This window comes from Castor canadensis, chromosome 1 (genome assembly GCF_047511655.1).
Source record: "Castor canadensis chromosome 1, mCasCan1.hap1v2, whole genome shotgun sequence".
Taxonomy (NCBI): Eukaryota; Metazoa; Chordata; class Mammalia; order Rodentia; family Castoridae; genus Castor; species Castor canadensis.
In genome coordinates this window covers 29,027,399-29,171,577 of record NC_133386.1, presented here as the reverse complement: position 1 = coordinate 29,171,577, position 144,179 = coordinate 29,027,399, and the positions used below count along the sequence as shown (strand labels likewise).

Genomic DNA, 144,179 nt, shown 5'->3' with positions numbered 1-144,179 from the left:
GAGTAAGTAAAGCTTGAGTTAAGATGGTTATATAAATTATGTGACTCGTGTTTGTTTTTGGCATTTTTACTCTAAAATATGTACCAGAACTTTCTTTTCATAGTTTCTACTTTACACCAAAGATTGCCAGGATAAAATATTCAATAATACAGAAATAAAGGTTGAAGGGTTGTGGTTACAGAAAAGGTCACAGTTTGCTAGGATTTTTGCCAGGTGCTTAGAGTTTGTTCCAGAGTCTCAAGTCATAAGATGGTAAGAACACTTAAAATGGCAATTTGATAAATTGCTGGAGGCTGAGTGTGGACAGAGAAACTCCCAGGAAATGTAGCCTTAGTGCTAAAAGAGGCAAACACACTCTGAGAAGGAGTATTTAGGGAAACTCAAAAGGCAGATAAAAACAAGAAAACTAGAGGAATTTGAAAGCTCTGACACCTATAGTTACTTCAGAAGTTAAACACAACTCAGCCCAATCCCTAGCAGACTAACATAAAACTTCACCCTAGAGGCCAGTTCATTTATTTTGGACTATTATGAACACAGGTGCTATAAAAGTTCACATGCAGGTTTTTATGTGAACTTGTATTCATTTCCCTGGGATGAGTGCGTTAAGAGTATACAATTGTTGAGTCATATGATACACACATTTGGTTTGTAAAAATAAATAAATAAATGCCATTATCCTTTCCAGAGGAACTGTGTTTTCATTGGTTTCTCCAGATCCTCACCAGCATTTGGTGTTGCCCCTACTTTTTTTATTTTGGCCTTTCAATAGGTATATAGCACTACCTCATTTTGGGTTTGATGTATATTTATCTAATGAATTATAACATTGAACATCTGCTCATATATTCATTTGACACCTACATATATTCTTCAGAGAAATGTTTGTTCCTATATTCCATCCATTTTTAATTGTACCATTTTTTTGCTCTTGAATTTTAAGCTTTTTAAAAATATATTTTAAAGATGAGTCCTCTGTGGGATATATGGCTAGCAATTGTTTTCTGTGAGGATGTTTGTCTTGGTTTTCCAGTAGTGTAATAACACAGCTGAGATAACCAAAATAAAAAGAAGAAAGGTTATTTTGGTTCCCAGTTTTGGTGGTTTCACCCCATAGTTGACCCATTGCTTTTGGGCCTGTGGCAAGGCAGCACATCATGGAGGGAACCTGTGCTGGAGGAAGGCCTCACTTAATGGACAGAAGTGAAAGAGAAAGACAGGAAGAGACTAGGATTCCACACCTCCAAGGGCCTAAAACTTCCCACTGGTCCCCACCTCCTAAAAGCTCCATCACCTCTCCATAGCATCAAACTGGAGATAAGTTTTTAACACATGGAGGACATTTCAGATCTAAACCAAAGCAATGTAGACTGTCTTTTTATCTTGTCTCTATAGTCTTTAGCAGAGAAAAACTTGTTGGGTTTCTTTTCTTTTGAAAACAACCCAAGTATCATTCAATGTGTAAATAGATAAACATACATGCCATGAAATACAACTTAGCATTATAAAGGAATGAACTTCTGGTAGACTTAAAAACTTAGATGGATTTCAAGTAAATTCTGTTGAGTAAAAAAGCCAATCTGAAAAGGTTACATACTGTATGACTTCATTTATAAAACATTCTTGCAATGATAAAATTATAGAGATGGAGAAAGATGGATTGTCGTTAGAGACTGGCAGGGAGGAAGGTGCTATGACTATAAAAGAGTAGTAGAGGGCATTCTTGTGATAGAACCCATTAGCATCTTCACTCTGAAGTTGCCCTCAAAATCTATACATGTGATAAAGTTCCCTCAAACTAAATACTCAAACATATGAGCACATATAAAATTGGTAATCAATATCAATTTCAGTTATGCAAAATGTTTGTGGCACTGCAGTTGAACTGAGGGCTTGCTAGGCAGGTACCTACTGCTTGAGCCACACTTACAACCCTTTTTGCTCTGGTTATTTTGGAGATAGGGTATCCTTTTTGCCCAGGCCACCAGGCCAGCCTTGACTGTGATGCTCCTATTTTACTCATTTTTTTACCATTGATGGGATGGCAGGTGCACACCATCACACCGATGGATTGATGGTGTGCACTTGTGAGTCAAGCTTGAACTGTGATCGTCCAGATTCCAGTCTATAAAGCAGCTAGTTTTATAGACATGAGCCACTAGCACCCAGCTAAAATAATCACTTTAAATAAACAAACAGGTTAAAGGTAAGGAAATGGTAAAAGATATTCTATACTAAATCTAGTCTAAAGAAAGTTAGAATAGCTGTTTTAATGCCAGAAAAGGTAGGTTTAAAATGAAACAATATTACCACAGATAATGAAGGTCATCTTATTGAGGTAAAGGTATCTTCCAGTCAAGAGGACATGTAAATTGTAGATACTTAGGCACCCAATAATACAGCTTTAAAATATATGAAGAAAAACTAATGAATTGCAAAAATAAGACAAATCCATAGTGTAGTTGGAGACTTCAACATGAACCTCTCAATAATTGATATAAGTAGAAAGGAAATGAGGAAGGATATATAGTTTCAGTCATTGAGCAAATTTATCTAAGATTGCTCATTTTTAGGGTCATATTCCTGTTATACGTTATCCCTATATTGACTGTGTCCATGAAGAATTTAGAAAAACAGAGTTACTGTGTTCAAATCATTCTATTATTTGTAATCCAATTTTTGCTTTTTTCTGAGGCAGGTTTCTATGTATCCCAGGTTTGCTTTTTTCTGAGGCAGGTTTCTATGTATCCCAGGTTGGCCTCAAACTCACAATCCTTTTGCCTCTGCCTCCTGTGTGCTGGGATTATAGGCATTTCCCACCATACCCAGACTTTGCCCAACTTTTTTACTAAAGAAGTTTTTTGTGGCTACATTAATTATCAGAAATCTGAAACTGTTAATGAGCCTACAGTGCACCAACAAGTGGAGAGTATTTTAAATTCATGGTTGTCTCATTTACAGTACATGCAATAACAGAACCTGAGCCTGCTGATCCTGAAGATCTGTGTCTGTTTTTCCCAGTCATGGTCATCTACTTTCCTCAAGAGTCTGGGATTGAAAGAAACCTTCAGAGTATATAGGCCAAAGTTCATCACTGTGAGTCAGACACAGAAAAGGGCCTAGAACACCTGGGTAAAATATTATGAGATATTCATGGGCAAAATAAAGGATGGGTGGAGATGTCAAACGTGATATGAATCAGAAGGATCCAAAGGATGAAGTAAGAAACAAGGTTCAAACTTAACATAATTTAGAATCAAGAAGATATCTCACTTAAGTACTAAATGGAGAATTTGGATTATTTGGGGGGAGCAAACTTATTGACGATCTACTTTAAGTGATCATCTTTGTGGCACTTTTGTGAAAGTACACTTGACAGAAATCATATGACCTCACTCAAAACTTTGTCAGAGTCTAAGTTTTTGACCTGTCCCCACTCCTTATATTACCTTGACTAGTTATTTAATATGTTTGAATCACAACTTTCTTGCCAATAAAGTACAAATCATAATACCAACCAGCTGATGAGGTTGCTCTAAGCAAGGTAAGGTATTAGAACAGGTATAGAGCTAAAGAAAAAAAAATTCCCATTAATATTTTGGGATTCTGTTTCACATGAAACAGAAATATTAGAAAGTTGATCAAGCTGAGTTTGTATTAATTTTCATTTATATGAAAAAAAAAAACCCAAAATATTTGGCTTTAAACTCCAGACTTCATGCTCCCAAATGTAGCATTAAAGTTCCAGCTAGTGAGAGTTCACATTTTTATGCTGTTCCATTGTTTACTGTGGCTAGGATCTTGCATCCAGAAGACAGACTGAAAAATACTTTCACATTTGGCGGTAGGTGAGGGATTTTAAGTATCTTTCATATAGCTCTAAGGTTACAAACAATACCTTAGACATAATAACAGATACTGTGGCTTTCAGCATAAAGAAAGCCCAAAGGCTGTCATTACTAAGTCACTGCAGTGTAATGAGGAGCCATTTCTGAGCAGACCCTTGAGGGAGGTGCTGAAGTTCGTTTCCTTGACAATGTTAAATTTACTCCTCTAGAAAAAGTAGGAATGGTTTCAACAAAACACAGGTAAATAAAATTAGAATCCTCCAAGTCCACTAAGTAGCTCCAATGTTTCCAGGAAGGTTAGTTTGATTCTTAGTAATGCTAACCCTTGCCCTTGATTTTATTGAAATGTTCTTTTTTTTTTTTTATGGGACTCTTTCACCTGTGCCTTCAGTGCAGTCATTTGTATGGGTGTACTCTTACTTCAGATCATGTTAGCAGAGTAATTTCCACATGATTTGAAAATGGTGGAGTAAAAAAAGAAAAGTAATAGCTAGTAAGGAAAAAATTATCTGCTCATTGGCCTCTGTTCCTTTTCTCTTCTACCTGAAATGTAAGAAGTAGGATCCTCTTTTTATATTTAGTCATCTAGAAATAAGAAAACCTGAATGCAAGTGAAGAAGGGTCCTCTGAATTCCTTTCCACCAGGGCTCAAGGGAAGGAATTTATTTCCCATCTATGCATCCAGTCTAGATATTTGGTATTAGGTAGCTAAATTATTTCAAAAGCGAACTCATTTTTCGGCCTTTCATCTAGATAATAAGGAATCTCTATGGTTTTGATAGGAACTTGAATTTCAAAGCTTTACATATTTGGTAAATTATTCCATTTACTTTGATTCTTTCATACTATGAAAGAAAATGCACTGTGTCTATCTCAACCTTCCCACTTATTGTTGCTGATTGGTATTTACTTCTTTTTCCCACATTCTTACTGCTGCAATTAAAATAAGTTTAAAAGCATCCAAATAGATTTTTTAAGTAAAGATTTTTGACAATTATTTTCTATATTATTTTATGTATTTACCTCATTAAATAACTGTACTGTTTCATTGTGTATGATATGACTACATGAAAAGTTTGATAGGGGTTAGGGAGGTCACACTTAGGACATATACCTAATTTAGGTAATACATTGTTGAGTTTTCTTTGTAGAATTTTCATTGACATTTCCTTTTTTCTTTCTGGCAGTTCTGGGGTTTGAACTCAGGGTCTCATACTTGCTAGACAGACACTTTACCACTTGAGCCACTCACTAATCCTTCATTGACATTTCTTACTGGAATATCTTCCATCCTATAACTATTCAACTGTAATACATCTTCTATTTTCTTTATAAAACTGTCAATAAAATAGATTTTAATATTTCCTTGAAGACTCCTGGGTATTAGAATATTTTCCTAGTATCTCCTCTTGTGAGATAAGAACTAGTCCAGAATTACTGCTTTGAATACAACTTTTAACAAACTTATCAGCAAAGGTCACATTTAAAGGTAATGCAATTTGTAGAGATAATGTGTCTGTCACTGTGTTTGACATGTTGGTGGTCCACAGAAAATTCATTGCCTTGAAAACAGAAGCTCTTAAATCAAGACTACTTAAAGCAATTATCAGAATATTTCTTAAATGATGTTCTTATATGCATGAATTGACTTTACTGATGAATATCCCCTCCTCCTAGCCCCTATGACCTGCCATTAACACCTAGCACCTTACCACCTTACATAACAAAAGGTATAGCCTTATATCACCAGCATAACATTGTGCCCATGATTCAGACAAGGTAGGAAATGACTCATGATAGCCCAACAGAAAGCAATGCTGTACACTGATTTCAGAGTATGGCAGGTCTTGTTGCATGTTGCAGCATACCACTTTTAAGTAATGTAATATTCTCTAGGATGCTTATTTAAAGCAGGGAACATCTTCATAATTGATCCCACTTCTTAAACTAAAGCTTATTGTTGGACCAAATTCATACCTCTTCTACCAACAAAAACTCACTTGGCTTTTTGCTTAACTGGGCAGGAAATGGCATGCTACTATCAGAATCCTGCTCTTTGTCGCCAAGACCACACACAGAAAACACTTGCAATTATTGACTGAACCCTATGTCTCATGGTTTATTTACTCAATTCATATTATTTAGTGCAGTACTTGTTGATAAACTATTAGAAATATCTAAAATATTGATTGTTCTTTTTTATCAACTCTACACTTTTTTGTGATCATAAGCAGGCCTGTGGTCTTGCCCTAAGATTCTTTGTGAATGACTTATTGTAATACATATTATGTTCCAAGCATTTGTATAATTTCTGGTTCAGATTAGGCTCCTTTTCAATCTCCCTTTTTCCTGCATCCTTCTCTACCACGGACTCCTTAATTATTCTAGCCTAAGAGCAGTTTGACCGTGGAAATTTTTAAAGAAACCACTTGAAAGTATCTTTGGCAAAGTAAACTACTCCTGAGAAAAGAAATAACTGTGGTTTGTTTGAGTTAACTGATGCTATGGAATGGAAGTGAGAATCTAAGTTCTTGCCAGATAGAGATGGGAGGCAGAGGTAGGAGTGAGATACCTTTTAAGACAGTACTAAGGACACAAATGAATCCCCTCTCTAGTATTTTAAGAATAAACATAGTCTGCCTTTTTTCTGTGTAAGGAAAAGTGCACCAGTATACTTCTGCTAATTAAAAACAAAGCCCAGAGAACTGAGATGATGGGAGAAAACTCAGTTTGTTTTATGAAGTTTGCCAAGCTTTGTAGGATGATAAGTCTGCTGTAAAGAGAAGAACACTAGATGGTTTTAAATCTGTGAGCGTCATAGACTGCTGAGCCCAGGGATCTTAGAGTCTGGAGTACAGTAAGGCTCTCAGATAAGATAAAGAAAACTTTATTTTCTTATATGACAGGTAAACTCAGGTATTTCTTGGATCACACAAATTTTAAGAATTGCAATCTACTTTAAAGGACAAAGGCGAGTTATTTTGTACAAAGCGATGTATGAAATGTCTGATGTGGTATTTGCAGCTGTTTTAAACCTAGTTGGAAATGGATGGGTAGTAAACTGAGTACACTTGACCTTTACAGAGTCCTCCTCTACAAAAATAGTTGGCAGCAAAGAAATGTGGTTTTGTCTGATAGTAACCTCATATGAGTGAAAGATCTAAGGAAAAAGAGGACATTGGTGGAAAAAAAAAAAAAGAAATACACCAGATATGTGTTCTTTGTGGGTACCAAACTTGTTTGCTGGCAGTCTCTTTTCTTCAATCCAATAAAAGTATTGGCAAAGTGTTTGATATTTGAGGCACAGTAGTGGGAGTACTGTCACGATGTAACTAAAGATGGTGGAGAAACCAGTTTGAATAGAATGAGATCCAACTTGAACCTTTGCCCATGACAGGAACTAAAACCAAGTCAACCCACTGTTAAGTGTCAGAAACGTTGAGTCATTAGTCTCCTTTGTGGTTCATCTGTTTCTGAATATCTGCATGTGTCTGTTTTTTTATATTCTTAAAAAATAGACATGCTTGTGACATTCAGGAGATAATTCTCAGCTCATAATATAGAAAAGATTGCCTAGTAAGTGAAAATTCCGATTAAGATATATTTACTAATTTAGATGTTTTCATTTGATTCTTGATTTACTTTTTTAGAATCCATCTTTTGTTTTTCTTACATAGATTCTAGAAACAGTCAGCTGGAATGAGGTTTGCTTGAGTAGGCTGCATTTCAGAGCATATTGGAAATAGATGTGTGAAACACATTTCAATACCCATTGCAAAGTAGTCTTTTAATCTATGAGTAACCACTAATTGTTGAGTGGTGCGAGGTGAAGTCTAGGTCTTCAGCTCATCACTTTTTTAAAATATGAGAACACTGATTTTTGAACTAGTTTAGGTTTCTTTGGGTCACCTTGAAGAGGCAAATGATTTCAGAGTTCACCCCAGTCTCCAGAATGAGGGAAGAGAATTGAGCTGTGCCAGTAGGATCTTAAGGGGGAAATGACTTATCCACATCAAAAACAGACTTGTAGTTGTTGACTCATTGTGCCTTTACATCTGCTTAGCAGCCTGTCAGTTAACCAACCACTTTGATAAAGCTCCTCTGAGAACATACAGCCCATCAGAAGAATGAAAGCATCTTCCAGAAAAAGGGCACTGGAAAAGATTTAGGGAGCTAGAGGAACTTATTCCATTTTATAGAAAAAGGACCAATATGGAAATATAGCTAATTTTATTTTAGCAAATTACAATACATTGAGATACCCCTTCCCTACACACCACCTTTTCAGTCTTCCTTGGTCAAAACAGCGAAGATAATTGTGAAACCTTGTCCCAACTGCCCCAGGCAGAATCCATAGTTCTCTCCAGGGTGCTTTCTTGGTTCTTCAGATATACTTCTACTATAGAACTTATTTTTTTATAATTTGTATGTTTAATAAATATTGAGTGAATGAACGAGTAAGTGGAATGGCTATATCTGAATTCTATTGAAAATCTTCAAACTACTCAGCCTGACCCCTGCAACTGAAACTACTGTTCTGTGCCCATAACACATGTCATTGACCATGCCACTGTTTGATTTCCTTGGCATTGAAAGAGACTCCTCACTCAAAACAGGCTTGATGGATTGCTTTGTGCTGGTTAAAGACGGTGTTTCCAGATGATATGGATGAAAACAGTGAATCGTTACATTTTACTTAGCACTTCAGAATTCTTTGTTACAAACCTAAGTGTCAAGAATTATTATTTGCCCTTTATGCCTGAGATAATTAAGACTCAGAAAAGTGAAATATTTCTCCAGATCACATGGTTCATGAGCAAGGAGTCACCCCAGACCTCTGGCTCCAATGCAGTCATCTTTCTTCTATAATGAGCGAGCAGGAATGCTACAGGTGTACTTCAAACTTCCAGGCCAAGATTGTTTTAACAGATACCAAGACCATGTCCAGGAAGAGTTCTTAGAATTAGCAGAAACCGTCTACATGTACACCCATCTAGAAAACACTCATCTATAAACAAAACATTCCATCCACTCTGGCTACATTAGGAAGGTTACTACAAAGTTTACTTTACCTAAAGTTTTGTTGCATCCATGTCTAGAATTTTACTATGGAATTTTGTTCCTGTAGCTTTTAAAAGAGACAGAACACTACTATAAGAGATACAAACAACCTAGTCAAGGGAATGAATGATTCCTCTAAGTTTGATAATTGTAGGCTTTTTTCCAAATTTCTTCATATTAGAGGTAACTCTTAAGGCTTCAAAGTCATGGTTTCACTAAAATTGAGAGAAAATTTTACTTTATGTAGCAATAAAAATTTATGAGATAGCTAGAAAAAGAAATAAATAAGACATATAAATAGACTTCAAAAGAAAATAGTAAATTCTTGAATGAATTTAATGATAAAGAAAGTTTAAAAATGATGCCTTTATTGTTTAAGGTCATGGGAAGAAATTACATTTATAATTAATTATATTTAGAATTACCGTCTTTTTTTTTTTTTTTCATTTTTCTTTTATTATTCATATGTGCATACAAGGCTTGGTTCATTTCTCCCCCCTGCCCCCACCCCCTCCATTACCACCCACTCCACCCCCTCCCGCTCCCCCCCTCAATACCCAGCAGAAACTATTTTGCCCTTATCTCTAATTTTGTTGTAGAGAGAGTATAAGCAATAATAGGAAGGAACAAGGGGTTTTGCTGGTTGAGATAAGGATAGCTATACAGGGCATTGACTCACATTGATTTCCTGTGCGTGGGTGTTATTTCTTTTTGATCTAACCTTTTCTAGGTTATTTCTTTTTGATCTAACCTTTTCTCTAGTTCCTGGTCCCCTTTTCCTATTGGCCTCAGTTGCTTTAAGGTATCTGCTTTAGTTTCTCTGCATTAAGGGCAACAAATGCTAGCTAGTTTTTTAGGTGTCTTACCTATCCTCACCCCTCCCTTGTGTGCTAAAGCTTTTATCATGTGCTCATAGTCCAATCCCCTTGTTGTGTTTGCCCTTGATCTAATGTCCACATATGAGGGAGAACATACGATTTTTGGTTTTTTGAGCCAGGCTAACCTCACTCAGAATGATGTTCTCCAATTCCATCCATTTACCAGCGAATGATAACATTTCGTTCTTCTTCATGGCTGCATAAAATTCCATTGTGTATAGATACCACATTTTCTTAATCCATTCGTCAGTGCTGGGGCATCTTGGCTGTTTCCATAACTTGGCTATTGTGAATAGTGCCGCAATAAACATGGATGTGCAGGTGCCTCTGGAGTAACAGTCTTTTGGGTATATCCCCAAGAGTGGTATTGCTGGATCAAATGGTAGAGTCTTAAGTGTCCTTGTTAGGAGTGAAATACAGATTTAGAAAGGTTACTCATCCCAGAGGATATTTTTAAAGTATGTTTATCTGACCTAATGATCAGAGTTTTTCACTGGGCCCTTCCCAGAGCATGACCAGTACAACCCACATATTATTTTTATAGTTTTGAGCACTTTTCAGCTCCTCAAATAATGATACCTAAAGTCAACATATCAAAGTAAAAACAAAATACCTAATAAAAATTTTTTCAGAAAAAATTTCTAAGATATCTTAAAATTTTCTCTTAGTTTCTTATACTTCTCTCCCTCCTCCTCCCTTCAATTTTTCCTTCTTATCAGTTAATATTTCTCCAGGATTTGACAACATAGTATATAGCAGAGAACAAGTGGCTAGTTCTTGACTTTGGGGTTTCAAAATTTAGTACATCTGGGAGCATAGTGCATAAGAACAAAGATATTCCACCATTAAGGATTCTGGAGAATGCCTTTAGTTGAGGGAAGGAGGAGAAAGCCCTAAATTAGAAACATTGAACACCTCTAACAAGATGCATCCTATGCCTTGGTCCCTATCAAAGACCAAACCTTGGGAAGCAAAGGTTTTCTACTCTGCTCAGTAGCAAAACCAGAGATGATACACCTGCACACTATGGATAAGAAGGCCCTAGAACCTCAAGCATCTTGGATCTAGTTTGGATGGAGCAACTGAATCTAAGAACATAACGTAGTAGGGACCTTAAGTAGCTTCATAGTCCCTCCACCCCAAAGTGATGTATGACCCACAAGGACCCCTCTACATGTGAGAGTGGTCCCAAGGTAGGCTGGTCTTAGATGAGCTCAAAGAGTCTTTTTTGGTCATCATGGCCCAGTAGTAACCGAATGACCCCCGTGCCCCCTAGAGGGCCTCAGTAGTATCTAAGAGAGAATTGAGGATGATGTGTTTTTCTTTGCTTTTGCCAACTCAGGGCCAATGCATGGAACAATGATAGAGGCCAACAGGACCAAGGATGCAGGTGTGAGAAGACCACATGAGGACCAAATGCCACTATTATTTTCTAAGCCTTGGCTGTTCCTTTTCCCAGCCTTGCTTGGGGGCATGCCAAACATAACCCAAGACAATGGGGGCTGGAAGAAGACATTAAATCAATTTATAGATAAGTAAATTTGTTATTTCTACACATCTGAGCTTGAGAACTCTTAACCCACTATATACCACAAGTAACATTGCAAATGATTATGTCTTCTCTCATAGTACTTATTTACTATAATAAAAAATAGAGAGAGAATATGTCAGCTTAACAAACCTTCAGATGTATAGACAGTCCTCTGAATCTAAATCTCTGTTACATCTACCCAACTCTGTGCTCTGGTTTGGAAGAATTTATTTGCTTGAAGATATTGACCTGTAGTGCTATTTAAAATATCTGCAATGATATCTCATGGTTTATTTAATTTTATTTAGTCTTCCAAAATGAAAGCTGCATGTATACACACTTTGTAAATTACAATTCACCCTATTATCTGAGAAGTTTGGGAATGAGAATTGCAGATATTACAGGCTTTTGTCTTGTGGTGATAGTGATTTTATTCTGTACACAGGGAACAAGATTTGGCTTGCAATAAAGAAGATCTACAGTAGAGAAGAACACTTTAAGACAGAGTTGTATTGTATTCATCAATAGAGATCACTAATAAAGACACCAATGGAAACTATTCAACATCCTGTTCAAATATTTTCTAAATTATTAGTCTCTGGGAGAACATTTTTTCCTCTGGTATAAACAGTGGGCATGAATAGGATGAGTGTTTGAAAAGAACAAAAGTACCAGGTTTCTTCCTGTTACCCAAGCAGCAATAAACACTCGTGGTACAGCACTCTGTACAGAAGCCCACATCAGACAATGGAGCTTACACACAGGGGCTGAGACGTTCAGTTCTCTGTAACATGAATGTCCAGTCCCAGCTAGGGAAACACCAACAGCTAAAGCGAACAGTTGCAAAAGGGCTTTTGAGGAAAAATCGATAGGCCTCCTTTCCCTCCAATGGGGCTACATCCGGGAATCTGGGAATGAATCAAGTCTGTATTAAGTAACCAAGCATGCACTCTGTGGCCCCCCTCGCTCCTGCAATCTGTTACCAAGGCTTTTGGCCTATCAACTTATTTTATTAGGGTTGCTTGTATCTGTACATGTCAGTGACACAGATGGAATAACAATGACAAAACCCCTAAAACAAGAAATGAGGATTAAGAAACTGATTTTTCTTAATTTTGAAGAAGATAAAAGGCAGAAATGATGATTTGCAGAATCTTTAAAACATGTCAAGGACTTAGATATATATTCCTAAAATGTTATACTTGTAAGTACTTTTCAGAGGAAACTGGATGACTTTCTCCATTTTCCAAATGGGGAAGCCTAATCATAGAGGGGTTAATAACTAAAATTTTGTGACCGAAATATTAGCTCAGACGTGTCTGACTCTTGCTTTTCTTCTGGGAATTATGAAGATAATAACTAAAATGGGGACTTTCACACTTTTTTTGACTGCAATTCACAAGAAGAAATTCATTTTCTACTGAGACCAATACCCAATTTGTGGGCATAGCAAAGGACTCATGAAATAATATGCAGCTTCCCTTCAGTCTCGGAGCATTAATATTTCCTATTTCATTTACCTGAAGGAAAAAAATGCAGTGATTCACCAAGTTGGTTTCATTTTATGATTCTTAAACAGAGTTTGAACTAATAAGACTAAAATATCTCCACCAGTAACTGATTTTTTTTTGGGGGGGGGCGCAGCACTGGGGTTTGAACTCAGGGCCTCATGCTTGCTAGGCAGGCACTCTTACCACAAATACTGTGTACACATGTATGTAAATGGCAAAATGAGACTGTTGAAACTATTCCAGGAATGGGGGAGGCGGATAAAGAATGATGGAAGGGGTGAATTCAACTATGATGTATTTGATATATTATAAAAACTTTTGTAAATGTACCCTGAGCACAACAATAAAAAATAAAATAAAATAAAAGATATAAAGGTAGGTAGGTAGATGATAAATAGACAGATAGATAGATAGATAATGGATGCATGGGTAAATGATAGATAGGAAAGACTCAATAGAAGCAAATGAGAATATAGATATAAGATAGCCCTCCAAATATTATAATGAATGTTAAAATAATATTCTCTACTTAGAATATTTTAACTACTTTCAACTCTTGGAGAAGAGAGTAGGCAAACATGCATTTATTTATATAGATCCTGACTTCTGTTTCAATAGTATAAAAAGGGGTGGAAAAGAGGAAAATTAAATTTTGTCTTGAGCACAAGACCCCAAATCTGCACTTCCCTGGAGCCCTTTTTTCTGCATACCAACCCTTCCAAGACTGTTGATTAGATCTCATCAGTTATAAAGTATTCAAGAGAGAAAGGACCTCTCTTTTCTACTAACAGTTAATACTAATGTAATAAAATTCACAGCTGTATTTTATAATTGTTACAATTATTCAAACATAATCTCTGTGACAGCAAGGATACTACTCATTTTAGCTATTGCTCAGCCTCTCATAGGTAGAACACATCTGGCAGTGAATACTATTCCAATAACTGTTTGTTATTGAATAAATATATGGAAAGAGTTTATAATTAGGCAATCTACTGACATTTTCCTACAATATAAACTTTATAAAGAACTGTTTAAAAGTAGTAAGTATGCATATCTACTCATGCTTGTGATGATATAGTGAAAGAGAGACATGAAATAATGTATGTACTTAATAGAAGGTACTCAGTAATTTTAATTTCTTTATTTCTACTACCTTACATTGCTTTTGATTTTATAATTACTAGTTTGTATACAACTTCCATTAAAATAAGCATCAAATGTAAATAAGTTTCTTGAAGAGTAGGTCAATATCCAATTTGGTCATCTTGTTTTGCTTGTTTTCCCCAGCTCTTAGCACCATGCCTGGTATACAGAAAATAAATATTTTTCAAATAAATGAATGAAATATGTATGAATGAACTTAAAAACTCCATCAAACGGCCCCCTGCCTTTGTTTAAACACCCCCCACTGAGGAATCTGAGTTCTTATCTAATTGTCCACTTTATTTCTGGACATTTCTAGGTGTGGACTCTTCCAGACCCTGAGAGTGACTAGCAAATCTCTCATAAGCCACCTCTTTTCCAGATTGGACACTTCCACTTTCTTTGTTTTTCATATGACCTGTTTTCCATTCTGTTCCTTCTTCTTAGAATACAACCCATTTTAAGATATCACCACTGCACAAGGCAGACTAGGACTCCAGTTCCAATCCTTTGTTTTAAATACCAAACATAGATGTTAGTATCCAAAATCCAGAGTTGTATTTTATTTACAGTTTAAAATTGCATTTTTAGTGTCTGTGTTCCTGCTGTGGTACTTGAAGTATTCCACTTCAACCAGAAAGTCCATTTGTTTATGACAATCAGTCCCACTGTCGCAGTTGTTCATAGTCGCAAGTTAAACGCTGACAGATTCTGAATACAGAATTTGTGCTACAGAGAAGTCACTATATGAAAAGGGCAATTGTGCTATTTACTTCAATTAATCTTAATTTTGAGGTTAAATAATACGTACAATGTCAGAGTGGTAGGTTAAATTTAATGCCTGTTGTTCATACTATTTTTGTAGGTTTATGTTTCTATATAAATATACTTTCAAAAAAGGAAAATATGGTTTTTTGACCTGAATTTGCTTTACTTTTTTTTTTAACAAGGCAATTTTCCTACTGAGTTGTTTTTATTTCCCCATTGCACCGTTGATTCACTGTTACATTTTAGGAACTATGCTTTCTTTATACACATGGTTAACTTATATGCTATTTATGTCCCAAATCTCAGTGGCATTGCTTCCTATCCAACTTTCTCTTTTCCAAAATTATTTTTCTTCTGTTTTCATATCATAATGTTTGCAACAAAGAATGGACCATAGATATATTCCAAATATATAGATTGGATGTTTTATAATGTCATTTGATTTAAAACACCATGTGTTACCAGAGTGCTGATAGATAGAGATTGCAAAAAAGAAAAAGTGTAGTGATTCAAAATAAGGGAAGAACCAACCAAAGATAGATTTCTCTGCTTCAAAGAGAGCAGTGTCTTCCCTGCAGGTGGGAAATTCTGTGACTTGTATTCTAAAGAAGGGGATAAGCAGTTGGTGGCTGGAATAGATTGGCATTTTCTAGACTCTGCTGTCTGTGCCAGAATGGATGCTGGTGAGGACAAAAAGTTATCTAGCAGAGAAAGCTTCTCTGCTTTTAATGTCCAACAAACACCATCTTTCATCATGTAAAGCCATTCCCTTCAGGACTGTGTCATTATTGTACCTCTGTGTAAACTGGGTTTGTCTATGGCTCAAGGAAGTTTCTGAATCAGTGGACAAGATGGTCTTTTAATGGCTCATTCAGGCTGCTCTTGGGCACTATTTTGTCTAGGGTATCTATATTAGTCTGCTTTAGGCAAAGGCAAAGTATCTGTGAAGAAAACTGACATTTTTACTTATCAATGTCCAAAAGATTTTGGATGAACAGCAAAAAAAAAAAAAGTTTAGGAAAACTATCTCTATATGAGATTGAGCAAACCAAGGTTAGTAACAGCTAAATTAAGGATAAACAATTCAGCAAACTGATACACATCAGCATACGTGCGTGTCAGCTACTAGCTGATCCCCCATCAAACAACCCAAATTGCAAGTTAAGGTGGCATTATTAAGAGTGACAACTCTGAATTTGTGGTAATTCGTTAATTAAAAAAGAATACCCCAATTTTGTTGTCATCAATCTTACAGTTGTTAACAACATAGGAATTTGCCTGACTTTGGGGCTGTAGGGTTGGAAAATCATGATTCTGTCGATTCTTTGCAGTTCAATTTTAATTACATGTATAGAGCACCTGTTGTGAGCCAAGCATTGTTTTATGCTCAGCTTAGCCCTTTAGACCTTGACGACTGGACTCCTTGCCTGGGCTTTGTGTTTTAGACACTCCCTCCTCCACCTGATCTTGTCCTGTGAGGTAAAGAGAACATGCCTGCCCAGGACCCACACCTGCCCCCATGTATTTGGGAGCCTCTTCTTGGGCTGGTGCAGCCTCTCCCAGGTCTATCTTCCAGAAGGAGGGTAACACCTCTGGAATGCAGAAGGCTGGGCCTGTGGAATGGTCAAGAGGTGACTGTTTGTAGGATGAGTTAGACAGACTTTGGATGTGCTCCCCTGAGGAATGAAGGAAGCGGAGGGTGGGAAGAGAAGGAAACAAGGTCAGGCTGGAAGGGTATCTCTAGTCCTATGATTACCTGGCACTGGGTAAAAAGAGACTTCTGCAATTAAAGAATGTTCACTCAGTCTGTCCTAAAAGGCAGACACATAGATAATGTTACTACAACACAATGAACACAATGCTTAGGATTCTTGGAGAAATCAGATAAGGATCATCTAGGCCAGTCTGGCCTGAAGAGGTAGGGATTGACTGGGAAGGATGAATGTTGGAGGATGAGTAACATAACGAATGAAGCATAAAGCAGGAAGCCTTCCTGCCCTGCAAGGCTAGACTTAAGGCTCCATTTGGGCTCTCATGTGTTTCAGAATATCCGAACATAAACCAGGAAAAAGTAGGAGATAAGTATGTATGTTTTAATGAATACAGTGGGAAAAGGACCTATAAATATTCTAGTGTTCTTGAAACAGAAGTCCTAGATGGAGAGAGGAAAATGAAGAGGTGAGGAGATGATGGCCCATCTTGGTGAAGGTTGTGCATTGGACATTAGAAGGGTACTGTGGCTTGGATGTGGTTTGTCCTCCAGAGTTTCATGTGTTGAAGGTGTGGCCCTTGGTGTGGCAATGTTGGGAAGTGGTAGAACCTTTAAGAGGTGGAGTCTAAAGGGAGGTGGGTAGGTCATTGCAGACATAAACTGACCTCTGGAGGGTTTAAGGTAGTTCTCATGGAATCCAGTTAGTTTCTTTGAAATTAGGTTGTTATAAAAGTTCAAACCTAATCTCTCCCCACTCTGCCTTCTAGTCTTATCATGTGATCTCTCCCTCTCACATACACCCTCACCATGATACCATCCATCATGATGTAATACAGATAAAGGGGCCTTCACTAGAGGTTAATTTAATAGGAAGGCTGAGGTACTTTCAGCCTATCAAACTATGAGCTAAATAAACCTCTTTTCTTTATAAAGCACCTAGCCTCAGGTATTTTATTATAGCAATAGAAATGAAGCTAATATACAGGGTTAACCTTATTTTAGAAGTGACAGGGCTTTAAGCACAAGACTAACATGAGTAGACTTGATTTTAGTTAGCAATATGAAGGATTAATTGAAAAGTGCTAAGACTAAAAATACAAAGAACCAGTCCTTTATTATAATCCAGGTGAATGATGATGTTAAATTGATATTTCAATGTGTATGTATCTATATCCATTGCTTGCCACATAGTAAACACTCTGCAAATGTTGAATGGAGCCAACGGCAATAAGATTGGAAAGAAGAAAGACATATTTAGGAAACATGGAAGTCAGGGAATAACTAATGGTGTGACTGGGTCAGAAGTCAAGGATAATTCCAGGTGCGTTGTTGAGTGTTGGGCAGGGGACAACAATGGCTAAGAAGGGCTGTTTTCTAAGGGCAATAAGATTAAACAATTCTGGGACAAGTTCAGTTCTAGGAACTTGAAGGTCACCAGAGTGGAGAGAACCCATGGGCAACAGAGCCAAGTGGTCACAAAGTTGAGTTTGTGTCAGAATTCCTAGGATGTTTGTTCAAATGCAGAATCCTGAGTCTCATCTCCAGATACTCTGATACATGAGGCAGGAGGCAGGACCTGGAAATCTGAATTTTGACTATGTATCTCAAGTAATATTAGTGAAACTTAACTGAGACAACTTATTTGGAGGCAATTTGTTTAGTCCAGATCTTTGGTATCTAGTAGAAACAGAGATTTGGAAATCGTTGCTATAATAATAATAATCAAATACCATCTGCAATGGTACAAAGTGTTCTAAGTATTTTGTTGTATTAACACATGCAAATCTTACAACTCTATCAGGTAAAGTTTTAGCATTACCTGTATCTGCATGTTAGAAAACTGAACCATGTAGAATTTGGAAATGACAGATAATAAGATTTGAACTTACTCATCCTTAGCTCATGGCCAGAGCCTGTGCTCTGAATATGCTATTCCAGTGAACACATTCCTCTGTTACTTGCTGAGAGGAATTAATAGTGCAAAGGGGGACGAGACTACCCAGAAAGGCTTCATGCACGTGAGCCAGGTATTGAATCTTGGAGCACACCAAATATGAGCAGTGATAAAAAATGAATGTAGAGGATTAGAGACATGGAAAGTATTTGAACCTATACTATTTTTTTTAAGGCATACCATATAAATGCAGAGCTCTAAATAAATGTTTTGATAAATAAGATTGGTCATGAAAACATATATTCTTGGGTATCCTGAATGACTAATAATAACTAAGTTATCATTACAATAATAGTATATGATAGATATTTCTTCCTGATATTTTTAACTATACTGGCTTTTAAAAAAGAATGTGTTTTATGGATAAACGTTAAATAGTGGATACCAATATGAAGAAAACTCTTATTCCTATGGAGTCATCTAATTCTAACAAAAATAAATCAGAATGAAGATATAAATTCTAGTTTATTTTGTGCAACTCTACTCAGTGGCTCAACTTGACTTCAAACTTGAAAACACAGTTGGTTTTTCTTAATATTTGCAAATGCTTGGAACTTTTAATTCTTTGTTTCTACAATTCTTGTCTACGCATAGGAACACATTTAGCCACTTGAATTTCCCTTTATTTGTCAGTGAACGTAGACTGCTACCATTGGCAGGATTATGTTAATTCACATGTTAGGACTTCTATGTATCTGATAGAACAAGTTTTTGGCAATAATGTAGTGAATCATTGAAATAAAATTTGAAGATTATGGACTCATTTTCCCTAATTACATACTTATTGGCTTTTTGAAATGTTTGCTCTTGTTCAAAGACATTTTCTTTCATTTTGTGGGTCCTTGAATTCCTGGGTGTGCTAAAAATTTGTAGAAACAATCAACTTCTTGTCTCTAAGTCAGTCACAGGACAGCCTGGACCTATTTGTTTGGTGTAAAAGCATCTCTTTTTCCCTAAAAGGAGGTCCACCAGAAAGGATATCCTGCATTGTAACTTTACTGGGTAGTTTTAAACAAAAGAACAAAACTGTACTTAGGATGTACAGTTGTCTCTGAATGCCAAGGTATAGAATATGGCATTTGTGTAGAAATCTGCTCTGGTATCTGCTTTTACCCATCATGATTCATCTCCTGCTTTTGCCAGAAGAAAGGCAAATAATGAATGACTGATTTGACACAGAACATGCTGCACGAAGCAGGAGAGACAGGTAAATGCTTTAAAAAAACATTTTGAACATGACCTGTTACTAAATTTGGAGATTTAGGGTAGGAGCAAAAGAGTATAGGCTTGATACTAATACAGTGAGATGCAAGACTCTTATTTCATCATGAGGGTGACCATGGATCTGCGGCAATTTGCAGATAGCTCATAATTAGGGATAGTTTTTGTAATGCAAAAATAAAGCCTCTAATTATATAGAGAAGTGATTGAAGATAATGATAGTGATCTACTAGGAATGATTAAAGGATTGAGGCCATTTTTTTCCCATCCCATTCAGATATTGAGGATTTCTGCATTGACCTGTAGAGACAGCATTAATGGGAGACACTGAAGAAAAGTTGCCTGAATGGTTGCAGGGGCTTGATTTACAAATCAAGTTTCCTAGTCCAAAGCTGTCCTTGTAAAGTGAGATCATCCTCAAATCCTCAGCAGACCCATTAGCTAGTCAAACAAAAGACAGAAAGGACAAGGTCTTTCATTCGGATCAGTTTCTTAAGGCCCAGGCAAAGGCTTTAGAACTTTTGGCATTTATCAGAAATCCCTCTTGTCTCTTCTTTTTCCTTTCCTTTCCCTGTCTTTCTTTTTCTTTCTTTTTTTATTTTTTTGGTGGTACTGGGGTTTGAACTCAGGACCTATGCTTGCTAGGCAAGCACTCTCCTACTTGAGCCATGCCTCCAGCTTTCTTTTTCTTTCTTACTGGTATAATCTTTGACCTACTAAAGCACCATCAGCTTTTTGTTTTTCTAGGTGAGGAATGAAAGGCAGAAATCTGAAAATACTTGAAGTTCTTCAGAGAAGAAATTTATCTACATAATCCAAAATATTTCTATTCATTTTTTATTACGTTATAAAAATTATTCTCTGGTATAAATGATTCCTATTTCCAAAAGGGAAAAGCAATTTATGGAGGCTTTCATCAAAGGATATTGTCTCCTGTGGGAAGGCTGCGATCAACTGTCCTGAGCATGGTATTTAAATCCTATGAGGACAGTTTCTCCTGGACAGCCCCTGCCACCAGTTTTCACTATCTGCCATGGGAAAAGGGGCAAGAGTGACAAGGTACCCAGATGTTGGGCATATGTTGTTCTTTGGCACAGTGGAACACTATCTCTGAACTTTGATGACCAAAATTATTATTGTAAACAGGGAAATGCAAAGGGGCTTAAAGGAAAGTAAGATTTCTAGATTTCACCCAAACTAGGACAATATTGAGCTCATCAGATTGTGATAAATTATGTAAAAGTTAAATGCCCAGAATCACCACTGAAAGAGTCTATACAAAGAGACACACTTAAAACCACTCTAGATATATCAAAGTGAACTTCTAAAGTACATTCAAGTGACACACGGTAAGGCAAGAAAAGGAAAAGAGAAACAAAGAACAAAGAAAGCAAACAGAGAACAGCAACAACAAAATGGCAGGCATAAGTCCTAACCTACCAACAATTACATTGGTTGTAAATTGTCTAAATAAAAGATAGTGGATTTTAAACAACTATATACTGCCTGTAAGAATCTCACTTCAGGGCTGGTGGAATGGTGCAAGCATAAGAGCACCTCCCTAGCAAGCATGACACACCTTGAGTCCAAAACCCCGGTGCTGCCAAAAAAAAAAAGAATCTCACTTCAACTTAACAATATGGGAGGGCTGAAAGTTAAAAAAAAATTGAAAAAAGATAAACCCTGAAAATATTAGTTAAAAAATAGGAGTGATGTATTAATATAAGATAAAGTTGAATTCAAAGCAATTACTGGGCTCATAGAGAATGACAAAAGTCTCAATCCAACAAGAAGACACAATAATCTTAAATATGTATGCTCCAAGTAACAGAACTGCAAAATATATGAAACAAAAACTTGCAGAATTATAAGGAAAAATAGAAAAATCCACAATTATATTTGGAAGCTCCAATACCTTCTCTCAGTAATTAATACAGAGAACAATTGGATAGTTGAATATGGGATTTATGGTGGATAAAATTATCAAAGATAATGGTTGTGACATCCACTGAGGAAGGAACATTGGGGAGGGTCAGATTTTTGGGGGAGACTGGAAAAGAGGGTCAGCTGAATTTTGGTCAAGTTGAAATATTGAAGGTGGGCAATCAAGCTACAGCCAGTTTATGAGGTGGTAGAAAAGACAAGAGAGATTTGGAGACCTTGACCTGTAGGTGGCGATTGAGGCAGTGGGCTTAGCTGACTTAGGTATGGAAAGAGAAGAGAGCGTTTTTTTTTTTTAAGAGCCTGAAACATTTAGGAATTCTGACATTAGACATCTGAGTAAAGATAGATTAGCCTGCAAAGGAAAAAAGAGAAGTGGTGAAATATTTTGAGAAAAGCCAAGTGCTTGTGATGTTGTACAAATCAAGGACACAAAATATTTTTAAAGGATGAGTGTTCCAAAAGTAAAATGTTGCTGAAAAGGCAAGACTAGAAATCCAACGTGACTGTAGGGTTTCTTGACATTGTGCTAAGGTCATTAGTGACCTTAGGAAGAGGAACTTGGTAGGAGGGAGAGATTAGAATTCAGCATGGACTGGATAAAGGAGTGAGTGTAAAAAACTTAAGAAATGTAGTTGATAAGGGCAGACAATTCCTCTGAGAAGTTTGTGAAGAAGAGAAGGATGGTTGGGACAAGTGGAGTTGATTGTTTGATAATTGTTATAGGTGGAGTGTCTTTTGTTGGATTGGTTGTGTTGTCTTTGTATTGCTTTTCTTTTCTCTTTCCTTCTTTTCCTCTCCTTCCTCCCTCCCTTCTTTCCTTCCTTCCATCCTTCCTTCCTTCTCTCTCTCTCTTTTTCTTAAGCAGTGCTGGGTTTGAACTCAAGGCTTTGTGCTTGTTAGGCAGGTGCTCTACCCCTTGAACAAGCCCTCCAGCTTTTTTGCTTTGTTTATTTTTGTAATAGGGTCTCACATTTTTTGCCCAGGCTGGCCTGTACCATGATTCTTCTATTTTACACTTGCTGCCGTAGCTGAGAGGACAGGCACACATCACCACACCCAGCTTTTTTCAGTTGTGATAGTGTCTCACAACATTTTTTGCCTTGCCTGGCCTGGAGATACCATCCTCCCTATTTCAGTCTCCTCCTAGATGGGTTGACAGGCATGAACCACTGTACCCACATATTAGTTGAGATGGGGTCTTATGAGCTTTTTGCCTGGGCTGGCCTTGGATCCTCCAGATCTCAGCCACCCAGGTAGTTAGGATTACAGGCATGACCCATCAGTGCCTGGCCCCTTCTTTCTCTTTTTGAGGGAGGAAAGCCTAGGCAAATAGAAAGGAAGAGGCTGAGAAAAGGGAAAAATTGATTCTGTAACTTTTTACGGAATCAACTTTTCAGGTTGAATCAAAGCTATGGGGATTGAAGGCTTGGCTCAAGTGGTAGAGCACGTGACCAGCATGCACTAGGCTCTGGGTTCAATTCCCAGTCCTGGGGGAAAGCAGAGAGACAGCTAGGTTGGGTCTGAAAGGAGGAGTTATGCCTTTTCTTAATGGGAGAAACAGGAAGTACCTGTTGGTAGCTGTGGGTACCTCCACTCTGCCTGCAGCTGTATTACTGCACTCCTATCCAAACGGCAGAATGGCAGCAGTAGAGTCTCTTGCTTTGTCCCTTAGATCCACATCCAATAAGGTAAATCCAAGACACCTTTCCCGGAAAATCTGGCAAAATTTTATTGTATTTTCACTGGCTTTAATTGGGTCATGTGGCAAAGAGTGAAATAATAACTGAGCTAGGGAAGGATGAAGTACACTGACCAGCTTTGGTGTGTAGTCACATAGGTGAGCGTGGACTCACGTGACCTACACTGGTAATTGGTAGATCCCCAAATGGTGAAGGAAGGTCAAAATCAGAATATTCAAAATACAATCAATTAGTGAACATTTTTACTTCACCTTTGAAGAAAACAATCAAGAGATATGACAAATTACTGATGTGTTTCTTCTGCTCCCTTTTACTGTAACTTGAACTCAATGAAAGAACCAAAATTCAGAAGGTGCTAGATGTATACATTCTGAGTCATGCTGAATAGGTTGTAATAGTGACAAATAATTAAGACAAGAAAAGAATTATTAGGTGATAAAAAGTACTTCTCTTTTTATTTAACCTTAAATTTGTAGAGTTCACAGTGATTGAAAATGTGAAAAACTCATTTCAATGTTACGAAACCCAACTCCATCAGCATCCATTTCTCTCAGTAGCATCCTGATATGATGCATTGCCAACATTAGTTTCCTATCAGCTGTACTTATTAAACATATTTTAGCAATGTGAGGTGATGTTATTTACATTTGGTAAAATACAAAGCAAGAGCTCCACCCAATAAAGCTTCTGGTCTAACCCAAGTGAAAGATTATGAAAGTGTTATCATTGTCAGTCTTAGTAAGCCCCCACAAGCATTAGTCATGTCTGTGTTTCTTTTGTCTTGCCCTGGGCTTGCATAAGAGCATCAGTAGGATTTGCTGATTTGATATTTTAGCAACACTTCTCTTTGGATCTCTTCTAGAGGCAGAGGTTTGAAGGATTCACAAATATCCTCACTCTACTGTGTCAGACTATTAAAAGATTTCCCTTGGAGATGAGGTATTCAGCTCCATTCTTCTTGGTTTTTTTCTTGCTACTATGTGTGTGCATCTGCATGTATCTTCCCCTGCACTACATGCTTCTTTTAGTATAGAAACCACATCACAATTATAAATTCATTTGGTCAATGGCTCATTATTTATCGAACAAACATTCATCACTTACTCTCTACATGTTGGGAACTGTAGCTATGAAAATATGTGAGATACTATTACATAAGAACACTTACCAAAGTGTTCAACTTGGCCTGTGTGAGTGGCTTCATTACATCCCTGCAGTACCCATCAAAGGACGTGGTACATAGTAGAGCTTTCGGAAATGTTTACTTAATTTGTTGATTCAGGAGAGTTGTACTGAATGTAACTCTACTCTCTAGGCTTACTATATCTAGCTACTAAATCAAGTCACAGAGTATATTATTCTTCCAATCATTTTAGTTAAGAACTAATAAATAAATACCATTTATTCAAACTGATCATGCAAGAATCATGCATTTTTATTAAAAACATTGCAACAGTCTTAAAAGCTTCCTCATTTTATACAGGAGGAACTAAAACTAGAAAAATTCATACTAGTTTTACACATTAAGTAGTAGAGCTAGGCGCTGAACCCTGGTCTGTCTGGAAATGAAAGCCACAGCTCTTTCTACTCATTGCCACATACGGACTCCGACACCCTCAGGGAATGCCCTCTCCATTCTCTTCAATAGGCATAGCCCTAACTTCAGCAGCTCTCTTCTCTCTCACTGTCCCCAATGTACTTTGACAGTAGAAGCCTAACAGCTCAAGGTCAATATAAACTCATGTATTTTCTGCAGAAAAGATTATACATTTGTCTCTCTCTCTCTAATGGATAGGCCACTTAGCCACCATTTTGTACATTTTCTGTTATGTCTCTACCTGTCCAGGCTCACTGGGAAAACAACAAGTATGTCAAGAGCTCCAAGAAGAGGCCTCCCTTGGCTTACAGTTTCCAGGCATTGGACAGGTAATCAGCCAGTGCACAGGAAGTCACCTTGGTGATGTCCTGCCCAGGTGGAAATCCCATCCTTGTGCACAATAGACTGAACTCCAAATATTCAAAATTCTTCTCCGCCTTTAGAAGTTCAAATGTGTAAACATCATTAAGCGAGCTTTGTTCCCATTGTTCTTGCTCATATACAATGCCTACACTTTGCTCTTGTTTATGAAAGCTATTTCTGTTGCATATTCTTACAATCACAATGTGGCCCTTTTGATTTGAAGTATTATCTCAGGCTATGGCAGGGTAGATTCAGCTGAAAACTAGGCATGTTTTAAATAGTATAAACATGGGCTCCCAAAGCTGGGTTGCTAGGTTATCTACACAATGAAAAATATTCACACAGTGTTTATTGCCAGGAGATAATAAAAAGCCAAGGTGATGAGAAAAAAATTAATTGTCACTGGTTCCATTGAGAGGTGGTCTCTGAGGTCAGTGTCAATGAGCATCTTCATCACTGCCTCTCTGAAAGGTTAAAGTTCCCCAGTCCATATGTGGGATGAACAAAAAATGTGTATACCCTGAAACAATAACTTGCAGAGACAAGGCAGCGCCAGAAAGACGAAGGCTGGGCAGCTGTGTTTCCTGACAGTCCTGGCTGAGCACACATCCACCTCAGACTGAGCACTGAATTTCTAAAGAATAATTATACCAAGTGATGTAATGATGGATGGCCTCTTTCCAGTGGTTTCATGGCTTATCTTTGGGGACAGAGAGTTAGGAGAGATACGAGGCTGCGAACTGTTGTCATGGTTTGACGGAGGTAGAGGGAGATAACAGGCCAATTTTTGGAGTTCTAAGTCATGTGAGTGTACTGACCTGAGTTCCACCTTACAAGACCCCTGAAATCAGCTTGCCTGAGTGCCACTTCTTTAATAAAGCATCTGAATTTCACTTAGGTATGTAATTTTTGCATTTATTGATTTTTGCAGTATTTACAAATTAATCTTCACAAATCCCTATAAAATACACAGGATCATTTCCATTTTACAGTGGAGGAAACTGAAGCCAGGGGATGAAGTGATGTGTGCAAGTCACAGTTCTGAGAAGTCTTAGAGCTCTGGAATCTGTCCCCAGAATTTTCCCTTGGCAACTCATAATGCTGCTTTTTTTGGATGAATTTTTAAAAATTATTATTTTTAATTAACTTTTAGGTAAAGCTTACAAAAATAAATCATCATGCATTTCTCAACAAAAATTCAGAGTAATAAACTTTCATTATAGGATGCCATAAACTTGATCATTCTGTGTTTATATTTAAATCATATGCAATTAATACACATAGGTAATAGTGAAGTAGCTTATTCTCTAAAACATAGGAAGAGTCTGTCTTCGATATTCTCTAATAATCACATCAATGGGAGTCTGCAGCCAGCTCACAGGAAGCACAAAGTTTTTCTCTTAGGAGTATCCATGCTTATGCGAAGATCTGGAGGAAATTAAAAAAAAACGCAAATATCTACTATATGGTAGAAAATGGATAAGATATAACAGGAGACAACCAAGAAATGTTGAGCCAAAATCAAGTGCCTTTAACTTTTAGGTTAGGTCTGGGGGGTTCTGGGTTTGTATTCCTAACCCTCTATCATTTGGAATGACTTGACCACATTGGTGGACAAGTCTAAGAAGCATTAAAAAAGAAAACTCAAGTACTACTTGTGCAAAGTGAAATTTCACAAGACTTGTTAACTTTATACCCACAAAATAAAAACTTTCATCATTTTATAGTTTGAGGGAATGATGAGAAGAATTAAATGGTGAAAATAGGAGTGAGGTTCTTGATGTGAAAGTCATAAACAATGCAATTTACAAAAAAGTAGAAAGAGAAAAGGCAGCCAAAAGAAAGAAAGAAAGGAGGGAGGAAGGGAAGGAGAAAGGGAAAAAGGAGAGAGGGAGAGAGGGGAAGAGAGAGAGAAAGCTAGGGAGGAAGGAAGAAAAGGAAGGAAGGAAGGAAAGAAAGAAGGAAGGAAAGAAGGGAAGGAAGGAAAGAAAGGAGGGAAGGAAGGAAGGAAGGAAATTATTTCTTCCATATTCACTTAACTGTCTTCTAGGGACCACAGTGTTCACTGAACTATCTTTGTGGGCACAACATTATCTACTGCAACGTGGCAGCTTCCAAGAAAAGAAGACATGCTTTTAACCCACCAGCAGCTTCCAAGAAAATGGCACAGATGAGATGAACATAAATTATAATGTCTAGAAATACAAATAGAATGAGTGTATATAGCAACTGAGGACAGTTCTGTTTGGGAATATGATTATACATGTGTAAGGAAGGATCCCTAGGGTGTGGGTCTATTCATTCCAATAGATGTAACCCTTACCAAATCAAATAGGCAGGTTTTCAAAGGCACCCTGCAGATAAAGCTCCCATCAATCATTGTGTAACAAGCAAATACAGATAAAGGCATTTTCTCTGGATCAAAGGGGTGTTGGGTCCTGAAATTGGGTCAGGGGAATAACTCCAGTTATTTCCACAATCCCTCCATCAGAGAACTATTAAATACCTAGGTAAAGTGTTGAATACAGGATGGCTGTAGGCTTGATGCCTGGCTCTGCCTTCCTCAGCTGCACTTTCCTCCCCCGTGTGCGGTGTTCAGTGAAAGCCTCACTCAACACAGCAGGCCACCCCAGGCTGTCCTTTGCAAATGTTCTGTTATTATGGATACAGAGATTTTAGTAGTGTGAAGTTTGCCTCAAGTTTAAATGAATTCTCACCTTTCAACATAAAGCAAAATTCAACTTAATCATCTGGTTTTGCTAGTTTTTCATTCCATCTGTTTGACATCCTGTTCTGGCCCTTGATCAGACTTTACTTAAAAAGCAGGCTTGAATAAAAATCTATTATTTGTTAAAAAAAAAAAATTAGCAGCTGGTAGAGTGGCTCAAGTGGTAGAATGCCTGCCTCACAAGCATGATGCCCGGAGTTCAAACCCCAGTACTGCCAAAAAAATTTTTTAAAAATTTAATAAAAAAAAATTAGCGACTATATGCAATATGTTATTGATCTTAAAAATGTTCAGTTTGATCACATAATTGATGTAATTATATAAATCTAATTCTAATTCAATTATATAATCCTACTTTTGATGCAAAAATACAACCTAATAAAATCTTTTTTTCTTTTTTGGTCAGTACTGGGGTTTGAACTCAGGGCCTCACATTTGCTAGACAGGCACTCTACAATTTGAGCCACTTCATCTCCTCTTTTTGTTTTAGTTGGTTTTCTAATAGGGTCTCACATTTTTGCCTCAGCTTAGCCTGGATTGTGATCCTTGTATTTATGCCTTCTACATAGCCGGGCTAACAGGCATGTGCCATAATGCCTGATTTGTTGGTTGAGATGAGGGTCTGACCAACTTTCCTTCCCAGTTTACCTCAAACTGCTATCGCCTCTGAACTCTGTCTCTTGAGTAACTGGGATTACAGAAGTGAGCCACTGCACCCAACTCTGCACATAAAACCCTTTCAAATTTATTCTCAACAAATCAATGAAGCATAAATAGTGCCAAACTTTTTCAGTGATTAAAAAAAACAGTTTTTAAAAGAATTCATTGAAGACTATAATTACATTTTTAAAATAAGTTAATTTTAAAAATGTCTCTCTAATTAGAAAGTTGAATCCAAAAAGTTTCAATAAAGGTACTTGAAAAGGAACAAATAAATTATGCAAAAGAAGCAGAGGCTATTGCTCAAAGGAAGCATAATTATTCAAATATTTATTTTTAAAGATTTTGTTGGCCTGAGTAGTTAGTGTCTTTTACTTAATGTTTTCATATGTCTGTTACTGTGCATAGCATTCCACTTGTTTTAATCCATTCTTGGGTCATGTTTTTGCACAGTTATCAAGTAGATTCAGTGTTTTTATTACTCGACAAGCATGTAACATACTGGCCTCATAAAAACCTCATCCAGGTTGGGAAAGATGCATACCTGTGCCATTGCTGATGATGGCAAGGGTGTGGCCACTGTGTGGTTTCCATCTTTCTTGCACTATATCTAAACAACACTTGAAAAGCAATAAATTTGGAAATTTAATCATTCTAAGGTATTTAAAATATTCCTTTTTTCAAGGAAAATTACTTAAATTTTAAAACCTTAGTAGGCTGTTATTGGGCTAAGGGCATTTGGAAACTGACCTTGCTCTTTGAACTCCAAGGAACAGGGACTCACTTTACTTCAGAAAGAGGGACTGGGTATTATCTGAAACTATCCACACAAACCAAAGTGGATCAGAAAGTTGTAAGACCCTCAGTGTTTCCCAGTGTTAGGCCCCAGTCTCTCTCCTTTGGTCTCTTTCATGTTGCCTCTCAAGAACTGTCTCTTATTGTCACACTTCAAGGACATTCTCTCCTGGCCAGCTTTGTGTCTCTTCTATGTCATTTTGCAAGTCCATCTTACACATGGCTTTGGCTTATTTGAGCCTATGACCATTTGACAGCTCCAGTAAAATTGCTTCCTAGCAATGTATTCTTTACTTCTTTAGCCCAAACTTCCAAAGGAAAGTTCTAGCAGGCCCAGATCTTTCTTGTATGTTGCCTTTGGGTAGGTTAGGGTAACCTTATGAAGTGGTTGTCCTGAAGTCAGGCTTGTCCATTCTCTAGGTAGGGATGGCATAGTTCAAGACTTTCATGACCAAAGACTATGGATAGATCATATTCTCTAGAAAGGCCATTGTAGGACTGACAGTAACCAATATCCCTAGAAAAGTTTATACATGTGTTTGTTATCAATTTATTTCAGTTAACAAGTAATATTTATGTATCGTTTGATCTGAAAACTTTAATTTTGATATGATCTCAGCTCTTTATGAACATATTTGGTTATTTATTCAGCATTTTTTTAAATTAAGCAACCTGAATGGCTCAGATATAAGGGAGAAATAACAATTTGAAGGGGAAAGTGCTGCTGCTTAAAAATGCTTGTTCCCAGTGGCCCTTGCTCCTGGGCAGTGAAAGGCCTGGTGGTTGGCCCTCGTTGCTTATAGTACATTTTTGATTTGACAACTGTATTCTGTCAGTATAAAGGAAAGATGTCTTTTTGTGCATCATCTCTAACTTCACATCAAAATGAGGCTTGTGTCCTTTGTAGCACAAAATTCAAAACTGGAGCCTCTAAATGGTTCTAGAGGGTCTGTGGCATTTTGATCTGTGAAATGATGTAAGTATATATTTGTATATAAATATTATTTCACTAAGATACAAATTAAAGCAAATAGAGGTGCCAAGGCATAGAGGGCTGGGGCAGATAGATAAATGGGAAGGAGAAGAAGGAGAGCCATACATGAATCATGTTTCCTTATTTAATGAATTCTAGAAATCATAGTCACAGATTAAAGACTTGCTTTTATTTTTATTTTTTAATTTAATGTTTTTGTGGTACTTGGGTTTGAGCTTAGGGCCTTGCACTTGCTAGGCAGAAGCTCTAGCATGTCCCCCAACCCTTTGCGCATTAGTCATTTTTCAAATAGGGTCTTCTTTTTGCCCCAGCTGGCCTAGAACCTTGTTCTGGCTCTCTGCCTCCCAAGGAGCTGAGATAAAGTCTTGCTGTGCCTGTTTGCTTGTTGTTTATTTATTTATTGCCACATTTGTTTTACCTTTTTTTCCTTTGGTGGCTACTCAGCCAGGTGATAGTGGGCAACATCAACAGTCCAAGTGGTATTGGTAGCTTTCACCCTTGTTGAAATGGGGGAAAAATGATTCTTTACACTGTGATCTTCCCTCTAAAAAATCATAACTCTAGCCTAAACACAAGAACTATATCAGAGAAACTTCCACTAAGGAACATTCTAAAAAAAAAATAGTAAGAAAAAGCCTAACAAGTACTCCTCAAAATAGTACTCCTTAAACAAGTACTCTTGTTATAAAACAAGAAAGTCTGAGAAACTGTCACAGCCATGAGGAGCCTAAGGAGACATGACAACTAAATGTAAATGTATCCACCTAAGGAATTTAGAAACAGACAGAAGCCATTGGTAAAAACCAAGAAAATATGAACAAAGAATAGACTTAGCAGGGTATGGTAGCTCACAACTGTAATACCAGTTACTCGGGAAACAGAGATTAGGAGAATCACAGTTTAAGGCCAGCTCAGTCAAACAGCAATACCCCATCTCAATCTGTAAGCATGTAAGGAGGCCTGTGTCTGTCATACCAGACACATGGAGGTATAGTTTAGGAGGATCACATTCTGAGACTGACTGCAAAGGAAAAGTGAGACCCTACCTGAAAAATTAATAAAGCAAAAAACCAAAAACAAAAAACAAAGAATTGGGGACTCAAGCAGTATAATACCTGCCTAGCAAACACAAGACCCTGAAGTCAAACCCCAGTCCTGCAAAAAACTAGAATTTAGATAATAATACTAATAATCAATATTGATTCATTAATTCTAACAAGTGCAACCATACTAATGTATGGTGTTAATACTAGGAGATATTACATTCAGGGAGTACAAGAACTCTCTACCCTATCTGCCTAACTTTTCTATAAGTCAATAACCTCAAAATAGACATTTTATTTTAAAAATCAATTTGAAGAAGTTGAGAAAAGGTGTTTTTATTTGTTTCAATGAGAAATTTGAATATAATTGTTCTGATGTTATACTTGCAATGTCAAAGATTCCCCTATAAATTCTCTGGAGTTCTGGTATTTTCTAAATTCATCTTTCACATAGGTTCTGGAGATTTAAAAGACAGAGAAATGAGAGTGGCTATTGCTCAGGGATCCTACCCTTGTAACAAGTACATGGCCTTGAAAAAATCAAGCATTTCACAACACAATCAACCCTTCAAGGCTGGGCCCTACTTAAAAAAAATACAATTATACTATAACGAAGACAAGAAATACATGAGAAGGAAATAATCCACTCAGTTCTCCCCACATCTTTTCTTTTAGTCTGTATTCCTTCTCACTTATAATTATAATGTTGATGAAGTTAGGCATTCAGATTTGTGTGTGAGTAAGTGGGAGAGTTTATTGAGATAGAAAGTAGCAAAGAATACAGCTTCCAGAGCTGGGAGGGGTCCCAACAGAGGTGCCAGGCATCCAGATTTTCATATTAAAATTTTACAATAAAAATCTGTAGTCCTATCTTAAATTTTCACTTGAAAAGCCTTGATAATCCATTAAGTGGATATGCCACAATTTAGTTGAACAGTTCCCTAATACTGACATTTCAGATAATTTTCTGCCATAGGAGAATTCATCTCCTTCCCAGCCTGTCCTGTACTACCAAGCTGAACACTACAACGATGCCTGCAGTATATTTATTCCTTGGGAAAACATCCAGGGTCTGAACTCCTGACCTGCATTTCCTGCCAGCGCCCAGCAAGGAGGTGTACAGAGCCCACACTCAGCAGTTTTGGGGCCGCACAGCAGAGACACTGAAGCTCTGAAGTGGTCTGTCCTCATCTTTCCCTTTCTAGTTTTCAAAATGCCTTCCTCTAAAATCAAAGTTATCTGACCTTGGGCACTTAAAATACCTCTCATTTGCTCATAAAAGAGAAGGTTGTTAGTGTTAATTTTATGCATCATATGTCTTAAAAATGAAATTTCTTCATGGTCAGGAAGTCAAAAAAGGCAATAATAACAGGTGAGGAGGCAACTCTAGATCATAAATCATAAAGCTGCAATGTGTTTGAAGGTGGAGGTAATGTGTTATTTATGAGACATCATCAAGTCAAGATCATCTCTGAAGCTTGTCAAGTCCAAAGAGATGAATGCTAGATGTATCTGGCTTTTGACTCTCTGTCTGTCTGTCTTGTCTGTCTGTCTCTCTCTCTCTCTCATACATTTAAAATGAAATCATACATGATGAAATGAGACTTGTTTTTCTTCTTAAATTCACTGCAAAAATCCAAGATCAACTTTGATCTTGTTGCAATGAGAGAAAGGAAAGGAAGTGGCAACAGGCACAAGGGATTAGACCAAAATGCGTAGGAGTGCTCAATACCAACTCATAAAAATGATCACTATATTGGCAGAATTTACGTCAGGAGGGTGAAAAGCATGAGTAATGTTCTTGTCAAAAAGGACGTTCTGGACTGTCCCATACAAACAAGCAATAGAAGGAGGCTGGAGTCCTGCCGACTCAGCCCCATGAGTAAACATCTGTGAGGTCAGTCCCATATGGGCAACACAGGAGCTTTCTTTCTTTGCGAATAAGAGTCAACACAGAGCCTATGGTGCATCCAAAGAGGGAATGGAAGAGCCCAGAAAACTGAAACAAGCAGATGGTTGTCACATGGGTCACTTCTAATTCACCCTGGTGACTATGAACCAAGCTGCATACTGGACAAATGTGATGTGGAAGATGATCACAACCTGTGACCCAGATGCCTTGGGTCAGGCTGGTTTGGCTAGTAAAACATTTCAGGGTGAGGGGGCTCCTTTAGTCTATAAACTAGGTAACACATGAAGAAGAGTCTTATTTGATACAATTTTGGTGGCTAGAAAGTCCAAATAGCATGGTGGTGTTTCTGGTGAGGCACTCCTAATTGTGTCACAATATGATAGAAGAGTACAAATGGAAATGTCTGGGGGCAGAAGGGACTAAGAACATTGGGTGGGACTGAGAATACACTCTTAGGAGAACTAATCTGGTCTTTCAAGTACTAAGCTAACCCCTTTTAGAAATGGCCACCCCATAAGCTAAATCACCCCCCATGAAACTCCATTCCTTCAATATCTACCATCTCTCAATACTGTTATATTGGGGACCACCCTTTCAGCACATGGGCCTTTGGGGGACACACTCAAGCATATCCAAACCATGCTAGGATCTATCAAATATTGAGGCTTTTATAATTGTACATGATAATGATCTGTTTTAGGCTGTCTTAGTTTACTTCTAGTAGGATACCTTTGTGTGTCAATAGATCTCAGTGCATCATTGGAGAATTTAGTCTGAACAGTCTGTGTATTCCTTTTTCATTTGATTTTTTTCCCATGTTTTAGGGTTTTTTTTTTTTTAAGATTTCTGTAACATTTTTTTCTGTTTAAATAAATCAAAATCAGACAACTTACAATTTATCTTGTATAGCTAAGTCATCCTTGTAGTGCCAAACTCACTTTCTATGTAGGAAATCAATCTGAGTGTTCAAGACCTTGCTTGATTCATTCTCTAACTCAAACTTGGTTCCAAGCTAATAAATGAGGCTGTAAATCAAGTTTAGCCATGGGGTGAAGGCTATTTAACTTTTTAGAAAAATCAGTTCATGAGTTCCCAAGGTACTTTCTCAATCTATATATTACTCCAAGGCCTAGATGAGATCTTGGCCCATTGCAGGAGCTCAATAGTATCTATTAACTGAGTTGGATAAGGTAGGAAGAAAAAAAACAAGAAGTGAATGTAGATTAAAAATAGAGTATGCAAATTATGTTGAAGATAACAAATACAACACAAGATCCTTTTATTTTGTATTCAAAAGTTCACTTTTTTATTTAACACTATTTAATGAAAGTTTTTTTATTCATATATTCATATGTGCATACATTGTTGGGCCATTTCTACCCCCTGCCCTCGTACCCTCCCTCTCTTGCCCATACCCCTTGCTTCCAGGTAGAACCTGTGCTGCCCTTTTCTCTAATTTTGTTCAAGAGAAGACATAAGCAATAATAAGAAAGACAAAGCGTCTTTGCTGTTGAGATAAGGATAGCTATACAGAGATTTCCTAGCGTGGCTTCCCTGCACAAGTGTATTACAACCCGAATTGATTCATCTCTACCTGACCTCTTCACTACTTCCTGGTCACCTTCCTATATTGACCTCTGTCGCTTAAAGGTTACTGTATTATCTGCTCTGCAGTGGGGACATCCTACACTTTCAAATTTTGGGTTTCCTACCTATCCCCATTCCTCCTGTATGCAACACAAGATTCTTGAAGGTAGATTCTCATAGCCTCCTTCTCTCCCATGCTATGCACAGTGTACCTTAACTGTAGTTTCGGGGAATCTGCCACTTCTGGCACAGGTTTGACTTCAATACCTGTTTCTGGCTGCTGGGCTGGCTATTAGGGTTTGGCAAGGAGTACAGGACTTGGGAGGCCAAACAAAGCAGGGATAAAAGAGTTGTATGAGTAGATGAAGAACCCTCTGCTCACAAAACAACAAGGGTCTCGGTGCATCAGCCTTTGGAAGGTTGCGTGATATTGTCAGGATGGGCAATCTTACATCAAGACACACACCTGAGCTTGCCTGGATTTCAGCCCCGTATGTCCTTTCTGAAGGTCAGTGTATGTGGTAGGCTTACCACATAAGGTGGAATCTCAGTGTAGTTTTGATTTCTATTTCCTTTATGGCTAAGACTGTTGAACAGTTCTTCATGTATCTATTAGCCTTTTGTATTTCTTCTTCTGAGAACTGTCTGTTATTTCATTTGCTTATTTTTTAATTGGGTTATTTGTTCTTTTGCTGGTTAATTTTTTGAGCACTTTGTATATTCTGAATATTAATCTTTTCTTCATTGAATAGCTGGCAGCAATTATTTTAGGACCTAAAACAAGTCTTAGCAAACATAAGAAAATTGAAATAACTCCTTGTATCCTATCAGTCCACAATGGAATAAACTAGAACTCAATAGCAAATGAAACTACAGAAAATATTTAAAAATGTAGAGACTGAGCAACACATTGTTGAATGACCAGTGGATCACTGAAGAAACCAAAACTTTCCTAGAACCTAATGAAAACAAAAACATAACCTATCAGAACCTTTGGGATACAGCAAAGGCAGTGCTCAGAGGAGAGTTTATAGCTATGAGCACTTGCATAAAAAAAAAACACAGAGAGATCTCAAATAAATAGACTAATGATGTACCTCTAACTCCTATAAAAACAAGAATAAGCCAAACCCCAAACTAGAAGATGGAAAGATATAATAAATATTAGGACAGAAGTGAATAAAATTGAGACTGTAAAGCCTATACAAAGAATCAATGAAACAAAAAGAGTTCTTTGGAAAAAGAAAATGATATAAACTCTTAGCCAATCTGACCAAAAGGAAAAGGGAAAAGACTCAAATTAAGAATTAGAGATGAAATACCAGTGAAATTCAGATGGTCATGAGGGAATACTTTGAAAACTTATATTCAAATGAACTGGAAAATCCAGAAGAAATGGACACATTTCTAGATGCAATTGACCTATTAAAATTGAATCAAGAGGATCTCAATCACTTCTAACTCTGTGTCTTCCTGCCTCTCTCTCTCTCTACCTCTTCCTCTCTTAACTCTCTGTCTCTACCTTTCTCTCTTTTTCTCTCCCTCTACCTTTTTCTAACAGATCTATAACAAGTAATGAGATTAAAGCAGTAAGAAAGTCTCAAAACAAAGAAAAGCCTGGGCCCAATGGATTCACTGCTGAGTTATACCAGAACTTTATAATATACCTTAATAGAAAAAGTCTTTTTTAAAAGTTGAGAATTGGGAATCGGATTGCATTCAAACCCTGATTCCACCACATTTTTGCCATTATGGCCACAGTTTACAAAACCTTCCTGAGTCTCATTTTCCGGATTTATAAAGTAGAGCTAAAAACTGCAGAGGGTTATTGGAAAAGTTAAATAAAAAAATGTCTACAACAATTTATCACAATACCAGGCCATACAAGTGCTCAATAAATGGTAGCCATTACTATTTTATCCCTCATTAAAGAGTTAAGAGGTTGTTTAGGGCAGAGCTTTCTAGACAGTGTTGAATGGGTTTCTCCTTATATAGGAAATAGAAGTTTTATTAGAGAGCTTGTGAAGAACACTGGAGCCCCATAAAAATTAGGGCATCCTTTTCACTTCCTGAGCAAAATTTAATTCCCCCATAAGAATTCTTTTCAATTCTTTCTCTAAAATATGAAGTATGGGCTCCAAAAGTCATTTGCTTTTGTTTTTTTTGTTTTTTGAGAGAATAATGACTATATTGGATAAGTTTGCATCCTTGGAAAATAAACAGAGGAAAACATGAATAAATAGATAAATAGCCTTCAGAACTAGGACCCTAGTACTAGTTCCTGAGGTAGTATTCATTCATTCAACGAAAGAGTATCTATGTGTACCTGATGTTGATATTGACTATTTTAGCTACTGGAGGTTTAGAAGTCATTTAGGAGGGTAGAAATTCCCTGTCCACAGGAAGCTTATTGCTTATATTCTCTCTTCAACAAAATTAGAGATAAGGGTAAAATAGTTTCTGCCTGGTGGCGAGGGGGTGGGAGGGGGAGAGGGAGGGGGTGGGGGGGGTAAGGAAGGAGGCGGGGGGAAGGGGGGAGAAATGACCCAAATATTGTATGCACATATGAATAAAAGAAAAAAAAATGAAAAAAAAAAAAAACAACAAAAAATTCACTGGGTAAGCTTCCTACATACCCCAACCAGAGAGATGTGAATGGTACCTCTCTTCGGCCCAGTCATTTAAGGCAATCATGAAGACATATGGTTAACCACTAATTCCTCCCACTTTGTTTCATATGTGTACTTAGATCCCCTCAGATAAGTTTTCATGCCCCCCACCCTTTTTTGTTAACTTTTTATTTTGAAACAATGAACAACTCACAGAAAATTGCATAAATAATACAGAGTTCACTGTACCCCTTTGACCAACTTCCTCTGACTGTGAAATTTTATCTAACTGTAGTATAATATCAAAACCAAGAACCAAGAACCTGATATTAGTACAATATCATCAACTGGGCAGCAGGCCATATTCAGATTTAAACTCATCTTCTTTGCCCATTATTTAAAGCTCTCCTTAGCTCCCTGATCTTCTAGTACCCTCCTAGGTAAGAAGTAGTTTCTCCTCTCTTGAAAACCTGAAGGATAAAGAGTCTGCTATGGTTTAAAAACCTCCCACAGAAGTTCATGTGTTGGGAACTTAATCCTAAATTTCATATGTTGATGGTATTTGTAGGTGGAGTCTTTAAGAGGTAATTAGAGTTAGATGAAGTCATGAGAGTAGAGCCCCTCTCCCCCATAATGGCATCAGTGGCTTTATAAGAAAAGTCTGAGAGGCCCAAGTTAGCACACTTTCTCTGTCACCATGTGATGCCCTCCATCATGTTGTGATGCAAGAAGATCTTCACCAGATACTGATGCTATGCTCTTTAGTTTTCCTGCCTCCAGAACTGTGAGCTAAATAAACCCTTCTCTTTGCAAATTATCAAGTTTCATGTATTTTGGTATAGCAACAGAAAATAGAGTAACATCAACCCTAAAAAACTCAGCTTGAATTCAGACTCCCCCAATCATGGATACTCTATTCAAATGCCACAGTCACAAGCTCATAATCTTAACATCAGCCTACTGTATCTCTGCCAATACTGCATGCCAGAATTCCATTTGGAACCACAAGGACACTTATTTCCACCTTCCATCAAGTCCTGTCTGAAATGTGAGCTTCTTTTCTCTGTTTTCCTTCAGACATCTCTGGTGTCCTTCTCACCAGCCCACCCTTCCACCTGTTTCCTTTCTCCATATTTTTCAAATATACTCAAAATTCCTGTTCCATATTAATCAAACTCACTTACATAGACACATAGACAGACACACACCCTAAATCCACCTTCACAGAATGATAACTTTATCTTCTTATCACTCCCTCCCCAGAAAACCTAAGATCAATTCTTCCTTGTTCTACATCAGCAGACTTCATCCAAATGATGGTACCATCAACCGTGAGATCCTGACATGGCATCAACACTCTCACAGCTCCACAATGCCTCTTCCAAACCCTTGTTCTCCACATTTTCATGGCATTATGACACTGACTATTCTTCTCCTGCCTTCCTGATTGCTATCTCCTACCAGTAATATGACATCTATCATAGCCCCTAGTATCTGACTCACAGCTTAATCCTCTGTGTTTCATGTCCTGCTATTATTATATACCAACATCTTTCTAATACTAGTTTCCTGGGTTCTCTGAAATCCAGTACCCTTTCCTATCACTACACTAACTGCTTACACCTTTGGTCACATTCTAGACTGTTTTAATCTGGGACTTTCCCACTTATGGCAACTTGAACTCTAATGTCAAGACTTGTATTCATCACCAACAACCCAGCTCCCTCACTCCAGTTCTTGCACTGTGTGTTCCTGTTAAAGTTAGAATGCTGCATCACATCCCATGCTTCATGGTTATACAATTAGAATGGTTAGCATTGCTCTTCACCTGAACCTTCAATGTCATTCAACAAATCTTTTACTTGTCAGGATAATTGACTGTTTCCTTTCCCATTGTCCTGTACCACTGTGCCAAACCATCATCATTCTCCTTAATCCTTCTATCTATGTATATCTTTATCATTTCACTTTAAGGAATAAAGAATTGCTCTGACAGCAGTGAGGAAGCTGTAGTAGTCAGCCTCCAAGATGGCGCTGACAACCCTGGCTTTCCACTGTTCATGCCCTTGTATTAATTTCTTCTCTTTAACAGACTTCATAAACAACAGACTACCTATCCTGGAGGTAACAATAGACAACTTCCAAAGCTACGGTATAAAGGAAATTGTAGCTTTTGCCTTGACATCTTGGATCATTGTTCTGGTGGAAATTAAGCTGCCAGACCATGAGGTCATTCAAGCAATGGTGGAGAAGACATAAAGAAGGAATGAGGGCCTCTCACCAACCACCCACACCAGTATGTGAGCCCTGTGAGAATCATATTGGAAGTGGATCCTCCAGTTCCAGTCAAAATTTCAGACAACTGTAGCCCCAGCTAACATATTGACTACAATGTCAAGAGAGACTCCAAGACATAACCACACAACTGTCTCCTGAATTTCTGACCAATAAGAAATATGAAAGATTGTAAGTACTCACTGTTGTTTTTAGGTCACAAAATTTTAGGATTCTTTATTATGCAATCATTGATAACCAAAATAGATGGATTTAATAGAACAAGACCAGAGACAAGTCCACTGGTTGGGAGGTCATAAAATAGCCCAGACATGTGCTGAAAAGGTCTTGAATTAGAACTGTGGGGTACAGATGGGTAGGAGAGTAGGATCCAAGAGATATTTAAGAATAGAAATCTGCATGAAATTGAGTTGATGTGGGTGTTCCAGGAGCATATAATTATTCTCAGCTTTCTAGCTTTGGTGGCTAGAAGCCAAAACTTAAAATAGAAAATGCAGAAGGAGAGTATCATTGGAGAAAAAAATGATGAGTCCAGAATTTTAACTTTGAATTTGAAGTGTAATGAAGTTCTCTGTTGATAAGCCACCAAAGACTGCCTCCCCGCCCCCCCCCGCCCCCCTCTCCCCCCACCCCCTGCCCACACTCACCCAGAACCTACATCAGTGATCTCTTTTCAGTCATTAGCTTCCTGGAATACTCTGCTGTATTTGACACTGTTAACTGCTCCTTTACATCTGCAAACTTTCTACTTACTTGGATCAAGAGTTTCTGGTTCTTCTTGATCTTTCACATTTTCTCCTCAGTCTCCTTTATTGCTTCCCTTATTCGCTTGAATCTACAGGATTTCACTTCAACCTGCTACTCTGTGTGCTTCAAATACTTTGCTAGGAGTCTTCAGAATCTAAGACTTATCTCCTGAGATTCAGTACAATGAAGTTCTAGAAACATACATATATATTCAAGTTTCTAATTGACATAGTTGCGTTCTCCTTCACATCGACTTTAATTTTCTATTGCTGTTGCAATGCCATATATACATCTGTATGAATGTTTATGTATAAATACATTTATATAAATATGCATATGAATATTAATGTATATATACATATGATTATACACATGCACATGTGTCAGCTATGTTGAGTAACTGTGGGGTCTGCAAAAGCACATGGCATTGGACCTCTGTGATAGTTGTTAGAACTGATTGTAAATATTCCTGTTCCCCCTCTGGACACATTGTAGAATTGAACTTCTATGTTCTTTGCCTTTAAACTATAGTCTCAAAGATTTGACTAAACACTGCTGGTACGTATATTCTCCTGGGTTTATGTATACCATCTTTGAGACCAGTAGCTCAAGACTTCTTTTTTTTTATTTTCGTTAAAAAAAGATCAATTGAAACACAATGCATTTGTGTATGAAGATACATTGTAAGCTGTTGAATAGGGGAGCAAGGCAATAAAGAACAAAAAATAGAGGGGATTTTCTGAGAAAAGCATGATATACACATGTATGATACATCAAGGCAAAACCCCCTTGAACAATATACACTTAACAAAATGAAGAACATGAAGATAAAACAGGTCCTGTCTGGGGTAGGGTGCCAATAGGAGAGGAAAGGGAGAGGGTAAACAGGTGAAGGATGGGGAATATAGTTGAAGTACTTTGTATATGTGTATAAAAATTGAACAGTGAAACTGTTCTAAGAAGGTAGGGAAGAGGGATGAGGGAGAATTATGGAGGTAGTAAATCTAATCAAGATACATTGTAAGCATATATGTAAATGCCACCATGAAACCCTTTGTATAACTAAATATATGCCAAAAAAGGGAGATCATTGGTTGACTTGTATTATTTCTTTCAATTTAATATTAAAACTTAGTCCAAATATACAGGTACTCAAAATGTCTTTTGAACATCGTTGGACTATCAAGGGGACATACAATGTTAAGTCTACTTTTAAATAAGTGCAAGATTATTTGAAGGATATAGGAAAACATCTAGTTTCTTGGTGGTAGTACCATCAAAAAATGAAAAATATTAGAAATTAATTTTAATATACCTCTATTGTTTTTATTTATTCATCAAATATCACCATGTTATAATAAGTTGTTACTGTCAACTTCTAATTAATCTGTCCCTGTGGGCAATATGGACCCAGAAAAATTTTGGAATGCTAGAAATGGATTTTTCATGAGTTTACACATAAAACTGCATCTATCCATCTATCTATCTATTTATCTATCATCTATGTATCTGTCTATCTATAGCTTCTTAGCAGTACTGAAGTTTTTAACTTGGGGCCTTGTGCTTACCAGGCAGATATTCTTTTAAATAAAAGCCTTGTAAAATTTCATCATTTCAACACTTAACCTATTTACTGATTGCAATACAAGGGAATTATGAGTAAAGCCAAAAATAATAAACAATGGAAAATTCAAGCAAATGAAATCTTTCCAGAACACTATTTGGTCTTCTATATGACTATAGCTTTCTCAAATAGTTACATTTTTCCAGAAATATTGAGGAATCCCTTAGAATTTTTTAGCACCACTCTAAACATGTACTATATGCTTTATCAATTCAGTGCAATAACAGAACACTATAGCCTGGGCACCTTAAATAATGGATATTTACTTCAAAGTTTTGGAGACTGGATGTCTAATAGCAAAGTGCTAGCATAGTCAGGTTCTAGAGAAGGCCTCTTCCTGGTTTGTAAACAGCCACCTTCTAGCTGTGTGTTCACATGTCCTTTCTTTGATGTGACTATATAAAGAAAGAAAAATCTGTCTTCCTCTTCTTTAAGGTCACTGATCCCATCATAAGAGCCTCATCCCCATGACCTAATCTAAACCTAAACACTCACACAGCAGTGACAAGAATTCGACATGAATTTGAGACTGGAACATTCAGTCCACAATGACATGATGTATTATAACACTCTTTAGCAGTCATATTTTAAGTCAACATAGGCATTGTTAAGCAAAGAATTTAATACTTAGATAACTGAGGTAAAAAAAAATTGGTCTTGAGGAAATAAGTCACCTTTTTTTGTCTAAATTGTTGGAGTTTTCACTTAAAATAAAACACACAGATAAGGTAATTGACCAACTCTACACTGAACCCATAAATGTGAATGATGATGAAAAGGGGCCTGGACAAGTAGGTTTCCAAACACCAGAGATAAGATCTAATGAGCCACATATAAGGGTGCCTGGTTAGGGCAATATAACCATGTACATATCTCAATCACTAATCTCTTCTTTTCATCACATAATTAAAGAAATGTTGTACAAAAGTTACACATGGTATAGAAGTTACCATAAGGCAGCGTGGTGGAACAATTGGTTTTAATGTAAATAAAGCATATACTTATTTAGTATGATAAATGGCTCTTGGTGTCCTGGCAATTTATCGTACTACACCTGGTATCTGGCACAAAATACATAGATAACTGAAGTTAATCTAGAAGGTAAACAAATCATTTGTTTAACAAGGCAAAAGACAGTGAATGAGGTTCCCATCTAATGGTGATGGCTCCAGGCAAGTGAATAGACAGTCGCAAGTACAGCTGCTAAGTATTTGAGAATGGAAAATGTGGGGAGCTGTGGTCACACTGAAGGGCACATGACTCTGTGCAGGGGCTTGAGGGCAGTGTTTCTAGGGGAAGTGCTACTCATCTGAGTAGGTAGTAGTCATGTGAAGAAACTGGAGTAAAGGAAGTGAGTTCAAGAAGATGGTTGGAGTACTCTAAGCAAAGAAAAGATAAGGAAAAGTAGGCGAAGGGAGAAAGTCCTGTACACTAAGGAAAAAATGTGTGGTTCTGTATTCCAGAAGCACAGTCTGGGAGGAGAGGGCTAAGAGATGAAACTGGAGGTATCCAATTTAAATTGTACATTCCTCTTTAGTTTTTCAACACAACTATGATATAAGCTGAGTCATACAATACTTTTTTTTTTTTTCTTAAAATGCTACTTTGATCTCAAGATTGAGAACACTAGAGGCAGGCGGTAAAGGCCATTGGGGAAGTGCTCATCAAATGATACACAGTTTCAGCCACATAGAAGAAATAAATTCAAGAATTTTATGCAAATTAAAACTACACTAAGATTTCATCTCACCCCAGTTAGAATGGCCATCTTCACGAACAAAAACAAGTGCTGGTGAGGAAGCAGTGAAATAGGAACCTTATACACTATTGGTGGGGATACAAATTAGTACAACCACTGTGGAAAGCAGTATGGAGATTCCTCAAAAAGCTAAAAATAGAACTGCCATATGATCCAGTGATACCGCCCAGGGCATATATCCAAAGAAACGTAAGTCAGGAAACAATAGAGACACTTGCATACCGATGTTTATCTCAGCATAGTTCATAGTAGCCAAGCTATGGAAAAAATCCAGATGCCTTACAACTGATAAATGTATCAAGAAAATATGGTGTGTGTGTACATATAAAACGGAGTTTTACTCAGCCATAAGGAAGAATGAAACCATATGGTTTGAAGGTAAATGGATACAATTGGAGGACATTATGTTAAGTGAAGTAAGTCAGGTTCAGAAAGGTAAAGCCCCATGTTTTCTCTCATATGTGGAAGAAAAATCCAAAAGAGAAACATATACACAAAAACAAACATGATCACATACAAGCATGTATGTACAACATGTTTGTAATAGTGGAATAACACTATGGAACTCAGGTAAGGGGAGAAAGGAAAAGAGAATGTTAGAGCATCAATAATACCATAAAACACAACATCTGTGAAGATAGAGGATATATGAATATGTATTGAAAGCTGTTGAATAATGGGGGGTGGGAGGAAAGAGGTAAGGGAGAGCAAAAAAAGTTTTAAAAAGGAATTTTATTTTGCATCATGGTTATAATAATAATAATATAGTCCATATTTAAAAATGGCTAAGGAAGGAGAGTTCAAGTGTTCTCACCATAAAAAAAGTAACGTTTATGGCTGGCCATGATGGTACATGCATGTAACCCTAGTACTCAGGATGCTGAGGTAAGAGGATGGCAAGTTCAAGGCCAGCCTCGGCTACATAGTGAGCTTGAGGCCAACCTGAGCTACGAAGTGAGATCCTGTCACAGAAAGGAAAAAATAAAGTTTGCAAAGCAATGCTTATGTTAATTAGCTTGATTTAGCCTTTCTATAACTTATGTATATTTCAAAATGTCATGTTGTACCATACATGCAATTTTTATTTGCAACTTAAAAATAAATATTATTTTTTTAAAAAAAGATTGAGAAGAGCTTTATTTAACCACTTCAACATGTCTACCATTTAAAATATGCTTTGTGTTACTTAATGATATTCCCATTGAGGTCTTGAGAGTTTGGGATACTATTCTTTGATTCTGTTGCTATTGTTAAATTTAACCCAATTATATGGACATGTTAAAGCAATTGATCAATTAGCTATAATCACTCACTTCAATTTAGATGAACTATTTGACATTTATTGACTATCATGAATTATTGGCATGAAACAAAGAAAAATTTATTTGTTCAACAAATATTTATTGTCTGCTGTGTTCTAGGTATTGGTCTAGCATCAGAGAAACAGCAGGCAACAAAAGGAGGAAAATTATGGAGCTTACTTTTAGAAGGACAAAAACAAGAGAAAACCCCAAACATACAGAAAATCCCAAGATAAACAAGTAAAATACATAATACATTATGGCCAACACCACATGAATGAAGCAGTCAAGATTAATGTAACCAGTGATGTCATGTGGCTAGCAGGGATACCTCACTACGATGGGATGAATATGGCCACTTCAACTCTGTGCTATGCTTCCCAAAATCCAGAACCCTAGTTTAATCATGAGCAAATACACAAATCTAAAGTGAGAAATGTTCTACAGAGAATGTAATACTCTTCAAAACTGTCACTGTCATGAAAAACAAGGAAAGACTGAGAAACTGTCTCAAATCATAGGAGGGAAAGAAAACCTAATAGATCAATGCAATAGCACGGGAATGAGGGACATAAATGGAGAAACTGGTAGGCTCCAAATACAGTGAAGTCCTAGTAATGTCCCAGTGTTGGTTTCCTAGCCCTGATGAGCACATCATGGTAATGTAAGATGGTATCCTTTGGTCACAGAGGCTGCGTGAGTGATATAGGATAATTCTTTGTACTATCCTTGCAGCTTTTCTGTGACTCTAAAAACCATCTCCAAGGAGAAAGAATTATTAAATACTTTAATAGAATTTATAAAATACATTAAAATGTGTTGTATCAGAATAAATATGACAAAAATGTGCATGACCTTTAATGAGAAAATTATAAAATTTTATCAAACAATATTAAAAAAAGACCTAAGTAAAAAATGTCAATTCATGCATAAGAACTTTCAATGCAGTAAGAATGCCAATTATCCATAAAATATTCCACAAATTCAATGTAATTTCAATCAAAAGGCCAGCAGAAGTTTTCATGGATCTTAAGAAACTGATTCTAGAATGTCTATGAAACAGCAAAGGGACAAGAAAAGCCAATTCTAACATCAGTGAAGAGTTACCTAAAGCTATGGCGATTCAATTGGTTTGGTATTTTTACACATGATAAAAAGCCCTAAAGCATATATACTCTCTCTCTCTCTCTCTCTATATATATATATAAAAACAGATACACATATTCACACATATATATATGGACATAGGAGAGAATGTTAGAACTTTCTCTAGAAAAATAAACAGTAGAAGGAAGGGGTATGGCTTAAAGGAAAGGGCTAAGGCTGAGATTTTAGATAGCAAGTCTAGGGGAGGCATCCGGAGAAGGTGACAGGTGACGTTTGAGTAGAGACCTGAGGGAAGTTGGAGCCATACTGATATCTGGGGGAAGAGCACTCAGGCAGAAAGAACAGCAAGTACAAAAAGGCCCTGAGGCAGGAGGCCATCTGCAGTGTTTAAGGAACAGCAGTCAAGACATTGAGGTTGGAGATAAGTGAAAAAGGAGAAGAGAGATTGCAGAGGATTCAGGGAAGTAGTGGGGGAAAACTGGCCATGTGGGGCCATGAGTCATACCCTAAAGTAAGGAGGGAATATTGAAAGGTGTTGAAGAAAGAACCCACATGACAAACCAAACTTTATTCTGACTGCCATTTTCAAAGCAGACTAGGGGAAAGGATGGAAGCTGTTAGTCCAAAGTAGTAAAGGTGACTGAGAATGGTTAAATCCCAATGACATTTCAAATGTAGAGCTGACTGGATTTGTTGACAGACCAGACATGGGAAAGAGGCAAGGATGACTCCCAGGTTTTTGGCCTGGCCCATGGAAAAATGGAGTTGCTTGTAATGATGAGATGGAAGAATACTGGAGAAGGAGGTTTAGAGGGAATATTAGGAGCTGTCTTTTGAAGAGGGTAAGATGAGAATGCCTACTAAATACCCATGTGGAAATGCTGATAAGCAGTTGGATGAATGAGTCAGTATCCCACTGAGAATCTTTATACATTGGAGTCAAGCCAACAAAGGGGATTTAAAGTCATGAAATTAGAGAGGACCACTTTGGGCAATTACAAATATTAATGTGCAAATAGATTCACTAGGAGATCTTGTTTAAATGCATACTCTGATTCAGACCATCTGAGATGAGCATTTTTCATACTTCACCAGATAAAGCTGATGTTTCAGTATATAAAGTCTGAGAGCTGAGTGTAGTAAGGACATAGGAGTGAGGCAGATAGTGAAGAAAAGAGATACATAGTCTGAACCCTGAAATTCCCCTAGCAAATAGAGATGGGAGAATCAGCAAAGGAGACTGAAGAAAAACAGCCAAGGGTAAATGAAAAGCCAGGTATTGTGTTGTCCTGGAAAAAGGAGGAAGTAATCAGAACTGCGAATGCTTCCAATAGGTCACCTAAGATGGGGACTAAGGACTGTTCATTACATTCAGTGGTTTGTAAGTCATCAGTGACTTGGAAAAAAACAGCTGCAGTGGCCACACCTAGTTGGAATGCATTCAAGAGAGAAGGGAAGAAGAGAAATTGGGACAACTGAAACAGTCAATTGTTTTAAGGACCTTTGTCGCAAAGGGAATGACAGAAATAAATGAAGGGAAAAAAAGGTCAAAATAAGATTAAATTTAAAAAATTTAATGGAAAAATTGAAATGTCTATATGCCAACAAGAATGATTAATATGCCAGATGCCAGTGGCTTATTCCTGTAATCCTAGCTACTTGGGGGGATAATATTGGGAGGATCATTGTTTGAGGATAGTCAAGGCAAATAGTTTGTGAGACTCCTATCTCAACTGAAAGCTGGACACAGTGGTTTGTGCCTGTCATGTGAAGAGGTTAGCTTTACCCAAAGTTACAGCAGTTTACCCACGGTTATAGGAGGGAGCATAGAGTTCATGGGCTTCCATGGCAGATAGATGAAAATGCATGATGGGAGCCATCTCCTCTAATTGCTTCTTTTTAAAAAATTAGTTGAAATAGAGCAGGATAATTGGCTAAGAGATTGGGGCAGATTTGAGGTTAGAGAAGACAGTATGAACAATTCACCTTAGAGAATGGGAGAATGACTGGACTAGAGAAACACAATATGATTGCTGGGCAGCATTAAGTGGTCACTTGGAATTATTGGTCATACATTTAAAGTGAGGCCAGTCTGTGCAGTTGCTTTTCTCCAACCCCATTCAGCCTTGTTGGTTAAAGCAGAGGAGGCAGACAGCTGGATAAGCAGGGCTGCAGTTTAGCCACAATAAATCTTAAAAAGATTTAAAAAATCGTTTTGAGTCTCATCTGAATCAACAGCCGTATTAGACAAGACACTGGCATTCCAACAATAATAGCAAATATAGAAGTCTTAATACACATCCAACACTATTCTAAGATTTCTAAGGTTGTGAGTTTCAATGAACCCACAATAAATTGATCCCCTGTGACTCATGTCTGTAACCCTAGCTACTTGGGAGGCTGAGGTCTGGAGGAACTCAATTTGAGGCTACTCTAGGCAAGAAATTTGTGAGAGCCCATCTCAGCCAAAAGCTGGAGACAGTGGCACATGCTTGTCATTTCAAGCTATGCAGGAGGCTGAGATCAGGAGAATCGTGGCTCCTGGCCAGCATAGGCAAAAAAATTTTCAAGACTCCTGGCAAAATCTGGGGGTGGCAATATGCACCTGTCATCCCAGCTACACCAGGAAGCATAAAATAGGAAGATAGAGATCCATGCTAGCCTGGGCAAAAAGTGAGATCCTAGCCCCAAAAAGCAAAGTGCTCCAAAGAGCAAAGTGGGCTGGAGGCTCAAGCCATAAGAGTGCCTGTTTGACAAGTATGAAGCACTGAGTTCAAACTCCAGTATCACCAAAAAAAAAAAAAAAAAAAAAGACCTACCCTATCATTACTATCACTATTTTATTGATTAAGAAATGAGGGTAAAGCAGGTAAGTGTCTGGCCTAAACTTGTACATGTAATAACATAAATAACTGAGAGTTGAATTGAGGGCTCTTGGTTAGCAGAGAGTCTAGGGCAAGATGCAGAGCAAAGAAGGGCTAGAGTTTTGAGCAAAAATTGCTACTTATGGGATGTACAGGCAGCCCTGGAAAGCTGAGGAAAACTACTTTCAAAAAAACACTAAAAAAATTAATATTTGCAACAACAATAGGTAGATTCAATGAGTCAAATGAAAATGCCCATTTCCGTATTCGTTTGTACTCTAGTTAAATGGCTGCTACTCCAACTGACTTAGAAGTGGCCCAGAATGACTACGAATCTTACTCAAGAACTTCATGACTCCACCACCTCAGCCATCCATGCAGGCTTCCAACAAATTCTCTCCTCAGAATTTGGGAGGACAACAAATTCCGGACTTTGAGTATATGCCTTTATTTTGCTGTTGCTCCTATTAATATTGGATTCTGGGGCCCACAATGGGCAACACAAATGAAAGGGGTGTGTGCCAGGTGTTTTAGATGTTCCTAATATAAAGGGCTCAAGGTAATTTTCGTGAATTTTCCCAGTTCTCTTATGGTTTGAAATGGCTCTTACGAAAAGAAAATCCAGAAACTGATTCTGTGAATCTTTCCTTGGGAAAACAGTACTAAGTTCCACACGAACAACTAGACAGGAATCTGTGTGTTCTATGTGTAAGTGTGTAAGGCAGCTTACAATATGGTCTCATTTAACTTCACATTAACCTTGCGAAGTAGTCTTTCTGGGCTTCTCTCTGTCAGAAAGAGGAAATCTGGGGGTCATAGCCCATTTCTCAAGAAATAAGAGCCTTCACTAGTTAAAAAAGAGAACCCTTGCCTGGATTAGCTCTCTGTGTGTGTGTGTGTGTGTGTGTGTGTGTGTGTGTGTGTATGTCTGGAAGTCTGTGTGTTCTGTGCATGTAAATATGTCTAACCAAATCTCCATTTAAAGTGTTAAAATGACTTAACTTTTTTCAAAACTTCTTTTTTTTCTTCCCTAAATAAAAAATGAAACCTTATTAGCAGTTAAGTGTTTCCAAGGTATTTTATGGATCATAAGTGAAGCCAAAAGTAATGATATTGAATTCTTCTTGGTAGATCATTTCCTCACACAGGTAACAGCAATTTAACACGCTGCCAAGGCAGCATGGAGTTTTAAAGACAAAGATTGCCCTCGATAGAGCAGAGAAATCGGAATATACACATGGGTCTTGGGGAGCTGCTCCACCCACAGCATGAAGGGATGCCCTAAATTTAGTTCTCTAGCCTTCTTGCATAATGTGCTGCTTATCCTAAGTGTTCCATAAATGTTTTCTGAAGCTAAATCCCCTTACAAGGAAGCTTCTTAAGATGAACAGGAGTGTGACAGGGCTCCAGCTAGGATGCCACATGCAGGACCCCACACAGACGTGAGAATTTGTTTTCCTTGCGAAAAAGAAAAGTCATAATGTCACAAGGAATGTAAAATACATTCTGAAGACCAAAGAAATCTCCTGAAGTTTCTTCCTTTTGTCCAAAGCTGCTTACCCGGAGCAGATCATTTACAATCCACAGGCGTGCACACGCCAGTTCATCTGGAACTACCTGCTGGTCGGGGAGCTCCTGGAGCCCTTACTAGCAGCAACTGGGTTCTCCACCAGTTCTTGTACATGAGTCAAGCCTTAAGGCACAGCACAGGTGCCAACAGCAATCTCCACATGGGGAAATTGCATGTATTAATCCAACAAGATTAACTACGAGGACAGGTGAGGTAACCTGTGACTTTGTGCCAACCTGGAAACCCATGCTTCCAAGCCTGGTATTTGCATATTAATATGCCCTGTCTGGCAACAGCTCTGATGTTATGTTCAATTGGCTTAAGGTGCTTGGCACCTTCAGTATTTTTCAGCCCCAAAGGCTGATGTCCTCAGTAGGATAATTCAGAAAGAATGCTCAGGTAAGATTAGAGGGAACTGTCAGCGCCCCAGCTCTTCTTAAGGGGATCAAAAGACTAAAGTCATACAGTATTAATAAAAACCCTTTCAGAAATCACCAAAGAGCAGAATAAACAAACAGATGGGTCAGAGTGGATTTTCCCTGTACTGATGTGGTTCAGTGTAACTGAAAACACAAGAGCCATTCTTTCTACACATTGCAACTCAAGAGCTCACCCCCATGGCATCATGATCAGCTCACTGTTTAGTCTGAGCATCCTTCTTTCTGGGCTTTCTCTGTCTTCCTGATTGACCTCAGCAAAGTCTTTCACGTGGTGCTCATGCTCCTGGTTCCCATATGACCCCTCATTCTGAGCTTTCTTGGCAAACCCAAGTGACTGAGGGAACTTCCTAGATTATTTTGCTTCCCCAACAGGACAGCTCTCTCATGAACGTATTCTAAAGACTCAGGCACATGCCTCAGAATTTCAACATTTTATTCTTTTTATTATTATTATCATATTATTGTTGTACTGGGGGTACAGTGTGACATTTATAAAAGTTCTTACAATATATCATAGTTGAATTCACTCCCTCCATCACTCTCCTTTATCCCTCCCTTCCCCATTCCTGGAATAGTTTCAACAGGCCTCATTTTTCCATTTTCTTACATGAGTACATAATATTTTTACCACATTCACCCTCCTACACCCTTTCCTTATAGTCTTCCCTCAAACATTTTATTCTTAAGGAGAATGGCAGCTCTTTGTAGGTACCTCGGAATGGGAGAAAGGAGATGGATAGAATGAGAAAGCTAGGGGTGGCTAAAACCTCAGCAAAAAGGATGGGTGATTGCATTAAAGAAACTGGGCCAAAGGTCCCAAAAGACATCTTAAGAAATAGGAATCAAGATGTGTAATTTAGCTAAGTTTATTGCTAAGTAATGTCAAGGTTATACAGCGGCTTTGTACTCTCTTTTAGAATTTCCCTTAATAAGATATCTCCTTAATGAACTGCAAGTGCTCATCTTCCTAAACCTGAGAAAGTTGAAAACAGTATCATAACCACAAAGAGTGGAATAATTTTCTGTACTTTGACCTCTACTTAAGAAATGCTCCCCTTCCCCAGCCACCACCACCTCCTTTAGATACTCCTCCGTTCTGGTGTAATAGTCTTTGCTTTCAAGGCCCAGAGAGCCACTAAAATAGTTCTAATAAAGGCAGAGAGAAGAAGAGTGACAATGACTTAAGAGATAAATCTCCCATAATATCAGCAGGGTCACATGCAAACTAGAGCTATGACCCCAGAAGGGCCAGGAATGGAGCTGGACCTCTGCCCTTCCTCCTTGTACCACTATGTCTCCTGTTCTCTTTCTGTTTTCTTTTTTTGTGGCCACAATGATTTCTATTTTTGACAATAATTTTCATGAGCCATAAATAAATAAAAGCAACAAAACAAAAACACCAAAAGTAAGTGTTGACCCAGTAACTCCACTCCTAGGTACAAAGAACTAAAAACGGGTTTTCGGAAAAATTTGAAATGTATGGAAAACCATACAATGCTCAGTACTTACCACTCTATTTATCATATTTATAGTTCTTTCCAATATTTTATATTTAATTTTACTCTTTTGGGGGGGGGGGTTGAACTCAGAGTCTCACTTGCTAGGCAGCCTCCTCTTGAGCCACTCCTCCAGTCCTTTTTATGTTGGTTATTTTTGATAGAGTCTCACTTTATGCCTGTGCAAGCCTAGACTCTGATCTCCTATTTGTGCTTCCCTGCATAGCTGAGATGACAGGCATGTGCCACCATTGATTGAGAGGGGATCTTGAAAACATTTTGCCCAGGCTGGCCTCAAACTTCGATCCTCCGACTCTCTGCCTCCCAAGTAGCTAGAGTTATAGGCTTGAGCTAATGTACTGGGCCTATTTTATTTTTTTGAGACAGGGTCTTGCTGTGTAGCCCAGGCTGGCCTCAAACTAGTGATCCTCTTACCTCAGTGTCTTCAGTGCTGGGATTACTAGCATACACAACTATACCTAGCTTCCTTTTTTCTTTTTGACATGGCTAAAGCTGTACTCATTCTTATCCTTGTACTCCCTCTTCAGAGGTCAGCACAATTCTGAAGCTGGTGTGTAAATTCTTTTCTTATTTTTGGCAGCACTGGGGTTTGAACCCAGGGACTCATGCTTGCTATGTAGGTGCTCTAACTGATTAAGCCACTCACCAGCCTTTTTGTGATGAATTTTTTTCAAGATAGGGTCTCAGAACTATTTTTTCAGGCTGGCTTCCAACCTGTGATCCCCCTGATCTGTGCCTCCCGAGTAGCTAGGATTCCAGGTGTAAGCCACCGGCACCCAGCTGGTATATAAATTCTTAAGCACTGTCTACTGTTATTACATATGCATTCATAGGAAAGATATAACATCATTTATGACTGTTAAAGCATTTTCTAAGTGGTATCATATTGACTATTGTTGGGGTTAACAGTGGGGACAGCCATATTAGGACCAGGCCCCCTCCCTCCTTGCAGGTGGCTTTCTAGAAACTCCCCACCCAACCCCAAAGACTGACAAAGGGACAGTTGTTAAACTTTATCTCTGGATGGGTGCCAAAGACAGTTGAGCAGACAGTGACCTAACCACAACTTACCTTTCTTGGTTGCCCAGCAACGATATCCCTTAGTGACCTTCCTAGTACTTTTCCATTAGCCTCCTATATCTAGTCCAAGTCCGTGTATGGCAGTGGGCTCTAGCTCTTTTTCTGGGGTTCCCCACAAGGCTCCTGCCTGAACACCTGCTGGTGTTTGAGCCTTCTCTCTGCCTCTTCCTTGCCTCTTCCATTTCTTACTCCTATCCTTCTACAACTTGCTTTTTTCAGCATTATGATAGCATGTTGATATTTGATATCTTTCATTCAATACCAACAATAACAAGCATAATTAATTAGTAAACTTTTTTTTTAATCTTGCTAGGCCCTGAGACAGAGAGTAAGTAAAACACATCCTTGCCCTTAAGGAGCACTTATCTTTCTTGTACAAGTACTCAAAACGTGTAATCTATTTCAAGTAACTAGAGCAGGCTGCTCAGAGACTACAATGGTGTGTGGGAAGGGAATCAGAACCTACAATCCAGCCAGCAACCCTGCGCAAGTCACTCGAGCCCTCTGATCATATGTGCTCATCTATCACATGAAGATCACTTCACAGATTTGCTGAGGTTCCTTGCAATAGGGTGCTTCCTGTTAAAAGCATTGTGGAAGCTCTGGTTGCTGGCAGTGCAGAGCCCCTCCAAAGAGTTAGGAAGTTTTGGGGCCATCTCCAGGCTGCCTCATTTTCCCCTTGAGTCTGTGGCTTCTATTTCTACTACTTGTGCACCTCCCTTCCATTCTCTCACTGCAGCTGTCCTGGGCTTCCCAGAAGGCAGAATAATAGAAGTTTTGTTGAGTAGCTTGAGAACTGCCATACCTGGGTTGCCTCCCCAGCTCAGCCACATACCCGCTGTGAGGCCTTAGGAAAGTGATCAAATCCAAGTCCTTGTCTCCTTGTTTTATAATCAAGACAGTGACATTACCTGCTTAGTAAAATTAGCCCAGTGCTTGGCACACATGAAGCATTTCATACGTGTTAGCAACTATTATTATTATTGTTGCTATTTTTGTTACTACTTATAGATCTTTCCTCTTGATTCTATTTGACCATGGCTTTGACTTCCTGTGGCACAATTGCATCCTACTTCCTATGAGTTTGTATGGGGCTCCCCCAGAGACCTATCTTCGTCATTTGGTATTCCCAATCCAGTTTGCATTGGCACTCACCATGTATCCGTCACCTATATTCAGGTATCCATGGCTACATTACAGAAATGTAGTCAGAAGGGTTGTCAGTGAGGGATATTCCTAAGGAAGTATGCTATGCAATCCAGACTGGCCTCAAACTCAATATGTAGCCCAGGATGGTCTCCGACTCAAGATTTTCCTGCCTTAATCTCCTAAGTAGTGGATACAGGCATGCACCACCAAGACCACCCTGGTGCACTTTTGATGAGATACACACCCCCAAACATGCCTACCAGATTCTTCCATGGATTTTAAAAAGAAAGTTCAATTATTTTCAACATTCCATTTTCCTATTGGGACTCCAATGTAATACAAATGCTGTTGGGAAATAATTTTGATGAGCTCATATATCTTTTTAAGTTTTAAGGTACAATCCTCTCCAAGGTTAATGCTGGGCCACAAAATGTATATCAGCACTAAAAATGCATTATCTTTAGAATCTACTAGTCATTCAAATTAGTGAGCCTGCCAGACACTTGCATGCTATCACAGCATTGGGGTCACCATCACTTCATAGAACTGTTAGGTTTCTTTCTTTCTAATGTAAAAAAGTAATAGCTTTTTTTTTTTTTATCAATATACAGTTCTAAGTTCAATGCCTTTTACCTTTACTCCAGTTTTTACTATGTGATAAGTTCCTATTTACTCCCACATCTTCTTAATGGATGCTTTGCTTGAATATACAGACACATTTTCCCTCCGAGTGATGTAAGTGGCCCGTCCAGACAAGCTATGACTGTGTGGCTGTCCACCAGCCACACTATTCTTGACTTCACGGCCACAGCAGACAAATACCACCTGAACAAACCTAGAATCATGGCAAGTCAGAATGTTTGTTTCAGTTCCTTTTAGATAGACAAGTACCACGATGGTTAAGGAATAGATAGCCTTCAGCAGGAAGTTAGCTTGGGGTGGCCTATACATTTTTTCCCTACTATGTCAATAGTCAGGAAGTTCTAATTTTATTTTGAAAATTAAACTGAAGTTAATTTTCCTATATTAAACTCACTCTTTTTAATGTTCTCAGATTTAACAAATGTATACAGTTATGCAACTACCAAGATGCAGAATCATTCCTTATCTGAAAAGGATCCCTGTCCTGGGTTCCTTTGTAGCAGGGAATCTCTGTTTTGTTTTTATTTGATGCTAGCTTCATACTTGCTAAGCATGTGCTCTACCACTTGAGCCATACCTCCGGTCTATTTTTTTGCTCCAGATATTTTGGAGATGAGGTCTCATGAACTATTTGCCTTGGCTGACCTCAAACAGCTAGCCTCTCCATCTCAGCTCCAAATTAGCTAGAATTACAGGCATGAGCCACCAGCACCTGGCAGGGATCTCATTTTAAAGCATTCCATTGTGGGAAGCCATGCACAGGAGTCACTGATGTGGCCTCAAACTTTCTACAAATGGAACAGTTATGTGACCTATCCAGGTTCAACACTGCTTGACAGCCAGGTCTAGGACCTAGGTTAGTAGTCACCCTTTCTCATCACTTTTTAAAGTAACTTTTGTGTCCACAAAAAAGTAAAAATAAACCTATAAAATAAACAATAAAATGAAGTAAGCATACACCAAGCAAATAAATCCCCAATTAAAAATAGATAGAAATAAAAAAACCACATACATATTACCAAGAGTCCTGAAATTGGTCTATAGTAAGACAGGAAGGAATGATGTACTTCATTTCCAGCATAAAATGCTAATTATCTTCTCCTCCCTTTTCTGTTTTCTTTTCTTTCATTCTTTTTTTTTTTCCCTATGTCCTACCTGGTGCTAAAAATACACTACAATGAACCACCTCTAAGTGATACCTCAGAACTTAACTGCCTTCTTCTCTGTCCATCTGCCCTGGTTAATGGAAAGGGCAGATAGAGAAAACATACTCCATAAATATCTGAGGGTGACTGGCAGGTGGACCTGATCCAATTATGGCCTTGATGATTGGTCTACAAATAAAGCAACTTTTAGGTGAGTGTCCCAATGACAAGAGCCATTTTGCCTTGAGAAGCTCACAGCCCCATCCAGGTGGAGGCCAACTAAGGCCACAGGATTTTGAAACTCTCCATGCTTTTTACAAAAAAGCACTGGAGCTCCATGTGGGTGTGCCTGCATATGGTAGCACAATGTCTGGGAAAAATGCAGGCTGGAGGACAGAGCATTGGCTGCCTTGCTCTGCATATGCCAGAAGCCAAAGTCAAGTCACTTAAAACCCTAGGCATGGACTCAACAGAGAATGGTGGACAACAGTCATCTCTTCTAACAATGTAAAGCTTTCATGAAGTCTGAAGTAATTTTCCATAGAGATTTTTTTCATGTTGTTCCCTGGCACTGCAGGAAATGCTGCCTGCAAGGGCTCTCAAGACCCAAAGGGTTTTGGGAGCTTCACAGAGCCTCAGACCTGACCCTTTTATTTCTTTGATTCTGTGACATCCCTGGCCATTCCTGAAGACTGTGGTGATGTTATAAAGCCTTGGTTGAAGTCCTTCCTGTGACCTTGAACACAGAGTTTTATTCATTGAATAATTAACTTCCAAATGACTTGTGCAGTGCCGTCCGAACTGTAGGGCCTGGCATTTAAGTACCTGAAGGCCAGCACCAAACCACCAGTGTCCGAATCCCAAATCCACTATTTCCCTACTATGTTAGTGGGCAATGTGTTCTCAGTTTCCTTATCTGAAAATTGGGTACCAGAGTAGTAACAAGCTCAAAGAGGGACTGTGTACAAATGAACATTCTCATCTTTAGGAAAGCAGAATTACTGCCACCCAGCCTGACACAACAACTGAAACATCGCTTGCTGATGACAGGCAACCGACACACAATTTAAGACTAAAATTAAAATTTAAGTTAAAATTCATCTTTGGAGTGCTTCATCAAACAAAATAGTTTTAAAATATTTTTAAATAAAAACACAAAAAACGAGTAATTTTCCCAGAAATTCAAAGACAATGTTAGTGGCTAATGCAAGATTCCTCTGCATGCCCACATGTTTTTGACATTGTTCAACTTTGGAGGTCATGTCATCATTCCTAACATTCCTCACAAACTGGCTGAGTTTCAGAGTGTCTGAACTTAAAAGCAGACCATTTTCCTCACTGCTCTTGTTACCAATGGCTGTGCCACACTAGGCAAATGTGATTTCCATGTGTGTTTTCCCCATATTTTTTCAGTTTTCTATACATTATATCTCACAAATATCTTAAATGGTACCTGTGTGGAATGAAAAGTAAAATTTGCCTATCTTAAGGCTTTGCTTCTTCCCCAAAGTTGGTTTGAAGAAGGAAGAGTCCCTTATGCTATCAAAGGTTGACAGTTTTCTGGAAGAATGTTTTAAGAAGCTCTCTGCCAGCTAAACTCTGTGTTCTTTTCTTTTTCTGAGGTTTCTTCTACTGTGTCTGCATAACAACAGTATAAATAGAGGCATGAAAAGATTCAGGGGTGTAAAAGTTACGGTTCTCAGTTCTCGGGTTTGAAAGACCTGGATTTGAATGTCTCTACTGTGTGACCTTGAATAAGAAACTTAGTCTTTCTAAGCTTTCGTGTTATTGCCTGCCAAATAGTCTGCAGGACTACTGTCATAACTCTTGCAAGCTACTGAACAAATATAAACTAAATTTCAACTGTAAAGTCCTATCACATAGTGGATACTTGAAATTTTGAGCTGTTTACCATTATGAAATGCAATTTGGTTCACTAGCTGGAAGCACTATTGCATGGGTAGCAAAGTTTTTAATTGCATTAAAAAAAATACTCTGAATGATTAGGTTCTGCTCTATCACAACAGCAGAGCTCAAAGTGAACAAGTCCCAATCAGAGCTCAGAGCTCAAGGCAGAGTTACTTGCAGCAGAGATTGTAATGTATGAACAGCATTTAATATGCAAATACAGCATATTAAAATTAAATATTCAAGTGAGTGCTTCTAATTCTCACATAGAGCAACATTTCCTTTCAGAGAGAGAGGTAACAACTTGATAACTAGACTGAGATGCCTTTGAAAAAAGTCACCACTGACCTTTAAGGATTAGTTGTCTGGCTCTTCCATCTTCACTTGACTTGTCTCTATGTGGTCAGTCTACAAGCTAGTTGAAGCTAGTTTTCTAAGAGCTAGTAAAATTTCCAATGTCAGCATGGGAAAATTAATCATAATAGCTGTTGAGGACATTGCGTATACATCAAATGAGAAGACTTATTTTCTTAGTACAATGCTACAAACCCATGTTTTTATAGTAACCTGATACCCGATACACTTGTCTCTAAATTCTCAATACAAATATTATCTGACTATATTTAACCTACCCAAGAAATATAGAAGAAACAAAAATTCTAGGACAAACAAATAAATTTAAATGTACAGGCATTCCAACTGATAGAGGGGATGTAAGATCAATATATTTGTTCATTTTAGAAGAACAAACAAGTTTAAAACTATTGATAATGAATCCTGAGTAGTTATGCAAAAATAATTCTGTATGCCTTACTGACTAAATTTTGTATGAGAAAAGAACATTCATACTATAAAAGAAGAAGAAATTACTTGGATTAGAAATTTTACCTATGGTAGATCTTTCTAGCATGTTATTGGGCTTCACGAAGAGCTTACATAATTAACTTGACATGTGGATCATCTAACTTTCAATACAGATATTCAGCATGCGAAACGTAAGATACGTTGTAACCACAACTCCAAAAATTCTTCTTTTGAGGAAAGTACAGGTGTGAGTAAGCAGAGTGAAGAATATGAATACAATGTTCCCAGGTTCTGAAGGACATCAGATTGTGTGCAGAGACAGAAGGTCAAATCCAGTAAGGCAAAGCAGAGAGAAGGGAAGAGGAATAAAACTTATGGAGAAAGTAAAAACTGGCACAATCATGTTCTTCAGAATGTTTCAAAATCCTTAAAAAGTTTGTACTCAATAATTCTACATTTATAGAAATTAACAATAAGAATGGATATCTCTAAAACTCCACATGCAGAAATACTCTTTGCTATAACATTTTTATAGCAAAGACAAATTAGAAACAATTAGAATTTCAAACAATAAGTGATTAGTTAAATTATGTCATATTTTGGAAAGGGAAAAGGATAGTACATAACCTGTAAGAACTATGCTTCTGGAAAATATTTATAATAGTTATATATGCGGTTAAATAACGTGACAAATAGAATAACATGTACTGTGTAATATCATTTTTTAATATGCATGTATAAATATGGATGTGATAAAATAAATATGACTATACCCTTGGGCCCTTGAAGGATGGGCTCTGAGTTAGACAGTTTACTCGACTGAACCAGAAGAAGATGGTGACAGTGATGATGGGTCATTATAGAGATTTCATCTCCCTTCTCTGTGACCCCTAAAAACCAGGAACGAAAGTATCAGAAAGATTATACATTTTGTACAGATGCCAAATGAATATGCCAGTATCACATTCTTAGCTCCTGAGTAAATAAGATAAATAAGAGAATAAAACGTTTGCAAAAGGAGGGCCATAAAAGAATAGTCCAATGTACTTCAGATATCGTTAACTCATCAAAATTAATTTTGTACCATAGGAACAATGTTAACTGCTATGAAGTATAATTGAAAAATAAACAAGTTATTTAAGTCTAAGACATCTGCTAAGAATACAAGTAAAGGGCAAGCAGACTAAAGGAAACGCCAAGAGCCTTCCCAGTTCTTTTCAGAGACATCATTCACCTTTATGTACAAAACTCAAGTTCCTACTGATCTTTGGTGCAATAAAAAATGTACTGTATATCATGAGATGAATCACCATAAATGTTATGGACTGTCAGCCTAGGCAAGCGTGGAAGGCCACCTGTGCTCTGTGCAAAGGACACAGACAGTAAGCCTGGAACCTGAAACTAGGAAGAGGAAGATCTGAACAGGACACTGACCAACACAAGTGTTGAGTCAGCCTGGGCACCTTCAGACAGCACAGCCCTTGAATTGCTTAGACTCCAGGGCCCACTTACTCAACTGGAAACCACAGCTAAGTAGGTGACAGTCAGGGAAAAACACTGCTCCATGGGTAAATGATAATGATCTTTGGTCTTCTCAGCCACCAACAGTCTCAAAAGGACAACTCTGTAAAAGAGCAGGACTATTTCTATCTATACTATTGACAGTGATATAGTGGAAAACGTCAGGCTTTTAAGACAGAAAGACTTGGATTCTGGTCCAGCCCAGTCATTTATTAGCTGTTTGAGTTTGTGCAAGTCTCTTATCCTTTCTGAAAACATTGCCTTATCCATAAAATAGTATTAAGAATATCTACTTGGCAAAAGTTTAGTGGGATTAAAAGAAATATTATATGTAAAATGCCTGCAATAAATTCCTGTCACGCAATAGATGTTTAATAATAGTCAGGTCCTTTTCACTTCTCCCTTTTTACCTCCTTCTGTATTTATAGTTCTACTTATTAGTTGCTTTAAAATAGTAAGAAAGAAGAGGAGGAGGGGAACAAAGAAAATTATTTTAGTGAGCTCAGACATTATAAAAATCTCTCAGTGACATGACAGCTTATTATAGACTCCAGAAGTTTGCTGTTTATGTCCAGGTGCCAGTTAGTGGCTGAGTGCATGTGTGTATTTGCGTGTGTGTGCATGTGTGTGTGTGTGGCTGCGCCTTTTTACAAGAATTATATGGTTAGCAGATTGTGTAAGTGCAAGTTTCTGTGCATATGTTTTGTATTGACTTTTGTGTGTTTTTCATTTTCTTTTATTAACAGAATTAAGGAAATGAAAATTTAGAGACAAAATTTCCTAGGCATCTTTACATAGATCACAAGAAACTCGAGTCTTGTCTTTAGAAGAACTTTATCAGAACCATCTGAAGAGATGGCTCAATTTTATTCAGTTAATTTGCATGAAGCACAAGGTCTAGGGGAGATTGACAGAAAGTGTGTATTTGCAGTGGGGTCCTATATCAGTACATCTCTACAACAAATTCCTTCATTAAACACATATTAGTTGGGGGAAATGTTCACATGCAGAGATTGTTGATGTGCCAAGACCATGCTAAGCACATGGGTTTGCCCCATGTGTATGATCTCCTAGACAAGAGTTACAAAAGTCCAGAGTCATTTTGTAGCTGTGTTCCTGCCATTTCCCATTAAGTGTTACCATTTCGGGTTCATCTGATACTTCACACCACACAGCGGTTTCAAGAATACAAAGCTTCTCAGCTGGTAATGATCAGAAGCTTGAAGGGAAAAGAGAAGGTTTTAGTCACTTTTAAAGCAGCGAAGACTACCGACCAGGCAGCAATACAACAAATTAGAGTTGGTCCTCGAAAAACCACTTAAAGTAAAATGTGTTCTCCCAGATAGAGATATGTGTGATCTCACATCACTGCAAAATGTGTGTCCCTGCTGCTTGTCCCAATCAAATGTTCGTGCAATCACAACTGCTCCTCTGCAACACTGGGAGATTTCTAAGCAAAGTAAGATATTACTACCCAAAACACATTTCTAATTGTCAAAAATTCTTAAAACTATACTTATGTTTCTACAACTAGAACCTGTCAACATAATAGTCAGGAAAATCACAGTTATCAACATTTTCAAGAACAGAACAGAAAATTTACCTGTTTATGTTTCCAGTTCCTTTGGTAATGAAAGTCTAGCTCTGTCTTTGGGAACATATATCAATCCCTTATCTCTTATCCTTTCTCTCTCTCTCTCTCTCTCTCTCTCTCTCTCTCTCTCTCTCTCAGCAGTATGAAAGAGTTTTATGAAAAGAAAACAACTGCTATGATTTGATAAGCTAGAAAATAAGAGTTATATAATGTTCACAGTCCCAGACATGTTTCTTGTTTTTCTAAAAAACATAGGTAAAAAATGAGCAATGAGAAGAAATTATTTTTAAAATAATTACTCATGATCAAGTGACTGAGGGTATAGCTTAGTGTGGAGTATGTGCTCAGTATGCATGAGACCCTGGTTTAATCTACAGCACCAAAATGAATGAATGGATAATGAATGAATATTATTCTCCTATAGTTCTCTGTAGTCTTGTTTTTCCACTTAAGTGTTTATCACACTTTGCCTAGCGGTACTGCTAGAGGACCTCTGCTAGAAGTTCATGTATATCATTCTGTTTCCCATGCATACATAAATAGACATGTATTTCCTTTAACTAAAATGGGCTCCCACTCCCCATCATTCTATATATCCCATTTCAGTACATCATTCGATGTTCTTCTACATCCTCATTTTTCATGGCAGCATGGTCTGTACTATATTATGACTCATTTAAGCAACTGAGGCATATAGTTATGGATTTGGGATACATAGTGCTTTTATGGGCTCCATTTTAAAACACTTCCCCCCATGTAGATTGTCCTGGAAGTTATATTCCCAGCTGGTGTCTGAGTCTGTGCCTCTGCTCTTGGCTCACTCATAGTCAGTCCTCAGGGGTAAACTTCTGAGAGTTAATTGAGCTCAGTAGTCTACCACTAAGTTACCTGATGTCATTTGGAAAAGGAAAACTACAGCCTGGGTTAGAATATACCTTTCTCCTGACCAGAATGAGATTCAGAGTGTGTGAAATTTAAGAGTTCAGTTTCGTCTACTCGGCCAATATTTATACATTTCCTGCTAAGTGTATCAGTCATCTTACTACACACTAGGGATATCTGTGTAGCCTTAAGAAGCTTATGTTTTGATGGATTAACAATCTTAAAAAGTTAAGAACCCCAAAAAAGCAGCCTAGTTTTTTATTGTTTTTGTTGCAGTAAAATGGTGGGGTGGAAATCATACACTATAAATGTGTGTATATTTGAAACCATCACAAAATACTTAAGATTCCTTTATAAACTCAGAATATGCCATTACCTAGTGGAAATTATCTATTCTCCATAAACCAAATATTACCTGAAAGATAACTGTGTATAGAAAGGACATACTATACTCTACCTTTATTTACAGAATAAAAGAAATCCCTTAATATGGTTATTTCAATTCAAAGAAAAAATCCCCTAGAGCTTTGAAGGAATTTGCCCAAGGTATAGAGGCCATTATTTTGGACATGGTATGATTCCAGTTATTAAAGCAGAAGTGGATATGAAAGAAGCCAGATAGCATGTTGGCCAAATAGGAAGCTATTGAAATAATGGGGACTGAAATATTACTGATATGTGAATGACTGAATAAATGATGATATATTAATTATGTGGATATTAGAATGAACAGGTAAGCTCACACTAGCTGACTCAGGAAGACAGCTGTGATAAACACTTAAGTGGAAAAACAAGACTACAGAGAACTATAGGAGAATAATATTTTTGCTTGAAAAATAAGAAAGTAGAATACTAAATGCATCTCCATGTGTTTGAATATATGTGTATGAACATGGAAATTGGTATGGAAGACTATTTTACCTAACAATCTTATTTTGAAGATATGAAATGAGGCAGAGGTAGAGAGTGGTTATTTAATACACAGTGTCTTTTCATGATGAGCAGGTATTGACTTGGTGATTTTCTTGAAATAGGAAAAAAATTAAGAAAAAAATGTAGTAAGGTGGGCCAGGGCTGAAAACATGTAATTGAAAACACTCTGCTTCCATAGTAACTGGCATTTATTCACAAAGCTTTTATTGATTACAAGGACTGAAATATAAAAATTAGACTGACTGAAGAAGAGGACCTACTCATACCAAAATATAAGAATACCAAATGTCTAAAATGCACTTGTTTGTTTTGCAATGTTGGGGATTGAACCCAGGACCTAGTACATACTAGGAAAGCATTCTAGCATTGAGCTACATTCCTAGCCCTTGGTTTCTTGAGACAGTGTCATACTACATAGTCCAGGCTGGTCTTGAACTCTGAATCCTTCTGCCTCAGCTTTTTAAGTGCTGGGATTCTAACTGTGCACCACCATGTGTATTTATTTTTTAAAATGAATGGCCAGGGAGTAGTGTAATGAATGTAGCTCAGAACTAAAAATTGTGCCTAACTCTGCTACCTACCTGCAATATGAACTTGGACAAAGTCCTTTAACATCTGTAACACAACCTTTCAAGTTCTTCTTTCTTTTCAGAAAGAAAATTTCTAGATGCAAGACAATTAGGATTGCATCAATTGCCATGACAATATTCAACTCCCTCCACCAGGCACACCTTCAGATTTACTGTGAATTTGGGGTTGTTCCTCCAGAACTTATTCTTCCAAGTTAAACTCTTAGTATCACAGTCATTAAAAAATTTCTGAGAACCAAATCAGCCCAACATCCAGTTCAGAATTCTTGACTAAGGACAAGTCCTTTTAGTCAATGGTCAAAGTGCAAAACCAGGCAACTTTTGCCATGTTAAGTTGGAAACCACCTGTCTCTAGTCTCTAGTGAACACTATTGGAAAACATCAGAAAAAAGTCATCATCCAGAAATTCCAAGTCTAAGTTTCTCTTAATCTAGGCCCAAAGCCAGAGGCAACTCTCCATAGGTGGCACCTCAGAGCTATCTGACTGCCAATACTTCCTGTGTGGTGGTGGAGGAAAAGGGAGCAGGGAGAATGGGAATAGCCAAAGAACTCCACATTCACTTTTAAATGTGCAGAGGAAAGGGCAGAAGAATGCAAGGAGAGACACTCACAACAACTGTGTTACTGACAGCATCCAGCAAAAAACAACCAGTTGGCTTTCTTCCAGGGAGTTCCCCACCAGCTGGTGGATAGGTGTCCCGGGTCTAAACAGCATCCACAGCCTGGTTGGAAAGCTGATCAGCTGGAGTCCCCAGCACCGTGAGTTACAGTGGGTTACAGACTGGGTTCACAGACCCTCCATTTTGAAGGAGTGTTACAGAAAAAGAAATGAGAAACAGTTCTTCTATTTCCCCTGATACATTTTAAAATACTAACTTAAAAAAAACAGAAGACTACATTTTGATGCTTACATGTGTTGTGGTATTTTCCCTTCATGTCAGCTTAATTGTCTCAGTGCTGGATGCCATACCAGGAAAAGAACACAAACACTGTCCTTTAGGAATTGCCAAAACTCCTATCTAAATGTGCCAGAGTAATGGAAAACAAAGCCATATCGAGTACAAGGGCTAAGTGAGTGCATTTAGGGGTAAGGGTGGGAGCATAGCGTAACTGTGTGGGAAGGCTGAGGCAAGCTGCCACTCAAAGTGTCTTTAAGATTACTTAGCAGAGGAGGGGAGAGGAGAGGGGGAGTCACTTAGTGAGCTGAGCATGAGAGCAATACCTTGTAGGTTCAGAGAGTGTTTAGAGGTAGGTGTGTGAGTGGGCAACCCTCTTTTCTTCTGCTTCCACCACCACCAGCACAACTATCACCTTCTCTGATAACATGCCTTCCATTTTCCATCTAATTTAGAGCACAAAATGCATCTGATTTCATATACCTAGGGTCTGTTCAGCAGCAAATGGCCTTACATAAAAATGGTATTGAAAAAAATTAAAACTTGATTACCTAATCAGGCCACTGATGTTCTCATAAGCTGGCTTGTGCTTTACGTTTAAACTGTATCCTGGGAGGAAGCACCTTGTGGAAAGAGCACTCACCTGAGAATCTAGAGCCCTGTGCCCTCCATCTCCATTTGCAGCTCAGAAGTTGTGTGACCTTGGCCAAGTCTTAGCTCTTCGTTTCTCAACAGGGATAAAATTATGGGGATAAGTCAACCCTAAATTCCCTTTCCTCTTGAGAATTCTGTTTGCCAAGGGTATTAGATGGTAGCTGTTGTTTTAATTCCATGGTACCTGTTTATTAAGCATCTACTATTGTGACATCCTGGCTTACAAGAATTCAGGAAGTTGATAAAAGAACTTCACATTCTTGGAGGCAAGCAGTGCACTTAGAGGAATCCTGATCATTTTGTCAGCATGTTACAACTGTGCTTTTACTTAATTCACACATCAGGAAACCTTCTAGAGAAGGTATCTCAGTGCACTGAAGACATTAAAATTACAAAGACATCTTCATTGCACACTGACTCAATGATAATCTGTGTGACCACGGAGACATTGAATTTATCTTAGTCTTAATTTTCTCCACCTTGAATGGAGGAGAAGCCCTAGCTGTAAATTCAGTGAGCAGAAATAGCTTAGTAGGAGTATGTGATCCTTTGGGCTCAGATAGACCCAGTTGAAGGGCTGTCTTAGTTTCTTAGATACGTTATTATTTGAAAGTCACTTAATTTCTATTAGCCCCAGCTTCACTGTATGTGAAGAATTTAGCATAGTTCAGAGTATTGGTAAGGACTCAGTTATAAGAGCAACCACTGTGCTTTACCCATAAATTCAAAATTGGCTTAATCTAAATTCAGTAGCTAGTTTATTTTTGTGGTTCAAATGGAAGGGTTCTTATTACAAAGAGCACAAATGGTAGTGTAAATAAAAACTCTAATCTATGGAAGGTAGATTAGATTCAACTCCCTGCGCTGAATTTAACTGCAAAGAGCAATTGCAATAAAAATAAAGTTCAGCATTGCTTTGATTTGTAAATTCTTCTATTTATGGCAGGACTTACACCTGATCTAGTACTTGTGAAGTTATTTCAGTACTTGAAGTGAAGATAAAAATACTATGTTTTCTTGGCATGATTATAGTTTGGAGGAATTGATAGTGCATCTACTTTGAAACATTAGATTTTTTGGCTATGAGCAACTTTGGTTCAATTTATTAGAAGGGTATTGGTTAGTACAACAAACCAGATTGATGGAAAAGCAGGTTTTGACCCGGAAAGAGATGGGACAGGCAAGGATCCCAGCAGGACTTCTGGAAAGGAAATGCAAGATGTTGATGAGAAGTGGGGATAGGGGCTGGGTGATCACAATCAACAATGTTCTACAGCACTAGACAGACTTGTGTCACATTCTACATTGCTACTTGCTAAGCGAATTATTCTACTCCTCCAAGTGTTGTAATAATAAATCCAACTCCACCAGACTTCTAAGAAGCATAAATAGAGTGATGCTTACAAAATGTCCAATACAATGCCTGTCTCCTACTAGGTCTACTAGATTTCTATAAACCATAGAACTATGTAACTAAACTATATGTAAACTATACAACCTTTTGTACTCTTTGTGGTTGTGTTAGGCTTTTCTGTGTTATGTACATTTACCTAGTATGTGCTTCTTATATTCATGCATATTAGTATCTGTTATCAAAAGATGTGGTTCCCAAGAAAAAAGTTTGTGTTTCATTTCAAGCAGTGCCATTTGCTTTTGATGATGACAGAGACAATAACAATAAGAAGAGGGAGGCAATGCCCTGGTAATTAGCTTTAAACACTGTTTGAGACTAGAAATATGTATGCAATATGGTGAGTATAAACATAGTTGATGTGCATAGTTACGCTAGTACAGGTTTCCATTTTCTTTTTCATGGTCATGCGCTGAGGGACTCTGATAACATATAGAATATATTGTCCATACAAGGCTCTTGATGACAGAATGACTGGCACAGGCTTACTTTCCTAAATAGTTTGCTCATTCATTTGTTCCATTTTTAAACATCACCAGATTGGCATTGATGAAATCTGCTAATTATTTGATTTTACTCGTGGCTGGCATGAGACTTCCATCTGCAGCAATCAGTAAAGCGTGATCAGTGTGAAGTTAATACTCCCCAAGTCCATGACCAATCTATATTAATGAGTAGCCTTGTCTAGTTGTCTGTTTTCCCTCAAGGTATCATTATTTATCATGTGTTGGAAACATAGCTGCCAAAAGTTTAGCATAAACCTGGTGACACTCATGTAACTTCATTCAAGTCAAAGTTGCATTGTCTTCCTGTTAATAACTCATTAACTCTCAAATGTCATTGGCCAACCAGCCACATACATTTCTCTTAGGGTCTCCTCCAACCCTCATTCCTATATGGAGTAGTCAGTCTGACTATCTTTTTATACTGCTTATCAATTCTTGTTTCTTGGTAGCAGATATTGAGAAGTACCCTCAAATGACTTTATAAAAAAAGCATCATAAGACTGCCACAGCTTCATTTAGATATATTAGTTATGTTTCCTGTTTTCATTCAGAGTGAATCAAATCATATCCAATAAACTCACTAAGAGTTTTGTTTGCTTGGTTTTGTAATGCTTGGCTAAGATTAGAAAGGCAATAGCTTCTAACCATGGTAGTAGCTTCATTTGCTAATTCTTCAGTCAACTGATTTGACACTTTAGGTCAAAATCAGTGTACATTTTTCTGCATTTAGTGATCTACCAAAGCCAATGCAGGAAAATACTTCCTGCCCCCTGGTGCTCATTGTCTGCTACTGCAATAGCTGACTCAGCTGAGAGACCTTCCACATAGGGGTAGAAGGATTTATACCTCTGCAGCTAATGATACATAGGACAAGTCACAACCTAAGAATGTTAAGCATTGGGTAAATGAAGAGGAACACTGGGGCCAGTGGTAGTCAGCCCTGTTGGGGAGAAAGGCAGACACTGGGCCTTGTTGCCTCATTAGTCTCCCACATGGAAGGTCTCTGGGTGCAGCCTGAACCACCCTGGCCATTTCTCAGTCTCTTGATGATGCTAGGTTACTCCCTGCCTCAGCACATTGGCACTTGCTTCTCTCTCTGCCTAAAATCATTGTTCACCCATTGAACCCTATCCCTGATGCAGAATTTAATTGAAAGACTCTTTCGGAAGACTCCATTAAATCTCATACGACCTGGTTCTTCTCCTTCAATGCATCAATCATGACTGTAACTGAATGATTAAATGTTATTCAATGAATGTGTCATTTCTAAAATGGTGACCTCTCGAGGATCTTATTTCTGTTTGCATCTCTAGTGTTTTACATAGTAGGAGTACAATGCATTGTTTAAAAATGAATGTACGTATTCTGAATTCAAAACTCAATAATCTTTTTTAACATTATAAAATATTCATCTTTATTTCTAAGATTACATTTGGTTTTAGGCTCTAATTTGTCACCTTTAGTACATCTGCATGAACTATCTTTTTAGTTTTTAGCATGGTATATCTTTTTCCCTTCTTTTAAACTACTCAATGTCCTCATGTTTAAGGTATGCTTCTTATAGGCATAACATTGTTGGATTTAAAACTCAATAATGTTAAGTTGGATGACTCTTCTATTAGATTCTGCAGATAAACCAAAGTTGAGTTTATTATGAAGTATAATTTCAGAGATAATTAGAAGAAGGAGAGAAGAGATGATAGGGAAGGGATGGGATGAACCAGGTCAACTTTCTCTTCATTCTGTTTGACCAAGGAGTAGTTGTTTGCAAATGTAATTAAATACCAAAAAAAAAGATTCCAGAAAACTTTCTCTTTCTGCAAATTTCTCTAATTGTATAAACAGCAAGGTTTCTTTTTGAAGCCTACCCATTTTTCAACCTTTGCCTGTAACCTACTGACCACCCTCCAAGACTCTAATAAAAGTTTTTATTTTCATGCCACATTTAGAACAGAAGCTTAGGTGCTATGTCAATGCCCAGAGCTTTTCATGCCTGGACATAAGGTGCTCTGTGGTTATGTTCTTCATAACCCTCTACTGGAAATAAGTAGTGATCATGATTTTCCTTTTACAGATGGAGGCAATGAGCACAGACAAATTTGGAACCATTGCCCACTGCCACACAGAGCCTGGGTAGCAGCAAGCCTGGGTTTGTTCCAGAGCAAATGGAAGGAAATTCCCAGAACTCCAGGCCTCCTGGCAGTTTCCAAGGCCTGCATCTGATCACAGATACTGGTTTTCCTCCCTTGGCTAAGACTATAAGAAATACAACACACAGCCTGACTATCTTTGCAATGGCTAATAGGAGGGAAAGGGAAAGTCCAGATGGCTCCTTATTTTCTTTTTCTGTCCCTGCTTAGCATGAGTTGAATGCTAACTTGAGAGTTGTTTTAAGGGTAGATTAAAGAGTAATTTCTCTTTACGAGTTAGTCCCACATTGGAAAAACTGCAGAGTACAGACAATGCAGGGTAGTTTTGATAGAACATGAGTGAAGAAGGGGAAGGGAAGCCACTCAAGTGTGGTCAGTATTATGAGCTCATCTATAGTAAATATAGCACGAGAGAAAAGGCTGAAAAGCAAAAGCCATGAGCAAAGTCCATTGTTTTAACAGTGCACTGGTTTCTGTCTCTCATTCAATTACTTTCAATGAGTATTTATTGAAAAATGACAATGTGGATACAATAAAGAACAAAATGGAGCCCTTTGCCTTTTGGATTTTACATTTCAGAAGCAGAAAGCAGATAGAGAATGGAGGGTGGGGGGAGATAATCATGCAAAGAAGCAAGCAAGATAATTTCAAACACAACCAAATGTTATGGTAATGATAAACCAGAGTAATGAAAGGTGGGGGATCGTTTTAGGCCTGTGCCGTTCAGTGCGGCAGCCACTGGACACATGTGGCTCTTGAGCCGTTAAAATGTGACTAGTCCCAACTAAGATACACTTTAAGACATGGACTGGTTGACTTCCAATGAGAAAGAAGAATGTAAATTAGCTCACTAATATTTTATATTAGTTCTTGAAATAATGTTTTAGATATATTAGACTAAACAAAAATATTAAATTAGTTTCACCTATTCTATTTTTTTATTGTTGTGACTAGAAAAAATTAAGATTACACACATGGCTCACATTTGTGACTCTTTTCATAGGTCTATTGGGCAGCAAGGTAGCCAGGGTAGGCCATCTGAACAGTGACAACACACTTAAAAGTGACAGGCCATGTGAAATCTGGGATCAGAGTGCTATAGGCAAGGAAAACAGTGATTGCAAAGAACCTGGGTGGGAGCCAGCTTGGTGAATTAAAAAAGAAAAACAGAAAGCCAGTGTGTGCCTGGAAAGAAGACAGGAGACAGGGGAATGAAGACACGATAGGCCCCCCAAGATGAGGGCTTGCTTTGTTCATGTAGGGCTTTGTAAACTACAGTAAGAACTTAGTATTTTATATAAATACAGATTTTCCATAAACGCTTGCAGCAGATTTGCTCCTGTGCAATTTCTCAGGCACTGTTCCAGAATATCAAAATTCAGTAGGAAAGCTCATCTAAAAAATGGCAGTAGAACCCACTCAGCTTAGAATATCTTCATGCTAATGAAGGCTTACACTGGAATATGCATTTATTAAACTCATTTATTTTCATAGACTGAAAGTTATCATGTTTATGTAGGGATGCTTTTTTGTAAGAAAGCAGAACATGCATGGACAGAGAATGTACTCAGATAAGCCAAATGAATGTCTCAGTCTCATCTGTCTTTATTCATCTCAAGCTCAGACTTTGAGTGTATGTGTCTGGGGAAGCAAGTCAAACCCAAGTCCACCCAGAAAATATGGGGTGTGGGTTGGAAGATAAATATTGAAGTTTTTCCTTCTTTACACATGAGTATGTCTTCTGTATATAGATTTCCTCCTGAGTCACTCTCAGGAAGAGGAAATTTCTTTCCCCTGGGGCAGTGGTTCTTAAAAAAGTAGTAAATCATTTAATGACCAGATATTTCTGATGTATTTTAGAGTGTCTTTGATAAATTTATTGCCATAAAAGCAAACTTTGAGTTACACAAGTGAAGTGGAAATCTTTTGTTCAGAATTGTCAAAAAGAAACTGATATCTATATTATTAGGCAGCTATTACCTATGCAAAAAGTCCTCAGATGTCCTTAGGAGGGATACATGGTCACTAAATTAAAAGGGAAAGTGCTCAAGCATTCAAGATTATCCAGGGACACTATCAAGATTGGTGCCTAGTCAAACCATATCCAGTCCTGTCAGTCACTGGGACCATAGACAGCAGAAACAGGGCAGAGCTCTTGCTGTACCTGGATCATTGGAAACCAGCATGTGGTGAGATGGCTGTGCTACAGGGCCCAGTGGGGGCCAGGTGAGTCACTCAGGTGCAATTCTTTTATTAAAGGTTTCTTAATCTCTGACATTACAGATGGATGGGGTCAAGTGCTTTGTCTTAGTGTAATTATTACCAAGATTCAACGCTCATAAGCAGCTTGTAGACCTTCTTAGAACCTAGATTTAGCTTTGTTGATGGCCCAAAAACAGTGAAAACTCCTGAATGGTGATGGATTAAATGGATCCTAAGCACATAACTAACTTACTTTATCAAAATAAAAGCTTCTACATAAACAAAACAAATATCTGTGGCATCCTAAATTAGTGCCGAGCACATAAAGGTACTCAATAAAGATTTGGTGAATATTAGAACATATAAATCTTGATAAAGGTTTTGGATAACCTTATTGTGAGATTAGTCAACATCATAATAAGAAAGGTCTGATTCCTATTTTGGCCTGATTTATTTCTCTTACTGAGCTTCCTGGGGGAACTATGCATATAAGAAACAAAGGCAAGTTAAAAAAAAACAAAACTAAAAATACATATTATTTTCAAGATTCTAGTATCCCAATAGTGACTTCTCAGGTAGGCTGAACTTGATCTCTCGTTGTACCTCATGCTACCATGCCTCACTACACCTCTAAGCCCAAGTCTTTACACAAACTAACTGCAGAGCCTGAAGAAATGAAGCCTTTTTAAGAGCTCTGGAAGCCCATTTTAAGAGAGAAAGCAAGATGGCTGAGCCTAACTTTTGACGGTGCAGCCCTGCCTGGATTAGCATGGCCTACACTTTGCCTTTGAGCTCAACAAACAGATGTGCAGTTTCTCTTTTCTGGGGACCAAGGGTTCTTGCATGTGACTTGCATGGGGGGAAACTAGAATGAAAAGTAAGGATATATAATCATAATCTGTAAGTTCCAAGCTTGAAAACTTCAGGAACAAATGTGAATGCAGTTTTGAAAATGTGGGCGCATACAGTAATTACCATTGCTAAGCACAAACTCTACAGTGCAAGTTTTATGAAGTCTATTTAAAATTTAATCAAACCAAGGTTTGCAGTAACTAAGGCATATACTGGAGTCAAATAATAACCAAGTGGAGGACCAGATGCGTGAGCAAGTTTGTGCTCCTTCGTTTCTACCACACCTCACATGCACACATTGCTGTGAATGACAGTCACAGCAGAACCCTTCACCAATATTACTATTGTGAAAGCACTAATGGAATCTCCCAAATAAGAAATTGCTTGTTTATTACATTATGTGTTCACCTTTATTGTTATTGATATAAATTACATTAATTATACTTAGGAAAACATAAATAATTAAGATGCAGCAAAGAGCAAACATTCATAATGTAAGAATTCCCAAAGGCCTATAGCAATGTGTTTGGCTTTTAACCTAATTTCTTCCCATGCTAACCATGAACTTACAGACTCACACTCAATATGAATGCACTAAAATCAGGCTTACTAACTTCTTTCCCAAACTTACTCATCTTTTAAGTCTTTACTTCTGTGTTTTACACCACTCTCTCCCAATGACCCAAGGAGCCATAGAACCTCAGTTCAATTTTTCCTTTCCACATATATTCAACTAATTGACTAATCTCGCCAATTCAATTGCAACAAAAATCTGTGTCTGAGTTTCATGCATTCATCCCCCACTGATTTCCTTCTGAGTCAATTCTAATTCAAACTTATTTTACTTCTGCCTTTAGTACAAATGCTTTAGGCCACCTATGTTAAAAGATTCCAGCTAATGTTTACATAAACAATAGAAATGTTGATTTTCTCATATAATAAGTGTCTGAGGATGTCATAGCAATTCCAAGTGTTCATGGAGACAGTCAACTTCCAGCAGAGAAAAAGATGTCTCTTCTGGAGTTTCCCTTTTTAAAAAGGAGAGCACCTTTCATAGGATACTCCTAAAGGACTTCCATGATGTACCATTGGTTAATGATTGGCTCTATAGATTTGTCATAGAGTGCGTTCATCCTCTGAGCAGATGGGGCATCCTCTTCTGCAGACCATGATAAGAAGAAGAGGAAGGGAGAATTGTGGGGAAAAAAAAAACAGGATTCAGTGAGGAAGGTGGAAACAGGGACAGAATCAATAGTAGATGGCAACCAGTGGTATGCATCCATCTGTCTCTTGTCTGGGCTGTCATGGTAGACTGCAAATTGAAACTCCCTAGCTTCTCCACATTTATTCATTCCATCAACCCCCTTGAATTCAGTCTTCATAAATTATAGCATATAGTATAGAACTCAGGACCAATTTCATAATCTGGACTGCAAGACTCTCCACAATTTCTCCTAATTTCCCTACTCCTAGAGTTATCTCATGTAAGACACTTGTTCTTCATGATGTCACCTTCTTCCCTTCTCTCTCCCATATCTCATATATCCACCTCTCTCCTGTCACCAAAGATCTGAACTACACTGCTCTGTTTAAAGTAATTTCTTACAGGATAAAGTTAAATTCCTTAGCATAGGGAATCATATGGAACTTTGACAGATAAGTTCTTCTTACATGTCTTTCCAGGTAATTTCTCTATTAATACCCATTTCCATCTTTATCCCACCTCCACCTCAACCACGAAGAAAGTTCTCACTCTTCCCAAATATTTTACCCTCTCTTATGTCTCCATGCCTTGTCATGTGTTGTGCTCACTGCCTGGAATCTGTTTTTCATCTCTTTCCATCTGGTAAAATTCCACTCATCATTGGAAGTCCAGATTAAAGCTCGTTTCCTTTATAAATGTTTTCTCAATTCCCCAGGCAGAACTAATTGCTTCCAAAGTGTTAACTATACCAGTTAACACATTGTATAGTAACAATTGTTTACATGCATATCCTCCACCAACATATTTTTTATAATATAATTTTTTACTGTCGTTATCTTAATATTTGTACTCATAGCTCCTGGTATAGAGAGCAAATTCTCAACAAAAGGTTGAGGGTGACCTAGAGTACTCACTCTGTTTAAATTCTGTTCCTATCTTGGTGACCTTATCGGATGCTATCTCTTCCAGACCTTTGTCTCGACTCCTTTACTACTGAGAAGTTCCTCTCATTCACATCACTATAACTCTGATCTATGTAACTATAGGCTCTCCATCATACTGTGTCTTGCCATAAGGTTTTCCTAGCTGTTGTGTACCATATCTGTCACCATGTACTGTGTATATCATATAATATAATAAACTCAATAATATTTGGAATAAACAAATGACACATCAACATCAGTTGTTATAAATAAGAAGCAATTATATTTTAGAATAAATAATAAAAACTTAGCTATGTGATTACGATTTCAAATGAAATGTAGGAAACCCTCTGTGTTTGAGGCCTGTTCTTTCTCTCTCTCTCTCTCTCTCTCTTTCTCTCTCTCTCTCTAAAGACAGATTAACAAATGTTAAAGAGTTGAAAAAAATGCTAGAATTGAAAGGAAGGACTGGAAAGAACTGTAAAAGGACATAGCTTTCCTTTCATGTAATTCATTTACTTTTTAATCAAAGCAATTTTCTTTTTCGTAGCAAGGGCTTAGAAAAAACACATATTCATAAACTGATGGATGATAAAAAATTATAGTATTACAACAAATGAGATATAATTCAAGAATAAAAAGTAATAGCTTCAGATATTTTCAACAGCATTGATTAACTCAAATTCACTATGCTTAGTGAAAAAAGGCAGATGAAGATAATCCCATGCTATATGACATTTATATGAAATTCTAGAAAATGCAAATTAATGTATAGTGACATAAAACAAAATAGTGTTTATATATAGATGATGAATCATAAGGGATTGAGAGGAGATTATGAGAGGGCATTTGGAGGATACTGATATGCTTGCTCCCTTAATTGGGATAACAGTATCACATGAGTAAAAATGTCAAAATTTTTCAAAAAATTCAAATTGTACAATTTAAATTTGCATGGTTCATTATATTCCAATTAAACACAGATGAATTTGTTCATAGATAAATGATTTTAAGTATTAAGGTTTAAAAATTTTAAAGATAAAAAATATAATTTATATTTTTAACCTTCATAAATTTGAATAAATACCAGAAGAGATGACAGCATTCTATGTATTAAAACAAGAAGTATATCAATTGTGCTTCCCACATAGGCACTAGAGGTCTTACTTGCCTGTTAGATTTTGGACTTCAGAGTCTATGATTTCTGGGTGGGATTGGAAGAAAGCTACATTTCAATAAATAGTGTTGGAGGAATGCTAAACATCCCTAGGGACAAAGTACTAAAGTTGTGCTGTCCCCAGAAGCATTAGAAGTTGTAACACCAATTGTCCCTTCTTCAGGGTGAACCTAGGTCTCATAGGAGATCCTGACACTCAGGTCACAATATTGAGCTCACAAAGCCCTACATTTTTTCCTAAGAATACTTAGGCAGCATTGCCAATTAGGCCAAACTAGACTAAGAACTGTTCTCAGCCATTCTGGTGTTCTCTCCAAGACACATAAAGTTTTGGGCTGCAAAAAAATGCATCCCTCCCTTCATGCTGGCAAAGCTCAATTCTTTTCCCAATAAATTCCACTTAGTGAATAGTTTTGTGCCAAAAAACTAAACAATAAGAAACAAATAATTGCACAAGTCATTGCACAAGTTAGTTCAATGTAGGACAGGAAGTTCAAAGGCTGGATGATTTGAAGCTGGAGAAATTCAGCTAAAACATGTAAATAATTGATAAAGGAGGGAAACCTTTGGAAATTTGCAGCAGACACCAGGTCAGATATTTTTACTAGTAGCTGGGTCATGTTCACACTAGAAACATCAGAGGGGAGAGATTGAAGACCACCCTCCCCTCCCACGCACACACTTTACTGAGTTTAAATCACTTTTATTTCCCTCCAGGGAATAGGAGAAGAAGAGCAAAAATATTCCTTCCAAGTGCTTTGGGGTGACTGATACATACCGAGGGACCCTGATTGCTAGTAGAAGTAGAATAATGCAAATAAAGGCTCTGGGAAGATTAGAACACTCCCAAAAGAACCCCACATGCCTGGCACTTGTAATCTCCCCAGTGCAGATGCCCAAATACACAAAGTTCAACTCTGGTTATTGTCTCCCTCAGAGAGGCTGCTGTAATGACTATTCTTTTGTGAGATGTTGAACAAGGAAATAGCACACTCCCTGAATTCTTAAGCTTTCTCTCCAGTATAAAGTCTCTGGTACTAACTGAGCTTAAAAGATGAAGCACCAGGGTCACGACACTGCTCCACTTAAAAGATCTTTATCAAGCGTGAACAAAGAGGGAGCATCTGTGTCAGGTTTTCCCACATTTGCTAAGCACAGAAGGTCTTACTTCAATGGAAAAATCTCTAGGTTATGGGGCTGGAGTTGCCACCATATTTCCACATTTACTTTATCTACAGACCTCGCTGTGGTATGCACTTTCTTGTGTTGAGTAAGGTAGGAATTACCTAAGGTAGATTTTCCCACATTCGTTCACTGCATACATGGGACTTTCTCCACTATGAACTCTCTTGTGTACTAAAAGATAGAATTGGCTACTTAATAACTTTTCACTGAGCTGGAGGAGTGGCTAAAGTGGTAGAGCATCTGCCTAGCAAGTTTGAGGCCCTGAGTTCAAACCCCAATACCACCGAAAAAAAAAAAAAACTTTCCACATTCATTATACTTATAAAGATTTCCTGCAGTGTACAATAATAAAAATCACCAATAAAGAGAGAGAGCATCCATTTGTTAGAACTGTGGCAGAATTAGCAGTTAGAGGGATACAGTAAATGGAAAGAAGTGGAAAAATGAAGCCATTCCCTAAATGATCTGAGTTACTGAGGGTTTTTTTTTCCTGTTTATTTGAGCTTTCTCTTTCATGTTGGATGCTTTCTTGAAGTGTGTAATGATTGTTGGTCCTCAATATTTCAGAATAAAATAGTAAGGAGCTCTGTGTACAAGCATAGAGATTATCAATTAATGATACTTGCAAAAAAAATCAAGATAGAGTCAGATACTTCATGTAAAATTCCTAAACATCAGAATACAGAAATCTTTTCCCTGGTGGCACTCATATTCTTCAAAGATAAATCTCTATTCTGTCAGAGAAGCAAATATCTGGAAAATAAAAACAGAGAGTAGGAAGGTGGAAATTCCTACCCTTTACTATGCAAACCCACAATTCCTTCATGATCAACCCAGTACACCAACCCATCTTCTTGGCACCTAAGCCTCACTTCTGCCCATGGTGGGATGTAGGTCAATCATAGGCCATATGTGGATCCTAAAGAGGATCAAGTCACTCTGTAGCATGGCTTATAACCAATCCTTTGTTTTCAGTTCTCACCCACTACAGAATCTGAGGCCCTCAGTGCAAGATCTCTTAGGGCCTTTGTGATGGGAATATGCTCACTTTTCATAGTAATTTATTTTCATGGCCCTACAAGTTGTACCTTCCTCCTCTGTGTCAAGCTAGTTATCACTTCTCCATTCTCTTTCCATCTCACAAGATGCTGATGTCTTTCATCTCCTGATTTTTATTCCTGTTTTCTTTGTCTTCGAGACTGTAGTTTTTTTCTTTACTACCATTTTATTAAGTTGTCGAGAAAGATTCAAATGTTCATTTTTAAGGAAAAATCCCTCTAGGTACTATTGCTGGCATGAAAAATGGAGTCAAAATTTGATACTTTAAAATTTCAAAGACAGTCTTTGGAGTTACTGTAAAAATGTCTAAGTAGATATATAAAAGATTTCAATGAAAAAGAGTGAGAATGATTCATAATTACCTGACAGTTCACAGAGAACAGGAAAGATAATACTCTAGTGCCTCATTAGTGGTCTTCATGTAACTCTCCATTTGGCTAGGAATGGGGCTGGGCTTGCTGGATAGTGACCAAGACTTTTCTCACAAAACTAGCTTTACTTGAATTGTCAATCTATTTCACCTCCAGTGGATACATTATTACGCTTCTTACTTTCAAAATCATATATTTTTTCCCCTCCAAATCAGTTTACCCACTCTCTGCTAATTGCCCATACTTAGGGTTACATTCCTTGTAGGCACACACAATAGGATGAACTTCATATCTGACCAACACGTTGGTGAGTGATTTCCAAATGCTGCTCTTCTGGTGCCAGGTAACTGGCAAGCTGCATGTGTGTGTAACTTGGGAAGTCTTTTTAAAAATGAAGGATTTATAGCTCTCACCAGCTTGGTGGAGCTGACTCAATAGGTAGAGAAAATAGGGTCCCATGAACAAATAAGGTCCATTGTAGAACAGTAAATACATCAATGTATTCATTCTTTTCTATATCTGCCTCTATTTGTCTTTACCTATATTGCTCACTTGTGGCTAACTAGTACACTAGACATACAAAGATGCATAGATAGTCTTGGTTATGTAGAATTATAGTATAGTAGACTTAATAGAAAGTATTTTAGTTAAAGTCTTGGTTATGTAGAATTATAGTATAGTAAACTTAATAGAAAGTATTTTAGTTAAAGCCAAAAATACAATTATGAGTACAATTTGTACTTCTACATCTAAAATGTAGAAATTCAAAATAGGCAGAAATGGCCTAGCTCAAGAGAGAAGTTCTTGTGAGGAGGTGACCACTAAGTTGGACCTTGAAGAACGGGTTATATTTCCATGGATAGGAATGCATATCATTTGAATAGAGTTTCTGGGAATTTGCATCAAGTAAAATATTCAAAATCAAAGTTGCCTTATACTAGATTCACATCTGTTATACTAGATTCATAGTCTGCTGATGAGCAGAAGTAAATATTCTAAATCAGTTACCTACATTTGCTGACATGGGCACAATAAATATTTTCAACCAGCTTAATTAATATCACAAATTTACCAAGTACCTAGATTAAAATCTGTTAACAGGTATTGGAAAAATACTAAGCATAAAACGTGTCATCTATGGAGAAACCAGGAAATTAGAAGACTTAGAAAATGCTCAGTATTTCTTAGCAAATATATTGATAATGGCCCTATTCTTTCAACTTGATTCTCCTCCTTTCTAATTAACATGGTCTAAGTCTTTTTATAGATCACTTTTTGGGTAAAGATGGAACATTTTTGTTTCTATTTGAGTATCATCAATCAGCAATGCTTCCTTACATAATAATGGAGGAACATTTTATATTCTCTTTTCCTTAGTGCATTTGTGTTAACAATTTTAAAACTTTCCCTTTCCTCTCAGATTTTTCCATTTCATCTTTTGCATTGCTTTTCCAATTTTGAGTCAATATGCCTTTGCTATTTCTTGGTTATCTTCACTTTCCTTATTAGTTTCAAAAACAACGTGCTCTTTATATTAGTCTCAAGCTCTTTATTCAGTTAAAGTACAAAATTACATTGAAATTTTTTCAGAACTTTTTCAAAGAAAAATGCTAATAATATTAGTATCATGCAGTTTGTACACTATCTTTAAAGTAATTAAAAATGTTTAAAATCACCTAGGTTTGCTCTTTTGGTATAGAAGAAATGGGAATTACTGCTTCTCTAGGGAATCTAATAGAGATGAGGGTGAATCAATAAAGGCCATAAAATTTGAAAAAACAAACTCAAATATATGAAGAAACAATGTATAGAAGGCATTAATGAAAAGAAAGGATTTAGAAATGGCTTCATTTCAAAAATACATATATGCCCACTCACATATGCAACTGTTGCAGCATTATGGAATGGAGATCCATGATTTTCTTCTCTTTTTCCTTTAACTTCACTTCATCTACAATATCTCCTTCTCTACATTCTACCTTGTCTGTTATCACTTTAACACTTCTGTTTTCTTCTCTTTTCTCCTATCTCTTCTCTATTCAAAGAACAAAGAGCTCCTCGGCCCTTTCCAGTCCTACAAAGAGTATTTACTCCTCTTTCGTGATGGTCCTTGCCCAGTGATATTAAAGATAAAGAGCTTTCTCTGCTCTAAGCAGCCCTTGGGTACTCTTGGTACATCCTGTCCTCAATTGGCTGGAATCCTTCTGAGGTTCCCCAAGAGCGAATCTGTTTTTCAAAGAGTACTAGTCCCTTCAGCACAAAAGACTGGCATGGTAGAGTAGGAAGAAAACTGGGAGTCAGGAGCAGTGAGCATATAGGCCCAGCTATGTCATTTTTGTATGGTCCTAGAACTAAGCTGGGCATGAACTCTCTTCTCTGTAAAATGTGGACATTTATGGCAGGCTAAATAATGCTTCCCCACAATATGCCTATTTTCTAATCCCCCAAACCTATGGGTGTTACCTTATATGGCAAAAGAGACTTGGTAGGCTAAGAAATTTGAAAAGGGGAGACTATCATGGACTAGTTGAGGGGATCCAATGTAGTCACAACTGTCCTTACAAAAGGGACCCATAAGGAGTCAGTCATTGGAGAAGGTGGCGTGATGAAGGAAGCAGGGATTGCAGGGTTATGACTTGAAGATAGGGAAGTAGCCACTAGCCAATACAGGCCTCCACAAGGAAGCTAAAAATATATAAGGAAACGAATTCTTCTGCCAGATCCTCCAGAAGGAACCAACCCTGTGAACAACTTGACTTCAGCCCAGTGGAAGTCATCTTATACTTGGACTTATGACCTACAGAACTGTAAGAAAGTATATTTGGGTTATTTTAAGGCATTAAGTTTATGGTAATGATACAGCAGCAACATGAAACTAATACAAGGTTAAATCAGGTGATTTCTATTGTTGCTTCCAATTCTAATTGCTAGTTCATAATGATCACCCATTTCTAAGTGGCCTAGACTTTGCAATACTTGGGTGCTTTAGTGGAACTCGTTAAAAGGAATATCCTCCGACCATACTGCTAATCGTGTGTTTCTTGTAAAGATTAAGTGCATTCAGAAAAAGGCAATTAAGGTTTTGTTCTTAAAATCATTAGTAATAAGAGAAGAGCATCAGCTTTCCCAAAATATGTCCCCAAATACAATTCCAACTTCCTCTCTTACTACATCTGGTCTCTACCCCATCAGTATTCTCATTAGGTTCCAGTCAGGCCCTTTTGTCACAATTCCCTGGTCAGAGATCTCCAGGAAATGCTTTCTCCCAAATCTTCTCAAAACAGTACAGTTTCCTGAAAGCTCATCTAACCACCCTGACCACAGCTAATATTTTCTTCTTCGGTTTGCCCCAAGAATGTCATTTGTCTTACTTCTACTCAGAAATTTAAAAACAGTTATCCAGTACTTATACATCTGTTTCTTCCATTATACAGAAGGAACTTAAAGACAACATCCATGGCTTGTTCATTTTGGTGACTCCACAGACCAGGCCTACATATAGTAGATGTGTACTGTTTACAGTACAGGTTAAAATTACAAAAGACTGCAACCAAGAAACCAGTATCTCTTCTTCTCATGAAATATATACGTTGGTGTGGAACTCCTCCAATAGGAAAAGTTGTGTAGAACAAGAATTTGTAAGTTCTCCCATCATTTCTCCTTACTTTCCACAGTTATACAATAGTGTAAACTTCCAAGGCTTACCCCTTCTTCAACATACCATACACAAGTAGGAAAAATTAAACACATCTTCCTTGCACAATCTTTCTAGCAAAAAGATCAAAAAGAGCCTAAAGAGATTTGCTATACACTCTATGTTGTAATTTAAAGAAAGGACATAATCCCTTCTGATTTATTGTCTCCCCAGAATTCTTTCCATTCTTTGGAATTTGGGATTAGGTACGTTTTAAGAATTTAAAAAACTGTTTAAGAGTGTCAAGAATAATTATTGATAATACCTCTTACTCTCTCGATCCAAACCAAATCCTTATTAACTAAAGCTCTTCAGTGCCTGAAAAAAGGCAATTTATTCCACCTGCTTAATATTAAACTACATCCCAGTTTGGATTTGATGATGCAGAATCAAGAGGTAAAGTCAGTTCACTCTAGAAATATCTTGTAGCAGTACAATGTCTGTTCTTTCACTCATTTCCTTAATCATAGTTGCTGCTTATTTCAAACCTTTCATTTGGATAAGTAAGGGAGCTTACTCTTAAATCCTCAGTATACCAAAAAAAAAAAAAAGATAAATAGGTAATACTCAAGTGCCTATGAAAATTATTTTTCAGTAGGTAAATAGACCCAAAGGTCAAGTTCTCATAGTTGTCTGTGGAATAACTACAAAAAGAATAAAACAAATGAATGCCCAATTTTGTTTATTCTCAGTTGCCAAATCTAACTTAGTCAATGTAAAACCTTGGCTTTGTCTTGCCTGGACCGCAGTACATGAGCTAATGGAAATGCATATTGGAATTGACAATGACATTGGAGGAGTCCCCAGTTTACATGTAGCAGCACTGTAAAGAATTTTGCCTTTATACACAGCAAGCAGATGTTGGCTCTTTGTAGAAGAAAAATCTACTAACTCTTGTGTCTGTAAAAGAAGATCTGTGGTATGCTACAATCTATAAGAAAATAAACAAATCTTTCAGACCAGTCCCAGGTCACCCACACATGGTAACATTTCTTTTATTTATTTATTCATTTATTTATTTCACTATTGATCCTCAGGGACACAGTCAATGCTCAACAGTGTTTTCCAGTCTTTTCTCCATCTTTAGGATGCAGATCTTAATTTACAACACAACCTCAAGTTTAAGATTTGGGATTAATATGTTTACACTGTTGCTCTCAGTTCCCATTCAACAAATCACAATGGCATTTCCATCTGAATATTTTTGGAAAATGCCTCAAGAAGAAGCTTTGGCTCTGAAAAGAACTGGTGGCTACAACAGTACAGAATAAACAGAATGTAGTTAAGAAATTCTGGCTAATTCAGAACATTCTATATAAAATTAAGTGCATGTGTTGTCTGCCAAGAAAAAGATGTAGTAACCAGTTGTCTATAAGATATGAAGATTCTGCTTTAGTTAATCATTCTACCACACTTTAACACCTTAAATGGCAAATCTAAAGCAAGTGTTTGATCTGCATATTTTAAAGATGGAAAGGCCTACAGTGGAGACAGGAAACTTCCAGGCTAGATTTTGTTATTGGCAGAATTTCATCTGGCTATCAGCTGGTTTTCTAAAATTAAGTGTTCCTTGCTTCTATCTCTAATTATTTGGATGAATCAAATTTTAGGAAAAACAAGCATGTCATCTCAGACTTCATAATACTGGATGTAGTCAGAATGTAATTTATAGCAGGAAGTGCATCTTATTTTCATAAAAAGCACAAACGAAGTCAGAACTTGAAGTTCAAGTTCTGATTATGTCGTTTTGCCTGTGTGCACTTGGGGCAAGCAGCTTAAACTCTTGTGTTTTAGTCTCCTCATCTATAAAATGGTAATGATAGTACTTATTTGCAATACCAAATAAGATGAAATGTGCTCTCAATTCCACCACCTATAGACACTCAAATGAGACAGCTACTATTTGTAGTTGCAGGAAAAGCAACATTATTTATCCAATAGATATATAAAATATACTTTAGAATATTATTCCCTGATAGTAGGTTCTGTTACACATCCTATGACTCCCTTTTGTCTGGCACACCTCATGTCTAGTAGGCATTAAACAGGTATTTGTTAATTTGACTTAAGTATAGGAGTTCTTCAAAACAAAATTATTTCAGCTTTGCCCACAGCTTTATTTATTAATTTCACTTATGTCTTTTGAATTTGCTTAACAGCAAATGGCAGACAGCTGAAGAATGAGAGGCTCATAAATAAATAAATAAATAAATAAATAAATAAAACACTCTGACTACAGAACAACAGATGGGCCTTAACTGAATATGAAAGAAGAGCCTAAATCAAGCCAGACCCTTAGGAAAGTAGGACATGGCCATTTGGTGCAATGTTGAGAAAGACAGGAGGGGACATGGTGAATGGCTCCATCTGCAGTGAGGAGTGGTGGATAATGTAGGTCACTTCAAACTCAACACTGAGGAAGTTAAACCTTAGTGCAGAGCCAGGACTAGGAATCAGGTCATCAGAGCTGCACAGTAACAGCTCAATGACAAGTCACTATCCATAGTGTTCCACATTCTCTATGATGCATCCTTTAACTGAGAGTTCTGAAAAGTTCCTTCACCCCTCCAGATCCAGTTACTCATCTGTAAACTGAGAGTGATTGTCCTGAAGAAGTCTGAGGACATTTCTATTATTAATAATCCATGAACATATGCTTCTATAAGGTTCTACTTGATTACCTAGACTTGAAGACCTTACACTTCTTTTTTTTTTTTTTTTTTTTTTTGGTAGCATTAGGGCTTGAACTTTGGGCCTCATGCTTGCTTGGCAGGTGTTCTACCACTTGAGCCATTCCACCAGCCCCAAGACCTTACATTTTTTTGTAGTGCTTGCCAAAACCATCTGCAGTTATCATTCCATGTGACATCACAGCTACTTTATAAGTCACACTTTCTCATCAACATTTTCCAGATGAGGAAACCGAATCTCTGAAAAATCAAGCAAGTTGGCCAATGTCACAAGATTTGTTAGCAAAGAAAAGGTGTCCATGGCTCATACAGCTTTCTGAGGAGTTTAGTGTAGCGAGTACATCACATGGAAGAAAATGTTGCAAATAAATAAAACAGAAAGGGCTGAAGAGAAACATGGCATAGACTTAAGTGAAGTGCTAACGACAGGAGCACTCATACAAATTCCAAAGTATAGACAAAGGCTGTTTTAAGAACAGAGAAGAAAAGACCTACTGATTAGGCAGATAACACAAAACTAGCAGATAAGAAACAACAGAACTACTTCTTCCCTATTTCATTTCTGTCTTTGAAAGAGGGTTTATTTATTCATTTATTCATGTATTTGTTTATTTATTGGTACTGGGGTTTGAACTCAGAGTCTTATGCTTGTTACCCAAGTGCTCTACCACAGTAATGTTTTTAATTTAAAATAATGGAAGAAATAATGAACATAATTTTTTCTTTTTTGAGACAGGATCTCACTATGTATCCCATACTGGTCTTGTACTTGCTATATAGCCCAGAATGACCTTGAACTCATGATCCTCCTGCTTCAGCATCCTAAGTGCAGGGCTTACAGGTGTGTACCACTGCACTAGGCAATAAACATTATTTTTAAATCTACTTTGTTTATCCAGGGTCAAGTTTCCAGGCTCAGATAAACCTCAAGTCATCTTTGGGTCCACCTTTTGACCCAAAAGCCAATTTCAGTAATTCCTGCATTTACAGAAATAGAGGAGATGTTGAATATCTGTATCCCTCCCAAGATGTGATAAACTTTGGTCATTATTTCTTTAAATGTGCCTTTCTCCCTTTCCTCTTTATTTTCTCTTTCTGGGATTCCCATATTACACATATTTTTCGCTTGTTGATCCATAGATCCTGCATATTTTCATACTTTTTCACTCCTTTTTGTTCTTTTTCCTTTTATTTCTGTAACTAGCTAATTTCAAATAATCTTTGAATTTGCTGATTCTTTTTTCTGCATGATTGAATTATCACATCATATACCTTAAATATATATCAAGTCACCTCAAAAAATTTAGTCAAAAGACTCCCCCTTCTCTCTATCAGAGTGTCATTCTCTCATTCTTCACTGGATCTCCCATACACATATACTCCAAAACATAGACATGCAGGTTGACTTGCAATTCAGAGCACCAGACAGGTTGAAGGATGTAAAAAACATAAACTAATTATATTTGAAAACTCTTGACAACTCTCTTTCTTATTTATCAGATTTTCACAGAACATCTTTATGTTTTAGAAACTAAGAAGTTCCCTCCACTAAGCAGTGATCTTTTCCACTGGTCTTTCATCCACAGGCTCCTTTTAAGGGTATGGCTTATCTGGCTGGTCCAACTTTCAGGTCTGGGTAACTGTCTAGTCTCTGAAATGATGAGGAACTATTCTATTTGGGCCAGGTATCCAGTTTGCATCCTTCTACAGCAACCAGTATAACCTTGATTTTTCTAAGTCTAGCTTTTTATTTCTCTTCAGATGCCTGCAGTATATATTCAAATTAATTTCATGGTTGGTAGAATGCACCCCTCTGAAAATTTATTGAGGCTTGCTTATTGGATTACAATATCATAAATTTGTATAAGTATTTCATGTGTACTTGAAAGGAATTTCCATTGTCTAGTTGTTGGGTATAGTGTCCTATACATGCTCATTAGATCAAATTTATAAATGCTATTATTCAAATATCATATATATTTAAAGATTCTTTGTGTAATTGATCAACAACCAATATAAAAGTATTCCACACTGTTCATAAATTTTTCTTGTCTGTATTTGAGTTCCATCAATTTTGGTCATATATTTTGATGTTATGGAATTGGAGTATATAAGTTTAAAATTATAATTTCCTCCTGGTGACTTACTTTAGTAAGCAATGGAAGCCACCAAGTTCATAGAGCACTGAAATAATAAGACAGAACCACTTATCTGACCCTACACAGCCTGATTTAATAGGAACGTTCTTTGCATTTTTATCATTTAGTTTCCGTTTGTTTCATTGGAAGAGTAAACCCATCTTGGGAATGAGAGTATTTCATCTCCAGGTAGCACTTTGAGACTTTGAGGAAGTCTCAAAATGACCTTGAGGAAGGAGAACCAAGTTGTCTTGGTTGCTAAAAATTTAGATTTTGACTTGGAATGCTATCAAGTTTTATTATAAAACTTTCTACCACTAGGCCTCCTTGTGGTAGAAAGTGGTGGAATTAAAGAGGCTGTAAGAAATCAGAAGACAAGTAAGTTTGGGTTTTATTTGCTTTGTGAGGCCAGAGCAAATTAGTAGATGATAATTCAGTTTGGAGCATGGCTCTTCAGGGATTGAATTACTTCTAAGATATGCAGGGGAAGCTATTAAACAGTGAAAATGTACCAGGAGCTTAAAGATAATTATGAGAAAATCATGAAATAAAAAACAAATATTTCCTTATATATTAGGACACAGCAACTTGGGAAGTAGGTTAGGTATAGCCAGATTTGGTTTTTAGGAAGGATAACTCTAGCCACAGCATGAAAGAAGTCTCAGAGCAGGAAAGACTAGAAGTGAAAATGCCAGGTTATTAAAAGCATCTGTCTGGAAGTGGTAGAGAACTAAATTCTGACACTGGCCATGGGAATGAAGTGGGGTGGCTGAACTTGAGATTCACTTCAAGACAATTTTCCACTTTAAGTAACAAAAATATTGGGAGAAGTGAGTGAAAGGGGAGCTTAAAGATGTTTCTAATATTTCTAACTTAGAAGAGCAGGTAGGTAACACAATTATTCACCCTAGGTACCTAAGAGTTTTATTCCTTATTCTTCCCTTTGTAGTTACATGCCTCATTTCCTCTAGGATCTGACAGGTTTCAAAGATATTAGGCCTAATATAGTATTTCTGGTAAGAAGGAAATAAATCAGTCGCTTTTTTAGGTACTTAGAATTCCTAGTACACAAATAAATTTCTTATAGCGTTGAAAAGGGAATTGAATAAATCATGTCCTAGGACCAACTAATGATCCATTGGTTTAACTCCATAACTCACTGTCTCATTAGTCTTTACAATACCTGTTACAATCTCTACCGACCTAAATAGAAGAAAATACAACTTGGCAACCCAACTCCATTTTAGCTCATCCATCTCCATTCCAATCCCCCTCATAGCAGATTTTTAAAAGGCTGAAAACTTTGTGCCATTTCACAGATTTCCTCACAGCACTATTTTCTTTCCAGGCCTACCTTCCACCAGCAGACATAAGCACCTGAGATTAGAAAGGCAGAAACAGCATAATTCCAAGGCCATTCTGTCACCTCTGCTATGTCTAGCAGCATCTTTACAGTAGTGGCATTTGGTTTCGTTGTGTTTTTTTCTGCAGTAATTGTTGCAAATGTCCTGTCATGGTTGAATTGTCCCCTACCCCTTCCTAAAATGTTGAAGTCCTGGACTTCAGTACTGATGAATATGGTCTTATTTGGGAATAGAGTCTTTGCAGATAGTCATGTTAAACTGAGGTTTGTTATTGTACTGTGACATTTACAAAAGTTCTTACAATACATCATAGCTGAATTCACCCCCTCCATCATTCTCCTTTATTCCTCCTACCCTCATTTCTGGAATAGTTTCAACAGGTCTCATTTTTTCCATTTACATACACATATACATAATATTTCTACCATATTCACCCTCCTACACTCTTTCCTTATATCCTCCCCCTCTCTCACTGGTAACAACTCCCCCAGACAAGACCTGTTTTGCCTTCTTGTTCTCTGTTTTTATTTAAAAAATGACATTTTGGCATGTTTAAGATAGCTATACCGGGCATTTCATTGTGATATTTCCATGCATATTTGTACTATAACCCAAACTAGTTCATCCCTCCTATTTTTCTCTTTTCTACCTTAGTCACCTTCTTATGGTGATTTCAACAGGTTTAAAAAATTCTATATTCATTCTTACATAGGAAGTACATCAGTCATATTCACCTTCTCATATGTGATCTCTCCTTAGCATGATCATCTCCTTTTCTTTTTCATAATACTTCTTGTTATTTGTATTGGGCCTATAGTCTACATATGAGAGAAGACATGCAGCCTTTGACTTTCTGAATCTGGCTAACTTTACTTAACATGATGTTCTCCAGTTCCATCCATTTACCTGTGAATGACAAAATTTCATTCCTCTTTATAGCCGAATAAAATTCCATTATATATGAATACCACATTTTCTTAATCCATTAGTCAGTAGTGGGACATCTTAGCTATTTCTATAGCTTAGCTATTGTGAATAGTGCTGCAATAAACATGAGTGTGCAGGTGACTTTATTGTAACCTGACTTACAATCCTTCAGGTATATCTCTAGTTGCTGGGTCATATGGTAATTATATTTTTAGTTTTTTGAGGAGTCTCCATTTTGTTTCCATAGTGGCTGTACTAATTTACATTCCAACCAACAGTGTATAAGGGTTCCTTTTCCTCCATATCCTTGCCAACATTTGGTGGTGGTGTTGTTTGTGATGATAGCCATTTTAACAGGAGTAAGATGGAATCTTAATGTGGTTTTGGTTTGCATTTCCTTTATGGGCAGGGATGGTGAGCATTTTTTTCATGTGAGTTTATCAATTTGGACTTTTTCCTTTGAAAGGCTCCGTTCAGTTCACTTGCTCATTTCTTCATTAGGTCATTGATTTTTTTGAGAGTTTAGTTTTTGAGCTCCCTATATATTCTGGTTATTAATCCCTTGTCAGATGTCTAGCTGGCAGAGATTTTTCTCCCATTCTGTGGGCTACTTCTTCAATCTGGTGACCATTTATTTTGCTGTGCAGAAGCTTTTTAACTTCATGTAGTCTCATTTATCAATGCTTTCTCTTAATTGCTGAGCTGTTTGAGTTCTATTGAAGAAGTCATTGCTTATGCCTATTGCTTCTAGTGTATTCCCTGCTCTTTCCTGCACTAGTTTCAAAGTTTCAGGTCTTATATTAAGGCCCTTAATCCACTTTGAGTTGCAACTTGTACAGGGTGAAAGACATGGATCTAGTTTCAGTTTTCTGCATGCAGTTTTCTCCATCATATGTTTTGGGCACCTTTGTCAAAAATCAGGTGGGCATAGATGCATGAATTCATGTCTGGGTCTTCTATCCTGTTCCACTGGTCTTCATTTCTGTTTTTGTGCCAGCATCACACTGTTTCTATTGCTATGGCTCTGTAGTATATTTTGAAATCAAGTATTGTGATACCTTCATCATTGCTGACTTCTTCCTTTCATGTTTGTATTCCTTCTATTTCTTTTTCCTGTCTTATTGCTCTGGCTAGGAATTCCAAGACTATGTTGAATGGAGTGAAGAGAGTGGACACCCTTTTCTCCTTCCTGACTTTAGAGGAAATGGTTTTAGTTTTTCCCCATTATGATGTTGGCTATAGGTTTGTTATATATAGCCTTTATTATGTTGAGGTACATTCATTCTATTCCTATTTTTATCAGAGCTTTTATCATGAAAGAATGTTGAATTTTGTTGAAGACTTTTTTTCTGCATCTATTGGGATGATCATGTGGTTTTTGTCTTTGCTTCTGTTAATATGATGTATTACATTTAATGATTTGCATATGTTGAAACATCCCTGCATCCCTGGGATGAAGCCAACTTGATCATGGTGTATGATCTTCTTGATATGTTTCTAAATTTAGTTTGACAATATTTTACTGAGGATTTTTGCATCTAAATTATAAGATTGGTCATAATTCTCTTTTTTTGTTTTGTCCTTGTCTGGTTTGAGGATGAGTGTAATACTGGCTTCATAGAATGAGAATATGATTAATGTTCTTTTAAAAAACAGGAATTTAGGCACAAAGACAGACAGATAGACAAACATATACCATATAAGCATAAAGAAGAGATTGAGATGATGCGTATACAAGCCAAGGAAAACCACAGACTGTCAGAAACCACCAGAAGTTTGGAAGGGAGGCATGGGATGAGCTCTTCTTCACAGTCCTCAGAAGGAACTAACTCTGCTAGTATTTAGTTCTAGGACTTTTAGCCTCCTGAACTATGAGACAATACATTTCTATTGTTTAAGCTTCCCATTTTGTGGTACTTTACTATGAAGCCCTGGAAAAATAACACAGGTTCCATTGTGTGGTCTCCAGCTTTGTAGGTGTTAAAAGACAGGGAGTGGGGACAGAATAGCATCAGTTTTGATAATACACTTGGAGCGTTCTGGAGCCACCAGCCATGGTTTCTGATTCAGGATTTCCTAGATTTCTCATGATCTTAAAGGCAGCAGCCATCTAAGTAGGCCTAAGTAGTTCAGTGGTGTTCTCTAAAACTCAGTCTATAGAACTTGTCCTTCCTTGATTTAAGTCCCTTTCTGCTTAAAGTAGGTCCAATGGATTCTTTTATCTGTAACACATATACATGTGTCCCGCATCTTGACTAAGGCCATAATGACACTCCAAGATATGTCAATCATTCTTGCCTACAGAAACAAAGATTTAATTTGCTTTTCTTTAAGCAATAAAGAAAATAAAGAGTGAAATTAGGTAGTGGGTCCAATTGAAATTAGGTCACAAGATCTCTATTCTCTTTCTAGATTTCTGTATTTTAGGAAGAACACTGATGTTTCTTCATAGCTGGGTGAAATGCTGGAAGTTAGACAGACAGAAGGATGGGTGGGTAGATAAGGATGGAATTTGTAAATATGAAAGCAGACATTGTAAACTTTAATGGCCAAATAGAGGTTTTGGTGATCTTATGGGTTTGGAACACTTCTCTCAAGACTATACAATATAAAACTTCAGAGAAAAACCCATCAATAAAACTCAGGCCTAAGTCCTACATTACATGATTTGTGTTCAAGTCTTTATAAACTATGCGAATGAAGTAGAAAACTAACACTCATAGCAATACTGTTAATCATAATAACTTAGGGTTTTTTGAAGGCCATAGTACTTACAGAGTCTAGACCTTTTCTACTTCAAATAGATAAACTGAGATTTAGAAGGTTAAGGAACTTATCAAAAGTCAAGCAAATAGTGGTTTAATTACTTGAAGGACAAATCACTAACCTTATGTAAGGAATAATTCTTTTCCTCAGAACCTTCAGAAACATGTTTAAAGAGCTAGTTGTACATTACATTAAACTATGATAGACATGCCCAGAGAAATTTGGACAAAGTATTACTTTTCTAATACTTGTTCAGATGAACGAAGAACAGTGAACGGAGAGTTTAGCCAACGCTTGGAGCTGTCACTCAGCTGTCCCTCTGCCATGAGCCTCTTCTAGACCCCCAGTACATGCATCTGCCTCTCAGTTCTCGAGGTACTTCATTCACTTCTCAGGACAGTTGTTACCAATTTGTTTAGCAAGCTCTTATGCAGCACCTACCTGGGCTACAACCACGTTCTAAACACTTTGCTCCAAATAATCTTGTGTGACAAGAACTATTATTACCCCATTGTACAGATGAGGACCCAAGTGACAGGGATGGTAAATATCTCTGCCAAGGTGGAGCAGAATCAAGTCAAGGCCAGTGCCCATCCTCCAGACCCTACCCTGCACCCTGTAACCAATACTGAAGTTATGGGTATGATGCCTTGACTTCTCTTCTACACAAACTTCTTTTTTGTGGGACTGGGGTTTGAACTCAGGGTTTCATGCTTGCAATGCAGGCACTGTACTGCTTGAGCCACACCTCCAGACCTCAACACAAACTTCTTGAAAACAGAGTTCATTTTGACTCCTGCTGATTTCTATGTAACATTTACAATAGTGCCTAGGGCAGATTTAGAATTCAAGTAATGAACTAAGTAAATCCATAAACAAATGTGAATAAGGTGTGAGGGTATCTGGGTTAGAGAGCAAGGCCTCACAGGTGGTAAGTGCAAGCTGGTGATGATAAGCCACAAAGACCATCTTTTCTCTTTGGCTACTTCATTGTAAGCACTCCCTGAACACTGTTTTGCCCAGGCTCATGAGCTAAGATTTATTAAAATAGATGAATTATAGAAAAAAAAAGTGGCCAATGGTAGGATTGTGCTAGCTCTTGCTGAAATAGAAGCAGAAATGGGAGTTTGCTGCCCTATTTCTTCCCAAAGGTGCTATGGTTGGGCTCCCTTCACGTGTTTAGAGGGGTTGCCACTGGGCCTCCAGGAAGAGAACAATTTGGCCAAAGCCCTGGCATAATTATGTTAAGGAATATATTCACCCAGACATATGATTCGGCCACTCAAATGTTCCCTGTCATTTAGATTTGTACATTTAATCTGCCCTTCCCTCATAGTCGTCATAAAATTGCACTAGCGCGTGACTCACTCTCTTTCATTGACTCACATTTCAGTGGTGTTAATTAACCTTGGCTAATAGCTCTCTTCACTGGACTGACTCAGGGATTACTAAAAACAACAGGTTCACATAATGAGTACTAGATGGAAACACACAGTGCAATTCGGCTCATATATTCTAGAATTGGAAGCTAACATCCCCTTACTCGTTAAAGCTCTCTGCTGGGAGGCATATTGATCAAAGTCAGCAGATCTGGAGTCCAAGTCCCCAGTTTTGGTCAGTCAGTCTCAACAGCAGCAGTTCAATAATTGGCATCAGGGTTAGAAAGGCAAGAAAAAAAAATAAAAGCATTTCCTTGCCAGTACTCTGCTTTATAATAATCTATATTATTACCTGTTTAAACTTCAAATTGCACATCTTTTTCCTTAAAAGCCTAAACATAGAATTACCATATGAACCAGCAATTTTGCTTATACATGTCTACACAAAAGAATTGGGGAAAACAGCCCAGATGCCCTACATCTGATGAATGGATTATGAAAATGTGGTATGTAAACACAATGGAGTTCTTCTACTCATCCATAAAGAAGAATAAAATTATGTAGTTTGCAAGCAAATGGATGAAAGTGGAGGACATCAATGAAGTAAGCCAGATTCAGAAAGACAAAGGTCACATGCTTTATCTCATTTGTGGAAGATAGATCCCAAAGGTAAATGTATACATGAAAACAAGTGTGATCATATATCCATTTATATAGAGAACATGTTTGTAATAGTGAAACTACTCTAGGGAACTCAGGAGGAGGGAAGGGAAAAGAGAATGAAAGAGGCAACAATATTGAAATACATTACATCATCCAGGTAGATGACATAACCATACATACTAAAAGCTGTTGAATAATTGGAGGGGGGGGTAAGAGAGAAAGGGAAAGAGAGAGTTGAACTGACCAAAGTACAGTATATTCATAGCTGGGATACATGAGAAACTCTTTTGAACACAGACTTTAGAATTAAAAATGAAGGACGGGACTATAAAATAGGTCCTGTAGGGGGTGAATACTTGTGGGAGGTGGGGAGGGTGAATGGAAGGGATAAAGGAGGGTGAATATGGTGGATGTGTTTTGTGTATATATATGAAATAGAACAATGAAAGCTTTTGTAATTGTTTTAGGTGTGGGGGGTGAAGAGAAGAGATGGTAGGGCTAATCTAACCAATGTACAATGTAAGCATATTCAGAAATATCAATAAATCCCCCACCCAGTGCAACTAATGTATGCTAATAAAAATGCTTTGAGAAAAAAAGCATTGAAAGCAAGTTTTGAAACAAATGCATACATATGCATGCTCATAGCAGCACTATTCACAAGCATCCATAAATGGATGAGGAACAGTAAACAAATTGTGATGTATACATACCATGGAAACTTACTCAGACACAGAAAGAAATCAGTCCTGCAACACGCTACAATCCAGATGAACCTTGAAAGTACTAGGCTAAGTAAAAACAGCCAGATATAAAAGGTGCCAGTTACACTGCACAGTATGATTCTTTTTATATCATATATTCCGAATAGCTAAATATATAGATTCAGAAAGCAGGGTAATGGTTTCCATCTCCAGGGGAAATTAGGAATGCCTACTTAATGGGTATGGGGCTCCTCTTAAGGTGGTGAAATGCTTCAAATCTAGAGAGAGGTGATAGTGGTACAACACTGTGAATGAACTAAAATGACTTTGTTAATTTCCAAATGGTTAATTTCATGAAAGGCTGTGGCAGGTGTTGTTATTACAAACCTAGTGCTTGTAATGTCAAAGTGAAGAAATTCAATGTAGAACAGGTAAATACTGGAAGTAACCACATCTCCAAATGCATCCTCATCTAACTAGTAACATACACAAATGGATGACTGGGATTCTCACTGCCTCTACCTACTACCCAGCAAAACCACAGCCAAAGAAACAGGCTTGGCAGAATCAGCAAAAAAAGAAGATCCCACTGACCTAGGTGATGCATATGTTAATTAGCTTGATTGGAGCAATTATTTGTCAATGTATGCATATATCAAAATATCAGGCTTCACAACTTAATGAATATATCCAATTTTTCTTTGTCAATCATACCTCCACAACAATAGAAAAATGGCTAATTTCATGTTGCATGGTTATCATCTCAATTAAAAAATGCATGCTTTCCAATTAGGATGTTATTAATACGCTAAATAACATTGCACACTCTTTTCTTGTGCAAATCAGCATAATACATATCCTACCACCCAAGTGTGATGTCCCAAACATTTACTAATCACAAAGGAACACATGCCCCATGGTGAGGATGGCACTTCCCATGCACAATGATTGTAAGCCAACTGAATGTCAGCCTGTTGGCCTTCAGATGGAAAACCACAGAGAACCACTTTCTATGTGTAACATGTGTTGCAAATGACAAGGCGTGATCTCATGGGTCCTTACCAACAGTGACACCATATAAAAGGCTATTTCTTCAAGTTCACAGAAGGAACTATGATTCAGAGAGATGAAGAGAGTCACCCAAAGACACACAAATAATCATAGGCAGAACCAGATTCGTATTTAGGAGTTCTTATTTCAAACCAAGAACTTTTTCCTGCAGAAAAGTCACTTCTCAAGACAACTTGCAGCAAAGCAACTATACAGATTTTTGGAAAAGCTATTGACTCTAAATGCTTTCCCAGATTTTTAAGTTATTGAAAGAACAGGGTGGAAAACAGCAAATGAAAAACAGACCAGATTTCCTGGAATAAAAACTAGTATTTAACAATTTGGTGTTTTGCAGAAATACAAAGACAACCAAAATGGCACCCTCCCATCACCAAATATTATGAGAGTACAGAATTCAGGGTCTTCCAGGCAGAAGGGTTCATGCTTAGAAGAACCCCTTGGTTTCATGTTCTCCCATCACCATCTTAATATCCTCAATCCTTTCTGAACAAGGGACTCTGCTTTTTCACTTGGCACTGGGCACCACAAATCATGTAGCCAGAACTACCAGTATTCAACTAATATTAATCCTTATCTCACCTAGCCAGAAGAGTTATTAGGAAGATCAAATGGGAGTAATATCATGTAATTCTTTATAGTTTACAAGGTAGTTTCACATAAAAGTTCTTTTTTCAGTAAACTGATTTGTAATTACTTAGATTCACACATTTCTCCTTTTGCAGGTAGGAAGAGTGAGTAGAAAGGATAGGAGACCTGCAGATAGAGGCTACATGGCAATCAAGACACATAGCCCACCACTCCTAGGTCTTTTGACATCTAGGAGGGGCAATTTCTGCAGCCTCTATGCTTCCTGTCACTCTCCAAGGACATCTCCAAGTTCCATGGACATCTCTCCAGAGAGGCCTTGCTTACCCCTAACCCATACACAAAACCCCCACTCGCTCTCACTCCCATTTGCTTTCAGGCGTGTCACTCTGTTCATATACTTCATACCATTGTCACAAACCCTGACTATTTCTTGTCTGCTTATTCAGTATGTGTCAACATATTGAACGTAAAGACTGCAAAGGCAGGAACTGTTCTATCAGTTCTCAGCAGTGTGCATTCCAGCACAGATCTTCGCACATAGTAAGTTCTCAACAAGTTATTTCTTAACAACAGAAGAAATGAACGAACAAGTGAATGAACATTATTTTCCAGTAGATTTAAGAATGTTGTTTTCTGCACTGACTCTAAGGTACTGCGATGTCCTTTGGCCACGTGGCCAGTGGGTGGATTTTGCTGGAATGTATTGGTTTACAAATGTTTAACTATCAACTTACTTATCTGCCTACTCTGAAAATGAGATTGTAAGGGATAAAAAAAATGACTTTGGAATTTGTGCTAAGCCAACTGTGCACATGTACAGAATGTTCTCAGAAGCATTAAGACTCATGAATAATAAGTCAGGCTACATCCTGGATTTTATAGCCTTCCTTGCCTGGTATTCTCTCCTGCCCACAAACCTTTTGCTTGCTGATCTGAATCTGGATTCTCTCCTTTCCCAAGTGGGATACCAGATGAGGTCTAAGAGAATTACCTTTATCCTGAATCTTGGCAGCCACTTGTGCTCAACCATTTCTACCCAGATCCATAGTTAGAGCATTGCTGTTTTATGAAAAGAATGTAATTAACACCATATACCACAAACTTTGCTGCCAACCTGACCAAAAGAAGCATTATTCCATTAAGACTGTTAATGCTGGGCTGCTCCAGATGGCCAAGCTGAATCAACACAAGCCACAGAAGGGTGGGTTTATTTCACAGCAGGTAGGAATGTACAGTTGCAGCAAAACAGAAAATTGTTTTGAACTGCCATGAATTATGTGTCTGTTGTGCTTAATAAAATGAGAATTCATGAAGCTGTTGGTTCCCTATATAATTTTTTTTTTTGACTAACAGATCTATCAAAATGTACATGTAATGTTACTCATCTGAACTGGCATCATTTGCACACACACAGAGTACCTGAATACATGCTCATTTTTTAAAAAATTCAAATAATATAAAAGTATATAGAAAGATGGATAGGACTCCTTTATCTGTCCTTTTCCCTTCCTCTCTCCTAGAGGTATATTGTCAACATTTTAAAATACATTTCTCTCTTAACATATTACAGTTTATTGTTTTGACACTGTGCAAATCAAGACATTTATAAAGATGTTTATTGAGTTTAAAATGCATAAGTTTTCACACAATACCATTTCAGAATGTTATTGGGCTGTGTCTTACATTGGATGGCTTATTAGATTCAATGAAATAGCAAATGTTTTATTTACGTAAATGGCTCGTGCTTCATGTATTGTTCTGAAACTCGCTTTTCAAGAGAGTCTGTACCTGATAATTACCACTCTCCCCACATTTATATCCACATTGCTGTGTGATATATGGTTACAACTCTTATATTTTCAAATTGTTTCTAAATTTATTCCTGATCCCTTGTAGGGCCATAAACATAAAGGTCCAAGTCCTGTATAACAGTGTTTGGGCAGATAAGATAAAGAATTTGGAACATGCTCTTGGAAGGATCCACATAAGCTGTAATTAGTATGCATATAAAATTCAAACATCCTTTCTAATGCTGGGGTCAGTGAGTGTGTCACTAGGTCACCAGGTTATATATCCATGCCCCATATGAGAATTGTGGGTCTGTGCAACACGTCACCATTTCTCCAGATAGGAAATGGGGACGTGAGACAGCAGGGACTCTGTCCCTGCTTTGGCTCACAGCCCTCCCAGCCTTCACCTTATACTCCCTCCTCTTCACCCCTTGCCCCTTCTCTGGTTGGTGTGCAGCCCTGGATTCCTAGAGTTATTCCAGGAACTCAAGAAGATTCCAGCCACACAGAAGAGTGGCACAAGGAGAACTCTGACCTTGATTCAGGTTGGCTGTGGTTCAGAACAAGCCTCTGAGAAGTAGGTTAGGTCTGGAGCCTCACAATAAGGAGGTCCCAAGAGTTCAGGTGAGGTCAGGACTTCCCGGTGCTTCTTCAATGCAGCATGAAACTCACTCCCTCTACACATGTTCCATGGAGCTGCCTGCCCCGCGTCTAAAGTAGAACTCTTACAATTCATGAGCACTAGACTTGACAAAGGAGGGCAGTTTTGTGAGCCCTCAATGTTACCAAAACACGCCATTCAGCACTGAAAACTGATCCCTGGCAGAAAGAGTGTTTCACCCTTTGGAGGCAGTAAGACATGGATGACAGCCACCAATAGCTATTCTAATGGTCCAAAATGACAAGTGGGAACTTGCATTTGACTCTGTGAGATGAGTTGGCATTCTTGCCATTCACTTCACAGGAAGGAGATGCTACAGTGGCTTTTGACACAGTAGTCTGATCTATCTCTGCCATATAGCCCATCAGTACCTGTGAACCTGCCACAAACACCCTTCTACTTCTAAAGAGACCCCAATTTGGCCAACCTGTCACCATCTTCTCTGCTAACAGCCAAGTCCAAGCTGTCATCAGGCCATGGAAGTAGCCTTTTGTTGGTTTTCTTGCTTTTGCTATTACCCCTGCCCTCACCCTCGAGACACCAATCAGTCTCCATTCAGAAGCCAGAGTAATCTCTGAAAACATTCATTTCCTTATTTCACTTCACCCTACTCTATTTAAAAGCCTTCCATGAACCTGGCATGGTAGTACACATCTATAATACCAGCACTTACAGGCAGGAAGATGGTGAGTTCAAGACCAACCTAAGCTACATACCAAGCCACGTCACTACTACATAGTGATACCCTGTCTCAACACACAGACAAAAAAAAAAGGCTTTCATGGTTTTCTATCACACTTAAATAAAACCTAAACTCCTCATCTAACAACCCTAGGCATCTACCTTTCTAGAATCTTGTTAGCCCCACCCTGTCCTTACAGATTATGCTTCAGGCACACTAACCTTGAACATACTGTTTTTTTTTTTTCTTATTTCAAAACACTGCAATTGCCTCTACCTGGAAAATATTCCCATCTGTTTTGGATATGACCTGCTTCCTCTCATCCTCAAACTTTCCACTGTAATATCCCCTGCTCAGCATAGCTGTCCTGGAGCACCTGTCTGATGCCGGTCCTCCAATTACTCTGGCACATCATCCTATTTATTTCCCCTTCTAAGAGCAATTATCATGCCCTGTAATTAGATTTGTTAACTTGCTACTTTTCTATCTCACTCTATGAATTTTTAAACTTCTGAAAATGAGGAACATTGTTAGTTTCATCTCTGTGTTCCCATTTCCTAATACAGAACATTTCCTGTGCCACTGAGCCATTTTTTGGATGAAAGAGTGGGCATTATCTCTGCATTTAATATTAATTCAGGCTGTGTGTGGTGTCTATAATCCCAGAGGTAGGAGAACTTTGCCCAGCAGGGCAAAGTTAACACAAGACCCTATCTGAAAAAGAAACTAAAAGCAAAAGGGCTGGTGGAGTACCTGCCTAGCAAGCACAATATTCTGACTTTAATCCCCAGTACTGCTAAATCAATTAATAGTAAACAAACAAATAAATAAATAGTGCTGCCTACCAAGAGCATGCACTAGCCCAAGGATGTGGGAAAAGGTCAAGTGAAAACAGAATAAAGCAGCTGTTCACTACCCAGGTGCATCAGTATTACAAATCTGTGGACTACTCTGAGCATAGGAGCAGAGTCTGAGCATCCTTGGTTTGGAGGTACCAAGAGTGATTCTGATGCATCTTTGTCAAAGAGCCTTTCCTTTGCCATTGCAATCATGGTTGCTCACAGTGACCTGAAGTGGGTCACTGTGACATCAGCAAGCAGAGATGTGCTCACGTCTGAGCAAACTCTCAAAAATAACATTCTGCCCACAACCAAAGCTTCCAGGGAAGTTTGTCGACCAACTCATATCAAAGGGCTTGAGCGTTCACGGTGAGTACAACAGCACTGTGTGGGCAACATGTTAAAATTGCTCTTTTTATAAAGGTAAAATATTTTAGAAAAACTGAAATATACAGGAAAATATAATGAAGAGCTTTAAAAGCACTCATAAAGCATCTATGTAAGGATTGATATGTTAAAATTTTGGTTGTTAAAAAAAATCACCATAGGAGCTGGCAGAGGGGCTCAAGTGGTAGAGCACCTGCCTAGAAAGCTTGAGACCCTGAGTTCAAACCTTGTGCTGCCAAAAAAAAAAGAGAGATCATCATAGCCCCATAGCCACTAATGCTTTTGAAGTCTGCCAGGCATCTTCCTATATGCCTCACTTGTCACATGTCACATACATTTACTTAACACTCGCAACAGCCCAATGAAGTAGACACTATTTTCCTTAGCTATTTAACCCTCCTCCTCTCTCTCTCACACACACACACACACACACACACACACACACACACAAACTTAAGGCTCAGAGAAGACCAGGAAGTTTTCCCCCAACCATATAAGCCAAGGTTTGAATTTAGCATTGTACTTCCAGAACCCATGTTCTTAACTACTGTGCAATAAACCTTCACCTCTTCACACACGTCTCTTTTGTGATTGTATAAATTTGCATAAAAACACACAGGTACATAATAGGGCAAATGGCTTGTATATTGATAGCTGGTTTTCATTCTCCTTTTAAGAAAGAAAGGCCATTTTTGGTTAGCAACTAAGCCTCTGAGAAAGGAATAGAATTTCATGGGCTCCCTTTTTTCTAGTTGATAGCAATCATCTTTCTAGCAAGAGGTTTTCTTTGTTTGTTAAGCCATGAATGATTGTGTAATTTTATCAAGTTTTTTCTATGACTGTAAACAAGTCTGCACTCCCCTCTCATCTCCCAAGTCCATTTAACCTGCTAACTAACCTGGCCTTCCTACTTGGCTGTTATTTCTTTTTTTTTTCCTATTCAATGTCTACATTTTGTAGGCTGCTATTTTGTTTCAGGATTTCTCTCTATGTTCAGTAGTCAACTTGCTTGTGTTTTCTTTTTCATGTTGTTTGTCTTTCTATGGTTTTGTTATCCAGGTTATTATAGACTTATAAAATGAGTTGAGGAGTGTTTCATCTTTTTTAATTCTCTCAAGGAGTTTTTTTGTTTGTTTGTTTTAGCTTAGTTTTGGTTTGGTTTGGTTGTTTTTTGTTGTTTGTTTTTGAATTATCAATACCTTGACATCATCTATAAAAATAGTTTGGGCCCAGAATTTTGCTCATAAGAATCTTAATCTTTGATTCCTTTAATTATTGTAGTACAAGTCAGGTTTTCTCTTTATTTTTCAGCCAGTTTTGATCATTTTAATTTTCCTAGGAATATATAAATTTCTAATAAGTGTTTAAATTTATTGGTATAAACTTATTTTCTTCCAAATCGCTAATCTCATATTAAATATGTATAGATTTTTTCTTAATTTTTAATTTATGACATCTCTATTTTTCTTGGCAAATGCTTATAGGAAGGTGCCACTTTTATTAGTCTTTTAAGCAGGCTCTCTAACACTTGAACCATACCACAAATCCCTTTATTTCTCTTTTAGAAACAATCTTTTCTTAATATTCTCATTTGTATCTTCATCAATTTCTGATTCTTCAACATCCTTGGGTTTATTTGATGAGTGTTCCCTTCCTTCTGAAGTTGGATGCTTAACCATGTTTTTTTTTTTTTTTTTTTCATTTTTCTTTTATTATTCATATGTGCATACAAGGCTTAGTTTATTTCTCCCCCCTGCCCCCACCCCCTCCCTTACCACCCACTCCACCCCCTCCCGCTCCCCCCCTCAATACCCAGCAGAAACTATTTTGCCCTTATCTCTAATTTTGTTGTAGAGAGAGTATAAGCAATAATAGGAAGGAACAAGGGGTTTTGCTGGTTGAGATAAAGATAGCTATACAGGGCATTGACTCACATTGATTTCCTGTGCGTGGGTGTTACCTTCTAGGTTAATTCTTTTTGATCTAACCTTTTCTCTAGTACCTGGTCCCCTTTTCCTATTGGCCTCAGTTGCTTTAAGGTATCTGCTTTAGTTTCTCTGCATTAAGGGCAACAAATGCTAGCTAGTTTTTTAGGTGTCTTACCTATCCTCACCCCTCCCTTGTGTGCTCTCGCTTTTATCATGTGCTCATAGTCCAATCCCCTTGTTGTGTTTGCCCTAGATCTAATGTCCACATATGAGGGAGAACATACGATTTTTGGTTTTTTGAGCCAGGCTAACCTCACTCAGAATGATGTTCTCCAATTCCATCCATTTACCAGCGAATGATAACATTTCGTTCTTCTTCATGGCTGCATAAAATTCCATTGTGTATAGATACCACATTTTCTTAATCCATTCGTCAGTGGTGGGGCATCTTGGCTGTTTCCATAACTTGGCTATTGTGAATAGTGCCGCAATAAACATGGATGTGCAGGTGCCTCTGGAGTAACAGTCTTTTGGGTATATCCCCAAGAGTGGTATTGCTGGATCAAATGGTAGATCGATGTCCAGCTTTTTAAGTAGCCTCCAAATTTTTTTCCAGAGTGGTTGTACTAGTCTATATTCCCACCAACAGTGTAAGAGGGTTCCTTTTTCCCCGCATCCTCGCCAATACCTGTTGTTGGTGGTGTTGCTGATGATGGCTGTTCTAACAGGGGTGAGGTGGAATCTTAGTGTGGTTTTAATTTGCATTTCCTTTATTGCTAGAGATGGTGAGCATTTTTTCATGTGTTTTCTGGCCATTTGAATTTCTTCTTTTGAGAAAGTTCTGTTTAGTTCACATGCCCATTTCTTTATTGGTTCATTAGTTTTGGGAGAATTTAGTTTTTTAAGTTCCCTGTATATTCTGGTTATCAGTCCTTTATCTGATGTATAATTGGCAAATATTTTCTCCCACTCTGTGGGTGTTCTCTTCAGTTTAGAGACCATTTCTTTTGATGAACAGAAGCTTTTTAGTTTTATGAGGTCCCATTTATCTATGCTATCTCTTAGTTGCTGTGCTGCTGGGGTTTCATTGAGAAAGTTCTTACCTATACCTACTAACTCCAGAGTATTTCCTACTCTTTCTTGTATCAACTTAAGAGTTTGGGGTCTGATATTAAGATCCTTGATCCATTTTGAGTTAATATTGGTATAGGGTGATATACATGGATCTAGTTTCAGTTTTTTGCAGACTGCTAACCAGTTTTCCCAGCAGTTTTTGTTGAAGAGGCTGCTATTTCTCCATCGTATATTTTTAGCTCCTTTGTCAAAGATAAGTTGCTCATAGTTGTGTGGCTTCATATCTGGATCCTCTATTCTGTTCCACTGGTCTTCATGTCTGTTTTTGTGCCAGTACCATGCTGTTTTTATTGTTATTGCTTTGTAATATAGTTTGAAGTCAGGTATTGTAATACCTCCTGCATTGTTCTTTTGACTGAGTATTGCCTTGGCTATTCGTGGCCTCTTGTTTTTCCATATAAATTTAACAGTAGATTTTTCAATCTCTTTGATGAATGTCATTGGAATTTTGATGGGAATTGCATTAAACATGTAGATTACTTTTGGGAGTATAGACATTTTTACTATGTTGATTCTACCAATCCATGAGCATGGGAGATCTCTCCACTTTCTATAGTCTTCCTCAATCTCTTTCTTCAGAAGTGTATAGTTTTCCTTGTAGAGGTCTTTCACATCTTTTGTTAGGTTTACACCTAGGTATTTGATTTTTTTTGAGGCTATTGTAAATGGAATTGTTTTCATACATTCTTTTTCCGTTTGCTCATTGTTAGTGTATAGAAATGCTAATGATTTTTCTATGTTGATTTTATATCCTGCTACTTTGCTATAGCTATTGATGATGTCTAGAAGCTTCTGAGTAGAGTTTTTTGGGTCTTTAAGGTATAGGATCATGTCGTCTAGCAAATAGTTAACCATGTTTTTTAATCCTTTCTTACTTTTAACATAAGAATTTAAGACTATAAATTGATCTCAGCACAGTCTTAGCTATCATCCACAAGTTTTGACTTAGCATTTTTGTCATTATTCATTTCTAAGAATTTCCTAATTGCTAGTCTCCTTGATTTGGAAGTGTGTTTTTAATATTCTGAATGCTTAAAACATTTCAGCTATCTAATTTGTTCAGCTATCTACTATTTGTTGTAGTAAAAATGTAATGAGTTTTGTTACTGATTTTCAAAAAAAAAGAAACCTTCTTTAAATCCTAATATATCCAATTTTCAGAAATGTCCTATATGTGTTTAAAATGTAATTTTTGTGCCAATACTAACACAAAAGTCAGTTTCTGCACTTCCTATAAATGCTTAAATGTTTTTCCTGGTTTTCAAGGAATTCTCCTGTTTCCTTGCTAATAAGAATGCATTAAAAGAACATTTTCTTCTTTTTCATTATTTCTCTCTCTCAATATTTTAAAAAATATTTGTATCCATAAATTTTACACAAGCTATACCAGGAAGAGATCCTTCTTTTGGAAATGAAAAAAATCCTTAAAAACTTAAGATGAATTATTTTCTCTCTACTTCATGTAATTTTACCTCTATTGTAGCTCTGATATATGCATATATCAGATATGTTACAATTGGGGATTCATATATCTATCTCCTACTTTTAAAATTAAGCATCTCGGGGGGAAATGCTTATGTCATCCTCATTTTGTAAGCCCTCCCTTGCCTTAGAACATAATACGTCCTTTACCTTAAGCAAATGAAACCATCAATAGAAACCCTAACAACTGGGGAGCTCTTCAAGGCAGAGAACTTCTTATTAATCACTGTAACTTTAAATTCAAGGTGATGACTAGCACACTAAGGGTTCAAGGACTCCCCTGACCAATCCCAGAAAAGTCACTTTTTCAGACTACTTAGAGAAAATTTATATAACATCTCTAAAGAACATCCGTGGGTCAGACTTCAAAACATCACTCAATTCTATGGTTTGTTGATGAGCTAAAGAATTTCAAATTTATTTCCTGAGGGAATTTTAATTGGGTACAAGTGTTTAACTCTTGCTGCCTCTCCAAATACTTTTATTTGAATGTATTAAATAATACATTTCTGTATTTCTAGAAATAGTTGTTATAGAAACTGACACAATCAAAGTTCTAATGCTCAATGGCCCATGTAGCAATATAAAATTTATGGATTTTTTTCCCCCTGAGTGAGTCTGTGCATGGCAGAATCCATGACAATTCAATTCCTGCTGCAGCTTTCTAAAGACTGGTCAAGTTTAATAAGATATTACCTTAAGTCAGAGTAGTGGGCAATGGCTCTCTGTCCACAGAATGAGATAGTTCTCTTACACCAGCTCCCAGAAATAAAAAATTGATGTCTCTTAGTCTTACTAAGACTAATATAACTGTCTTCCCACCTTGCAGGACTGATAGCCAAACCTTGACTGAGTTTTCCTATCTATTCAACAAATATGGAACTCTTACTCTATGTGTAGTACCATGTACCTCCAACTAGCCATGGATCTGCCACTTGTCATTTCATTTTATCTTCTTATTTGAGTTTTTATTACTCTTTGTTCACCAATAATAGAAGAATGCTGGGAGCAAGAGCATTCTGAGGATTTACATCTCAACAGAAACATACTGGAAATTTTCTGCAGTAAATTTTGTTATACTGTTACATTTTATTGAATAATTATAAGGAGCAAGAGCCTACGAACCTAGCCATAAAAGCCAGGAGGCATAAAATCCATGACTATTATAAAAAGGAATTCAATGAATGAATGAAATGATAATGTCTAATTACTTGCCTTGCTCTATCTAGCATAAGAGTAATTAAAATTCCATAGGGGTAGCAGGAGAATCCATTTTCCTTGATTCCCAAAAGATTTTGTTATGATAGGATATCCATTTGACAGTTTTTCTTCTAAGCACAAGTGCACTTTAGTCTGTATTTCCAAACATACCCAATAAGGGGAAAAAAATCTACCTGCCCAAAAAAGTTTTCTATGTCTTCTGTCCTTGTCAGACTGTAGGGGTTATTTATCCTTTCTACATCAGCAGCTGCTTACATCTGCATCACATCTACTTTGCGGTCGGTAAGTGCAAGATTCAAGGGCTTGTTAGCACTGCCTCCCACCATTGAATCAAAAAACCTGAGTTCTTGTTTTCCTATAGCACTCCTTACCCCTTCCTTTCCACTAATAACACATGTTCAGCAAAACTCTGGAAATACATCATCCCAGGGTGCAAGACAGTGACATCCCTGGGGAGGTGCATGTTTTGAACAAAGGATTTTTTGATGGTTTCCTGAACCCATGGGGAAGTGTTCTTACTTTATTCCCAAAGAAAGTTTTGTTTCCCGTATGTCATCCATAGCAACTAACAGCAATAATAACAATCAGTACATTTCAAGAAGTCAGGGTATATACAACTGAGAATACATTCTCAAATGTCTTGCTTCCCTTTTGCTGCACCTGTTATTTTTTCTTATCTAAAACATTATTAATGCACATAGGCTATTGCCAAAATATTTACAGTAGGCATGAAAACAAGCTTAGAAAGTCATAGTCTGTAAATCCTGATTGCCTAATGACAGTTATTCTAGGATGCTGAGACACACAATTTCAATCTCTGGATTACTCAGGTACACTCTAAAATGAATCAAAATAGTTGGCGCTATAAGCACAAAAACCTTAAGCACAGCAAGTCATTATCATTGCCAGGCCTCCGGCCCTGGCTCACACACATTGGTGTTTTAATAGTAGTCTTAAATAAAAGGTCTTAACTTGAAGGTCATTTTAAAATATAATACATATATTTGGTGGTTCTGGGGATTGAACTCAGGGACTTATGCTTGCTAGGCAAGCACTGTACACACTTAAGCGATTCTTCAACTGTTCTTGACTTAGATAACAAAAAAAAAATTCCTTCAAGATCCCAGAATTACCATATTGATAATAAGTTCTAGAAACCACTTCTTGAACCATAGCAAGTCATGGGTAGCAGTCACACCCTCTTCCCCCTCTGTCCCCTACATGAACACAAGAAGTCCACAGAATGTGAGTTAAGCTTGTCTCTCTTAACATTGCTAAAGCTTGTTCCCATTGTATTATAAAACTATTTTCTCTTGCAAGAGAAACCAAAACATACATAAACTATGAAAAATCTAACAAATGGAAGAATTGCTACATCCTTTCCCTCATCAGAACTGTATTGAGGGTGAAGTGGGAAGACAGGAAATTAAGAACCCACCTAATTAAATTACTTGAGGGGTGGGTTAGTTGGAAATTTCTAACAATCTAAGGAATATTGGAAATCAAGAATTTTAATGCTCTGATTAGAGACAGTAGTCAGGAATCAAATATACAATGTATCCTCCCCCTCTCCTTAGAGAGAAATTAACAAGCCAAGGAATATTAGAATCATGTCTGTTCTTTACCTGGCCATTTCTAGTTTTCAAAGGGGACAGTGAATTCCTAAAAAGTTAATGGTTGGAGGAACAATTTACTTATTGCCTTTAGTTTTTTAATAAAGCATTTACCATTTCCAACTCTATATTCTGTGAGGCTGTAAAAGATGTTATGAGTTTACTTCCAAGCCTAACTTTACAAGCAGAAAAACAGACTGCAATCTATGGCCAGTGAGAGGTGCCTGTTTCAGGCTGCCCAGCTCTGCGCTCAAACAGCGTCTTTGCCACCTGTCCTGGGACCGCTGCAAGACAAGCCAGGATACTGAATCCTTTCACAGCCACTGAACAAATCTCTGACCATTCCTGTTCTCAGAATAACTATTTTTCACTTAGCAGACTGGTGTTCATCTTGCTAAATGAGAGACATTCTATTCCCACTTCCCCATCTCCCTCCCCCTAGGATTTTGTTTCTACCATTTCTTGTCCTGGGAAATTGAAAGATATCCAACTGTTGCAGACTTAACTGCCTCTTCCCCTGGAGAGGAAGCAGTGGGCTCAGAGAACTAAGCCATGGTTTTCTTTGCACTTGACAATGTACTAATCCCAAGGGTGTTTTAAAAAGTGTAGCTACTATTACAGACCATGAGAAGGGCTGGAGGGGGGTGAGCTCTGGAAAGGGGTTGGGGTTTTACCAGACCTCAGCAGCCAGAGCCAGGCCAGCAGAGGCTGTGTGTGCTATTGCCACCAGGCCGGAGGTGACTTTGTCAGGCTCCAGCACTTGGCCTGCCAGCAGTCCCTGTGGAGATGGGGATTAGGAAGACCAGAAACCCAGGAACCGCAGCTCCTGGAGAGATCCTGAGAGTGGGAGGAAGACACTAAGAGTGGGTCCCTAGCAAAGCCCTCCTTGTTGCCTTCTCTATTGTTTCTTCCTTTGCATCCCACTCAGATACCTCCCCCACGTCTCACTGTGCACCTTAGCAGGTACAGCAGCAAAATTAATCCACCACTCTACATATCCTGAGTGGACTTTTTTCAGGAAATATCTAATTCTAACTGACCTCATCCTGCATCTCTGGTCCAAAGCATGCTTGCTTTTCAAAGATAGGGGAGAGTGTGCTTCAGTCCATGTGACATATTTGGGGGATATGATTTATTATAATATCCCAAAATTAAACTCACGGAGGATAGAAACTGTGTTATCTGCACATGTTTAGTGATTTCACTCCTGAATACACAGATCATTAAGCACCAGGAACAACATCATGCCCTTCCTTAGGATAGGCACTCAGGCCAATGAGAAGGGTAGATGAACTCAGGGAAGAAAAGCCTTCCACATTTCTCTACCCACCACCAACTCACCCCAGCTGTCCTGCCCTTGTTCAGACATACTTTCACTCAATTAGTCCTGTTCCTCCTTGTCAAGGTCCCTCTCAATGCATACGTATGATTGCTCCAGAACAAAACCCTGACCATGTGACTCCATCCCCAAGCTACTTTCCTGTGCCCCCACTCGCTGAGGGGACACACAGGCTCTCTTCATCTCATTATACCTTACAGTACGTATTTATAGTTCTCAGAACACACTAGCCTGTTTTTCTGTCCCACACTAACCAACACACCTTGGTACAACCTCCCTCTACCTCACAGTCACCTGGTAACCTTAGTAGTATTTTCTCTCCTGTTAACTACTCCCATGCAGTGTGGAAAGAGCTCTCGTTGTCCCTTTGTTGCCTATTCACATTTCTACCAGGCACCTGTAATGTCAGTCTCAGGCTCCCCTACTCAAGTGCTGAGACTTCTTCTTGTCTCCCTATCTGCCCTGTCCCAGCACTGTGCTGGAGACATGGCGCCCACTGAACCAATGAGTGCTACTCTGTTGAGGAATGAATCAGTGCTCCTGGCCAGTGCAGGCAGAGCCTAGGCTATGAGCATGACATCTTCCTCTCTGGGCTTTCTCCCAGCCCCAGCAGTTACTCAGTGCTCTTACTGGACAATTGCTGCAGCTGCCTTTGCCACTGTGGTCTCCACAGCCCTGCCCAGCTGCACTGGTACCTTAAGCTTGTGCTCTTCTTCATACGTTGGCAAAGCAATTCTCAACCCCGGTGTCTTAGCTGTATTAAAATTACCAGAAGCGTTTTCACAAGTTGCACATACAAGTCTCTTCCCCACCTCAGACTAATTAATCAGAACCTTGCAGGGAGAGCTCAGGCATCAAATGTGTGTTTTTTAAGCTCCCCTGGAGATTGCAGAGTGCAGCTTGCGATGGCTGTGCTGCCTTTGGTGCTCCAGGAGACACAGAAGCAGAATCATCCACAAGCCCACGTGACAAACTGAAATACCAGTGCATTGCACAGTGAGCTCTGCGCAGAGTCCAGAAAAATTCCTCCGAAGTTTCCTGCCCCTGGACTCCATGGGAACGGGATTTCTCCTTGGATATCTAGGTGGGCCTGTGTGTTTTAGAGTTTATAAAATGTACTGCTGATATCTGGTCCCAGCACCTCTACACTTCAAATCGTACTGTTGGCAAGCTCTTAGAGATGACTGTACAATTTTCCAGACACTAAAAACAGTGTAGTCTATGAGAGTGTTTGTTTTTTTACCAGGTAGTATTTTATCCAGCATTTCTTTTATTAGGGGTACATTATGATATTTACCAAAGTTCTCACAATACATCATAGTTGAATTCACCCTCCCCAACATTCTCCTTTCCCCCTCTTTCTCCCATTCCTGGAGTGGTTTCAACAAGTCTCTTTTTTTCCATCTTCATACATGAGGACATAGTATTTCCAACATATTCACTCTACTACACCCTTTCCTTATCTCCTCCCCTCTCCCATTAGTACCAACCCCCCCAGACAGGACCTGTTTTGCCTTCCTGTTCTCCACTTAAAAAAAAAGACATTTTTATTTGTTTAAGATGCTATACTAGGAGTTTCCTTGTGACATTTCCATGTGTACATGTATTATAACCCGAATTGGTTCATCACCTCTATTTTTCTCCTTCTACCTTAGTTCCCCTTCATATTCATGCAGCATTTTCATAGACCATATTTTCTAGGGAACTTCACAAGTTTATCTTAAACAACAATGAAAGATTCACAGTGTTGTAAATATTGATAACATACCTCGGCTGAATGCATCCTCTCCCCTTGCTGCTCTGCAGTCCCACTGACTCTGATCCACACCTTTGGCTTCTGCAAAGATGTGCTGTTATTATGACTGCTGCCACTACGGTATCACCTGCATGTTTGACAAGATGAGAATGGCTTCATAAGCTTAGAAATCAGGGTCTCTGTTATGTGCCATCAGCCACCCTGCAGTGGAAAGGACCATTACAACAGTGCTCTTTCATTTAAAGCGTGAGCATAAAAATGTTCAGAATACAAAAGATTAAGATCTTAATCTCCTGAAAGTAGTCCATCACAGAGAAATGAAGTAAAATTGTTTTATTAGCAGCTAGTTTTCTCCAAAGGTCTGAAATGTTACATCCAACACCATAAAAATAACTGAGCAGAGCTATGTGCACTTGGCTGAGTTTTCTGGAGGGAGAAGCACTAACCTATGGTTGTCCATGCTTCCCAAGGAATCAGTATAGAGTGAGGTAGGAAAACATGTCCAAGTACGATATTTCACATAAAACTATAATAACACCTACAATTAATATAGGATTAAGAAAGTCCAAAACAGAACAGAAAAGAGTACTTAATTTTAATTTTGACTGCTAGAGAGATGGGTTCATATATTATTTTTACTTATATCTAAATACTTTTGAGCAAGTAAAGATCTTTTAAAATAAATTTTATTTTTCTTGTCTTTTTGTGTGTGTGTGTGTGTGGTACTGGGGCTTAAACTTAGGACCTACACCTTGAGCTACTCCACTAGCCCTTTCTTGTGAAGGGTTTTTTCAAGATAGGGTCTCATGAACTATTTGCCCCTGGCTGGCTTCAAACCACAATCCTCCTGATCTGTGTCTCCTGAGTAGTTAGGATTATAGGCGTGAGCCACTGGCCACTTCTTTTCTTGTCTTTATATATTCCTTTCCCTTCCTAACACTCACACACACACACAAACATCACATCACAACCATGGATTCCCTTTGAAACAGCACATCAAGAACTTGCCATATGGGGGTTGGTGGGAGGTTGGGAATTCAAGAAGTTTAAAAATAATTTTTTAAGAAACTTCAGCCTTAGGGCAAATATGGGTAGCAGCACAGCAATCTGTTAGGAGAAGAAAAGTTTACCACTGCTTCTTCCATCCCTCAAACATCTTTTCCAAAGGTACAAATCAGGATTTGCTTTATCCTGTAAGTGAAATAAATTTAAAATCAATCTAGCTGAGAAAATCATGCTTTGCAAATTAGCTATCTACACACATGCTGCTTAGAAAGCACTGACAATTGAAATTATTTGTATTTAATTATGTAATAGCACAACACCTTAAGTGTCCAACAGCAATCTTTTAGACAATTTTTTTACTTAGATGAAATGATTGTGTCATTTAACTAGCTGTACACCTGTATTTTCACCATGGTAAAAGACAGGCTCCCTGTCTTGCATATCAAATGACCAGTAAGCACAGCATCAAAGTACAATGGACACAGGGTTCACAGGCATATTTATCTCAATCTGTTGAAACCTTTAAAACATCAGGTTAACTTAATAACCACGGAAATGTAAAGATCAGCTCTTCTATAACAGGATAAGGACAGGAACAAAGCAGGGAAGCAAGAGATAAGATAAAAAATGATTGGGATGTGGACCGGCATAAGCCATCTGAACATTGTTCAATAGACTAGCTCAATCTGCACAGACCACATGCTCTTCTGCCCCGAATGAACTGTCTTCTTACATCACCACCTGCACCCACATTAACCTCAGAAGAGTATGAGCTTTTGAATATTTATGTTATATCCAGGATTTAATCAAAATAAAAATAAAAGCACTCATGCCAAATAAAAATGTTGCTGGGGTTGACTACCTGGTTTGTAAAGAAACCCCCTAGTGACTTCTCTTCCTCCCTCTTCCCCCTGTAATTATCATTCTTTTCTATTTCTTTGCTTATTAGTATTTATATTGTAGAGCCTGAAGCATTATCTAAAAAATAAATTAGTAGGTTATCTATTGATTTGCCCCCTGGGGGCAGAGATAATTTTAAATTGCCTAGTTAGTTTGCTACCTCAATAAAATTATAAATGGTTCTCAAAGGTTTTGGAAGACTGAATTAATTGCATTAATCACTCTATGCTTTGTGTCTTTGACATATTGTATTTAAAAAGACAAAATCATAGATACCTAGCTATCAAAAATCACTTATTAGAAAGCACAGCTGATCTCTACAGAGATCACTGAACACTGAGTACAGTTTAGTAACCAGTTCAGAGATCTTGCCCTTACACAGATTATTCACCCGTCAAATCTTCCCAGGAGTGGGGGACTGGAGCAATCTCTGGCTCTAACTCTAGCTCAGCTGCAGGAATAATGAGAGGGCCACCGGAAAGCTAAAGATTATGTATGCCTTAGAGGCAGGACATGCCTCTCAGCTGCTCATTTGACTTTGCTTAAAATAGACCTACATTTGAATATTCAGCTTTTTTTATTCATTCATATTCATTGATTCAGCCAGAGATGAAAAGTAAATGAATAAATAAGGAAGGAAGAAGGAACTAAGGACTATTAGAAAAGTCCAGTTTTAAGGTCAAGGGAGTGATTTTGAATGTTTTTGCTTATTAGAGTAAACATGGATGAAGGAGTTTAAACAACAAAAAAAAGAAGATACTAATCCATACACTCATGGAAGGCTGTAATATATTTGGGACATTTGAAATAAAGAACTTGTGAATTTAATAATAAGCCAACCTTATTAAAACCAGCTTTATGTTGATTTTGTGGTACAAAAAAGACACATTCTTAGTGTGATTTGTTTTCACTATATAGCAAATCAGGTTCTTATGTATAATCAAAATGAATGCTATATTAGCAAACATTTACAGAACCTCAAAATTAATTTCAATATCTTAAATGGTTATAGAAATTAAAAGCTGATGTACTTTAGTTCTATGAAGGCCTGGTTGAAACAGACACAATTTGATATGAAAAGTAATCTTTGGTTATAATTTGTTCTCAGAGGCAAAGATGGTCAACTTTCTGACCTAGCATCCTGAAGTTCCTTGTAATTTGAACTGGGGCCTTTTCAAACACAGTTAGAAGGGCTGGAGGCATAGCTCAAGTGAACCTTGCTTAGCAAGTGTGAATGGAAAATTCCTAGATCCACTAACTCAAAAAAAAAAAAAAAACTACAATACTTTAAATACATTAGCTACTCTGGTTCCTCTTCAGATCTCACAAATCTTTCACCTTTTCCAAACACACTTAGAAAACACAGGGGTTCAAGATGTGTCAGTCACAGCCCCAGACTCTCTGACTGAAATCCTTGTACAACACCCGCAGTGGTCAGTGGTGACCACTACACAGCCTGAGTTGAGATTCAGAGGAAACACTCAGGTGATGTGGAGAGGCAGGTCATGGCGACAGCCAACGCAGAGGTAGAGGCTGGGTAGAACAGTCATTCTCGTCTGATATATGTGTCTTCCCCCATCCAGGCTAGTAACCTGATATCTTTCACACACAGTTTCTTACTCACATGATTGAAAACAAATTCCCTACTTCACTGAGTACTCTCAAGGATTCTTGATTATTTACCTACTAGACACATGGATTTAGGATGGGAGGATAACTACAATTAAAAATAGTCCCCTGTTTAATTCTGAACACCCATAAATAATTTTTTAATATAAAATTCTGAATATATGTGCACACTTTATGGAAAACAAACACTAAAAATAAAATTTTTTTAAAAATCCTGACAGCATAGACTACCCCTTTTCTTTCATAATTTTTTCAGAACTGTAGTCATGCATTTACTGGCATCACCAGGCCTCGCTGCAGTGAAATATTAGAAAACACTGATATGGGGTTTCACAGACATGAATAGTACCTGACTCCTGAACTCAGGAAGCCCCTCCTCATACATGCAGGTAGACATATGCCATATATAGTCATCCTGATATATCTGTGGGAGATTGGACCCAGAACCTTCTGCAGATGCTAAAATCTGCTGAGGCTGGAGTCCCTTGCCTAAAATGGCATTGCATTTGCATATAACCTATGTACATTCTCCTGTGTACTTTAAATCATCTCTATGTTATTTGTAATACCTAACTCAATGTAAATAGTTATTACACTGTATTGTTTAGTTTATGATGGCAAGAAAAACATCTGTACATACTCAGTACAGAGGCAGTTCACGTCTGCAGTTGGTTGAACCCATAGATGTGGAGTCTGAGGTTAGAAAGTGCAAATGGTAATTCAATTATATCAATGATCAGCCATGGACACTAAGCACAGTGTAATGAAAGAAGGTGGGGATGAAGAGAGAGCATCAAAAGGGAAGCTGCCTGGAGGAGGAGACACATAGATAGATGATTTAGCGTGTCTGTTAGCCAAGAAGACACTGGAATTTTTTTTTCAACTTTCAAGGTTCTGTTTATTCTAACCCTGCCTCCCCTCATTGGCCTGATCTCCTTCTGCTGTTTCCTTCCTCCAGTGCATGGGCATTCTGAGCTTTTCACTTCTCTTTCCTGCCAATCAGCTATTCGAAATGTTCTTCTATGAACCTGGAGCCTTCCTTTATGCCAGGTACTTCTTATCCATCTTTGAACGCTCAGCCCACACATTAGTTTCTGAAGGAAGCCTTCTTTAAATACCTTTTGTGTTCTCCCAGCACCCTACCTTTGCCTTTGTTGCATTTGTTATTTTTAATTTACAAGGAACTCTTCCACAAAGACATAAGCTCTATGTCTATGAAAGCAGGTACCCAAGTGTGTCTTTTAAACACTAAATGAGTATTTAGCAAAGGGTAATACACAGTGTGGACATTCAATGGTTATTTCATGGTGCAGTGTCCAGACCAAAGAGCAGGAGCACCTGCACTAGAGCAATGGGGGCTGGTGAGGAGGGAAGATTCTGGAAACAAGTACACGATGCACAATGGATGGATGGATCAGGTAAGTGGTGGGAGAAGAAGGAGAGAAGGAACAAAGGGACAATCTACAGATTTACTGCATCACCTGTAACATTTACTTGCCAAACATTAAAAAAAGTAGTACTTTATATACCTTTGTAATTTCCCCACCAATGTACTCACATTTCTTTTAGATGTTTCACACAGATTTGAAAATTACATGAAAGGTTATATATTAAAAGGTGAGTCTCTAGATGAAAAATAAACCCTATCTTTACTTTTTGGTCCAATCCCAATTCTTCAGTGGCTTGACAGTCTCCCAGCAGTGACCAGCAGTAGTGAAAGAATTCTTAGTAAATGAATTCTTCACACATTCTGAAGGGGATTTAGAGCAAAGTTCTATGAAACCTGCTCCCTCAACCACCTTGGCACTCTCCCCTCCCTCTCCCTTCTTCTCATGTCTTCCAGTGGCCCTTGTTCCCTCTGCCTGGGAGTAGCAAAAGCTGTAGGGTTGTGACCTTGCCTGAGATCTGGAACAGGACTAAATCCAATGCTGTCTTCAATCCCACACTTCATACAATGGGGTCTTGCCATTTCACATTTCCCTTTCTCAATTTGAGGACCTTCCCAGTCAAGAACAAAATTCTTCTCCCATTAGACTTTAGCTTAATTTATTATGCTTGGGTGCAAAGAAAGACTATGAAAAAAGTTGAGTTGGCACTTAATTTATAACACTGCACTTTCAAGCATTTCAAACATTTCTTCCAATCCACACCTAATTTCCCCAAACCACTTAAAGTAGCACTAGTAGTTAAAAAATATAATATATATTATATATAATATACATACATACATATATATGCATATAAAAATGTCCCTTGTAGGTATCTTGGTCAGGAACTTAAATCCCAAGTAAAATTGTCAGTCTTTGGCAAAGCAATTTATTACATAATACATATTTCTCCAAGTTTTCATAGCCTAATCCATAATCCTGAAAGGAATTTCAGGAAACACTGTGTAACTAAAGAGATATACCAATGATGAGGCATATCTCCTTAGTTTAAAAAAAAAATGGCTTTACCTAGACATGATGACTCCTGCCTATAATCCCAGCACTTGAGAGACTGAAGCAAGAAGATCATGAGTTTGAGGACAGTCTGGAATACATAGAGAACCCCAGCCTAGGTCACATAGTAAGACCCTGCCTCAAAAACCCCAAAATAAACCAAAACAAAGCAAAATTCTGGCTTTCCCTTCAGAGCCTTACAGATCACCTCTATTATCGAGGTGAAGAAAATTTATACATTTGACCCAATTGATAAAGAAACCTGGGATGCACTTAAATCCCTGAGCAAGTAACCCAGGCAGGATCCACTCTGTAACATGTCTGAATTGCCTCATTTTATCTACCCAAGTTCACTGGCAGAGAACACCTGTGCACCTCAGTAGCTGCCTCTCACTCTACATCTTTTATCATTGTCATTTCCCTTCCTATCATCCTCACCTCCATCCCTCCTTTCCTCTCCTTTTCTTTCTCTCTCTCCTTCACTCTCCTTTTTCTCTCTTAAATGTTTCCTTGGGTTTTTTCCTCCAGACACTCAATAATTCTTATCACAACATGCGTAAGGCTAAAAACTGTACCAGCAGGTGCCATAATATGCAGTCTAAGACACATAAAATGCCACACCACTCTTCACAGAGCTCTATGTAATGTCCAAGTTGAGAAGGTTACCACAGTGATGGTTTGGATCAACAAAACAACCACACACAGAGAGGCTTAAGTAGCAAAGTTATGTAACTGCATCGTGGGTCGAAAGGCAAAATTCTACTCAGATTAAGGGATGAAGGTTCAAGGTTCATGTTATCTACCCGCATGTCTCTTGGATACAAAATACTAGTGATTCACTTCACTTACACATTAATGGTTAATATGCTTGGTACAAATTTGCATAGGACATTGCTAATTTAAAAAAACCAACCAATTGACAATAGAAAATGCTGTGCCTAAAAAACACTCCACCTACCCTTGCTGTTCTGTTACATAAGATGACCCAACTTAGGAGGCAGAACTCATCATGTCAAAGTCCCCCAAATGTGACTTTGCTCTTCTGATGCAGCAGGTTCCAATGACCCTATTTGTTTCAGGTCAGCCCTACTGTAAAGTCTGTTCCACTGGATCTTTGAACCAACAGCAAGGAGTTCAGGCTTTTTACTGAGATTGTGAGTATAACTCATGAAATCAGAACAATATCCCCAGATTCAAACCCACCTTTGCCCTGCCTTGCATGTGAAGACCACTGTAGAGAAATGTCACACAAGTTATCAAAACTAAGTGTATGTGACAACCTTCTGTGAGTTTTCTTGTCCTTCAAGGCAGCGTGAAGGAATTTTGTTTCACTAAAATGAAGTAATTACATTATACAAGATTAAGGACCAAGTAAATAAAAAGGTAAGAGCCTGATTGGAGCACAGTGAGCTGAATGGCCTTGATTATTTAATTGCTCTCTCATCAGCTGTTTATGGCTCTCCCCAATAATGACTAGAATAAGGATATAACCAAGGAAAATTGGATTCTCCTCCAAGAAAAAAAATTCATTTCATGAGATAATTTTTGAGACAAAAGAAAGCTCTTAATCCTCCAGCATAAATATGTATTTATCTATTTGTTTATTTATTTACTTACTTTTCCTTTTTCATGGAGTACTATCAAGAAATGTATATTTTATATTTTTGCAAAATAAGTCCAAGGCCCAATCAAAGGGATTCACAGCTCTGGATATGAGCTTCATAGGGATGAGAATAAGAACAAGGTGTTGTGCCATCCAATATATATGCAGAGGATAAGGCTTTATACTGCTTTTGTAGAAGAAAAATAAGCATGAACTCATCTACCTACTTTCCATGATTATTTGCCAATCTGGGTATGCACAGTAAAGACGGCTGCAGGTTTTAGTAAAGTTTATACTGTAAGATAATTTTCTTGCATTGAAATCAAACCTTTCAGAGCTAACCAGCCTTTACCAAAATCAAACCCAAGACCTCACATCATTATGTCCTAAACTGCAATCACTGTCACTCTAGGCCTGAGAAGGGGACTTTTGAAGAATTCAATAGTAAATCACTCAAAAGGAAGAAGGAAATATTGAACACATTCTGTATTCTTGCTTCACAAGTATTGCACATCTCTCTTCATGTCTGGAGTTTTTAATGTAAAGTCAATAATATTAGTGACCTTTGTTTTCCTCTTTCTTAAGGGAAATTTTCTTTTCTGAGAGTCATAGAATCTCAGTCAAGGAAGGGATCTTAAAAGTCCCCTACCCTAGCCCTACATTTTAATGCACAAATTGTTTCTTTGTCACATCCAAGAAGTAGTGCCCACTGTCAGCCTCACTCACCCTAGCAATAAGGAACTGAACTGTATCACAACACTCTCCATTCCATTTTGGATCAAGTCAAATAAATGAAAAGTTCTCCATTTTGTATGATCTTTAGACTCTAGAAACCCTAAACATTAAAAAGTTTATGATGCTCCCTACCTGTCAGGCAATATGCTTCAAAATTCAGAAATATCAAATGTGATTTAGGAGAACAAAATGAGGTTCTAATTTATAATAAACAATTTGATGTTTTCTTTGTAAATTTCAAATGCTGAATTCCTTATTAAAATCTCTAATTTCCTTTTGGACTTTGGTCCCCTTGTTTTGCTGACATTCTACCTCATAGTTAATTTGCTGGTAAGGAATGCATGATGGCCCTTCCACCTAATCTCTACTTCAAACAAAACATTCTCTCTTCTTCTCAACCAAATATCATAGTTTCCAGATTTTTCACCTTTGTCTTCTGGCTTGCCACTGTCCTTCTTTCCATTCTCAATATGTCCAGCCCATCTGGAACCTACATGTTTACCACCTTGCTTCCAGAAATGTCCTCACCAACTCTTGGCAAACCATCACAGTAGCAACTCACTGATTTCACAGTTAACCAAAACTCCCAACTTACAGTTTTTCAAGCACATATGTTCTTGCCTATGGCACTGTTTGCAAATTAGTTAGATGCCCCTTTTTGGATGGACACAATCCCTATTCATGCCCTGGGCCAGGCACCTACGTGCAAAATAAAACCTGCCTCAACCTGCGAGTTGGATTTGCAATCTACCCACCCTCCTGTGTTTGTGTTGCTAATTTTCTGGAACCAAGAACAGCCTTTATATCTCTCCCTTTTACATCTTATTTTGTCAGATTTGGCCCATTGTTCCATCCTGTTAAGCCATTTTAGGTTCCAAAATATTTGCCCTCCTGCCCAGTTGCAAAATCATCAAGACATCATGAGTCACTTAATCTGCCAGCTCAGAGGCCCTATCAAGAGGAAGTGAGGTCTGGCATGAAAGTTCATATTCATCTTACTTTGACTTAAGTGATCACCTTTTCCCTTTCTGAAAGTTTTTTCGGTATCAGTATCAAATTTTCCATTTTGTGGTTTGAATCTACACTTCTTCCCCTTTCTGAAAACTAGGACATTTTCTGATCCCCATCTAGGCTCAGGACACATCTCCAGGCTTCACAATTCCTCAACAATCACTGAGCCATTTTCAGTTGAAATCACACTGAGCTAAGGGCAAAGGTCTCATGAAATTTCTTTTGAAGTTGCTTAACTGGGGATTTTTACAGATAAATGGAAAAATTACTATGATAAAAGATTTATTTTTTATGCAGTTTAGAAGTGACTTTATTCACCTTTTCCAGGAAGGGCAAGGTGTAATCCTTTAGTTTCAGGCGGGTTTTTTTTAATGTAACAATAAAACTCCAGCAACTATAAAAACAACGATTTTCATAGCTATATATAATTTTCTATTCCTTTTTGGTTTTGCCATAAGACTTTTTTTCTTATCTGGAGGCCTAAACCACTAAAAAAATATAATTAGTATCTCATTTTGCACATGGGTTAAAGTTTCAGCACAGAAATCTGATTTGTAATTTTATATAATCATATAGTTGTAATTATACTGCTTCATTATTACTGAATTATTTTTATTATATATTTTAACTTACTTTTTAGGTCAAAGCTATATGATTAGATGGAAAATCTAGTCTCTCCTTAGCATCATGTCTGATCAGCACAGAGAAAAATATCGAGATATGTTTTTTCTGCCATATATGGGCTTTTTTTATACTCATAGAGACAATCTATTTCAACCACAAACTTTTTTTCTCTATGCTTACATCGTCAAAAGTCATATTGTCCTTTCTGTCTTCTCATTTCTATTATTGTCCAATGTGCCTGAATAAGGGAACGTAAGCATCTGCCAGCACCTTAAAGGCAAAGCCTTCTTAGCTGATTCCATTCACAGAGGAACTGCGTAGTTAGCTAAAATTACGTAACAAAAACCCAAAGGAAGAGATCACAGGCTCAAACAGCAAAGACTCCAGTATTGGTGCAAGCTGAGGATTGAAAAGTGAAAATAGGGTACAGTGACTAGAAGCACAGAGGAAAGCCTCTAAGCTAGACCAGAACTAAATAAAGGAGAGACGCTAAAAAATTTAACCTGATCAACCCAAGTAATCAGAGATTAATGCTATTACCATTAATAATATCAACCACTATTTTTTGAAAACTTAGCCTGCTTTACCCAGTGTGTTAATCCACTACATTTTACAAGGGTGATCATAATAAATTACCATCATGACACTATAAAAATAGCACAATTATTATACACATTTGTAATGAGAAAACAGAGGCAATGAGATTTCCAGTAACTTGCTCAAGGTCATACACTACTAGTAGACAGTCAGAATTCACACCTGTCATGGACCTCCTTCTTGATTTATTCCTCCTTTATAAATTACTGCTATCATTTACTTCAGAAATACAAAGTTTTCTTCATTTTTACTCTTTGACAATAGACTCGGGTGGAGAGTGAGATTGGCCACAATCATACTTACCACAGATAATGCATCACCTTCTCTTATCGTTATTTCTAATACATGCAAGAGCACACCCAGAACAAAAGCTAGAACCTTGATACCATCTAGGTCAAGTCCAGCATCTCAGCCCCAGGCTCCCCTGACCTGAGGTCAGATTATCCTGAATCCCCTGTACCTTATTTTCTTGATTCCTTTAAAAGTAGTATTATTGTGTCTAATGCACTATATACAAAGTACCTATTTTTGGTTTCATTATTTTTAATTTTATTTTATGTCTTTGTAGTTCATATTTTTATTGATACTGATCATATTCCACCATGTGTATATTTATTTCTCTATGGTATTGCTGATGATTATTTGGACTAGTTCCAAGCTTTTTGCTGTAGTGAACAAGCTACTACACATTTAAAAATATACATCTCCTGCTATTGGTACATGAATTTCAAGAGCAGAATTTCTGGGGTATATAGTACCTGTCCAACTCTAGGGGATAATGTCCAAGTATTTTCTTAAGAAATTACATCAACACATACTCCTACCAACAGTATTGAGATCCTATTGATCCTTGTCATTTTCAGTACATGAACTTATCATTGTATTTGTTGCAGCTTGCATTTGCCTCTCCTTGACCACTAATGATGTCGGAAGCCACTTTTATGTATTGTCTAGATCTTTTCTACTTCAGTAAAATGCTCTCGCCCAAAGGCCAAATTTTTTGCCAAAGAAATTGCCCTTATTTCACCCTTGGTTAAAGAAACTTTAGTGTTAATTCAAGATCTAGTAGATTTATTATGTTTAAGTTTTTCTACCTTTTTGTTAAGTATCATCACCATATTTCACAACCAGACTCAGAGGACCCTTTATATAGTAAAATAGTTTGCAAAGAATCCTTGGTTTTTTGTACTGAATTTTTCCAAAGCACATGAATTTCCAGTGGCCAGCAACAGTCACAGATATTTGTCTGACAGATCAGAAGCATTACGCCTGGCTTAAAGGCTAGCTTGCAAAGGCTGACAACTAAAGAAGGGTTTTTGCCTTAATAAGGCTGTCATAAGCAGTCCTCCATTTGACAGGAAATCATTAGAACATACACATGCTATTTTAAAGACTGGGACTCATACCCTAGTCTTTATTCTTTATATATTCAGATGTCAGTATCCACAACTATTGTCCAAAGTGTAACAGAACCAAATCCGGAGGCAGGAAGCCCACTCACAGACACCTGCTGCAACTAAAATCAAAAGCAGTACTTGCAAGACAATGCATGGATGTGGACCAGAGGGCAGCAGAGGTAGCCACTGGCCCTGCCTTACTAACAAAAAAGGGGATTAAAACTTCACTGCTGCCCAAGTACCTTAGGAGGCTCTGAAATTACAGAAAGAAATGGGAAAAAGACATAGACAGTAAACAGGACACAATCTTCCAGGGGAAAAGTGACTAAAGAAAGGGAGATTATAGAAAATTCTCATTTTCCTGCCTAAAATAGCTGATTCTTATAAAGCTCTTCTCATTACAACAGTGCACTATAAGGAACACTGTAACAGAGGGAAACATGCAGTATTCACTTTTTGACATGTCCTGCACAGGAAAACTGGACTTGAATTACTGAACTTGGAGAAACAGACAGACAAGCTGTAATTAATTAATGCAGTACAGTTTTCCTCAGAGGGCTTTGGTACTGGTACTTTCTCCTATTTGAAAAAAGACTTCAGTCCTTTACATATTAGCTAGTTATATTTGGGCATCCCCAGGTACTCACAATAAAGTCTAGTTGTAAAACTGGTAAGTTACAAATGGGGACATACTCCTTTCTTCTCCTACTAAACACCTGCATATAGGAGGGTAGTATGTCACTTTATTGGGTACCTCGTATTTGTCATGCTCTGGTGCTTTATCTGCTACATATGGTCTGTTTCACTAGACACTTCCACTGAATCTTGAGGGACCAATGTTAACCTTAGTTTGTTCTGAAGTGGAAGAAAACACCTCTCTTGGAAAATCAAAATCAATTCTTTAAGACTCTTAGTAGGAACTATAAGTCAACTGTTTTTAGAAAGATTGTATTAGATAAAACACACAACATGCTAACTTATGAAAGAAAAAAAGGCATCAATTCTCAATAAAATTTAGAAAAAAAAATTTTGACAGTACTGGGGATTGAATCCAGGACCTGTTATATGGTAAGCAAGCACTCTTCCACTTAAGTCATATCCCACATCCTTTTAATTGTATTTTGTTTTTATGATAGAGCTTCCCTACATTTGCCCAAACTCATGATCCTTCTGCCTTTACCTCCCAAATAGCTGGGATTGCAGGGATGTGCCACCACACCTGACAAGAAATTAAAACTAAGAAATTCATCAAGAAGCACCTTAAACAGAATGGAAAGACAATTTATAAATTGAAAGAAAATATTTGAAACATACACAACCAAAAAGTATTACTTTCAAGAATATATAATGAAGTTCACTAAGTCAATGAGAAAAGCACAAACAACCCAACAGAAAAATAGAAAAAGACATGTACAATGATTCCACAGATGAGGAATCACACGTGGCCAATACACACTTTAGTGGATGATAAGCGAAATATAAGTCAATGCCACAATGAAGTGCCATTTTATACCCATTCTATTGCCATCAACAAAAGAGTCTGATAATGCCTCATGTTGGAGAGGCAATATGTCCACAAGGCAATTTTTAAATATTGTTTGTGGGGGAATGTATTAGTCAGTGTTATGTCACTGTGACAAAAAACCCAAGAAAAATGAACTTAAAGGAGGAGGGAGTTATTTTGGCTCATAGTTTCAGAGGTTTCAGTTTATGGTTGCTTGGCCTGGTTGCTGTTAGGCCCATGACAAGGAAGTACATCATAATGGAAGAGCATGTCAGAAGAAAGCTGCTCATGTCACAGAAGCTAAAAAGAAGGTGGGGTGGTTTCAGGGTCCCAATATGCCCTTTAGGGTACTCCCCCAATGGCCTACTTTCCCCAACTAGTTCCTAAAGGTTCCACCATGCTCCCATAGCACCCTCACCTGGGTACTAATCCTTCAACACATGAGTTTTTGAGGGTCATCTAATATCCAAACCATAATAGAGAATATAGCATTATCTCTTAAAATTGAACACTCCCATATCATAGCTTTTATATAAAGTAAAAAATATCAAAAACTATACTTCTTAGGAATAGATGGAGATGAACTGAAAGTATGTGTTTTTAAAAAAGGATAGCAAGAGAACAATGAATCTGGGATCAGGATGTAGTTGCCTCAGGAAAAGGGAAAGAAAGGGACGAGACTAAGTAGATGAAAGTTACAGGGTAGTAGGTTTGTGGATGATTATTGCAGTTTAAAACTTTTAAAAACACAGAAAAGAACAGAAAGAGTGGATTACATAGGCCAATGACTATGTGTCATGAAGCAAGGATTGTTTGGTCCAATTGTAGGCAAAGCCCAAAAAAGCATCTCTTCTTCTTTTAGTTACACACTGTTGCCATGCAACAAAGTAGCACTCAGAATTTTCTAAAAGAAAACTTGCATTTACTTGCCATCTTCCCACCTTCATCCCCACAATAATATCAGACACAAGTGGAGCAAGAATGAGACCTATCTGACTGATAAATCCTATGTATTTCATAACACTAGTCAGGCTTGCTGTGCTGGGCAACTCATTCTATCGGATAAGCCCTGCATCGGGGAATTCCCGTCCTTGAGCGGAAATGAACCACTCCTGGACGCATGCTCAGAAGATGCGATGCCAGCATCTACCCAGCTTACCTCATAACCCGGTGCTGCAAGATGCAGATATGCAGACCAGCAGAGGACCAAGTTTATAGCAGGAAAGATGATCATGGCTGGCCAGTCTCCACTCGCTGTCCATATTCCATTCCCCCTGAGCTCATTTTTTACCAACCCTTTTATTGACTTTATAAACCAGTTAAATACCAAGTTAAATGTATTGTTTAGGAGGGACATTTAAACAAAAAGTGCCTGGCCCACTTTGCAGTCTTTCTTTTGGTGTCCCAAACTGCAAAGAATGGATAAGCCCTGGTTGTCACTAGAATTGAAGTGCCCTTCTCTGGGGAAACTTGTCTTCATAGCACCTACCATGTGTTTTTGTGTACCCTTAACAACAACAGAAGAAAACATTCTTATAAAGGGACATTTATTGTGACATTTCTTTCTCCTTATAAAAACTAAAATGTGGAATATTCAAATAATATAAAAATAAAATAGTAAAGATATCAATTAACCTTGAACATCTAAAAAACAAACTCGTGTTAACTTCCGTTGGTTTTAAGTTTTTGGTATTTATTTATTCATTTATTTATTTTGGTGGTACTGAGGTTTGAATTCAGAGCCTCTTGCTTGCTAGGCAAGCATTCTAACACTTGAGCCACACCCCAGCCCTTGTTTTTCTTTAACTGATACACATACATATTATTTTTTCTTGTTTTCCTATGCCTTCCACCTTCCAAAATATTTTTTTATTTTGCTTTTAATTTAAAAATATATTATTATCATTCTATTTTGTCATTATTTTTAGAAACTGTGAGGAGCAGATTATAAAAAGCCTATGAGAACTTGACATAAGCATAGCTATGCTCAATAATCTGCAGGCTGAGTTGGCACAGCCCCAGCTGCAGAAGAGGGCAAGGACAAACTGCAGCACAGCTGCTTTTCCTAAGATGTTCACATTCAGGGGTAGCAACTGCAGGTTCCTCTTGTTTCCAGTAACTACAATGCCACACCCTCTCCCCCCCAAGAACTATTGCTCCACCTCTTTGTTTGCCACTGGATATAAAAGACTTGCTGAAGGAGGACACCATTGGCCGCTGGCTGTTGGCTGCTCGTGAGGTTGGCTGCAGGCAAGGGGTGACTGCTGTGGGCTGCTTGTGAAGCTGTTGCTGTAGCTGCTGCTGCTGCTGCTGCTGGCTGTTACATGCCTGCGAGTTTAAGGACCAAGATTTTAGGAGTTATGCTAGAGACTGGAGGAAACATGGGACAGTGCAAGTCTGAGGACTGAGACTTTAAGAGAGATTAAAGAAAACATGGGACAGGCAAGTCTAAAGACTAAGACTTTAAAGAATAGAAAAGAATAAAGGTTTTAAAGAATAGAGAAAAGAAGCAAAGTAAAAGAAGAGAAGAGAAGTAAAAGCAACAAAGCTGTTGTGTGTCTCCATCCAAGTACCCAGCACATCTGACCCCAGCTTCCTGTGCATTTATCTTCTATCTTTTGTCCTTTCTGCATCTCAGTCACCCCCAGTTAGGTTCGTAGGACAAGAGCTCTCATGGGTTAAAGGAATAAACAACTTCTAATGATTGTGTAATACACCATAATATAGATCCATAAAATTTTATAATCATTTTCCTATTGTTGAGGATTTGTTGTTTTCTGATATGGCACTACAAAACACAATGCCACATAATACACATGCAGGTAATTCATTGTGCATATCTCTTATTATTTCCCTTGGGTAATTTCTTAGAAGCAGAATTTTTATATCCAGGGCAAATTTTTCAGACTTTTACAATAAATATTCCAAATTGCCCTCCAGAATTGTATCTATTTACACTATGCTACTCCACTGCTTCTAGTGCCTCACAACACAGTGCATTGAAATGTATAAATATCTGATGGTTTTGTGGGAAAATAGATATCACATTGACTCCATTTGCATTCTTTTTATTATTAGAGACTGTCCTTGTGATATTTATTAGCCACTGGCACATTTTCTACTGTCAACTGTCAATCCTTCCTTAATATTTAGGCATTTTCTTATTTTTCTTTTTGATTTATAATAGCCTTTTATATAATGATGGTGACACTTAGTAGAGTGGATATGTTGCCAACACTGTGCAATAATTTTTTGCTATTAAAAAGCAATTGATATTTCTATAGGCATATACATTTCTAAAATATTCTTTATTTATTTTGTCAAGTTAATAATCTTCCCTTTGAAAATTATTTTTCTTAGAAAGCTTCTTTCCACAACAAGATCAAATAAATAAAACCTATATTTTCTTTCAGTTGCTTAATGTTTTAATTTTAGTGTATAACTATTTTATCCATCTTGATGTATTTTAGTCTATGATATTGAAGAAAAATCTTGTGGTGTTTTCATTCAGATAGTTAACAAATTATCCTGACATTGTTCATTAAACAATCTCTTTTTAAATAAGCTGTGACATCACGCTTATCTATATTAGATCATGTTTTATAATATGATATCTTCTTAAGCTACTCTGATTAACCGGGCAGTCTGTACTTCTATCAGCTCTTGATGTTTTTGGGGAATATTTTAATTATTAGAGTTTTAGCATAAGCTTAATATGTAGAAAGTTCTCTCTCACCTCCTATAACTATTTTCTTTTTTTCAAAAGTTTTTTTCTCATTGATCCAATGTATTCTTCCAGAAGAGATCCCTTCTCTATTTTAAATTGCTCCTCTGGAGAATATCAGATACAAATTAGAAAGAAATTTGCAAAGCAGATTAAGACAGTATAAAATTTATAGTCATGTCATATTTACAAGCTGAGCTGGTAATTTTATTTAGAGATGTTTCCCTTTATCTGGATATATACTAGAATTAATTATCCATTATTTATGCATATTAGTACTAAATACCCATTACCTACCTATGTCAATAGGATAGAATAACATGCTTTAATAAAAATATTACCAAAACCTTACTTTAGTTAATAACTTTGACTTCTTCTCCCTTAAACTTTCACCAGAGCTATTAGAAAAAACTAAGAGAAAAGATTCAAATCTCAATATCTCTCTCAGTCTCTCCCTCTTGCTCCCTCATTCTCTCTTCCTCCCTCCCTTCTCCTCCTCTATCCCTCCTTTTACAGAGGTAACAACAGATCCCCAAACTGGTTTATGGCTTAGCCAGAGACTCTCTTAGCTCTCATCCTCTTACTGGAAAATATTCCCTAAAAAAGCAGAAACTTTCAAACCATCTATCAAATATTTCTTTATATGATTTGCTTTTTAATTAAAGAAATACAAAATATGAGAATTAGCTGTAGTGCTTCAGTTGAAAAATCATTGCCTGGGGTGAAATAGGATCAAATAGAGTTTGAAAGAACCATCTGGTCAACTAGTCAACTCCCACCCCTGACCTCATCAGAGAAGGAATTTCTTCTATAACACCCCATAGCCAATTGACATATCTCTTCTACATAAACACTTTTAGGGACAGGGGTTCTCTGCCCAGCTCCCAGCTGTTGGAGCAAAAACCTAAAAACAGAAATTAGAAATTATTCAACTAAAGGCCCCAAATTTGCTTAAAAGTAAATAATTTGAGAAGCTCTTTGAACTAAAATAATATCTCTAGAAATAATTGCTAATGTGTTTGTTAATGTTGCAATATGGAGTGTTCCAAGATAGAACCTTGTAGGTAAGAAGAAGCTCAACCATCACTGTCATCATCAGGGAACGTTTATAGGACACAGACAAGTAAGACTGAACAGAAGGGAGAATTTAAAGATGCCCAAGACAGATGCCTTGACCTTGAGAAGCTTAATATAATTGAGTGGTCAGGGTGAACATCAATAATACAAGGTCTTGTGGAATCGATGCCAAATAAGGAGCAGAAGAAATAAATCTTCACTATGTTTTGTGAACCAATTCATTTGTAGCTCAAGTTTGCTTCCTACCCCTACTTTCCTTTTGCAAGGATGTCTGGAGGTTTTTTTATTTATTTAGCTTTGCTGAATTATATGCATCTTATTCAGCTTCTTTATTTCTTTTACTGATAAGGTAAAGGTACTGCTAAAGAGTATAGAGTAGTAGTTATAAGCTGGGTTACAAACAGCTTATCTGTAAAAGTCCCAGTCTGGCTCAAGGTCAAGCTTGAGCCTTGAACCCCAGGCTTCCTGCAAGGCCTTTTCCTCAAAGTCAGTCCTATCACCAACATCCCACTCCTTCAAAGCATCATATACAGTTAGCAAATCTCATTGCTCAAAATTCAGTTCTGAACACTTCATTAGGATGGAAATAGAGTTCTTTACACAAAAATAAACCAGACACTTCAGAATATTTAAAATCCAACAGATGAACTTGTTGCAATACATCTTCCTAGAACTTTCCTGTATCTAGTTTGCTTTTGAGTCACCATTTTACATTTTGTAAAAGGATTTGTATTCCTGTAATGTGTATGACATCCACACCGTCCACAACCAATATCAAATGAAAGACCTAACTGGTTACTGAATCCCTGGCCTACTAAAATAGTGCTGTCTAATCAGGCATCTCTCTGCAGGAAACAGGCCTTCCTCCAGCAGGAAGCAGAGGAAAGAGGACTGGAGACAGCAATCCCGGAGGCTTTTTTGCCAGAAAGGACAAAATGGCTCTTCTGGCAACTCCTGACTCAGGAAACCGCTGAATTAAGTAGTCAATCTGCAGAGTAATTTAGCATGTCATCTGCTTCCTGGCAATAGATATTTGGAAGCATTTATATTTTAATTCAATTCTGTCATCATCAGGGTTAAAGCTGATTCTCTCTAAGGACCTCAAGGTCAGAGGTTTTGCTGTAGTTTTGACATTGCCAGTTCTTTTAGCTTCTTCCTCTCATTTCCAGGTCCCAACCATCTCATCTTCCCTTTGATTTCAGTCGAGGTCAAGCAAACCCTGTCTTCAGAGCTAAATATAAGTTGTATGTCAGTGGGTGGAGGCCCTTGCAGTGGTTTCCCTGAAAAATATACTTGTGAGTTTGCAGAAGAATGAAGAGGGGATTGAAAGTCCAAGAATTGAAACAGCATTGTTCTCTCCAGGGCAGAGGGAATTGGAAAGGAGGTCAGTAACTTGGGTCCTCATTTCTGCCTCATCATGAGCTTTCTGTATAATGTAGACAGTCTCCCCTCCCTACTCCTCCATGTCTCCATTTTAGAAGTGAACTTAACAAGCACCAGCAATGACGGCAGGTCACAAACAGCCCTAATCTTGCACACTGGGGAGATCAGTAGACAGGTGCTGTGGGTGTTAACAATTCCATATGAGAATAGAGCAGTTTCTTACAGCTGGTGAACACGTGCCCACAAAATACCTAAAAGCAAAGCGTATAAAATCTACACAGCAGCACTGTGCAGTTCTTACTATTCACATACATTTGTAGATGGTTGCCATCTGGGCAGATGGGTGGGTAGTCCAGGTGAGGGTCATAATGTATCAGGAAGTTGATGATTTTTGTTTGTGGCCACTTTGCTCCTCTTTTGCTATTCTTTGTGGCTTTAGCACAAAGCCCAGAAATGCATGTCCTAATGTTGTAACTGACAGAATAGAGAAGCAATTATACATGAAGCCCTGGTTTGGAGTTTTCTAAAGGTCAAGTTCCATATCTTCCAGAAAAAGCTTAGGTGAGTTTTTCACATACCTTAATAGCTTTGGCTCTCACAATTCTGCAAGGTCATATTACATATGATGAGGATTAAGAAGACTAAGAAATAGTGCCATAGTTCACAGAGGCACTAAGGGGTCAAGTTGAGATTTTTAATTTGTCTGCTCTCAAAGTCCATCCTCCTTCCTTTAGATCATGGTGTCTTCCATGTGCTGTTATTCTCTATAAACCTCAGCTTCCTAACCTGTAAATGAAGGCAGTAACACCTAATTCTGGAGACTGTTAGGAAAATCAAAGGAAATTACAAATGTGAGAGCCCTCTACAGAAATGTAAACTATAGTGTGATAGTATTCCACATTCACTCTATTACCAGTCTCATTATTACAAACATGCCAGAAATTTACAGTGGGCCAGGTGTATGGATCTCATTCAGCTCATAAATGAAATATCACTTTATATTTCATTGACTTTAAGGAATTTACATATTTTAACCAAATTCAGCTATATTTTGTGATGTTGTACCTCAAGAGTCCTTATACGTATCCAATTCTGACTACTTACTTACTTTTAGTTGATTACTACAAAGCTCTCATTTAAAAGTCCACATATTCTTAAGCATTCTCATAGTCTTTAAAGACAATCTTGCAAAGAAGTCGGATTATGGCTAATTAGGTATGAATTCCAACTCATGGGTAAATATTAAAACAGAAGACCAATAAAATAGAGGGAATTTTTCCTCTATGCTTTTCGTCTGCTTTTCTGTAGTCATCACCTCCCCAGTACAGAAGGAACAATGACACACATGGTGGAACGTGCCTTTCCAGCACCAGGAAGGAAACATAAAGATTACTTGTGTATAATTATAAATAATTTGCTATTCAAATTCACTAGTGGAAATCAAGCAAGCTACCCTAAAAACTTTCCTATTAAGAACTAAATTCCAAAGTTTAGCATTTCAAAACTACATAATTTGAATACATTTTTGAACTGGCCAATGGAAAATTATATTGATTCCACATGTGCAGAGCTTGTAACTAGCTCAGAAAGTCCTTCACTCTTTCCAGAGACAAACTAATGGCCTCCTTTTGTTTCCCTGGTAGAAAAGTAGGCTGTTTTTGCAGGGTCAGGGAATGTGGAGGAATGAGGACTGTGGGGCAGTAGTACAGATTATGTAGATTTTAGCTTCACAGGACATGGTTACTACAGAGAAAAAAATCTTGACACTTCATCAGAAATTAGTTATATAAAAGCTAAACTTTTTATCTTGGTTTTTTTTTTTAATCTTTGAATTATTTTGTGAGCTTTTTTAAACTGATAGAAAATAGTAGTTTTGCCAGGTGTGGTGGCACATTTCTATAATCCTAGCACTTAGGAAGCTGAGGCAGGAGAATTGTGATTTTTAGGCCAATCTGGGCTACATAGCAATTTGCAGTCCAGCCTGGGCCACAGAGTGAGAACTTCTCTTAAAAAAGAAAAGCAGAAAGAGAGGGGGAGGGAGGGAAGGGAGGGAGGGAGGGAGGAAGGAAGTTTCAGTGCAGTGCACTAAATACTCAGAACACAGAGTTAAATAATTTATATTCAGAAGTTATTCCCTTTTCATTTTGAAATTCTCTAGTTAAAGAAATGTTGGATCATGAGACACAAGGTCAGAACCCCTGGGTTTGGTCCAGACCTTCTGATCTTTAAATCATCTCATGACTTTGAGTAAATCTGGCCCACCTTATTATACCATGATTTTCTAACTTCCTGGCTTCCACCACCCATGCTCTGGAAAGTAGACTTAATAAAGTTACTTATGGTATGTAAATGTCATAATGAAACCCATTACTTTGTACAATTAATACACTAATAAAAAAGGGAAAATAATGGTACATAGGAGGTTGTTGTAAAGATTAAACAAGTAATACCTAATGTGTACAACATAAGATCATGCCAGAATGAAATAAATGTAGAGTAAACATTTATGTTTATTTCAGCTATTATTATTTAGATAATGGTTGCTGGATAATGGGACCTTTCATTTCAACTCCAAGACCATGTCATTTAAAAGTAATCAAAGTAGAACTAATTATCTTGCCTCCTCAGATGGGAACACACAAATATTTTCAAAATCTTTTCTGTTTACTTTTTAGCTGCTGAGCTCATATTTTAACACATCAATTTAATTTCCCTCATTATGAAAGGCCAGTGGACAGCCCCAATGTGGGAGTCATTACCCAAAGTGTCCCTGAGCCTGTGGACGGTGTCATGGTACAATTTTCTCTGTTCACATTTAAAGAAGCTTAGTAATGCAAGCCAGTGTGCAGCCAGGCCTACAACTCTCAAAGGACCCTTGAGGTACTCCTGGCAGGGACAACCTTCCAGACAAGTCGACAGTGCCCTTTAGAACTGCGATTGGACAAGGTCATCATGCAGTTTAATGACCTTGTAAAGCTGCTGGAGATGAAAGGAAGTGTGTGACAAAGGACTACAGATATTCTCTCTGCCCTTCAGGGCCCTCCATGGTTATGAAAGCACTTTCTATAACAGATATTAAATATTATTCATGCAGGAAACAGCCCTTTTGAAATTATTTTAATTAGGCTTGTTTTTTGTTTTTCTATCTTGAGATGAAAACAGATTTTTGTACAAAGAAATTATTGTTTGCCTTCAAAAGTCATAGGAAGGACAAGGTAAATTCATAAAAAGGCAAATTGGGCCCATCTCAGGGGTTTCCTAAGCCTCATTCCTTTGATCAGGTACTTAACATAAAATTTGATTAGCAGTGAGTCAGGTTTTATTTCAGAAAAAGACAGGTTCAGTATATAGAGATTGTTTGAGCAGATTTTCTTGCTCAATCAAAATCTGTCACAACCCTCTCTGAAGGACTAAAAATCTAAGCACCTATTATTTACAACAAGTGCTTTGTCCACCTATTCCAGGTATGTTATTGAATTACGTAATTTAATCCCCTCCACAGTGCTATGAGGGTCTTTATTGTCTCTACTTTACAGATGAGCGAGTACAGATACCTCAAATAATTTGTCCAAGAACTAGAAGATGGAACTAGTATTTAAACCCGAAAAGTCTGGTTCTATAGTCCTTCATCTTGACCAGTTATCAATAATCTTTTTTTTCCTCCCAAAAGAAAGTTAATACCTTTATGTTTTGGGACAACACATAGCCTACTTTCACTTTAATAAAATTTTCAGGGCCAGGTGTGATGATACACATCTATAATCCCAACGATTGGGAGGTATAGGCCAGAAGATTGGGAGTTTCAGAGCAGCCTGAGCTATATGGAATGAGACCTGTCACAAAAAAAAAAAAAAAATTCAATGCCTTCCTTTAGAGTATAATTAAAAGTACTGTAATAATATATTCCAGGAACCTAACTTATTAACTTACTCTATGAGTCCAATTCCTCTCTATGTCTATATCACATATCACATCAGTAAGTCTACTATATATTACATAATATATAACATCTTTATAATATATTTCTCAGAGAACATTAGTCAATCTATACCTTCTCTTTGCAGCAAACATTTTTCTCTAGAGTAATTACCACCATCAGATACTCAGGAATACTTTCAAAGGCCCTTTTTGCTGGAGTGAAATTCTTAGGATTTACATCTCAGACACCTTCTCAGAGTTTTCATAAGTCAGTTGCTTGAAGCATGCTGCTATTTATATGCTAGGAAGTTATATGACTTAATCTATAATTATTTTCGCAGAAACCCTAAGTACAATAGACAGCTGCATGAGCACCAAACCAATGATTAATTTACAATACATAATGGAAGATATTTATATTTATGGCTGCATAGTTATTATCCAATGTTGGAAATAACCTGACTGACTATTTATAGGCACCAAAGTTCCCCAGTTGCTTTGGAGGTTAGGGCTTTCCCTTCTGTTCTGTAAATACAACTTCCTCCCAAGACTGTTTATACTGTCAGCTTGTCAACCCTGCGCCCGGCACTGGAGCTCTCTTTGCTCTCTTTTTCACTGTGGCTGCTCCCTCATCCTGTTTATAGGCCAGAGAGGATGACCACAGACACAGAATTATTTTACCTTACCCAAGCCTTGGAGAAACCAGCCAGCTTTGCTTTATTCTCAGATGATTCATTCTTCAGTTAAGTCTTTAGGTAGGTATTACTTTTCTAACAGTTGGTCACCTAAAATGTATTGGCCTATGCAAACATATCAGCATTATTTTAATAATACCAAACCCAGATGGCAAGAGTTACAAAGTCTCCTCGGCCTCCTCAAAGAACAATCTACACCTTACACTAAGAGCAAAGTTTTTCAATCTCCTTAGAATTCCCTGGGGAGTATTTTGTTTCCAAAATAAATAAATAGCTACGCAGGCCCCATACCAGAACAATTAAACTAGAATCTCTTATTAAAATCTCTCCTTTGATCCTAAAGTACAATTAGGAAAATAAACCACTGCTCAAATGTCACTGTCACGAGCAAAAAAATGTAGGAATGATTGGGCACTTGCTAGTTTCCACCAAAACCTTCCCAACAGTTTGAGATGACACGAAATGACCATACTGGTTGAGCACAAAAAGCAGTTCAGACACAGAGGACTATACTGTGTCACCCATTCATCTTCCCCATCTTAAAGACTGGGGTAGGCACACCAAAGGTTGGCTTCCAGAACCTTGTTAGCGTTAAAAAAAAAATGGGTTATGACCCTAATCATGGTACTCCTGTTAAGAGGAATGAGGACACCCCCATGAAGTTAAAGGCAACTCCCTTCCAGCGATCAAAAACCAGACTTGAAAAGAAATCACAGAAGGTCTGCAGTGTAAGGAGATCAGAGATTAGTGCTCTGAGGTCCTGTCTCTTGGGATGCCTTCTACCCACCCAGGATAACAAATTAGGCTCTTTAATGAAGTCATAATGCCACTGAACATCAATTCATTATTGACCAAGAGCAAAGCAACCCCGACATGGGTGCTGGCCTGGCACCATCAGTCAGGCCCTCGTTCTGCTATTGATTGTCAATCAACAATTTCAAAGACAATCAACACTAGACAAGGCTCCTCTGTGACCATGATGCATCTAGAAAAAAAAAAAAAAACACCTCTCCACAATAATATCTGAACACAAACACAAACATTGTCCAGGCAACAAAAATGACCCAACCCCTCTATCCTGGCTAAACCGAGTAACTCTCCAATCAAGGAGTTAATCCCACTCTGACACTGTCTAATTCAGGACAAAGACATACTTCTGTAAGCCCTCCCCCAAAATACCTGACAGAATTCCACATCCCAGAGTCATTTCTGACATCCTCACCTTCCCTGTGGCATGTGTTCTCTCTCACTACAATGAGTCATACACTGACCTCATTCAACTGCAGGTGTGTTTCTGGTAGTCTCCAACTGGAGGGCATTGTTTTCATTAAATAATTGAACATTTTGTTGCCAGAGGACTCAGACAGAGACAGAGAGGCCACCAAAGCTTTTGGGAAACAAGTTTATTAAGCAAGCCGGCAGCAACTCAGCAGACTCCGTGTCCAAAGGCTGAGACCCGAGGACAAAGAGGGCCTTCCATATATACCATTTAGAGCAGGTTTCAGAAATGCGGGGGGACAGCTTGTCCCATACACGTCACATACTATTTCATTGGCCATTTTAACCTCTGGGGTGAGGTGACCCTTCTCTGGTCTCACCCCAGGTGCTATATGGCATTCCTCAAATCCGGATTTTTCTGTTTCACTGTTGCACTCACTGTCTCTCGTTAACTCCCTTCCTGAACCTCCCTGCCTTCCTGCCACATTCCCCCCTTTGATGCTCAGACTCACTTCTGGGTCAAAGATTTAGGGGTTTGTATTTCCACCGCGTCATGACAGGAGCAGCTGTCTTTCTTTCTAGAGTGGCTTCCATAATGGTCCTGATGACCTCAGTACCAGGGGATTAGGCAGGGTAATATCAGGCTTGCTCCAAGACAAGGAGCGTTGCCCCTATTAAGGTCTTGAGCCCACCTAGGGTTGAGAACCAGCCCCCCCATCAGGTCACTGGGACTCCATCCCTTCCAGGTCTGCACAGGGTCACAGGCAAGCGTTTTCATCTTGTGGGTAATCTCTTTAATTACCTTCCCCTCATCATCAACCTGTAAACAGCAGTTACTCAGATTGAACTTTCCACATACCCCACCCTCCGAGGCTAGCAAATAGTCCAAAGCCAAACGGTTTTGGTAGATGGTGTTGGTATTTTAGTTGTTTGGTTAATCTTAAGGGCTTAGCTGTTTCGTTAGTTACAGTCTCAGCCACTGCCTGAAGCTGAATGATGTGGTTGAGCCTATGGATTGGGGTGCGACGTCCCCAGAAGCCATCCTCTGCCCATGTAGCGGGACATAATATTGAACGATCCACTCTGGAGGCCATTCATTGTCCTTCCAGTCCCCTATTTGTAAGGCATCTCCCTTTCCTCATATATGGAGACTCCTAATTTTTTACCTTGTCTGGAGGGGAGCAAGAAGAAAGAAGGCCAGATGGTGCCCAGCACACAGGATCCGAACCAGTCATTGGGAAGGATTGTGTAAATTTGCTCCCCACAGAGCCCATATAGCCCCTTAGGCACCCGCGCCTCCATGCCTGTGGTCAGATTGTTCCAGGCTATTGTGAATTAGGGAAGTCAGCCAGCAGGTGAGGTTGGGGCTCCGTGTGATTGGGACCCCCCACCACTGAGTCTCCTGAGTAGCGTCATTGTGAAACTTTTGTCCCAAGAAGATCAAATCCCCTATCAGGGTGGAGAATTGGCCTTTTGGACAGGAGATACAGTAATTCCCGAAAATAGAGGTTTTTAGGAGCCTCTCTTAGAGGCTAAGAAGGGTGGTTTTATTAAAGGGTTCTTATGGGTTTAGTTCTTTTGCCTCCCATGGCCAATGGTCTCTCATATTTGTTCCCTACAAACATAACACAAAGTTACATTTAGAGTTTGTGCTATGGACTCAGCTAGTGAGAGGAACAGGTTTTTTGTTGTAACTGAGATGGGAAACTCACTTTGTAGCTCCTAGTAAAAGGAGTGAAAGGCCTGCTATGAGGAGCTCTCATGAGTGATCATGGTGAGTCAAAAATGTAGCAAAGTACCGGAGTCTGTTTCTTTTTTATACATTAAAATGTCAAACTTTTTCACAACGTTCCAGCCTGTTTCATTGAGATTGAAAATAGGAAAATTTGCAGGGTTATAGGCACCAAGCGTGCAGTTGGGGGTTGTTTCCCGTTTTTGTAAAAGAACAGCAGTTCCATGGGAGGTACAGACCTCCCCTTTTAGCCAAGTTGCTCACCTTTCACGACCCCATAAGGGCAGTAGAGTTATTCAATTTTTGGGCACATATACTTGTCATTTAACCTATAGGTCCTTTCCTAGGCTAGACCCCCCAAGGTACAGTGTTTTAAGCTGTTGTGGATCACACATCAAAGTATGTGGACACAGGTTTGTTGGGGTCACTAACCTGGGTATGGTTAATGAGCTTCCCAGTGCTGGTGAAGCTTCAGACCTCTAGCCGTTGCTCCCAAGGGCAATAGGTGGGGTTAAAACAGATACACTGACCATCATGAAAGCACACTAAAAGGTGATATGGTTGTGGACGCATGACCCAGCAATGGTGCCTACACAGGAATACTAAGTATGGAAAACCAGAGTTTTGGTAACAACACTTTCTGCTTGGGTAGTGCGCATACATGAGTCACGGTCCAAGGCCTGGGGGTCCCCCAGTGGAGAGCTGATCAAGATTAGCAAGAAGAATATACAGAACAGACTCATCCTCAAAGATGAGATGGAAGACTTCCATTGAGCGTAGACTAATTAGCTTCCGGAGTGACTAGAACAGGGCTGAGGGCTCATCATCTATGGTCTTCTGTTGCCTCCTGGGAAGCTGGGTCCTGTTTGGGAAGGCCTCAAGCATTGTAGGTGAGGCTGGGTCAGGGATACACTCCCATTCAAGAAAAGCTGGCTTCACTCAGCTGTGGTGGAACCAGGGAACAATCTGCTACTTTGACTGTGGTGGGGGTGGAGGAAAACAACAACAAAAGGGCCCCTCTAGTGGGGCTTTAGCAGTTGAACATTCCATTCTTTTACCCAAACAGCATCTCCTGTTTTATAAGGGTGTAGGAGTTGTCATGCTAACAGGGAGTCTCTCTCTTACCCAGTTACTGATTTTTGAGAGTCAACCCAAGGGCCTGTATCTGTTGTCTCATGGTGAGGTCACCTATTTCCTTAAGGTCCCCTCACAGACCATTGACTAAAGGGGGTGGATGCCCAAAAAGAATTTCAAAAGGGGAGAGACCCATCTATTTGGTAGGACTTGACCTAATCCTGAGCAAGGCTATGGGCAGTAATTGATCCATTGTAGGTGGGTCTCTCAGCACAGCTTTTTTAATTGCAATTTTAGAGTCCTGTTTATATGTTTTACTTTCCTCTGGGGGCAGTAGGCCATGTGTAGCTTTTAAATTATTCCTATTCCCTTAGCCATCAATTGTACCACCTCAGCCACAAAGGCCAGCCCATTGTCCACCCCAATAAACACAGGTATTCTGAATCGAGCAGTGATTTCCTTTAACAGACACCTGGCCACTTCTCAGGTTTTCTCAGTCTGAGTGGGGAAGGCTTCCATCCATCACTGAGAAGGTATAGACAAATACTAGTAAATATTTACATCTTGGCCCTTGTTGGGGATTGTTTCTGGCACACAAACTACACCTTTCACATACTGTCTTACTTATGCCAGAGAGCTTGAGAACATAAAAATGCTGGGCCAAGGTGGTCTCAAGAGCTGTCTGCCCTGAGTAAGTTCTGTCATGGAACTGCTTGACAAATGTGGGAACCATGACTCAGGTATGGCAATGCAGCCATCAGTAATCTTCCACTAAATGTTCAGTAGAAAATTTCCTCCTCTAGCCTCAAACTAGCCATTCTTGTGAAGTATACCATGGATCCCATTCAGATAAGGGGCATGGGAACAAGGCAGCTGCCAGTGAGGCAAGGTTTGTCCTCCTGTAAGGGCTGCTCACTTAGCTTCCCTAGCAGCCTTTTGGTTTCCCCAAACAGCTGTTGTCTCCCCTTCTGGTGTCCTCAGCAGTGCATAACTGTTACTTGCTTAAGGGCCCATACAACTTCTAGTCATTTTAGAAATTTTGTCCATATTTAACACTTTTTTCTCCCGAGTTAATGAGCCCTCCTTTTTTATATAGGGCTCCATGGACATGAATGGCAGTGAAGACATATTTAGAGGCTATATAGATATTTGCTCACAGTCCTGCAGCATACTGGAGCACCCAGGTGAGAGCAATAAGTTCAGCCTTTTGTGCAGAGGTCATGCTTCAATGACAGTGTCCAGAGTCACTACCGCATATCCAGCAAAGTGTGTGCTGTCCCAGACAAAGCTGTTGCCATCCATGAAATACTCAACTTCTGGATAACTAATGGGCTGGTCAGTCAAGTCTGGCCAGCTGGAGAACACCTCATCCATAACCTCTAAATAGTCGTACTCTGGGAGGGGGGAGGGGGACCTGAATCAACCAGTAATAGGGTGGCTGGGTTAGAGTCTTAACAACCTCTAGTCGGACATGCAGGTTTTTACATAACATGCTTTGATATCTGGCCATTCAGGAGTTTGTTAACCAATAATTTCCTTTATATTTCATGACAGTCAAAACAGAGTGGGGAACTCAGACTGTGAGTTCTTGTCCCAAAGAAAGTTTGTCTGCTTCAGCCACCAAGATGGCAGTGGCCACCAGGGTGCACAAGTAGGGCAGTCAGCCTTGGGAAACTGCATCAAGTTGCTTTGATAAATAGGGCACTGGGCAGTGCCAGAAAACTAGCAGCTGGGTCAAGACTCCTACAGCTGTCCCCTGTCTTTCATGTACATATAGGAAGAAAGGCTTCATCACATCTGGCAAGCCCACAGCAGAAGTGTTTGTGAGTGCCCTCTTATTCTTAAAGCCCTTTTCTTGCTCCTTACCCCATACCATGGGTTCCCATTCTCCCCCCTTTGTGGCTTCATAAAGGGGTTTTGCAGAGAGAGTAATTGGAGATCCAGATCCAACAGAAACCTGCAGCTCCTGGAAATTCTCTAATCTGTACAATGGCACATAAGGGGGCAGGATCTCCTAGGCGTCCCCCACTAATATGGGTTTTTCTGGCTTTTTACATTTTTCCCTATACTTGGAAGCTGCTGCCACCCTGGCTATCATAGCCCTACATGCTTCCTCTAGGTAGGGCTTAAGCCACGTGGGCCAACTGAGGACTGCATCCTGCCAGCAGTCAATATAAGGAACCATCTTGGGTGTCCAGATTCCCCTGTAACCACTTCAAAAACTCTATTGATTATGCCCTTTTCTAATGACCCCTCTGAGAGCCATCCTACACCAAAGCAGCCCAATCTATTTCACCAAAGGTCCTAAGCTTGCCAGGAGTCACCTTGACCCCATAATCTCTATTAAATCACCTCTTAGTTCTTAAGCATGCACTCTAGGGGGGCTTTTTTACTCTGTCCTCCTCCCATTCCTTCCATTTGCTAGACATCAAGACAGAGACAAAGACAGAAGGGATGAGGGCTGTGCAGAGGAGGTAAGGGGGTCCTCCTCTCCGGCACACAGGAAAAAATGAATAACACCACTCACTTCGTCCATCTCCAGCCACTCCCCTTGCAGGGATTTAGGTATCAGTTGGCTGTAATGAGTTCATATAAGCCCCAGACCAGAGGCTGTTTAGGGCTCACCCTAGATGATATGAGTTTGCCACTTCCCTGCAGATCGGGACTCTGCACTTGCTTTGCAACCAGGCTATGTCTCAGGCTCACATTTTCACACACTGTTACACAGCACAGTATTTCCACCCTACTCCTGAATCTGAAAGACATGGTTTCACCTCAAAAAGGGAGGTCTTTGCTGGGACTTGATCAGACTCGCCTTCTGCCTCCTGAGGCAGGACTGAATTTGAACCCAAGTTCTTACCAGTCTGAGGAGCAAGGCTCCCAAATTGGTTCCCGAGCCTTTCCAGGTTCCTTTGTACAAACAGAACTCACCTTCTCAGCTCATCGGGAGAGGGGCTTCCGCCTCTCAGATTAATACGGTCCAGTGGCACCTGACAGGGGCAGCGTGGGCCAGGGACACTGAGCCAAAGACAAGGAGGTGAAAACACTACCCTCCAAATCCCAGACAAGCCCCTAGAAATGTTACTTACAGGAGGGCTCAGACAGAGACAGAGAAAGCACCAAAGCTTTCAGGGAGCAAGTTTATTAAGCAAGCCAGCAGCAACTGAGCAGACTCAAGTCCAAAACTAAGCCCTGAGAACAAAGGAGGTCTTCCTTATATACCATTTAGAGCAGGTTACAGAAATGAGGAGGGGTGTACAGCTTGTCCCATATGTAATCACATGTTATTTCATTGGCTGCTTTAGCCTCTGGGGCGAGGTGACCCTTCTCTGATCTCCAGGTAACTTTCCCCAACTCTGGTTATTCTTTGTTTCACTGTAGCACTCATTATATCCCTTCCCCCTCCCTGCCTTCCTGCCACATTCTAGTACAGGCCATGTCAACAATAAAAGAAATAAGCTCAGTACAGTGGC

At 38.1% G+C, this 144,179-nt stretch overlaps 1 long non-coding RNA gene across 1 annotated transcript; it reads right to left on the bottom strand.

Annotated features, from left to right (window-relative positions):
• Positions 1-67,702: 67,702 nt before the first annotated feature.
• Positions 67,703-117,662, bottom strand: LOC141420686 (uncharacterized). Its single transcript, XR_012445214.1, has 3 exons — positions 117,532-117,662; positions 112,452-112,566; positions 67,703-67,784 (listed from the first exon to the last, which is right to left on the bottom strand). It is a non-coding gene; the product is annotated as an uncharacterized lncRNA (long non-coding RNA).
• Positions 117,663-144,179: the final 26,517 nt, after the last annotated feature.